Genomic DNA, 144,179 nt, shown 5'->3' with positions numbered 1-144,179 from the left:
TGTGGTAGCTGTAGAAGTGCAAACCACTAGCAACTTATAGGCGGAGAGTCTCATCTCCAGCTCAGCACAAAAGAGACTCCTGCTTTTGATTGAGCCCCAAAGAGGAATTCCATCACAAAGCAGGAATCAATCACAGCATTCCTAGGACAGCGGGTGGTCATAGGCTGAGTTCTAGGGATTTTAACTAACTCACTGCTACTGTAAATACACAATTACACACTCACAATAATAGGTGGTGGCTCTTACATCCATGGACTTGTCAATCGTTCTTGTGTTTTAGTGCATACTCTAAAGTAGGCCTGCACAACCTGTGGCTCTCCAAGTATTTTGGACTTCAGCTTCCAGAATTCCTGACCATTGGACAAACTGGCTTCTGGGAATTGGAATCCCAAACACCTGACAGGCCACAGGTTGTGCAGAGCTGCTTTAAATGAACAATCCAAGAAACTGAATTCTAGCCTTGAATAGGTTCAGCTAATAGCTAGCTCTATTAAAGAGTAGTTTCTGACTTATGATGACCCTAAGATATTTTCTTGGCAAGATTTGTTCAGAAAGGGTTTAGCTTTGCCTATGTGTGATGCTGAGAGAGTGTGACATGCTGAAGTTCACCCAGTGAGTTTCTATGGCCAAGTAGGAATTTGAACTCTTGTCTCTAGAATCATAATCCAACACTCAAATCGTTTGACATCACTGGCACTCCAAACAGATGTCATCATCTTGAATTTGGGATGGTGACTAAAAATGATTAAACTTAATCACAGTTGGTATTTTATCAGTGTTCTAAAATTACAACAAAATAAGCGATAAAGACAAAATTGTCCCTAGTCTGGACAGTAGTGTAGCCCAGTCCAATGGCAACAGATATCTTAATGAAGCAATAAACCTGTTCTGGTTCACTCCAATCTTTAAATATGCTGTCTATGGTGCTAAATCTATTTTGAAGGTAAGGTTCAGCACTTTGGATCGTTGCCTTTATGGTCATGCCAGATCCTGGAGAGGCTTCACTATCTCAGCTGTCACTCAGGTCTCACAGAGTAGCATCACCAGGATTTTGTGCTTAACAGAGACAATCATATCATTTAACACCCTTCTTGTCCCCTCTTGAGTTTAGCTGCATTTCTCACAGTCATTGGAAAAGGTAAGATGTTTGTGTGTGCGGTTTCTTAGCAACAGTATACTGTTTTGAGGTTTCCCTGCTGTAATGCAAAATATTCCAATGGGGAATGGCCGTGGTGTTCAATGTACAATTGAGATCTATTAGCTTTACAAAAGGCATGTTCCTTGTAGAGATTAATACTGCTAGCATTTGCTTCTTGAAACAGACAACTGCATTTATTTATTATTTATTTACCACATTGGTCCCTTGCCTTTCTCACCCCATCAGGGACTCAAGGCGACTTACATATATAGGCAGCGATTCGATGCCATAAGAACATAGAATCATAGAATCGTAGAGTTGGAAGAGACCTCACGGGCCATCCATATATAGTAAAATAAACATATACATTAAAACAGTCATTAAAACATATCAAGCCTTAAAACCACTTATTTAAAATCACGCATAGTCCAGTGCCGTTCCAAACTGTCATTGCACTATTACATATTCTCTTATTGCACTTATGGGTTACTAATAGAAAGCTTGGTCCCACATCCTCATCTTTAGTCTTTACCTGAATGTCAGGAGGGAGTGAGCTGATCTAGCTTCACTAGGGAGTGAGTTCTAAAGCTGTGGAGCCACCACTGAGAAGGCCCTGACCCTTGTCCCCACCAACTGCACCTGCAAAGGAGGTGGGACTGAGAGAAGGGCCTCCTAGCTAGCTCATAGAGGGAGATACAGGTAAACTGGGTCGGAACCATTTAGGGCAGTGGTTCTCAACCTGTGGGTCCCCAGGTGTTTTGGCCTACAACCCCCAGAAATCCCAGCCAGATTACCAGCTGTTAGGATTTCTGGGAGTTGAAGGCCAAAACATCTGGGGTCTCACAGGTTGAGAACCACTGGTTTAGGGCTTTATAGGCTAAAGCCAGCACTTTGAATTGTACTTGGTAGCAGACTGGCAGCCAGTGGAGCTGACATAACAGAGGAGTTGTATGCTCCCTGTACCTCACTCCAATGAGAAATCTAGCTGCTGCCCATTGTATTACTTAAGGCTTCCAAACAGTCTTCAAAGGCTATTGACATAGAGCGTGTTGCAGTAGTCTATTCGAGATGTAATGAGAGCATGGACCATTGTGGCCAAGTTGGACTTCCCAAGGTATGGGCGCAGCTGACTCCCATGTTTTAATTGTGCAAAAGCTCCCCTAGCCACCACTGAGACCTGGGGTTCTAGGCTCAGCGATGAGTCCAGAAGAACTCCCAAGCTGTGAACCTGTATCTTCTGGGGGCTGTAACCCTGTCCAGCATAGGCTGTAACCCTATACCCTGGGGTTGCCTTGCAACTGACCAGGAGTACCTCTGTCTTGTCTGGATACAGTTTCAATTTGTTCGCCCTCACCTGGACCGTCACAGCTGCCAAGCACCAGTTCAGAACCTGAACAGCCTCCATTGCAGCAGATGGAAAGGAGTAGTAGAGTTGTATATCATCTGCATACAGATGACATTGAACTCCCAAACTCTGGTTGATCTCTCCCAGTGGCTTCATGTAGATGGGATTCCTTTGGGGATTCTCTTTTAGGGGATGGCAAAGCTAGGAATGCCTGAACTTTGAAATGTATCACCACATTGTGCTTCATCCTTGTGTTCACAAAACACAATTTACTTTGTTTCTTTCTTTCTTTTAAACTTTCCTCTGTAGTGCTGTCCTTGTGCTCTGAAGACAGCTTAGCTGGTTGACAATTATGTCACACCCTATAGTAATTAAACAGAAAAGACAGCCAAAGGACAATATTTCTTCCTCCAATTTACAAACCAAAATAATATTCAAAGAAACCACAATATTTCTAAAGGCAGGCGAACTATTCAAAAACAATATTAAAGAGTTGAAGGCAGCTAATAAGAGTTGAAAGCCAGGCGGAACAGATGCATCTCTCATGGATGCCTGGGGGGTAGAACCAAAATAGATGTGAAGTCCAAATATGTGCAGAACTTGAAAAAGTTACTTTCTGGGATTACAATTCTCTCAGTTCCCCAGGTGACGAGATTCTGGATTGTTTGGTAGACAGAATAAATCTGCTTAATTTCACTCTAAAATCCAGACCTCTGGATTGTATTGCCGTATTCCTGTTGAGGAAATAGTTTTATGTTCCATCAGGTTCATTTCACCCATTAGGAGGCCCTCTGAATGAGAGATGAAGAAGCTTTGACATTAACTGAGCTCCAGCCTTGCAAACTCAAAGTTGTAAGTTCCTTGATCCATTCATCTGTGATGTAGCCTTTCTCTTTTCCTACCACCTTTGCCAAGTATTATTGCCATTTCCAATGAATCATGTCATCTCAAGATATGTCTGAAGTATGACAGCCTCCCTTCTAGGCTTCTAGGGAGAGTTCAGGCTTAATTCGCTCTGCGATTTGTCTTTTGGGCAGTTCATGGCATCTATAGAACTCTCCTCTGGCATCACATTTCAAATGAGTTGATCTGTTTTCCCTGCCAGCTTTCACATCCATAAATAGAAGTCAGAAGTATTATAGCATGAATGAACCTAAATTTGATATTCATTGGCATACCTCTACACATGAGGATCTCATTGAGATTCTTCATAGACATTTAGGAGGAACTCCATGGAAATTAATATTTGATTCATAAAACTTCTGTCAGAGTGCATGTCATTTTCATACGTATGCTCACTATTTTGGACCTAAAGCAGGTATGAAGAAACTTAAATCTGACTCTCCTGGGGTCCCAATTTGGACCTCTCTACAGTTTTAGTAATACTGCCTGCCTCATTCTTATAATTCCATGCAACCTGAAAAGTGGTGCTAAATGTGCTTAGATCAAGGTGGGAACCATTGGATCATTGTGTTGTCAAAGACTTTCATGGACAGAATCACTGGGTTGCTGTGAGTTTTTCGGGATGCATGGCCATGTTCCAGTAGCATTCTCTCCTGACGTTTCGCCTGCATCTATGAACAAACCTCTGAGGATGCCTGCCATAGATATAGGTGAAACAGCAGGAGAGAATGCTGCTGGAACATGGCCATACAACCCGAAAAACTCACAGTAACCCATTGGATCATTGTTTCATTTATTTATCTAAAGTATTTTGTGTGTTGCTTCCTAAGTCACAAAGGCTTCCAATTAAAACTATACAGAGAAAAAACATTTTAAAGCACATTAAAATATTCACTAAAAACTCTTAAAACTCCTAAAACATTTCTAAAATAAAAGTTAGACTAGATTAAACAGAGCAATTTCCAACACTGAATGCCAATGTTATTTAAAATATTAAAGCAGACCAGCAATGATCTGAACCCATTTTTATGACTTTAAGTCCAAATCTCCAACCACTATGTAGCAACATGTGGCATTTGCCTGAACAACAGTTACTACCACTGTTGTTTACAAACATGAAGTGTTTAATGACAATGTTTGTCTTTTTTATTTACTCAAGGGCTTCTTCCTTCCCTCTTTTTCAAAGACAAAGCATATGGCTGAATATTTAACAGTTTTGAACTTTCAAACACTCAAGGGGCTTAATTCCAAGGGAGTTAAATTATGCAAAAACACACTCTGGCATCTGACTTTGAGGACCAACATGGTGAAAGGTTTTAAGCATTGGACTGTTGACTCTGGAGACCAGAGTTTGATTCTCTGCTTAGCTATGGAAAATCACTGGGTAAACCTTGGGCAAGTCACAGACTCTCAGCTCCAGAAGATGTGAAAAAGAGTTGTTATAATTCAGAAATAATTGGAGGTATACAACAAGAAGTCTGCCTTATTATATCACAACTTGCTTTTTGTCATTGTGTAGATCATAATTCAGCCAAATGTTTCCCTTAAACCCCACCCTTGTTAGATTTGCAGCTACCTCTCAAAAGGCCATTTCAAAGTTGTAAGAAAGTGAGGAGATCAGCAATGACGCTGATACATCCAGCTATTTTATTATATTCGGTTTTTGCTAAGTAACTCAAATGATTAACATATAAAGTGTCCCTCTTTGCTTTGTCTGCAAAAAAAAGTCAGAAAGAGAGAGCTAGGAAAAATTGCCATCAACTACAAGACTCAAAGGGCCAATTTGACCTTTGAGATATACATGAACTAAGTATATCACTTGATGCAGTATCTCAGCCAAAGAGTTAAGGCCTGATCGTTAGTTGGTTACAATAACTGGAAAGAGGTCCTATTACATTGTTATTTTATCCCTGTAGTGCTGGAGGTGGGTTTTCATCTTTAATACCTAATACCAAAGTAACGGGGAGATACAAGACTACTAATCAAATTTAGCTGACACAGATATCATTTTGTTACATATCATTTTGGAAAAAAAATTAATTCCCAAATTTCCTCATATTTGGAACAAAAAAGGGCAAGTTTAAATATATGAATGCAGAAGAAAATGAAGCAAACAGAAGTTGCTATCAATAATCAATCAGTAAATGTATTAATGCTCCGACCAATGATGATATGCATTTACACCAACAGAAATAACAGTTGCTATTGCTATTTGATTCTCTTTTTCAGTTTCTTTTGTTTTTCACTTCGTCTCCCATCCCACCTGCTCCTCCCTCCCCCAAAAGGCAAACAGTCAAGGGGGATCCAAACCTCATATTGTGTGCATTTAGCCCTTAAATCTCTCCGATTGTCAAAATACCCCCAGAAATCTGGAGCACATTCCAGGAAATATAGACACTGCAGGAAATTAGCAGGGGAGGCATGAGATCAGTTTTTTTCCTGTAGTATGTCCCATTCTTTCTTCTAATCTTGGCATTTCTCTGCCCCATCTGAGTTTCCCTCCCACTCCTCTACAGCCTGGGTCCCTCAGTTTTGGGGGCTACAACATAGGGCTCCAAAGCATCTCTTCCCAAACCAGATGCTAATGCCTGAGCATCTCCCCCATCCGCTGCCCTTTCCCTCCTCCTTTGCACCTAAAGACATGCTTGATCGAAGCCAGCAACCTCCAAATCATATTCCAGAGAGGCATAACCATGTGGGACACACATGTCTGTGTCGTTTAGGAGCTGGCTATAAGATCAGCCTTCCAAAATATTTCAGGCAGGGCTTTATTCTGTTTAAGACTTGAACTAAGATCCTGAACATTGATGGTTCAGAGGGAAGGGCACCATCGTTGTTTTAGGAATTACTGTACATGGCTAGTCATTGCAACCATCATTTCCTTCCCTGCCACCGGTTAAGTGAGTGTCTTCCATGTAACACAGTTAAACTGAATCTGTAAGGAGGGAAAAGGAGAAGAAGGGAAAGGAATGGATGCTTTAGCTCAGTTTTCTTTGACCTGGAAGTTCTGGTTTCTCATCCCAGATGTGCAGAAGTCATGTGCAAGCATTCCCATGTCAAATTAGTCACTTTGCATATGAGCAGAGGAACTCCTAGTATTTCCAATGGAGAGGCAAGAGAACAATTTATAGAACTTCATGTTTTACGGGACATTTAACCCTCCTCCTCCTCCATCATGTAAATCGTCAAGTATTTTGTCTTTGCATGTGAAGATAAATAATTAAGGTGGCTTCCTCTGACAGACTTTATATTTTTAGGTGTGAAGATTACTGCAGATGCAGACTGCAGCCAGGAAATCAGAAGACATTTACTATATACAGTAGAGTCTCACTTATCCAACACTCGCTTATCCAACGTTCTGGATGATCCAACACATTTTTGTAGTCAATGTTTTCAATATATTGTGATATTTTTGTGCTAAATTCATAAATACAGTAATTACTACATAGCATTACTGCATATTGAACTACTTTTTCTGCCAAATTTGTTGTCTAACATGATGTTTTGGTGCTTCATTTGTAAAATCATAACCTAATTTGATATTTAATAGGCTTTTCCTTAATGCCTCCTTATTATCCAACATATTCGCTTATCCAACATTTATCCGTTTATGTTGGATAAGTGAGACTCTACTGTATATATATACATTATACATTTCAACCTATGGGTGTGAAAGCTGGGCCATAAAGAAGGCTGAGCGAAGGAAGATAGTCGCTTTTGAACTGTGGTGTTGGAGGAAAATTCTGAGAATGCCTTGGACCGCAAGAAGATCCAACCAGTCCATCCTCCAGGAAATAATGCCCAACTGCTCACTGGAGAGAAGGATATTAAAGGTAAAGATGAAATACTTTGGCCACATCATGAGAAGACAGGAAAGCTTGGAGAAGGCAATGATGCTGGGGAAAGTGGAAAGAAAAAGGAAGAGGGGCTGACCAAGGGCAAGATGGATGGATAGTATCCTTGAAGTGACTGACTTGACCTTGAAGGAGCTGGGGGTGGCGACAGCCGACAGGGAACTCTGGTGTGGGCTGGTCCATGAGGTCACGAAGAGTCAGATGCGACTGAATGAACATATTTGAAAGTTCTGAAGGGAAAATTTTCATTGGGAATAACTCATTAAGTTTTGTGCAGAAACTTGTTTTTTCCACATAAAGGTTTCCTCTGCAGGAAACAGGCTTTCTGCATAAGCAATCCATTTTTTAAAAATGATTTCTGCAAAATGATTCATCTCCAAAACTGTGGGACATTTGAATTTGTGCGTATATGTGCCTTCAGGTTGTCTATCAATGTATAGCAACTCCATGAATTTTAGAGCGTTTTCTTAGGCAAGAAATACTCAGGGGTGGTTTTGCCAATTCCTTTCTCTGAAATACAGCCTACAGCACCTGCTATTTGTTGGAAGTGTCCCATCCAAACACTAGCCATGGCTGAGCTTGTTCACATTCCAAGATCAAATAGGATCTGCCTCCTTGTGAGGTTTCTCAGCTCCAGTCTTGTTGCTGTGTGGATCAATCTTCTCTGAAAGAATATGCCAAGACGCACAAGGGCTGAAGATACCACATGTTTTTATTGTTTAGAATACAAGAGCCTCACACTACTGCCCATCTATATATAAATTTCTTGTCAGCTATTTTGATCATGAAATATAAAAATATTCATAAAATATTCTTAGATATTAGAAACATGAACTCTTCACTCACTCCCAAATTGTCATCTTTGTGATTCTCTGACATGTTCCAGATCTGACCCCTGACAATGAAGAATGGTTTAGGACGAAGGCTCACACATTTCTTTCTAGTCTAGTTTGCATCCTTCATTATTGATTTTAAATAAAGTATCTGCAGTCTGAGTAATCCTAGAGGAGTTTTACTCCACCAAATTTTACTTCATTACAACGGACCTTTGGTATCTGTTGAGATTTGGTTCCAGGAACTCCCATTGAAACCAAATGTTTTCATTTTATTTTCATGTCAGGAGCAACTTGAGAAACTGCAAATCACTTCTGGTGTGAGAGAATTAGCCATCTGCAAGGACATTGCCCAGGTGATACCCGGATGTTTTACCATCCTATGGGAGGCTTCTCTCATGTTCCCGCATGGGAAGCTGGAGCTGACAGAGAGAAGCTCACCCCTCTCCCTGGATTCGAACCTCTGACCTTTCGGTCAGCAGTCCTGCCAGCACAAGGGTTTAACCCGTTGCACCACCATGAACTCCAAATGTTTTGATGCTCAAGTCTTATTATACACAATGGTGTAGTGAAACGGTGTCCCTGATATAAAATGGCAAAATTAACGTTTGTTCTTTGGATATATTCCAGCCGTGGGTGGTTGAATCTATGGATACAGAATCTGTGGATACAGAGAACCAACTGTAAGGTGATTGGTGAATTTATCAAATATTATACCAGTAACTTGTAGCAGCAGTATTGTGTGTGTGTGTGGGGGGGGGGGGGGGAATTATGAAATAACACACAAGAGTCTGAGAGTGGCGGGAGACAACTCTTATCTCCATCAATATTATCTCCCTTTTGTTGTTGCTAATCAGAGCAGACGAGACCTATCACAAATATAATAATGGTAGTGGAGCAACCGCTCTTCCAAACAGCTGACCCCAAAAACCTCAGTGGAACAATCATTCTGGCTTTCGAGAGAAAATCCAGTCTGAAGGAATCAATACAACAAAGTCCTTATTCCAGAGAAAACTGTTAACTTGAGCAACAAGGGCACCCAAAGATGCCCGAGGCAATGTCCCGTCACTTCATAACTGCATCCATGTGCAGAAGAGCTATATGACACACGGAGAGGTCAGCTTATAGCTTCAATGTCCCTGAGCTTTTTCTTCTTCCCCATTTTATCAGCGCATAAAGACTGACAGGCTATATACTGCCTTGCGAGCAGCAAGGCCCGGGTACGTAATGAGGGTTATAAAAAAGTGGTTTTTTATGATCGGCATCTGAAAAAACACACCCGCCCCTTCATGCTACTGCAGTGGGGGTTTTGGGCCACCTCATTACTGGAAAGATATTGGCTAACTGGAGAGAGTTGAGAGGAAAGATAATCAAAGAAAGGTTGAGGGCAGTGGGAGGAGGGATGGATTTTGCGAGCAAAGGGAATAAAAAGGACAAAGAACAGAAATGCTGGGAAAGGGAAGAACAGCTCAACGACATCTTGTGGAATACTCAAACGGGGACCGGGGAGTGATTCGAGTGATTCGTTTACCGCACTGTCTGGTTTTTGAGCCAGCCCTTTGACCTTCTCCTGCCACCCGGCCAAAAGGTTTACCAGTCCCCAATATTAAGCTCAGGGTTTGTCGAAATAAGCATACTTACAGTTTCTGTGATTCTGACATAGTTAGGATGATTCTCTTGCAATACAATTATCTGAACATTTATCCACTTCAGGTAACTTTACCTTTTGCCCAGCAGATTTGGAGAAAATCTGGAATTTTTTGCATGTGGCTGGTCCTCCTCTGTGTAGTTAGGGTGTGAAATATTGATGGTGAATGGAACTGGTTCTTTCCTAGGTGAGCATTTAAAAAAAACAAAAAGGGGCATGTGTGCAGATATTTGCAAATCAGTATAACAGAAAATATATATATTCGCAGGCATGTTGGAAAATAAAAGCAGAGCAGCCACTACAATGTGGCCAGAAAAAATTCAGATAGGTGAAGTTGGCTGGAAGAAATGTGTGCCTAGTTATGGCAATATCACCATGATGTATATGGTGTTAATGGGGTCAATGCAGACCAGGAAAATTCAGCACCAAGCATAATTTTGTCATCAGTGTAGATACTTTCTTCATCTCAGCCTTCCCAAGACAAGGAATCCGTCATATTTCACACAACCTCCCAGTCTCTTCTCATGATGTATCAAACATTTGCTCCATTTGTTCCAAAGGGAAGCAGGGGAGAATTTATCCAGTTCTGTACCTCTTTAAATATGGAGACAATGGGAGGGGAGGAAATCTGGAAATCTTATGAGGAACTCTGTGAAATTAAAATATGTTTGACAACATGTGCACATCTGCAAAATGCACCCCTCTCCAAACCACTATTGCGTACATTTCTAAATTGTGCACAAACATGTTTTACTTGACAGCACCCATTGTAGCCTTTTCAATTAAAAAAATCTGTATATGCAGAATTAATATAAAGCAAAGGAAGAACACTATGGAAATGAACTTGATTACTCTTCCCACCCCTGGTCTCTTTAATGATCTGTAAATTTCCAAAGACATGTTTTTTGGGAGGTTTTTTTTTTGGGGGGGGGGGGGGGGGAGCCAAGCTGTGAAATAGGATTAGTAAAAAACTACAACTATCTCCTTCACATCTACTGATGGCCTCAACAAACATATAAAAACAGGCTTATTGCCACTACTGTCGTGATGTCCAATCCCCACCCACCCAAATGATGTGCCAAAAACAATGTCCTCTTTCTCACGGCATCTGCCGCAATCACTGCTTACCATAATATCTACTGTTGACATTTGGTGAACACTATATAGTTTAGGAGGGGCACCAGTGACGCAGTAGGTTAAACCACTGAGTTGCTGAACTTGTTGACTGGAAGGTCAGTGGTTCGAATCTGCGGGACAAGGTAAGCTCCTGTTGATAGCCTCAGCATCTGCCAACCTAGCAGTTTGAAAGCATGCAAATGTGAGTATATCAATAGGTACTGCTCCAGCAGGAAGGTAACAGTGTTCCATGCAATCATGCCGGCCACATGACCTAGGACAGTGGTTCTCAACCTGGGGTCCCCAGATGTTTTTGGCCTACAACTCCCAGAAATCCCAGCCAGTTTACCAGCTGTTAGGATTTCTGGGAGTTGAAGGCCAAAAACCTCTGGGGATCCCAGGTTGAGAACCACCGACCTAGGAGGTGTCTACAGACAATGCCGATTCTTAGAAATGGAGATGAGCACACTTCCCAGAGTTGGAATCGACCAGACTTAATGTCGAGGGGAAATCAGGCTCTAAGACCTTTGAGAAAGTTCCTTTCTGTCCTGTCACCTTCCCACACACAGCAGGTGAGAATAAGGGACAGGGCCTTTTTAGTGAGTATTTCCAGACTTTGAAACTCCTTCCCTAGAGAGAGGATTATTACCTCTTCACTATTCTGTTGTTGGCAAATGTAAGTTTTTCTCTTCTCACAGGCTTTTGGGAAATGACAACAATGGGCTTGCAAAGGTGTGCTGTCTTGTTGATTTTTATCCTCTGTTAATGGATTCTTAAACAATCTCAATGTTATAGATGGCTTAATTGTCTTCAAAAGTAATTTGTATATTTTAACACCTTAAGTCCCAGTATTAGGGGAAAGCTAGATATAAATCAACTGCAGCAATAGAGAATTTGGTTTAAATGCAGTCAGCCCTCCATATCCATGGATCTTGTGTCTACAGATTCAACCATCCACAGCTTAAATATATTCCAAGGAGCTGTGGTGGTGCAATGGGTTAAACCCTTGTGCTGGCTGAACTGCTGACCTAAAGAATGGCGGTTCGAATCTGTGAGATGGAGAGAGCTCCTGTCTGTAAGCTCTAGCTTCTATGTGGGGACATGAGAGAAGCCTCCCAGCAGGATGGTAACACATCCCAGCATCCCCTGGGCAATGTCTCTGCAGACGACTGATTCCCTCACACCAGAAGTGACTTGCAGTATGTTCGCTTTTGATACGACAAATATATATACATATAGTCCAAAACAAAAAGAAATCTTAAAAAGCAAATCTTGATTTTGCCAGCTTACATAAGCTACAATGTTTTATGATGCCATTGTATATGATGGGACTAAAGCATCTATGGATTTTGGCATTCCTATAAGGTGAGGTGTTCTGAAACCAAACACCAGTAGATACCAAGGTTCCACTATATCTGAAAATCTGGGATCTGAACATAATGACTATCATTTCAGAACCCACTATGCATCACACTGTTTGCCCTGTTCACTTGCAGCATATGCTTAGGGTGCTTTCAGATAGAAGGCTCTTACTAAGCAAATAGGGGGTTTGACCATTTTATCTCTTCCTTTTTAATTAATTTTCTTTCAAGAAAAAAGATAGAAATGATGGATGGAAATGGGAGGATTACAAGTAGAAGACTGCACAGTCTTGCTTTTCTCTTCTAATAAAAGTATGGGAATGAGACAGTGTGATTTTATGATAAAAAGCTTGTCTTGTATGACCCTTACAGAAACAGGTGCGATGTATTCTTGTGATTTCTGCAGCCAAACTTTTCACCTTTTGATAATAAACCACCCAAGATCTTGCAATAATCCCTTTCAAACAAAAGTATTCCAGTTCCTGTGGGTAAAATCAAATCATCTTGTTTTATGTTCTTGGAATTAAATTATTTATGCTAAATTATGCAGAGTGCTAGCCTATGGAAGTTTAAAACTATAAAATTTATTATGTAGTGTGACCTCAGGTTTGTGCAAAAGCATTCAGTTCTTTAGTTAAATGAGATGAATGAGAGTGTTGAACACAAGTGACACACGAGTGCAGAATGTCTCACCAACCTAAATGTGAATTGACAGCAATGTTTCCCAGGGAAATCTGTTGTTCATATTTGAGAAATGAAAATGAAAAATAAAATCTGTCATTCATGTATACTTCCCATAAGCAATGACTCAATGTCCTGGATCCAAACAACGCTGAGAAGAATTCTTTAAGACCAAAGATTTCTCACAAGGCCATACTTCATCATGATAAAAGGGGCCATGGTGGCATAATGGGTTAAACCCTTGTGAACTGCTGACCTAAAGGTTGGGTTGCTGATCTGAAGGTTGCCAGTTCGAATCCACGAGAAGGAGTGAGCTTCTATCAGCTCTAGCTTGCGGGGACATGAGAGAAGCCTCCCAGTAATATATCTGATGTCTCCTGGGCAACGTCTCTGTAGACAGCCAATTCTCGCACCCCAGAAGTGACTTGCAAGTCATTTCTGACACAATTTTTAAAAATCATGGTAAAACTCTAAGGATCTAAAACAATCCCTATGTTAATTTCATAATTACAACGAGGAATTGTGGATTAATAAGACACAACAGGAATGAGATTCAACCTGTTGCATGTACCCTGTTTCCTCCTTCCTTCATGCAAAATATTAGCAAAGCAGAGAAAGCTTCATGTAAATCTAAGATTTTTATTTATTGTGCCACCTCCCCCCCCCCCCCCCACACACACACATACACGCAACCTGTTGTGCTCAAACAAAGGACAGCCCATGATTTAAACTTAGTTATCGAGTTTGTTTCTGTGAAGCAAACAAAATTATTTGGCTGGATTATTTATCCACATGCTCTGGTGAAACAACAAACTGGTTGTTATGTGCACTGCTTTCATTAACATTATGGTTTAATAAGGTAGGATTCTTGGCTCATCATTATTATGCTTTCAGGATGAAACACATTCGGATTGTATTGGAAAGGTGGAAAAAAAGTTATTTAACTTTTGACTCTTCAGGTTGAACCTTTGACTCTTCAGGGAGAGATCTGATGTTTAAATAAAATATAATAAAGTGGATATAATAAAAGCTTTTCCGGGATCCCTTCCAATTTGTCACATAAGATTTCTAGAGGTTTTCTGATGTCCAGGTAAATAGTCATTCTGAAAACCAGAACTTTGGTGGTGTCGTAACAGCATTCCAAGCTGAGAAAATAGCTTCTCTACTGTTGTGGAAAATAAGAGTCCTGGGGAGAGTATTAATACATTGTTGTACTCTACCTTCAAGTCATTTTCAAATTATGATGACCCTAAGGGCGCTTCAGGACAGCACGAAAATGCGGGTTTTAAGGGGAGAACAGAGAAACCCGGGACCTGAGAACAAGTTCTCTCACAGACCTGTATGTCTTGGGATTTCTTCCTCCGCCATCCTCATAGGCCTCCTTTGTATTGGAAAAAGGTGGAGGGCAGAAGTGGAACATCTCTCCATCATGCGCTGAATTGTATATGTGGACATGAAAATATCTTGATATAAATATAAGCAGATTTGCATGTGCGCATATGAGCTTCGGCACATAAAAGAGTGATTCTTTAAAAATTCTGCTGGATTTCTCCCTTCCCCTAATTGTTTATTCAAGCTCTGTTTCATATTATACAGTTTAAAATACAGAGTTTTAGAGAGTTCTAAATGTTCTCAGTTCCTGCTTCCTTTAAATCAGCTGTGTGTCCGTTTAGCAGCCCAATCAGCTGATCAGCTGTTTTGGGCTTTATAAATGCAGACATGTGCTGAAGCAGTCTCCACAGGGGGGAGGGAAAGAAATCACATTTTTTGGTGAGTGCAGGGATGTACAGTGATGCAAATATGTGCATTTTCTTGGCCAGAATCAGGATAAAAGGGCAACTTTTTATCCCATGTTTTTTAGCAATTTCAGCAAATCAGCAGACATTTAGCACTAACGTTATGTAGCTACCCCTTTTTTAACACAAGAAATCCTGTGTTTTAGGTACTGTGTAGATGGGTCCTAAGTCAAGCCTATCACAGGCTTTTCTTAGCAAGATTTTTTTCAAAAGCAGTATAAATTTGCCTTCAACTGAGGCTAAGAGGGTGTGACTTGGCCAAGAACCCTGTGGTTTCCATGGCTGAGGAGGGATTCAAACTTGATCTCACAAGTCATAGTGCAACATTCAAATCTCTATACCACATTGTCTCTCTGAGCTAGCATGAGAAAATTATAAATGATTCCTTAGAAAAGAACTATTCAAACAGATATTCACCTCAGGCTGAGAAACATTGATGAGAGAATATTTAGATTTGTTTTTCATTGGCCAAGATTTTGGAACAAGCTGGGGCTATATGAAAGGGACAAGCTGTGTATGAACTGGAATGGGACCTCAACATTAAAGAAAAGGTGGAAGAGGGCTTTTAAACTGAATATGAGAGGAATTTGGGAAAAATCCTCTCTGAGATATGAAAGTAACAATGCTTTGATTGCCCAGATGGGGGTGGGTGGAAATAAACCATGAACACAGAGTAAAACGTAATAGCCAGTCAATGCGATCTAAGTATCAAAGCAGGAAATGCACAAGCCAGAGCCACCTGGAGAGGACATCATATAGAGGGATTTATGCAGTTATGCTAAGAAGCTCTGAGCCAAAATGGAAAGTTGGCATGCTTGGTAACAGATTCTCTCTAACAGCAAGAGACAATATACTTCGGTATACTGAAATGTTATCATACATTAGCAGGAAGGTTCAAGTGAATTCATGTCCAGCTGATAGGCTTCCTAGAGGCATTCAGTTGGCTACTGTTACCCAAAATGCTAACTTAGGTTGACTTTCTCATTTGATCCAGTCTCAGCATAGCACTCCTCACATTTTTAATAGTTTAGTCTGAAATGGGAGAAGGAAAAGATCAGGTATGCTTTCCTTAGAAGAAGGCTTGGGTAAAAATGTGTCAAGCATAGAGCTATTCCTAGGATAGTTTGTGTAAATCAAGAGTGTCCCTTGGAAAAAGATAGCCTTGTGCTCAGCCCAACATGCCAGATGCGTAGGTTGTTCAACCCACACTAGTCCCTGTTGACTGTGCAGCTCAGTAGGGGGTTGGCATGTGTTGAAGCGCGCCACATTTCTGAACTGGGATGTTTGGAAATTCTGCAGCAACCTCATCCAGTGCCCAAATTAGAGCCATCTGAGTGTGCAGTGCCTCCTCAGATCCCACTTCCCCAGAGCATGCCTTCAAAACGCAGACACGGTTCGGCTGTAACATAGCTCAATACATCTACTTTTTTAGGTACATCACTGAGGCAAGAAACCACTTTCTGTACTTAGGAACGTTATATCCTTGGAACTTTCTTGTTGTTAAATGCCTTCAAATCAACTCTTTATCATAGCGTTTCTTGGCAAGATTTATTCAGAAGAGACTTACCATTACCTTCTTCTTGGGTTGAAAAAGTATGACTTGCCCAAGGCCACCAAGTGGGTTTCCAATGGCTGAGCAGAGTTTCAGACAGCGGTCTTACAGAATCCCATTCTAGCACTCAAACTATTGTACCATGCTGTCTTGTATTTGACTGCACCTCCCACAATCCCCAGTCAGCACAGCCAAGATTTTGGGAAAATAGCTTTTGGAATAAAGCACAGATCTAGACTATCTGATAGATGGTATGTTGTTGTTACACAAACCCAACAGAGTATCAAGATCGACAGAGGAGGGACCTGCCAATATCACAACCTCATTTGGTTAGGACACAGGAGAGAGCTTTCTCAGTGGTTGCTCCCATGCTATTGAATTCCCTTCCACAAGAGCCTTGGCTGTTCCGCTACCTGCGTTCCCTTTTAGTTCAAGCCAGATTTTAATGTGTAATCACTAACAGTAATCTTAGTGTGGCACGGGGGTATGCTTTGTTCACTTTTGTATGCTTTAAGAAATTAGTATAACACTGGTCAACACACATTTTGGTGCCTCAAATGTTCAACCTATTTCTGGGTATATTTGACCTGCTGATTCCAAAAATTGTGCCAGTTTTCCCTTATCAGATCTAGTCTTTGAGATACAGAACATATGTCATATACCAGTCACCATCTGATTTTTGGAGCCCCCGATGGTGCAATGGGTTAAACCCTTGTGCCGGCTGAACTGCAGACAGGTTGGCGGTTCTAATCTGGGGAGCAGGGTGAGCTCCCATTTGTGAGCTCTAGCTCCCCATATGGGGACATGCGAGAAGCCTCTCAAGTTGCTCCTGACAAAGAAAAAAAATCTTCTTGTCCACAAAAAATCATGATAACCATATTTAAGAAACTAAAGCTGATGTGGTCTGTCCAATGCAATTTTCTGAATCACTGCCTCAAATAACCCCAAGAACAGGCCTAAAGACCCAGACACCAAGAAAAATGTGGGGGGTTTTTTTGCATTGTGTGTGATCTATCATGTTTATGTGATTTTTATTTGTGCTTAAATTTTTATTAGGTTTTAGCTGATTGTGAGCTGCCTTGGTTCCCCCTCTAGAAGAAAGGAGGCATGTAAATTAAAGTGAGAGGAAAGGAGGGAAAGAGGGAAGAAGGAAAGAAAACAATAACAACCATAATTCCTAGACTCCCATAGCCGGCCTGGCAAAGTGCTGGCTAGTGTAGATTCTGTTAAGTTTTCATTTCCAAAAGCAAGTTCTTTAAGCTATTTTGGGGAAATGGCATTCACAACCATTTGGAGATCATAACCTTTTTGAAAAGTTTGATCTTTCAGAGAAGAGCCAAAAATCCGTTTGTGTATAATCTTCTCATATGTTATACAACCAAATGTAATATGCAAGGCAATGTCTTCAGTTGTTAGACTGAACCTATTGTCTCTTATCTGTTAGGGAAACAGAGATCTGTCAGTGCATAAAAACAGCAGAGTTTCAGAAATGTTTTTCAGTGCCCTATATACCGTATATACCCGAGTATAAGCCAACCCGAATATAAGCTGAGGCACCTAATTTTACCACAAAAAAACTGGGAAAACATTGACAGTATAGGCCGAGGGTGGTAAATTTCAGAAATAAAAATAGATACCAATAAAATTACATTAATTGAGGCATCAGTAGGTTAAATGTTTTTGAATATTTACATAAAGCTCAAATTTAAGATAAGACTGTCCAACTCTGATCAAATCATTATTCTCATCTTCTTCAATGTAAATGTGCTTATGTATCCTTTTAATAATAACAGAGTAAAATAATACATGTAATAATAATAATAATAATAATAATAATAATAATAATAATAATGGAAAATAATACATGTAATAATAAATAGAGTAAAATTATAAATGCAATAATAATAATAATAAGATCAGAGTGAAATAATAAATGTATCAATAATAATAAAAATAGAGTAAAATAAATGTAATAGTAGCAACAATAATAGAGAAAAATAATACATGTAATAATACCAATAATAATAGAGAAAAATAATAAATGTATCATATATTCTTGAGTATAAGCTGACCCAAATATAAGCCAACCAGGACCCTCACCCGAGTATAAGCCGAGGGGAGCTTTTTCAGTCTTTAAAAAAGGGCTGAAAAACTAGGCTTATACTCAAGTATATACAGTATATATAATATATATACACACATACATTCTCTCTCTCTCTCTCTCTCTCTCTCTTTCTCCCATAAAACAACTAGTTTTATTGGGTTGCTCTGAATTTTCCAGGCTGTTTTATATCTGCACTCAAGAGACCAAAATGAAGTAGATTTTGGTAAAATAACGTATTTGGTTTACTCACAACCTTCAAGTGTTCAGCGTAACACAGGTATATAGATTATCAATCCAGGTTCAGATATATTTCAAATAGTTTTTTCTGTGCAGATGGCACAGGGCATCTTTTTTAAAACAGCAGGCATATGTTGGTCTTAACAGTCCAAAGTCGAAGAGAGTCTAAAATGGAGTCTGAGGTCTGAGCAGGTTCAGATCGGATCATGAGCCCCCCCTCCCCAACTTCTTAGGAAACATAGAGTAAAAGAATCTGCATACCAGAACATAGGTAAAGGTAAAGGTTTTCCCTTGGCATTAAGACTAGTTGTGTCCGACTCTGAGGGTTGGTGCTCATCTCCATTTCTAAGCCGAAGAGCTGGCATTGTCTATACACTCCTCCAAGGTCATGTGGCTGGCATGACTGCATGGAGTGGTGTTACCTTCCCGCCGAAGCGGGTACCGATTGCTTTACTCACATTTGCATGTTTCGAACTGCTAGGTTGGCAGAAGCTGGGGCTAACAGCGGGAGCTCACCCTGCTCCATGGATTCAAACCACCAACCTTTTCATCAGCAAGCTCAGCAGTTTAACCTGCTGTGCCACTGGGTTACATATATACAAAGAATATGCATACAAAACAGTAAGCAAACAGAATAATAGATTAACAAATTACTAGAGGAGGCTTGAAGAAAGTTGTAATTTCCAATAGCTATGGCCATTTAAGAGATGCTTCTGATGTGTATTTATATATATATATATATATATATATATATATATATATATATATATATATGAAAAATAAATACCTTATTTCATCCATCATCACTCTTAAGTTTAGAGAAGAACTTCCTGAGTAAATGTTCAAGCTGGTATTCATTATTAAAGCCATCAGAAGTTTAATGAGCAATTAGAGAATCCACTGCAGCCAAATCCTATTCCAGTGTGCTGCTGAAGTGCTCCAGCCAGCATCTCCTGTCCCTCCAGAATTGCTGTGGATAAAATACAGAAGTTATGGTGTTTGAAAATGTCTTTCTTTAAACAAGTAGGCAATGTTATCGTTCATGGCCACAGGACTGGAACTGAAAAGGCAGATGCTTTCATGAACGAACGAGGCAAGGCAGGCCAGGCCAAATCCAGTTAGCTCTGAGCCTGCGCATAAAAGAAGGATAATTTTGTTGAGTAAGACAATAAGATCTTTGTTTCTGTTATTATTGATCTTATAAAGGATGCAGAAAGGAGTTGTCTGAGACCAGGCAAGAGAAAAACATCTTGAAAATGCTCAGACTCAAACAGAGTGGTTTAAAAATAGGGCCGGACCAGCCATTAAGCAACATGATTAAATTGCTTCAGGCAACAGTTTTTAGAAGGAGACTCCTTTTCCTGCATTTTCTCCATCAGTGTGCAATTGTGCATACTTCAGAGCATTTTGACTTTTAAAAATTCAAGCTCAAAAACATTTTCAACATACAGAAAGGACTATGCTTCCTTGTATGTATGTCTTTTCAAGTTGCCTGCTGACTTATTGTGACCCAAGAATTTCATAGGGTTTTCTTAGGCAAGGTGGTTTTGCCAGTTCCTTCCTCTGAAATATTGTCTACTGGTATTAGTTGACAGTCTCCTGTCCTAGGACTAACCAGGGCTGAATCTGATCCTCTTCCAAGAACAGATGGGTGCATTTAGAGCATTTAGGCCGTCCTTTTTGGCATCTGTCTTGACCATATTTTGCCTCTGTTAATTTACAATATTGTTCAGACATGTTATATTATGCAGGGCAAGGAAGGTGGTGCTTGAGGGTGGAAAATCCCAATGGATGTTCCCTCCCACTGCTGACCTTTTACTGACATTCCAGCAACTGGTCCAGCCCATGAATAGAGAGGGCAAATGCAGTGCAGGAGAGCTGTATGAAGTTTGGTTAGAAGAACATGCCAGCAACTTGAGCCTCACAGGTCAGATTTGTCTGCAGTCCACACCATCTGCCTTCACAATGCCACCCATGAAGCAGGATGGGCTCTCTTATGAAACAATCTGGGACATACAGGAGGGTGTATAAAACAATAGAAGATTTAACCTTGGCTAATGCTATGGTCATCTTCTCTCTGGTCTGGTCAATTTTTCCTCCCTCTTCAAGCATTTGCTATTTTGGTCTTCATTCTTCCCTCAGCTAGAAGAAAGCCAAGGGACTCTGATGAAGATAGTGGCAACTGATGCTGTTTTGTGCATGAACATATGAATCTGCTCTGGGATTTTGTCCATATATCTATTCTAGGATAAGATACAGTATCTTGTTTAGTAAAAGTAAAGGTTTTCCCCTGACATTAAGTCTAGTCGTGTCCGACTCTGGGGGTTGGTGCTCATCTCCATTTCTAAGCCGTTGTCCGTAGACACCTCCAAGGTCATGTGGCCATTACCTTCCCACCGGAGCAGTACCTATTGATCTACTCACATTTGCATGTTTTTGAACTGCTAGGTTGGCAGAAGCTGGGGTAACAGCAGGAGCTCACTCCCCTCCCCAGATTCGAACCACCAACCTTTTGGTCAGCAAGTTCATCAGCTCAGCAGTTTAATCTGCTGTGCCACTGGGGGCTCCTAGTATCTTGGTTAGCTCATGTAATTTTCAGACTAAAGGCCAGAGCAAATTTACACATGCACAAGCTCCAACAAGAATGGGGGAATCCTGGTTCGATAGCAGTGCATGTGAAAAAGATCTTGGAGTCCTCATGGACAATAAGTTAAATGTGAGCCAACAGTGTCATGCAGCAGCTAAAAAAACCAATGGGATTTTGCCTGAATAAATAGGAAGGTGACCATAGAATAGCATTGGAGGGCCTAGTAATTCCCAGAAAGATATCCTCTCTAAACCTACAGCATGATTGAAGGAAACTGACAATAAAGTTACACTGAAGGACTTTGAGATTCCTAGAAGTAACATTTCAGTCATATCTATGAATAATCAAATCAACAAAAGTCAAAACTGTAAATGTGGAGGGACCACTGAACACTGAACTCCCTGATACATCTAGTGGACAATAGCCTTCTGTTGTCCATTTTGGACTAAGATTCCAGCTACTAATCTTGTCAGCTTCTTGTCTTTCATTTCAGGCAGCTAGAAAAAGTACTTTTTTGGACTACGTATAGTGTCTAGATCCAGGGAAGTCATGCTACCCCTCTATTCTACCTTGGTCAGACCACACCTGGAATACTGTGTCCAATTCTGGGCACTGCAGTTGAAGGGAGATGTTGACTCTAAGCTGGAATGTGTCCAGAGAAGGACAACTAAAATGATCAAGGGTTTGGAGAACAAGCCCTGTGAGGAGCGGCTTAAAGAGCTGGGCATGTTTAGTCAGCAGAAGAGAAGGCATGATGAAGGCCATGTATAAATGATGGAAATAAATAAATAAATAAATAAATATGTGAGTGGAAGTCATAGGGGGAGGGAGCAAGCTTTTTTTCCTGCCATCCTAGAGACTAGGACACGGAACGATGGCTTCAAACTACAGGAAAGGAGATTCCACATGAACATTAGGAAGAACTTCCTCACAGTGAGGGCTGTTCGGCAGTGGAACTCTCTGGCCTGGAGTGTGGTGGAGGCTCTTTCTTTGGTGGCTTTTAAACAGAGGCTGGATGGCCATCTGTTGGGGGGTGCTTTGAATGCAATTTTCCTGCTTCTTGGCAGAGGTTTGGACTGGATGGCCCACGAGGTCTCTTCCAACTCTAGGATTCTATGACCTGTTGAGTTTTTATGGACAAGTTCCGATTTCACCCTAATCTCCAAAATTGGTACAGTAGAGTCTCACTTATCCAACACTCGCTTATCCAACGTTCTGGATTATCCAATGCATTTTTGTAGTCAATGTTTTCAATAAATCGTGATATTTTGGTGCTAAATTCATGAATACAGTAATTACTACGTACATAGCATTATTTCGTATTGAACTACTTTTTCTGTCAAATTTGTTGTATAACATGATGTTTGGGTGCTTAATTTGTAAAATCATAACCTAATTTGATGTCTAATAGGCTTTTCCTTAATCCCTCCTTATTATCCAACATATTTGCTTATCCAACTGTTCTGCCGGCCCATTTATGTTGGATAAGTGAGACTCTACTGTACTACCAAACCACCCGTAGTGAGTTTCTGTGACTGAGTTTAGATTCAAACCCTGGTCTACAGATTCATAGTCCAAACACTCAGCCCCCTTCTATACTACCATCTAATCCATGTTATCGAAGCAGATACTCCACGTTACCTGCTTTGAACTGGATTATATCAGTCTATACTGCCAAATAATCCAGTTCAAGGCAGATAATCTGGATTTTATATGGCAATGTACAAGGATTCTGCGACCTCATCGTGCTAGAGTTTGGATCCACTTTAAATCCACTTGAGGGAGAGGTCTTTAAACAGACAGCCAGACGGGTCCTGGGCCTCACGAAACTACAAACCCCAGAATTCTGCAGAAGGCAGAAATCGGATTTAAAGTGGACCCATGCTGTGGTGTGATGAGGCACTTAATTGGCTTCTGCTTTGCATATACATAATGTAGGATCTTGAGGGGACTCAAGTTTTAACATGACATTTATTTCCCTTATACACACAGCCTGAAGGTAAGTATTCACAATATTTTAAATGCACATTTTTTTCCGTGTCAGGAGCAACTTGAGTCGCTTCTGGTTGAGAGAATTGGCCGTCTGCAAGGACGTTGCCCAGGGGACACCAGGAGGTTTTGATGTTTTTACCATCCTTGTGGGAGGCTTCTCTCATGTCCCCGCATGGAGCTGGAGCTGATAGAGGGAGCTCACCTGCACTCTCCCCCGGTGGGATTCGAACCTGGCAGCTTTCAGGTCAGCAACCCAACCTTCAAGCCATGAGGCTTTAGACCACTGAGCCCTCCAAAAGGAAAGGCGTCACTCTCTCAGCCACCCATGCCGTAGCATCCCAGCTTTGTGAGACTGTATTAGAAGCGGCTTCGACACCTTGAAAGCGAGCGCCCAGCCTGGACGCTTTCCCACCTTTTGGAATGAACCTCTGAGATAATATATACTTAGGAGTCCCGTTGAAATGCGAGGAAAGGCGGGTGCCTTCTTTGGGCGGCGTGTGCGCCTTGGGGAAGCTCTCGCTGACGAGGAGAAAAGGGGAGGCGCTCCCCGCTCTCCGTGGCGTGGATTTGAAGCCACCCAGCCAGTGGGTGGAGAGCATTGATCGCTTTAATAATCATCATAATAGTAATCGGAATAATACAAAAAAAGGGGGCTGAGCTTCCCAGTTACAGAAAGCAGGTGCTGTCCGGGCTGGCTCTCAGTTTCAGCAACTGCTGAAAAGGCGGCGGCGGCGGCGGCGGCGGGCTCCGGACTCCGAGGCGCCCCGAAAGCGGAGCCCAAGGCGCTCCAAGGGGGCATGCAGAGGAAGAGTCCCGCCCCGGCTTCCCTTCTGGCTTTCGTCCTCTTCTCCTTCTTCTGTCTCCGCTCGGCTTCCCTCTAGGAACCACGGCCATGGAGCAGGAAAAGAAGCAGCGCCAGCAGGACCAGCACCGGCTCGCGCTCTTCCTGGGCTTCTTGCTGCTGGCCGCGGTGAGTGGAGCCCTGGTTCTGGACACCCCGCTCTCTCTCTCTCCTGGGGGGAGAAGCACAGGAAAGGGGGCGAGTCTGGGAGGGACGCAAATCGTGCACCTCAGCACCCCGTTTCTGAGTGATGTTTGTTGCGGAAGGCTTTGGAAAGCCCTGGGGGGAATGATGTTTTTTTTTTTTTAGGAAGTATGTTGTTGTTGTTGTTGTTGCTGTTGTTGTTGTTCTCATGTCTCCTCTCCTTTTCTACTTCTCCTCCTCTTCCTTCTCCTTCTAACACCACCACCACTACTTCGTCTTCTTCCTCTTCTACCACTACTATTACTCCTTCTTGTTCTTCCTCCTCCTCCTCCCTCCACCACAGCTACTTCTCCTTCCTCCTCTTCTCCTTTCTCCTCCTCCTCCCTCCTCCATCACCACTACTAATGCTACTTCTCCTCCTCCTCAACTCTATCACCCCCTTTCTTCCTCCTCCTCTCCTCCTCCTAACTCTATCACCCGTTTCTTCTGTTTCTGCTTCTTCCTCCTCCTCTTCTCTTCCTCACTCTACCACCCGTTTTCTTCTTCTTCTCTTCCTCCTCCTCCTGTCCTTCATCTAAGTCTCCCACCCGTTTCTTTTGCTTCCTCCTCCCTCCTCCTTCTCCTCACTCTACCTCTTCTTTTTCTCTCTTCTTCCTCTTCATCTTCCTCCTCTTCTCCTCACTCTACCACCAGTTTTCTTCTTCTTCTCTTCTTTCTCCCCCTCTCCTCCTTCTAAGCCTACCACCCCGGTTTCTTCTTCTTCTTCTCCCCTCCCCTCCTCCTCTTCCTCACTCTACCACGCTTCTGCTTCTGCTGCTGCTGTTGCTTCTTCTTCTTCTTCTTCTTCTTCTTCTTCTTCTTCTTCTTCTTCTTCTTCTTCTTCTTCTTCTTCTTCTTCTTCTTCCTCCTCCTCCTCCTCCTCCTCCTCCTCTTCTTCTTCTTCTTCTTCTTCTTCTTCTTCTTCTTCTTCCACCTTCTCCCTTAACTCTACCACCCCTGTTTCTTCACTCTACCACTTCTTCTTGGATGCCAGGGCGCTCAGGACATCGTTGGCTCCTGGGTTTTTGGAGGGGGTGTGTGTGCATGGTTCATGGGTGAACTTTTTTTGCAGAAAGTGGGGTTGAGGGGAGTGACAGATCCTGCTCCGTCTCTCTGGTTCCTGTGAGGGAGAGCGAGAGAAAACCGGGGAGGGGCGGAGGGGCCAGTGTGGATGATGCAGGAGGGGCGAAGGGTGGGTGGGTGAGTCTCCCCAAGAAGAACATGAAGAGGGCATCACCACACCTCACACTTCTATATAATAGCATCCTTCCTCAAAGACACTATAAGGATTGAGAGACCCGAGGGAGTGTGTTTGAGGCTTCCACTTCTAGCAGTCTCCTTTTCTAAAACTAGTAATACTTGGATGCTGCTGTTTCCGACCAATGCTGGCCCCAAAGCGGATCTCTAACAGGGATTTCTTGGCAGGATTTCTTCCGAGGTGGTTTACCTTCTCCTTCCAGGGAGGCTGAGAGTGTGACTTGTTCAAAGTCATCTAATGGGTTTCTAGAGCTGAGTGGGAATTTCAAATCTGGTCTTGAAGCCAGGACACCATGTTTTTAGCAGCAATACCAGACAGATTTTTTTAATACAGTAGAGTCTCACTTATCCAAGCTAACTGGGCCGGTAGAAGCTTGGATAAGCGAATATCTTGGATAATAAGGAGGGATTAAGGAAAAGCCTATTAAACATCAAATTAGGTTATGATTTTACAAATTAAGCACCAAAACACCATGTTATTCCACAAATTTGAAAGAAAAAGTAGTTCAATATGCAGTAATGTTATGTTGTATTTACTGTATTAACGAATTTAGCACCAAAATATCATGATATATTGAAAACATTGACTACAAAAATGGCTTGGATAATCCAGAAGCTTGGATAAGCGAGGCTTGGATAAGTGAGACTCTACTGTATATTGTAATGCAATGACATTTTGAAAATTATAATCTGCCAGAATCATATTGGTTAGCCCTACTAAGTAGTTGACCAAGCACTGATATCTATTGTTGATTGACCAGAGAGCACTGAAGCAAATCTAATTGCTTTAATGGGTCTCTTCTAGCAGCCTCCCTTTAAGGCAGTGGAAATGTTGTGAGCTGGAGTTCCCATTTTAGAAGAAAGGTGGATGGAAATCAAATTTTTAAAAAATAGCTACTAAGTCAAACTGTGCCAGGGCTTGTGGGAGGGATTCATTTATGACTACAGTCCTTACACTTACTTTGGTCCCAATGTATTCAAAGGATTTAACTTTGGAGCACATGTGTTAACAAATTGGGTTGCTGTGAGTTTTCCCGAGCTGTATGGCCATGTTCCAGAAGCATTCTCTCCTGACATTTCACCCACATCTATGGCAGGCATCCTCAGAGGTTGTGAGGATGCCTGTCATAGATGTGAGTGAAACATTATGAGAGAATGCTTCTGGAACATAGCCATGCAGCCCGGAAAACTCACAGCAACCCAGTGATTCTAGCCATGAAAGCCTTTGACAACACATAGTTAACAGATTACTCTACAATATCTTGAAAATCTCACATACAGTTCTGCAAGAATTGGGAAAGGTGCCCTAGGGGCTGGGGAATGGATCCAAGTCATCTTCATTATTGCTATTGTGTCATTATCATTATGGGATAAAAGGAGAACAGAATGGTTATCCAATTAGAGGAAGGATAAAGGTATTCATTATCTATAGTGCAAGTGGAGACCACATTCCTACCAATATTTCTTTACCCATATTTGAGTATCCTACGGGAGTGATAAAGTGGAATAGAAATAATAATAATAATAATAATAATAATAATAATAATAATAATAATAATAATGCTTTCATGTTGGCGTTTAACCAGAAGGAAAGCAGTTTAGAGAAAATAACCATCACCACATTTGTTGCTGTGAGTTTTCCGGACTGTATGATCATGTTCCAGAAGCATTATCTCCTGATGTTTTGCCCACATCTATGGCAGACATCCTCAGGGCCAGCTAACACCTCCCAACAAAGGATTTCCCTAGGCAGGAAGCAGCCAGACTTTGAAGCTGCAAAGCTATTAAATGCTAATCAAGCATGCCAACTGCAACATTCACACTTGCCTCAGACAAGAGTTCTTTCTCTCACCCTGGACATTCCACAGATATATAAACCTCACTTGCCTAGTTTCTAACAGACTTCACAACCTCTGGGTATGCCTGCCAGAGATGTGGGCAAAACCTCAGGAGAGAATGCTTCTGAAACACGGCCATACAGTCTGGAAAACTCACAGCAACCCAGTGATTCCGGCCTTGAAAGCCTTCGACAACACAGTGGCACATTTTCTTTAAGTTTTGAATGGTCATGTCTACTACACCCAATATTTCGACTGAGAAGTCCCAGAATGCAGCCACCTGCTGTCATGTGCAGAGAGCTGGCATAAAAGGACAAGCAAAAACATTATAGCAGGGATGAGATCAAGCATGAAAATGAAGATGGAGGAAATTTCTGATGAGAACTTTATTCACTGGCTATAGTTTTTCCTGCCTTTGTTAGAACGAGCTTTCAGAGTTCTCCTCTCTAAGGTGGTTGAGAAACAATGAAAGGTCCAAGGTCACCTAGACAATGCTCATGGTAGCAGAATCTGGATTTCCTACTTCCCAATACTCTAACCATGCAATCACACTGATTCGATTGGTTTAAGGTGCAAAAGAGGCTAAACAGAGGACCATGCATCTCTGCCCATAACTTTAGGCACACACTAGGGCAGTTTGGCAGTGAAGAAAATCTATATATGATTAGAGGCTGCCTTTCCTTTGTTCCTATCACCTTCCTTTTTCTATATAGTTTATATGAAAAACAAATATCTTAACACTGTTGAAAGGAAACAGTGAAGGGATGTCACAGTAAGAGATGGGCCGTTGGTTATGGGGATGATAGGCATTTGAGTTTGAATGCAAGAAGCAGATGTCAGGACTTGACCACAAGATCTGGCATTATGGCAGGAGTTTGAGAGGAAAATCCTAGTTCCCATGACCAGGCATCTTTCTTGACATTATACCAAGAGATCAATAGAAAACAGGCAAAGAATTGGAAAATATCATACTTGGATTACAGCTCCCAGAATCCCCCAATCAAGATAGTCACTGGGTAGGAGATTCTGGGGGTTATAGCCTCAGGTTCATAGCTATGATGATGGAGGAATCTGGAAACTGTAATTCAAAAAGTAACATTTCCAAGCTGTGATTCAGTTCTGGTATCCATTTTAAGGGTGAGTTCTGAGATGAATTAAATAGTCTTCACATGCTCACAAGCTGAGAATGTGAAGAGAGTGTGTGCAAAATTTTATGTACTTCATAATCACAAGCAAGCCACCTTAGGAACTCGGAGAAGAGTTTCTAATATGTATTTTTTATTTTGTTTAATATATATATTGAAAACTAGTACCACTGAGTTTGTGTGCAGAGCATCCTACAGTCACATGTATAAAGTTTTCAAAATTATTTGACTGCGGTGGAGACAGAGTAGAATAAGACAAGAATAGTAAAAAAAAAATGGATATGAATGACTTAGACTTTTTTGATGTTCCATTTAATTCCTATATATTCATGTGGAGAGCCGTGCAAAGTCTTTATGAAAATGGTACTCGAAGAAAGAAAAAGAGGCAAGCAATGGAGGGAAGTGTGGTTGTCTTGGTAAAGCTTAGGGGCAGAAGTCCATAATCCTTTCAGCAAAAGGAGCAGAATGGCTCACAAATGCAGCAGGTCTGACTTACTAGACGTTACGGTAATTGGAATAATATATATTGTCCTCTCACGGAGGGAGTGGTTGTATAAAGACCATTAAGCCTGGAGACTAAAACCACTTAGCTGCACTTGCTGAAGAGAAGTGCTAGTGAGTGATATGTAGGTTTTTCTGGAAAGGCATCCTGAGCATAAAAGGCATGAAAAGACAGAGGAGGGCATGGTTTCCCAGTGTTGCTAAACCTGGCATCATGAGTACTTTATTATTATTATTATTATTATTATTATTATTATTATTATTATTATTATTATTATTATTATTATCTTTTTAAATGCGTTAAGCATTGTCTGTAACTCCTCTGCCTGTCTCCCCAAGCAGTCTCTGGCTGTAGGAAGCTGAGTAGAATCCATTCCTTCCCATGTTGGGGGTAAAAGCTCAAGATGCCATGTTTCCTACCATAATTGAGTGTGGGATGGGAAAGGGGGAACTTTCTTGAAGAGATCCTGTAAAGCCGCATTTCTCAACCTGGGGGTCAGGACTCCTGGGGGTGGGTCGCGAGGGGGTTTCAGAGGGGTCGCCAAAGACCATCAGAAAACATATTTCTGATGGTCTTAGGAACCCAAATCCCTCCAGTATTTTCTGTTGGTCATGGGGGTTCTGTGTGGGAAGTTTGGCCCAATTCTATCGTTGGTGGGGTTCAAGGGGCTTCTTGATTGTAGGTGAACTATAAATCCCAGCAACTCCCAAATGTCAAGGACTATTTCCCCCAAACTCCACCAGTGTTCAAATTTGGGCATATTGAGTATTTGTGCCAAGTTTGGTCCAGATCCATCATTGTTTGAGTCCACAGTGTTCTCTGAATGTAGGTGAACTACATCTCCAAAACTCAAGAACAATGCCCACCAAACCCTTTCAGTATTTTCTGTTCATCATGGGAGTTCTGTGTGCCAAGTTTGGTTCAGTTTCATTGCTCTTTGATTGTAGGTGAACTATAAATCCCAGTAACTACAACTCCCAAATGACAAAATCAATCCCCTCCCAACCCCACCAGTATTCAAATTTGGGCATATCGGGTATTTGTGCCAAATTTGGTCCAGTGAATGAAAATACATCCTGCATATCAGATATTTAGACTTCGATTCATAGCAGTAGCAAAACTACAGTTATGAAGTAGCAACGAAAATAATGTTATGGTTGGGTTGGGGGCCACCACAACATGAGGAACTGTATTAAGGGATCATAATAATAATAATAATAATAATAATAATAATAATAATAATAATAATAATAATAATAATAATAATAATAATTTTATTTTTATACCCCGCCCCATCTTCCCGAAGGGATTTGGGGTGGCTTAGATGTGGCCAAGCCCAGGCAGCAGACAATATAAAAATATAATAATAAAACAAGTCAATCAACAATAAAACAAATCATAAAACAAATGAGGTCACATACAATAAATATACTATGATAAAAATCTTGGGTTGGCTCCAAAAAGAACTGGGCCAAAAAGTGCAAGTAGTGTCAGTTACAATCAGGGAGAGGTAGATACCAGAGCTATTGTTCCCATTAAATGGCATTAGGAAGATTGAGAACAACTGCTGTAAAGTATCTAATCCCAGAGTAAGACAAAGTCGGACAACTGATTCAGAGAGTAGATACTGGGGTGGGACAGAAGATGATGGCAAGTTGTTAGAACAAAACTGCATTGTCTAAGAGTCTAGAGCAGGCATGGGCAAACTTCAGCCCTCCAGGTGTTTTGGACTACAATCCCCACAATTTCTAACAGACAGTAGGCTGTAAGAAATTGTCGGAGTTGTAGTCCAAAATACTCTGGAGGGTCAGAGCTTGACCATGCCTGATTTAGAGACAGCCTTCCACATTCACTGGGATTAGGAACACAGGATGCCCACGAAAGTGGGAAAAAAAACATGAATAAAGAAATTGTTGGGATGTTTTGCTGGAGATAACACTTCTCTAGGGATTTCTAGGTCTTCCAGCACAACTCTAAGGTCACCTTCTGCTTGAAGGTGACCATAGAATCGCATTGGAGGACCTAGTAATTCCTAAAAATATATCCTCTTTAAGTCCTACAGCATGATTGAAGGAAACTGACGATAAAGTCACACTGAAGGACTCCGAGATTCCTAGAAATAACATTTAAGCCATATCTATGAACAATCAAATCCACAAAAATCAAAACTGTAAATGTGGAGAGACGACTGAACACTGAACTCCTTGATACATCTAGTGGACAATAGTCTTCTGTTGCCAATTTTGGACTAAGATTCCAGCTACCAATCTTGTCAGCTTCTTGTCTTTCATTTCAGGCGGCTAGAAAAAGTACTTTTTTTGTACTATATCTTGCAGAATCTTCCAGCCAGCACGGTTAGGACTGAGGTGGGAAGTGGGGTTGTAGTAAAAAAATATATCAAATAACTTCCCCAGGCTGTGCTTGCAAAAGTGTACAACCAAGATGATAAACAGAAAATGTTACCAAACTAAAAAAAATATTCCAGAAATCAAAATATCTTCAAGTGCCAAGAGTACAGAAAGATATATTCAATTAAAATGTTCCACAACATGTTCAGTCCCAAGTTCGTGCACACACACAAGAGAAAGTCTAATGTGCATAATTTCCGGAAAACGCCCTCATGCCAGAGGGGCATTGGGATAATACACTCTGAAAACGGAAGCATGGAGCAGAAATGGGAGAGTGCCTGTTATTGGGCTATCCATCTTTCGAAGCTACACAGAAGCTTTTGATCTATGCAGGATGCTTCTTCAGCATTCTGCTGTTCCAAAAAAGCAAAAGATGACGAAGAGTAACAGTGGCATGTTTCAGAATCTGACTCAAGCTAATCTGGTTTTAGCAAGAAAGGGAAAGGAGGGTGAGAAAGAAACAAACTACACTTTCATGCAAGGATGGGCGAACTTTGGCCCTGCAGGTGTTTTGGACTTCAACTCCCACAATTCCTAACAGCCTGCCAGTTGTTCTAATGGCACTTCGTTTTTGTTGTTAACTATTGTCAATTCACTTTGATTATGACAACCCTATGGTAACCCCTTTCCCCAAACTAATCTTTCCATGAAAACCCATGGTGAGTTTCCATGATGAGTTTGCTTTAGAGTAGACTTAAGTAAAAAAAAGAAAAAAAAGAAGGAACACAAGAAAAAAATGATAATGAGACTTCTGAGTCAGCAGCCCTGCTTAGGCTTTGCAAGGGTTGTGTCTTGCTTGTTTGAGTCTACCCATCTGTACTAATGGCACTCCCACTATTTGACAATGGGGTAAAGTCTCAGATTTAATCCTCAAGATTTCCTATTAAAATAAATGATAAGTAGATATTGGAAAAGGGCTCTGCCTGAAGCCAGCTGGAATACTTGAAGGGTGAATTTTGGCCCTCCGGATGTTTTGAATATCAGGTCTCACAGTCTCTCACCACTGATCATACTGGTGAGGGATCCTTGGCAATGGCCTCCAAAACAACTGGAGGCTTGAAGGAACAGATAAAGCTCAATTGAGTTGAGCAACATTCCAACCTGGTACAAGGCAATGCCATCTTGTGCCAGTTCTTTCCAAGCCGTGGTTCTCTTGTCGTGCCCACCAAATTCATGGTACAATAGTTTCACATTATCCCATGGACCAGATATAAATTACCATTTCAAAGCAAGGCTCAGAGGAGAAGATGGGAGAAAGAAAAACCAACAAAAATACTATATATTGTCCCCTTAGTGGAGAAAAATAGTGTGGCATAACATAATAAACATAAATGTAATAATAATATAAGTAAAGGTAAAGGTTTCCCCTGACATTAAGTCTAGTCATGTCCGACTCTGGGGGTTGATGCTCATCTCCATTTCTAATCCAAAGAGCCAGTGTTGTCCGTAGACACCTCCAAGGTCATGTGGCCGGCATAACTGCATGGAGCACCGTTACCTTCCAGCTAGAGCGGTACCTATTGATTTACTCACATTGGCATGTTTTCAAACTGCTAGGTTAGCAGAAGCTGGGTTTAACAGCAGGAGCTCACCCCATTCCCTGGATTCGAATTAGGAAATTCAGCAGCTCAGTGGTTTAACCCGCTGCGCCATCACGGGGTCCCTTATAATAATATACTTGAGCATAAATCAAAAATTATTTGTCAAAAATTGATCCTCCCAAAACCTGGGTCAATTTGTACACAGTCAGTGTGGTATGTCCATCTGCTGTGGCAGCACTTCTGGCCCTTGGTAATACTTTCTCAAAAACTGGTGATGGTGGGGCAGAGAGCAGAGGTGATGATGGGTGCTTCTTTCAAGCTGTCTTGGTATTGACAAGGTTCCAAGAGTCCAAGAGCTTAGTACAAGAAAGGATAACCTGAAAGAAGCAAACCTCTCTGTTTTGTCTCTGGTGGAGCCCTGTGCTGAACTCCAAAGTTTACTCTCGACTTATCCAAAGGCCACATCATAATGTTGGCCCCAAACCTGTCCTTGAAGTTGTCTTATACAAAAGTATCTTTTTCACTTTGGTACCTCAGATGTTAGACATGTTTCTGGGTATATTTGACCTGCTGATTCCAAAAATGGTACCTGTTTTCCTCTATCAGCTCTAGTTTTTGAGATACAAAACATATGCCATATACTAGTTGCCATATGCTTGCCCATGAAGAATCATGATAATCATACCTAAGAAACTAAAGCTAATGCAATCTATCCAATGCAAGTTTCTGAATCAGGGCCCAAAATCAGCCCAACTTGTGCCGTGTTATCATTCTTTGTGCTAATAATAGCTAACTAACATATCCCATCTTGATAGTATGGTGGAGAGACTGCAGTGCCACTTCAAGGACATATGTTACTATTTAACAAGGAGATTATTCATTCGGCTGTGTTGTGTATATGTTTACAAACAATGAAAAAGATACGTGGCTTAGCCCTGGAAACACATTTGGTCAGCTAGTTAATGTTAGGCTTTGAAATTAATGGATTTACAGAGATGCCCATTAGATGGCTACGTGTATTACTTCAGTTGTGAAGCATGTAGCTAAACATTTCTCTCTTCCTACAACTTTTTTTTCCATTTTTCTACAGCCTTGACTGGTTAGAGCAAAAACAAAACTTTGCCAACATCCATAAAGGAGAAATAGGCATATTGAAGAATGGAAGTTATAACAAGGATACAAATTATATATCAAATTTTATTGTTTTCCCGGGTACTATTGGATAATCTGGGCGGAGGTCAAAAGAGGGCACCAGATAGCGAAGGATAATCCATTTTATGGGTGGGGGGGGGGGGGGGGTGGAAGCATAAAATCATTTTCCTCTGATGTCCTGTTATTCCAACCACCCATGTCGTCATGGTGGAAACAACTCTTGTGTATGACATGGGAAGGGGGGGGGGGGGAGAGGGAAATAACCAGCAAAAACGGGGGAAATGGTTTTCCTCCTTCAACTCCCCTCCCTGTAAAATGGACTATCCTTTCACTATCTAGTGCCCTCTTTTGGCCTCTGCCTGGATAACTCAACAGTATCTTGTCCCTGAGCAGCCATGCACTACTGCCATTGCCAAAACACAGAGTTGTAAATCTCACTTAAAGTTTCTGTTGTTATTTCATTATACTTATCTACTACTAGAAACTTTAATTAAAGAAGTATACTCCCCCCCCCCCACAATTGAAAAAAAATCAAAATTACTTTTAAAATGTGTCTGCTGTTAAGGATGTGTACATTTTAGACATATTTAAAGCAAAAATAATACAGTGAGCATTTATAAACTATATACATAACATTTTCTTTTTTTTAAAAAAGACACACAAAAGCATGCCATAGCTAATAATATCAGTGGCCATATCATACCCCACACTGGCCAAGAAAATATTATCAGTGAAAATAGGCATACTTAGAAAACTCTGCATCATCCTGTTATCAGTTAATTCCATACAATTTCGGGGGGAGGCATAAGAACATAAACCAGATTAGATCAAAGGTATACATAGTTAAGTGCTCTGCTTCTACAACTTCAACAACAGTCTGGAATAAATACTGCATGGAGGCTTGGAAAAGTGCAAGTTGTAGCCACTGACTTCAATGTCAGTGAAAGGATGATGAATCCACTCTGCTATCCAGAGTGCTGAATCTGCTTTAGAGATAGAATTCAACACTTTTGATGGCTTCTTAAAAGTTTGAACTAAAACCCAAAACAGATTTACTTACATACTGAAATGAAAGTGTTTGGCTGTCACTGAGCACAACAGCAGCACTCTATAGCCTGTTAGTATTAGTGACATGTGCATGCACAAGCAAACTAAAATGTGTCCTTTTGTGGGCAGGACAGAGTGGGCTATTCCCCTCCCCCACACACACATACTGCAATATCCCAAAACATTATCTTCCCTATCAGCTGTCAAGCCCCAAGATGCTGTTGCTGCTTACTACTGGAACAAGAAGGGAAAGAAGAGGCAATCCAGACCATCAAGATATGGCTACTCTGGGCTACAGATGATGTTTTTTCATTCATAAGCACACTTTCTTTTTTCCCTCCCACTGAGCTACTTCATGGTCTGAATCGCTTCCCCTCCACAACAATAGTCAGTTTCAGCCAGTTTTGAGTAAATGTGAGGTTGGAAGAGAAGGACCTGCAGCTCTCGAGCAGAATTATGCTGTTCTATAGGATCTCAGCCTGATTGTCCCCCTCTGTTTCAGTAACCACACTATTTCAGGGAACTGGAAGATGTAGTCCAAACATTTCCAGATCCTGTAAAGCAGTGATTCCCAAAGTGGGTGCTACCGCCCCCTAGTGGGCGCTGAAGTAATCCATGGGAGCAGTGATGGCCACAGGTACATATATCTTTCTGTTTAATTGCTATTAAAATTTTAAAATTAATTTCCAGGGCACTGAGTAATATTTTTTCTGGAAAGCGGGCAGCAGGCCAAATAAGTTTGGGAACCACTGCTGTAAAAAGTGCCCTTTTTTGTTGTGTGCCTTTAAGTCATTTCCAGCTCATGGTGGTCCTAAGACAAACTATCATGGAGTTTTCTAATCAGCAAGACTTGTTCAGATGAGGTTTGCCTTTGTGAGGCTGAGTGAGCGTAACTTACCCAAAATCAACCACTGGGTTTCCATCACTGAGTCGGGATTGGTTTCTAGAGCCATTGTCTGATGCTCAAACCACTACACCAGACTGGGTCTTTGAATTTGCTTATTTATCTGGAAATTTTGAAATAACAACACTAGAAATAGAAATAAAATATATTTCACTGTGTTGCTTCAGCATATTGTCTATAGGCTGCTCATTCTTTTTATGGTTCTTTCAACTAGACAGGCTTTGAAACAGAGAACATCTTCAAACAGAGGACTTGGAAGGGCTAGGAGAGAACTATGAGTAAAACCAGGGAGTTGCTGGTTAGCTGGATCAATGGTCTGACTCAGTGTAAGGAAACATCCTGTCTTCCTTGGGGAATTGCAATCCAAAAGCATCTGGAGGCCCATATGTTGTCCAGTCCTGCTCTGATCAATGCTCTGAACCATCCTTGATAGAATAGCTGAGTCCACCCCCTTTCTTCCTATGTCATTTCCCCCAACGTCTCTAATTTCTATACTGCACAACACAGTATCAGCATTTGTTAGATGATACAGAGTTGCCTCCATCTTCTGACAGATACTGCTCCTAGCAACCTCCTGACACCTGGGATTAATTTATAGCACCTTAGAGGCTAATTGATTTATTGCAGTTAGAACTGTCAAAAGGCAACATCTTACTTCCTCCAAAGCGTAAACACAGAAGGCACTGGATATATAATTTACAGAGCTTGTGGTACAATGGAGACCAAATTGAATCAGTAAGATGACAACCAGTCACTAGTAACTAGAATTCAGAAGTGCACCTCATTACCTGAAATGTTTAGCACCATAGAAAATCCCTCCAGGATAGGTGAGGGAAATGAGCACAAAATTGCCATGGGAGAGCTCAACTGGAGAAACTGACCAGGATTCATATCCTTTTCCTGAGAAATATAATCGAATCATGGAAAGTATTACAACTCGGCAGGCGCCCCTTCCAACTGTTCTTGTGAATTCTTCTTGTTCAAGCAGAACGACCCCGGGGTCAGAAATAGCACATACAGAGGGGAAAGTAGTTTATGAACAGGTCCTTTCCTGCATTTAAAGATCTTGACAGGGGTGGGAAATCACAGTGGGTTGTCATCTTGAATAGTAGTTCAGCACATGGTTGGCCAAAGTGGAAATGGAAAGGAAATGAAAAGATCGATTAGTCTACCAGGGGTTAGTAACCACTTTGTGAACCCATTGCCCCTTATAGAAGGGGGATAAAATTGAAAACTCCTCATTCCTCAGACGAACCAAAATAGTAGCTGTTATTACTAGGCATTGTTCATCTCATGCAATATGTTTCCATTGGCTCTTGGCACAACTTAATGTGACAGGTCCTTGTTTATGTCCATCTTACAGATGGGAGAACTGTGACTGAGAAATGACGGTTCTTCCAGAGCTTTTTTGTTTTGTTTTTGCAGTACAGGAACCAGCATTTACAAGCCAGCACGGCTATTACTGATGCTGGTTAGTAGCTTCTAGGAGCTGCAGTCTTGCCTTGCAATGAGTCAAAGGCAGAGATTGGAATTAATTTCCATATTGTAGTAGATCAAAAGGGGATGCAGAGAACACATTGTATTGAAATTTATTTCAAGTCATCTGAATCTCAAGAAAGTATCTGAAGCTTGTGCTCAGGCAATGCTGAAGGGAATGTTTGCATAATGACTCACTCAGAGGCATGTCTGCAGTGCTAAAAACACAGTTGCCCCTGTGTAGATGCATACATTGAGATCCTGGTTTACACAAATCACATTTCTTCATGATGAGCACATTTTGGCCAGGCCAGCAGTCCAGTATGGCCCCGCCAGCAAATATGAGCCACCCAGAGCTGGCCCTAACATTTGACAGAGTGGAGCAACTGCCTCAGGCAGCAAATGCCTGAAGGGAACAATGGAAGCCCACCCTCCAATTCTTCTTGCATTCTTCCCACCATGCTATGAGTTGGGATGGGGAAACACAAGGCCTGCCCTGCACACCAAGCATAACTTGCCTAAAGTAGTCATCAGGAGACATAACTTTCCCTTCTTCTTCAGTGCATTCCATGCCTAAATTATTCTGTGACCTATGTCATTGTTGTTCTTGAGTGCTTGGAGACTGGGGAAGCTGGTATGTTGTGATGACCAGCCCCAAAATAATTTGAAAATTTTGTTCTTTGGAGAAATCCTGGGATTCTCCAACCAAACGAGGAATTCTAGGAATTATAGCCCTAAATATTAACATTTCCATACTTGGACTCTGAGATCAGATAATGGGAGGCAGATTCTCTGGCCATTTTATTTCAAATTATAGCCTGATCTAGAAATTGGGAGGCCTGGATTCCTGAGACTTTTGTCTCTTCCATCTACCTACTTCATGTATATATTCCATCTCAGTTTCCTCTCACCATCTGCAACCCCCTTTCTCTATGGGAAAGAGAAATAACATTACTGGTTTACATTACAGAGTTGCAACAGTTGTAGCAGTAATGTACCTATCAAAACACATTAAATAAGGCAGTGTATGTATACTTAAGTGCATATCAACTGAGTCTATATAAATGAGTTGCATGCATTCTTCTGTGCTATATAACTCCAGTGAAGATCTGAAAGAGTGCAATGCGATGAATGTCAACTGTGTAATTTGTATAGACATTTAGAGCCAACATGGTGTAGTGATCTGAGTGTTGGACTATGACTCTGGAGACTTGAGAGTCTATGAAAAACACAGGGTGACCTTAGCAAGTTACAGTCTCTAAGCCTCAAGTTGAAGGCAATGAAAAACCACTTCTAAACAAACATTGCCAAGAAAATCCTGTGATAGGGTCACTAGAGTCACTGTTGATTGGAAATGACTTGAAGGCACATAACAACACATGCACTCCTTTCAGTTTTCTATATAAAGGAAGTATTTCCCAATATCAAAATTCTCAGTTTAATATTTATTTTGTTATATTTTATCCTTGTTATGTTTAAAACTATGCATTTCCCCTTTTGACCTGGGACAGCAAGATATGTGGTGCCTGAATTAGCCAGTAAACCCAAAGTTTGGTTGGGGTTACTGGCTAAGACATTGGGAATGGCAGTTGAAATAACATCGTATTTCCCATCCCAGTAGAGAAAGGAGGTGATAGATTCATACAATCTCGCTTAAAAGAGACCCATTGAAATAAAGGCTGCTCAAATGAGTAGTATGAAATTTGTCGTTAACAATGATTTTCAATGGATCTACTCTAGATATGATGACATCTGAATACAGTCATCTGGAGCCTGTTTGAATCCTGGGATGGAAATCTCATTTTTAAAAGTTAGCTGGCAAAATACAATGGTAACATTTTCCAGCTGCTTTGAGAAAGTTTTAAGCAGCCACCATACACAGAAGTAGGGATGCTATAGTACGTACATTTCCAACGGAGAGGGTGAATGTGTAAGTGTGCATATACATGAAGCAAGACTCAATTATACTCCTATGGCTGGACCACAATGACTTTTTAAAGGTTTGTTTCTGAAATTATTTAAATGTGAAGCATTTCTGTTTTTTCCTTTACGCATCACCAAAACTTCCATGTTGACCTTGTAGAGTCAACTACCTAAAGGCTTATTTGACTTCTTAAAAAATCCCTAAGTATGAAATGAAAGATCTCTCTCTTTCTCAGTTAATGAATCTCATGGATGAAAAGAAAAAGAACAATCAAAACATGAACCCAACTTAAAAAGCAATTAAGGGCTCAGCAAAGATGTCACTCTCTCTTTCTTTCTCCCTCTTCATTTTGTTCCACTTGTCAGAATGCTTTATGGGGTTAATACTTTGGCTTTGTCAACAGGACTTGTGTTAATAGCAAGCACATTGGGATGGGACTAATGCAGAACAGGTGCCCTCCCCAAGGAGTGCTATCTTTGGTGGGGACGTAGGAAGGTATTGGGCACCGTGGAAAGCCTCAAGTCTAAAGTACTTGTACAATATAAGCCTGTTTTAAAAATCTGGATGTATAGAGAAAGATATATCTTCAACACCGTTGAACAATTTGGATGATCTGTGTGCATGAGAAAGAGAAACAGACTGTAGGGGAAGCACTCTCTCATTCTGCTGTTCTCTTCTCAGGATAGTTTTTCCTGAGAGGAATACATTAAGGACTCAATTTCAGCCAACAGGGAACTCTGAAACTTATTTCAAGTAGAGAAGACAATCCCTGGGAAATGTGAAACACCTGTTCTCTCTCTCTCTCTACTAGTTAGACCACTTTATCCAACTTTTTTTTACCTCATGAAAGGATTGTAAGTCTAATGGTCCTATTTTTTTTAAAAATCAATACAGAATTAACCAAATGGGTTGGGAAGCAGGCATATCAAACAAAAGTTATGCCTACAGTATACCACTGAAATCAAGGGAACATACTATTAGTGATGATGACTAACTGCTCAAGGATGCATCTACACTGTAGAATTACTGCAACTTGAACCCATTTTCATTGTCGTGGGTTATGGAATCATGGAAGTTGTAGTTTTACACAATCTTTAGCCTTCTCAGTGAAAGATGGTTGGTGCTTCACCAAACTTCAAAGCCCAGGATTCCATAGCATTTAGTTATTGTGGTTAACTAGTGTCAAACAGCATTCATTATACGGGCTTTATCAGACTAGCATTTTAAAGCAGGCACCCCCTGCATTTTTAGCATCTTCTGCCTCCTGCAGAGCTCTGAGAAATGTAGTTTGAGAAGGCGAAGACCTCTCTAACTGAGAATTCGAAGGCCCTGCCCTGAACTACATTTCCCAGAATTCTGCAGAAGACGCCAAGAATGCAGAGGTGCCCGCTTTAAAACGCTAGTCTGATAAAGCCCTTTATGTAGATGCATTGTCTACATTCTACATGTAGCTGTTTCCAACCCATTGTGCTTCTCGGTATATGGAGTGTATTTTCTTTCCTCACAGCATTACAAGAATTGGTCAATTGCAGACCTCGGCGAAGATGCACAAGCTAGGGCTCTTTCTGACTAGAGTTTGGAAAAGTTACCTTTTGGGGGGGAACCACAACTCCCAGAACTGTCCTATCAGCAAGATTTGATTGCTGGCACCATGGTCTAAAAAGCAAAGCAAAATTCCTACTTTTTTCAAGCTCTTTGCTAAACATCCTGGTTTAGTGGCCCACTGATAGACCTATCCTACATGCCTGGTTTTCAACACAGCAGGTCAAGATGACTATGTTTGCTGCAGATCTGTCTCAAGGGAGATATTATGGATCAGTGAAGGAGCACCTAGTCAGTATGTAGCAGATTCTATATTCTCAGTCTATTATATTTCTAGGACAACCTGTGTCCCTTCATTTGATGTTGGGCTGCAACTTTCAGCAGGGCAAGCCAACATAACAAATGAAGACTGGTAGTGAGAGATAAATACAATAGCAACGAGAACATGTCAAGTAGTCCAGCCTTGACTTGAGGATGGTCAGATCAATCTAGCATACATTCTCTCCAACCCATTTCCTCATCTCTATGGAAATTCTGTGTTTTTAAACAATCCAGGTGTTTTTCCAGAGACATGGACATTTGCATGCAGTTTTTTATGTTCTTTCCTGGAATGTAAATTTTGTGTAAACATTTCTCCTAAATTGTTGTATCTTATCCTTTCCGAACTAAACATTTGGCATGTGTTTCTTTTGCCGAAAGAACTCTATCATAACATTTAGAGAACGGTGAAAAGGTGAAAGCTAGGGCAATCTAGTCTCTGCATTTGTTTAGGAAGCAACCCTCTTTGTACTACCTGAACTATACATTAATATGTACCTTCAAGCCACCTGTCAATTTATGTGTCCCCATGAATTGCATAGAATTTTCTTAGGTAATGGATATTGTCTACCTCTGAAATATAGGCTACAGCATCTGATATTTCTTGACAGTTTCCTGCCCAAGTACTAACCAGGGCTGATCCTGCTTAGCTTTTAGGGGAAGGTAGGATCTAGTGACACCAGGATATTTAGGAATAAACAACACAAAAAGACCAATTTAAGTTGTTTGAAGGAAAGGTGCTGTGTACATTGAAATGGTGATGATGATTATGATGATGATGGCTGGAATGCAGAATATGTACAAAGTGAAAATACATGAAGGAGGGTCTTACCCATCAGAGTGGGGACCTCGGTGGCGCAATGGGTTAAACCCTCGTGCTGGCAGAACTGCTGACTGAAAGGTAGGTGATTCGAATCCAGGGAGCAGGGTGAGCTCCCATCTGTAGCTCCAGCTTCCCATGTGGGGACATGGGAGAAGCCTCCCACAGTAAAACATCTGGGCATTCCCTGGGTAATGTCCTTGCAGACAGCCAATTCTCTGACACCAGAAGCAACTTTCTCAAGTCGCTCCTGACACACAAACCCCATCAGAGTAGATTTCCAAAATAGTGTGATTTTAGGAGAATTGGACTGGACTTTGAGAGGTCCACCTTCTAGAAGACCTGTTACATAGTGTTATTGTGCAGATGTAGTGAAAAACAAAGCCCTATACCCCACCTTAAGCTCTTTTGAACAAAGCCAGAATAAAATGCATCTAATATAACTAATTAACCAACCAAACAATCAATACGAGTGGATTGAACACAAGCCTACCTCAGCATAAAATAGACTTAGATATTGATGAAACACTCCAATGACAGACCTTCAGGCAAGCCATTGTTACAGTAACTCTCATTTTAAGAAAATTGTAACCTGAACAGGAACCAAAAATGGCTTTCCAATGTTTCCCTTGAGACCACTACTGAAAATGAATGATGTTAAGCCCTGTGGTTACTTTCCCTTACTTTTCTTTAAAGGAACTGCCTTTAAGTAAAGGATTATTTTCTATAAAATGGGATATGTGGCCAATCTAATGCTGATGTTCTTTTATGACAGTGATTCTCAACCTGTGTGTCCCCAGATGTTTTGGCCTTCAACTCCCAGAAATCCCAGCCAGTCTACCAGCTGTTAGGATTTCTAGGAGTTGTAGGCCAAAAACATCTGGGGACCCACAGGTTGAGAACCACTGATCTATGAGAAAATTAGGTAACTTGTAGCCTATGGGCTCCATCTAGCCCCAAGACTGTTTTAAACCCCTCCAGAACTCTCCCATTTTCATCCCTCCTCAACATTTTGATTACTGTCTACCAAAATGGAAGAAGATACACTCTTATTCTAGATAAACAGACCCTTCATTGCTATACAGGAGATAGGCATCTTTATTTTTATGAAGCACAACTAGGTTGGAAAGCACTGTAAGGATTAATTTTGTTCGTCAGTAAAATTTACCTTTTTCCTATCCTAGAGGTTTACAGGCTCTATAAAACTCTTGCAATATATTTCCCTGCCTTCCAAGAGGGAAAAAATATTTATTTGTAAACTAACTCTTATTTACAAGAGACAGAAAATACCTCTAAAATCCACCCAGCAGCAGATTATTATAAAGCCTTTTGAGAGTACTATATATATTTCAAATTATTGAGTCCCTGGATTCTTGGGAAGTTCATGTCCTTCCTCACATTATGGAATAAATTGTGAGAATGCAATTTTCTCCCACATGCAGTAAGACTATTAGTAGCATCATCCAGTTTTAAAGCCAAGGAAACTGTTTTGAGGATGGTTTATTGAGGCCAACTTCTTGCAAAACTAATTTTGGTGCATTTGGCTGTAAACTTGCTCGAGCAAGTTCAGACCTGCCAATGAGAGTTAAAATTATTTTAGCGTTACAGATTTTAGCAACATTTCAGGCATCAGGATTTCACATTTTGTAAATGTTTGAATTTCATTTTTGTTTTCAAAAAGGTCCTTGAATTTAACCCAACGTGTTGTCGAAGGCTTTCAAATCTCACAACCTCTGAGGATGCCTGCCATAGATGTGGGTGAAACATCAGGAGAGAATGCCTCTGGAACATGGCCATACAGTCCAGAAAAACATAAATTTAACCCAATTAACCAAGCAGTACCAACTGTGAAATCATTCCTGATCTTAATCCAGATTGTAAAAGAACTATCCCAAAGTTCTAAATCTCATGCGCAAAATGGGTTCAGCAACTTGGATCGCTCATTTAAACTTCAGACTAAAATCCAGACTGAATTCACAACCTAACTGATATGGGAGATGCTAGCTGCTATGGAAGACAACAAAATCTTGTTGGAAGTAATGATTTCAAATTGGATGTGCAAGAGCTTCCATTGGCGGGAAAGCCATCATATTTTAGTGGAAACCCCATTGGGTTTAATTCTATAATCTCTCAACATATAAACATGCCATCGAATACATAACACAAAATGTTGCAGGGAAAACATTCAAGGCGAATGTAATTCTGGAGTTAGTTAGACAAGTGAAGAATTCCTTCTAATCCTTTTCGCTGGGTTCCACAGAGTTCACCTTAAGAGAGATAAGATTTCAGGAGAAAATGTACCACAGTTTGAGTAGTCAATTGCCTGTCAGCTTCAACACATGGCAAAGAACTAGCTAATTCCACACTTCATTTGAAATACTCTCCAAATTCATGCTTTCCAGCTGTGACTGGAACTAAGATTTATTGCAAGTAATCCCTTAACTGTGCAGGCAGGGACAAAGTGATGTGTTACAAGATAACTTTTGGAGTGCTGAAATAAATACATTTCCAAGGTAATTAAAAACTCCCATGTGCCGAAACCACACATTTCACAGTTGCATCTCTATCTTGATTTCCTGCCAGATTTCACACTGAGTTGGTTTCTGCACTGAGGGTGCATCTACATAGTAGAATTGATGCAGTTTAATGCTGCGTTCACTGCCATGGCTCAATGCTGGGGAATCATGGTCGCTGTAGTTTTGCAAGATCTTTATCTTAACCTGCCCAAAAGTGTTGGTGAATCACAATGCTACATCTCCCAGGATTCCAAAGCAAGATAGCTAAAGTGATGTCAAAGTGTATTAGTTCTACAGTGTAGATGCACACTGAAAGTGGTTATCTTATTTAGACCCTCTCAATCTGCCTTTAGAGGCATCTGACCACTTTTTGTCTCTCTACAGTTTCTTGCTATGAGCTGCTCTTTTTCTAGACAGGAGATACGTAAGCTTAAAACACAAGGAGAACACACAAACATAATAACTCCGTTGCGCTGTCTGCTCTGACTTGCAGTGGCTCTCTAGTGTTTTAAGTACCATTCTTTCATAACATTACCTAGAGAGGCCTGGTGGTCTTTTGGCACCCTTTCATCCAAGTACTAACCAGATCTGACCTTATTTAGCATCTGAATTCAATGAAATCTAGAGATTTCAGGATCATAAGGAGACTCCCCTCTGTTAGGTAATTGTTATGCCAAGTACTTGGAAAGAGGATCAGACACGGGCTTATCTGTTGCAGATTAATTTCCCCTTCCATTTGTTCATCAAGCAGTATCAGACATACAGATGATAAATTTGTCATGGTCATTAAGGAAAAGTAGGAAATAATGACCTAAATCCAATTGCTATTTCCAACTAGGATACATCCGTAGAAACAGTTGGTGAATGGCAAATCAATACTTCTACAAATCCCATTAATTCAATGAGCCTACTCTCATTGGGAATAACAATTACGTTTAGAGCTGTGAAGCTCCCTTATTCTCAATCTAGCAGATGTTTCATTGTGAATCTATGGTAAATTTTTTAGCTAAAGAGATTTTTAACCATTGATTCAAAGTTGGCCAGAGCTGTGAATCTGCGCAAGCGGTGGTCCTCCTGACATTTTAAACCTCCAACTCTCCTCAAACCCAGTCAACAAGGCCAATATTCATCAGTGATGCGATTTGTTGTCTAATATCTGGAGGAGAAATCAGGTCCTTTATATTTGGTTTATAGCATGGGTGGATCATGGGTCTGTTCTTTTATGACCCTTCAGACATCTTGGACTATCTTTCTTCTGTTAATGGAGGTCTTGTGGAAGGGGATACTCAATACCTCCTTCTGCAAGTCCAGAAAAGTACCTATGTAAGTGTGCAACCCCCTGCTAGGCTTTCCTAAGTCATCAATAGGATGTTGCCCTATGTGACCTTGCATACAGTTGTGGAGAATCAGTAATCTCTTGCCTTCTGTTGTCCTTTTCCACAGGGGTCCGCATGGGCCAAGGAGAAATGTTCTACCGGGAAGTACACAGTGAGCGGAGAATGCTGCAAAACTTGTAATATCGGGGAAGGGGTTGCCCAGCCGTGTGGGTTAAACCAAACTGTCTGTGAACCATGCCTGGACAGTAAGTAATACATAAAGAAATCACCTGTGTCCATATACTGTGAAATGTATAGCATCAAAGTTTGCAATCAAAATGTCAAAAGATTCACTATTGATTTAGATTAGGCACAAGATAAGAATTGCTTCTTTAGAGGGAGCAGTATCTTTAATTAATTTCAACCTATTTGTGTTTGCGTATGTTTGTTGTGTTTGCATGCATGGAAAAAGGATCAATCAAAAGGCAGTCCCTTAACAAGTGAAACACTTTGACTTTTAAACACTGTTTATGAATAAACTTATTTCACAATAACCAAATGAACCCTAAACGACTAAACTGAGACGATTGTGCTTAGGACATATCAAAAGTAAAGCTGAAGGCAGTATAAAAGGAAAAGAATCACATTACACTAGACCCTCCTCATTTGAGTTGTTAAAAGTTGTTGTTAAAAGTGGGAAAATTGTGAATAAAAAACTGCTTTCTTTTTTTTTTTACCCAAGAGAGCATTTCTCTTGGAAGTCCTCCAGTGTGTGTCTCCCTCTTTCCATATGAATCAACATATCCAAATTCTGTACAAATTGACATCCACTTTTGCCTTCTTTTTTTAAAGCAGCACATTTCCTTGTTTTTGTTAAAAGGTAAAGGTAAAGGTTTCCCCTGACGTTAAGTCCAGTCATGTCTGACTCTGGGGGTTGGTGCTCATCTCTATTTCTAAGCCGAAGAGCTGGCGTTGTCCATAGACACCTCCAAGGTCATGTGGCCGGCATGACTGCATGGAGCGCTGTTTTTGTTTAGTGATACATAAAGTGACTTTCCAATGAAGTTTTGTTCCTTCCCAGTTTGCTGGCAGATTTCCCCTCACAAATAATAATAATAATAATAATAATAATAATAATAATAATAATAATTATTATTATTATTATTATTATTATTATTATTATTATTATTATTATTATTTTATTATGACACAGCAAACAAGATAGATATGCTGGATTTCATATCACAAAATCACAAGTCGAACACTTCCCAAGTGTCTACGACTGTGTGATGTATTTTCGGATGATGCGTGCAGATCCCAGCAGGGTAGCCTTTTGCAGCTGGCAGATCGTAATTTTGTCAATGTCTATTGTTTCCAAATGCCGGTTGAGATCTTTTGGCACGGCACCCAATGTGCCCATCACCACTGGGACCACCTGCACTGGTTTCTGCCAGAATCTTTGAAGTTCAATCTTGAGGTCCTGATAGCGGCTGAGTTTTTCCTGTTGTTTTTCGTCAATGCGACTGTCACCTGGGATGGTGTCACGACCCAGGCTGCAGAGCACCAATAACCATACACAGAGGCCAAAATCTATCTAATATCTTTATTAAGGAAATATATAAAGTTAATAAAAACAAGTATAGGAAATAGTCCAGAAGTAGACCTTTCAGGAAAGGTCAAAATTAGTCCAAAAAAGCAATGTCCAATATGAAATATTAAGGTCCAAAGTTGTAATCCAATAACCGAAACACTCACTTGCCAAGCAAGTGAGGGGAGATGACAAGGCCCTTTAGTCCATGAACTTGAGCAAGGCTAGGAAATAACTTGATTCTTGGCACACAAAGCTTGATTCAAGGCAACAAGGAAACGAGGAGCAAGAACAAGATCCGTGGTAATTACTTGGCGAGGTCCGGAAAACAAGGCAAGATCCGGGGAGAAAACAAGGCTGAGAACGAAGGCTTGGAACAGGAACAAAGGCTTGAAAGCAGGAGTAGCTGTCCACACACGCTGCTCCGGTAGCTGACGAATTGACTCCGCAAGATTCCTTCGGGAGCAAGGAACCTAAATAGGCCTCGTTTTCCCACCAGAGAACACTTCTCTGGGGAATCAGAAACGAAAGTCAATCTCTGTGTCCAGATGTATGACTCCCTAAAATTTCTCATGGCAGCAGGCTTAATCATCTGAATGCTTTGCTGCAATTCTCAAGCTCCTGCGATTAGCTTGTTGCACTCCTTTTTGCTGGAGATAATAATTACGGCGCGAAAAAGGGGGAGAACTCGACTCAGGGCTTGTTTGGCAGATTTCTGGAAGACAAGCCTCCTGCAGGTGCAAAGACTCAATTTCTGGCTGGGATAGTTCCTTTTCTGGCTGAAATGGTGGAAAACCCAAGTTTTCCTCTTCATCATTCACAACAGCACTAGGAACGGGACTACATGGCCCATGAGTCATCACACTATCCCCCTCCTCAAGCCCCCTCTCAAACTGGGACTCTCTCCCCGAGGCGCGAGGCCGCGGCTTGGCGGGATAGGTCAGATGGAAGCGGCGGGTTAAATCGGGGGCATGGACTGTGGAAGCGTCTTCCCAAGAACGTTCCTCGGGGCCAAAACCCAACCAGTCAATGAGATATTGTAGGCGGCGGCGGTGAAAGCGAGAATCCAAAATGTCCTGAACCTCGAATTCCTCCTCCCCATCCACCAAAACAGGAGTGGGGGCCGGCCGGTCTGCATCAGGGCGCACACCTTCCGCCGGAAGGAGCAGAGAGCGATGAAACACTGGATGAATGCGCATAGAGCGCGGAAGTTGGAGTTTGAAAGTCACGGGGTTAAGTTGCGCCACCACTGGGTAGGGCCCAATGAAACGGGCATCTAATTTCCGGCAAGGGCGATGGGAGGGCAAAAAGCGAGTGGACAGAAGAACCCGGTCTCCTACCTTGATTTCGGGGCCCGGCTGGCGATGTTTGTCAGCGTGGCGTTTATAGTCCTCCTTGGCTTGGTCCAGTTGCTGGAGCAAAAGTTGTTGCACCGCTGTGAGTTCCTGCAGCCAGTCCTCTGCTGCGGGAACTTCTGAGGTTTCAATGACAGGAGGAAAGAAACGTGGATGGAAGCCGTAGTTTGCAAAGAACGGGGTTTCTTTAGTTGAAGCCTGGACCCCATTGTTGTAGGCAAACTCTGACAGCGGTAACAGGGAAACCCAATTGTCCTGCTGGTAGTTCACATAACAGCGAAGGTATTGTTCCAAAGTGGCATTGGTGCGCTCAGTTTGCCCATCCGTTTGGGGATGGTGAGCCGAAGATAAACGAGAGTCTATGCCCAATAGTTTTTGTAGTGCTTTCCAGAACCGAGAGGTGAATTGGGACCCACGGTCTGTGACCAAACTCTTGGGCAATCCATGTAATCTGAAAACATGTTGAAGGAATAGATCTGCAGTCCCTTTGGCCGTGGGAAGGCCATCACAGGGAATGAAATGGGCTAACTTGGTAAAAAGGTCCACCACCACTAGGATCGTGGTGAATCCACAGGAAGGTGGTAGATCAGTGATAAAATCCGCAGAGATTATTTCCCATGGGTGGGATGGGGTAGGGAGGGGATGCAGAAGCCCTGAGGGTCTTTCCCTTCTTGTCTTGGAGCGCTGGCATACTGGGAAGGTGTTGACATATTTCTCCACATCCTTGCGGATCTTGGGCCACCAGAAGTCTCTTAGGATCAAATGCATGGTTTTGAATAGTCCGAAATGCCCTGCTGGCTTGCAGTCATGACACAGACGAAGTGCTTTTTCCCTGCCCGGTCCTGGGGGGATGTAAACATGATTTCTATAGCAAAGTAGCCCATCCTTGAGCGAAAAGGGAAAACGTAGCCCTTGGCGAAGTTGGTCTTGTGCCCAAGCATCTGCTTGCTGACTAGCCCTGATTTCCTGAGCACAAAGGGGCCCTGGAGTAGAGGGAGTTGATTCAATGGGAGTGGATTTGGTGTTTCCCACTGTGAGCGTGGCAAAGTTCTCGGGTTGTAGCAGCTGGGACTCAAAGGTCTCCTTGCGCCCTGCAGCGTATTCCGGTTTCCGTGACAGGGCATCTGCTTGCTTGGTCTGGGCTGGGGTTACATAATGAATTTGGAAGTTAAAACGTTCAAAGAATAAAGCCCAGCGTTGTTGCCTCTGATTTAGCTTGCGGGCAGTTCTTAGATGCTCTAGATTCCGATGATCAGTATGGACTTCAATGGGATATTTGGCCCCTTCTAACCAATGTCTCCAAGTTTCAAAGGCTGCCTTTATGGCCAAAAGTTCTTTTTCCCAAATAGTGTAATTTCTCTCTGGTGCAGTCAATTGACGGGAATAAAAGGCACAAGGATGGAGATGATCTCCCACTGGTTGTAGGAGTACAGCCCCAATCGCCACATCGGAGGCGTCCGCCTGCACGACAAAAGGGGTTTCAGGATCTGGATGCTGAAGGATTGGCTGGGACGTGAATAATTTCTTTAGTTGCTGGAAACCTTTCTCTGCTTGATCTGTCCAGCGGAAAGGCTGTTTCCCACGGATGCAGCTGGTGATTGGGTCAGACCAGCGGGCAAAGTCTGGAATGAACTTGCGGTAGTAGTTCGCGAACCCCAAGAATCGTTGCACCTCTTTCTTGTTGGTTGGCGCCCGCCATTCCAATACTGCTGTGACCTTTGCCGGGTCCATGGTGAGCCCTAGTGGCGAGACACGATATCCCAGGAAATCTACCTCTTGTAGATCAAAAGCGCATTTTTCCAACTTGGCATAAAGTCCGTGGTCCCGCAATCGTTGTAACACCATTCTGACGTGATTCTCATGTTCTGATTGTGATCTAGAAAACACCAAAAAATCGTCCAGGTAGATAATCAGGAACCGATCTAGATAATCCTGAAAGATATCGTTGACAAAATGCTGGAACGTTGCGGGAGCTCCACATAAACCGAAATTCATAACCAGGGTTTCGAATAAACCGAATTTTGTCTGGAAGGCAGTCTTCCACTCGTCCCCTTCCCTGATGCGAACTAGATTATAAGCTCCTCGAAGATCCAGTTTGGTGTAAACTTTAGCCCCTCGAAGCCGGTCTAAGAGGTCTGAGATCAAAGGCAGGGGATACCGGTTTCGTTTAGTGATATTGTTCAATGCTCTATAGTCCACCACCAAGCGTAGGTCCCCTGACTTCTTTTTCACAAACATCACTGGGGAAGCGGCTGGGGATTGAGAGGGTCTGATAAACCCCTTGCGGAGGTTTGTCTCTAAGAACTCCCTGAGAGCTTCTTGCTCTGGTTCAGTCAGGGAGTAGAGGTGTCCTCGCGGAATCGGGGCCCCCTCCACCAAGTCAATGGCACAGTCATAAGGTCTATGTGGGGGTAGTCTCTCGGCTTCTTTTTCATTGAATACATCCCAATATTCTGAGTACTTCTTGGGCAAGGTGATGATGGGTTCAGCGTCTGTGGCATGGCATACCTTGGCTACAAGGCAATGGTTTTGGCAATATTTTGAAGCAAACTGCAGTTCTCTGTTGGACCAGGAGATGCTTGGGTCGTGGAGTGTCAGCCATGGAATTCCCAAAATCACAGGGAAGTGGGGAACCTCGGTAACAAAGAAGGAAATCTCTTCCATGTGTTCCCTTATCCACATTCTGGTGGGTTCCGACCACTGGCTTACTGGACCTGTCTTGAGGGGGCGGCCATCGATGGCTTGCACCACACGGGCGTTCTTGAAGTCGTGATATTGTAATCCCAGAGATTCGGCATACTCTCTGTCAATGAAGTTGTTTGTGGCTCCTGAGTCTATCATGGCATGGACCATGACGGGTCCTTTTTTTACTGACCACAAGGTGACCACTAGAAGAAATAGGACCCCGGTTGGCGGCTCTTGAGTGGGTTTTTTGACCGGGTTGGCGAGCCTCTCTACGCCCGGTCGCTGGCTTCCCCCGCCGGCTGTGCGCCAGCCGCCTCAGACGTCTTCGTCTCCGTGGAGGACGCCGCCGCCAGACGAGCGGCGGGCTTCCCTTTGGCTGGACACTCTCTGGCAAAGTGGCCCCCGTTTCCGCAGTACCAACAGAGATTTAGGCGTTGGCGACGGGCCTTCTCGGCGGCATCTAATCTGGGACGCACATTGCCCAACTGCATCGGCACCTCCTCGCTTCCTCTGGGGTATGGGGCTGGTGGCGGGGGTCTCCACACTGGGCGCGGCTGGACGCCGGTGGGAGCGGGAGGTCTCGCTCCGGTCCTACCGCTCTGGCCTCGGATCCATTGTCTTCTGTTGGCAATCATGACTTCAGCTCGTAAACATTGATCAATGAGTGCTTCAAGAGAGTGTGGAGGATCCACCTTGGAGATTTACTCCAGCATCTCGATGTTGAGACCCTCCCGAAATTGTCCTCTGAGGGCTATATCGTTCCATCCGGTGTTATGGGCCAGCACTCGGAACTCGGCTATGTACTGGGACATGGGTCTGTCCCCTTGGGAGAGGCGCCGGAGTTTGTGGCCGGCTGCCTCCAAATTGTCCTCAATCCCCCAAGTCGCCTTAATGTGATCCAAGAATTGTTGCGCTGATCTTAGATGTGGGGAGTCTTGGTCGAACAGTGCCGTCGCCCAGTTGGCCGCTGGCCCGTCTAGGAGACTGTAGATCCACGCCACCTTGATGTCTTCTTGGGGAAACTCGGCATTACGGGCCTCTAGATAAGCCTGGCATTGGCGACGGAAAACATGAACCTTAGAAGCTTCTCCAGTAAACTTGGTTGGCAGCGCCAGGGCCGGGAGACGGATTCCGCATTCCTTCAATCCCCTTATTTCTCCCTCCTGCGCATTGAGCTTATCACGGATGCGGTCCACTTCATCCTTGTCGATGGTGTAACTGAGTGGTTGGCCCCCCGGTCCGGCTCCGGTAGACATTCTGGCCTAGGTTAATTGGTGCTTAGGGTGGCGGAGTCAAACTGTCACGACCCAGGCTGCAGAGCACCAATAACCATACACAGAGGCCAGAATCTATCTAATATCTTTATTAAGGAAATATATAAAGTTAATAAAAACAAGTATAGGAAATAGTCCAGAAGTAGACCTTTCAGGAAAGGTCAAAATTAGTCCAAAAAAGCAATGTCCAATATGAAATATTAAGGTCCAAAGTTGTAATCCAATAACCGAAACACTCACTTGCCAAGCAAGTGAGGGGAGATGACAAGGTCCTTTAGTCCATGAACTTGAGCAAGGCTAGGAAATAACTTGATTCTTGGCACACAAAGCTTGATTCAAGGCAACAAGGAAACGAGGAGCAAGAACAAGATCCGTGGTAATTACTTGGCGAGGTCCGGAAAACAAGGCAAGATCCGGGGAGAAAACAAGGCTGAGAACGAAGGCTTGGAACAGGAACAAAGGCTTGAAAGCAGGAGTAGCTGTCCACACACGCTGCTCCGGTAGCTGACGAATTGACTCCGCAAGATTCCTTCGGGAGCAAGGAACCTAAATAGGCCTCGTTTTCCCACCAGAGAACACTTCTCTGGGGAATCAGAAACGAAAGTCAATCTCTGTGTCCAGATGTATGACTCCCTAAAATTTCTCATGGCAGCAGGCTTAATCATCTGAATGCTTTGCTGCAATTCTCAAGCTCCTGCGATTAGCTTGTTGCACTCCTTTTTGCTGGAGATAATAATTACGGCGCGAAAAAGGGGGAGAACTCGACTCAGGGCTTGTTTGGCAGATTTCTGGAAGACAAGCCTCCTGCAGGTGCAAAGGCTCAATTTCTGGCTGGGATAGTTCCTTTTCTGGCTGAAATGGTGGAAAACCCAAGTTTTCCTCTTCATCATTCACAACAGCACTAGGAACGGGACTACATGGCCCATGAGTCATCACAGATGGTGACATCAATGATCCAAACCTTGTTCTTTTCCACAACTGTGATGTCTGGTGTGTTGTGTTCCAGAACTTTGTCAGTCTGGATTCGGAAGTCCCACAGTATTTTTGCGTGCTCATTTTCCAATACTTTTGCAGGTTTGTGATCCCACCAGTTCTTTGCTGCTGGCAAGTGGTACTTGAGGCATAAGTTCCAATGAATCATTTGGGCCACATAGTTGTGCCTCTGTTTGTAGTCTGTCTGTGCAATTTTCTTACAGCAGCTGAGGATATGATCAATGGTTTCGTCAGTTTCCTTGCACAGTCTGCATTTTGGGTCATCAGCTGATTTTTCGATCTTGGCCTTAATTGCATTTGTTCTGATGGCTTGCTCCTGGGCTGCAAGGATCAGGCCTTCTGTCTCCTTCTTCAGGGTCCCATTCATGAGCCAGAACCAGGTCGTCGTCGTCTTCTTCTTCTTCTTCTTCTTCTTCTTCTTCTTCTTCTTCTTCTTCTTATTATTATTATTATTATTATTATTATTTTATTTCTTACCCACCTCTCCTTGTGGTTCAAGGACGGTTACCATATAAATGACAGGTCATTGCCATACTTTCTGGCAAAAAGTAAAATGGCATACTCTAATCCCCAAATTAACTAAAATCATGACTAAGGACCTTATCACATTAACCTATGGATTTGCCACCCATCATGGCAAATCCATGGGGGTCTGGTAGGGGGCTTGGGGAACCCATCGCCCCATGCCCTGACTCACCCTTGGCCCCATCCCATGGCTTCCCGCCACCTGGCTTCCTCCCATTGTTGCGAATGCAACATGGGAAGCCCCCCTGTGTGGTTACACCACTTTGTCTCCCCTTTGGCCATGGAGCCCCATCAGAAGTAGATGTACGTCATGGGATGGGCTCTGTGGCTAAAGGGGAAAGGAACCAGGGTACGACGGGCAAATTAGCCTGGATGATGAGGTCACAAGGCTGAATCTACACTGGGACAATGTGGTTCAAACTGCATTATGGAGCACTGCAGATCAGCCAGGACCAGTTGAGTAACTGGTCATATTTAATGCTAGTTTGCTAATTTGGGGTGCTCAATTAGGATCTTCTTAATCTAAAATATAAGTGAGCCTGCTATATATGCTATAGCTAAGATTGGGCTTTGATGTTCAGAACTTGGGAAGCTTACTTATTTGGGCAACAGCTCCCAGGTTCCAGTTGCCATGCTGGCTGAAGGATCCTGGGAGTTATAGCCCCAAAAGTTATTTTTCCAAGCTCTAGTAATAATACCAGTGTGCCTGGCTGATACAGACAGTGGCTCCCAAACCTTCAAAAGCATGGTAATTTAGAAATGAGAAAAGCTGGCTTGCTTGGGGAGATCTCAGGTCTGTTCCGCTCCTTGCAACACTGGTTGAAAATAACTAAAAATAACCTTCCCATGCAAAATCAATGGCTGCTACTTAACCTCAGCAGAGAATGGCAGCAGAGATACTGGGTATCGAATACCAGGCTGATAATCTGACCTTGGAAGAGTTGCTGTATTGGCATTTGGCAGGGCAGAGGAAAAAGGAAGGAGAAGCAATTCTGCTTTTATTTTAAGAAAACCTGCAAACTTTGGAAGTGCAAGCTCATATAAACGCTTTGAACCCAATGGACTGTCTACGCAGGTCTGTGGCAATTTACCTGCATCTTGTGTACAATATATCCTGCAATCCATTTTTCTATAATTATTTCTTCTATACTCAGATAAGCTGGCAGAAATGTATGCTGCGCGCGCGCGCGCACACACACACACACACACACACACAAAGAAAGAAAGATGGCAGCAGCCACAGGGGGGTTTCAGTTGAAAGCTGACTCCGGATAGGGGGAAATCAATAAAGAGAACTCAGCAAAGAGCCCAGAGAGACAAAAACCAACTTTCAGATGAGTCAGTTCCCAAAATACCAAACCAGGGCTGATGGTTGCATCTGAAACATAATAATCAGGACAGAGTGCCTGAACATAACCCCAGTATCTTGTCCTTTTTCCTATGCCAACTTCCTTTACATTTTGGGATTTACTAGCACTAAAGTTAGCACTCCCGGGGTTAGGTTTCCCATGATTTCTATTATGTTGGCTTATACACAAACTTTGCCATGTCCCAGATTCACACCTTTAATCTTTTCTGCAATCCAAGATGGTTCTTTTTTCTTTTCTTTTTTTTAAATCTTCTTGTGCTCACATTTTTATTTGATATTTTTATTGGGAGGTGGTTTAACGCTTCAATTATAATTTTGTTGTTTTATATTCATGTTATTGCTGTCTGCCCAGGGCACTAATTTTAAGAGTAGAGGTAGCAGATACATTTAACAAAAAAAAAAAATACACAAGACAGAAACAGCGTATTTGATGTTTCAGAAGCACATCATAAGCATCGACCTACTGTAACTTCAGACCCTGCAGGTGTGTTGGATTGCAGTTCTCATCAGGCTCAGATGGAATGGTTCATAGTCAGGGATGATGGGGCTTTTAATCTGGAGAGCAGCAGATTGGACAATGCTGGCATACACTAATTCAAGTCTCTTTACAACAATCTTGTATAGAAAGGCCAAAGTATTATGGATAACTAGAACTGAAAGAAGAGCATCTTGCCTAATATTGTATGATTAGATGTTGGTATGAGGTCAGATTTAAACTGGGCGCATGCTGGTTCATAGATTATATGCTAACCAACTCCCTCCTCTTTACTTGCTTGATCAAGAAAAGCTTCATTTCTTTATTTTGATTTTTGTAGGAAGGCTGCAAGGTTTCTCCCCTCTCTCAGCATTTCCATCCCATAGTAGCCACACAGAGGAAGCTGTTGGGCTTTTCTCTAAATCTACATTTGGTTTTACAGCTTATAGTATATTATTGCATCTGCTCCAGTTCTATGGGAATTCTAAGGCTGACCTTTTGTCAGGAAAATAGTTGCACATCTGGATTGCTCACTGGAATGGCTGTAAGAGGAACAGCTGTGAAACCAAGGATGCATCTACACTGTAAAATGAATGCAGTTTGAAACCACTTTAACCGCTGTGGCTCTGTCCTATGGAATTTTGGGATTTATAGTTTGGTGAGTCATCGTCACTCTTCGGCAAATTAAGGTAAAGACCTTGAACGACAACTCCCATGATTCCATAGCATTGAGTCTTGGCAGTTAAAGTAGTGTCAAACTGCATTCATTCTGCAGCAGTGGTTCTCAGACATCTCCTTAGATGTTTTGGCCTTCAGCTCCCAGAAATCCTAACAGCTGGTAAACTGGTTGGGATTTCTGAGAGTTGTAGGCCAAAACACCTGGGGACTCACAGGTTGAGAACCACTGTTCTACAGTGTATCCACCTCAAGAGTGAATTTCCCATCCATGTGGGAATGGCTCTACTAGTTGCCCCCCACCCCTGGCAAAAACATAGTCAAGTTCATCAGGGGAACAGATGGTGATTAGTTTAAGCATTCATGGGGCTGGCCCTATCATTTTGCAGAATGAGATGGTTGCTTTGGGTGGTGGATGATGGATTGGGGCAACGTGAAGGTGCTAAAGGAGTGGTTCTCAACCTATGGGTCCCCAGATATTTTGGCCTTCAACACCCAAAAATGCTAACAGCTGGTAAAACTGGCTGAGATTTCTGGGACTTGTAGGCCAAAATGCCTGGGGACCCACAGGTTGAGAACCATGTGCTAAAGGAGAGAGCCAAGTGTGCCTTGTTGCCTCTTCTGATAGCCAAGTTGACTTTTATACATGGCTGTTTTTGAGAGTGGGATCACTTTGTTCCATGACACAGGTAAACTTGATATTGATCTGACCCTGTGATACTGAAGCTTCATGACCAGATATTGGAAAAAGTTTTGGATTACAAGTCCTTGATCCTTGGTCATGTTGGCTGGGAGTTGTAGCCCAAAAAAGGAACTTTTTCAAGTTTAGGACTATAACATTTCCCACCCTAGTTTTTATATAGTGCTAGACTAAAAGACAGGTATCTTCTCATGCCCTCATTGAGCAGATGAAACCCACCTGGGGGAACAAGAGCGGCTACTGGGGTTATAAGTGGTCATGAATGAGACCACCTGCACTATTCAAACCACACATACCTCATTCTGTGCTAAAGTTAATGAGATTGACATGGACGTCTGGCTTCTGTTCTGGGGAAACATTTCCTTCTACTAAGCCCAGCCTTAGAGTCTAAGAAGTTATTGGAGGAGACGTTTCCTTTCTCGTCTGGGATATCTATTTGGGAAGATGCACTGCTTCCTAGGAGCAGATTTACGATTCGTCTACCGCATTGAAACTACCACAGTCTGGGATGTGTGTCTGAATCTGCTAAGCTGCCTGTGGGTGATTGTGGGGATAAACACACATGTTCGTGCTTTATGTTACTTTGCATAAATCTGACCTCAGTGATATTTCCTTCTAGTGAATCTCTGCTGCTCCCAATATGCCCTCAATACTGGTTTGGTAAACTAGAGTCTTTGGCTTGGATGATCATTGCCAGAAAAAGAATGTTGTGTTAAAACATTCTGACCCCCATTAATCTAGATAAAAATATAAGTAAATAAATTAGTCTGAAATTTCCTTTTTGTATAGTCAAAACCATAAAGAAGAAGATGGGATGAACACAGAAAAGAAAAGGAAACATTAATGGTTCAAATAAAAAAAATCTAAAATCCACAGCCAGGCAATAACTTTTATTGGGACATAACGATGGTGAGGCTGAAAATAACAATCTTTCAGAGTTTCTTCTAAGGAGCAAAGCAAATTATTAATACTCTCAAATAGATCAGTCCTAGCTCTGTCCACTCAGATGTAAACTTCCACCGAATTCTGCTACCTCAACCAGGTTGTTGCATAGAGACCACATCTGTACTGCCATATATTGCAGTTTGAAATTGCATTAGATGGGCATTGTAGAAGCATATAATGCAGTTCAATGTGAGGCCAAAATTATATATGTAAGGCATTGAATTTTGCCATTTCTTATGTTGTAAACCGCTTTGAGTCCCACCCAGGGGTGAGAAAAGCGGTATAGAAATGCAGATAATAATAATAATAAATAAATAAATTACAGCTTTAGGATATATTTATGGATGGATATACACTGTAGATTTAATGCAGTTTGACACCACTTTAGCCATTATTCCTCAATGCTATGGAATCATTGGAGTTATAGGAGCCCCCTTGTGCTGGCAGGACTGCTGACCTGAAGGTTGGGTTGCTGACTGGAAGGTTGCCGGTTTGAATCCGGGTAGAGCGTGGATGAGCTCCCTCTGTCAGCTTTAGCTCCCTATGTGAGGACATGAGAGAAGGCACCCACAAGGTAAAACATCAAAGCATCGGGGCGTCCCCTGGGCAACGTCCTTGCAGATGGCCAATTCCCTCACACGAGATGGCCAATTCTCTCACATTCGTTTTTCAAGTTGCTCCTGCCATGAAAAAAAAATTGGAGTTACAGTTTTACTAGGCTTTTAAGCCTTCTCTGCCAAAGAGTTCTGATCCTATACCAAAATACAACTCCCAGGATTTCATACCATTGAGCCATGTCAGTTAAAATCGGAGTCAAATTGCATTAATTCTACAGTCTAGATGTACCAGTTGTTCACCTGGTTTTCATTTTTTGTTACTTCAAAAAAATATCTTTGGATTGATTAAAAATGGTATAAAATGTATTGAAAAATCCAGTTAGATTGCATAGAAATTGTGAGAGCAGACGCTATAAGTGAAATGGAATGGTCATGTTTGCAGAAAGGAGAAGGGAAGTGGCCAAAAAGAGAAAAGAGACAGCTGGAAAAAGTCTAGAGAAAGGGGAAACTTGGACATGGGTTTCTTTTGCTAAAAATAATGGTGTACCGGACATAGCTGTTTTGCAATTTTGCTTAAAATTGTGCAATGCCTAGCTTTTTATTGGCTGCCAATAGTGATTTAATTTCACATTTCTTGATATTTTTGATTAGATTTGTTTTCTTGTCTGTATATATAGAAGTGTCTTGTTCAGGGCGAGTGGCGGGAGAGACTACTTTCGGTACATGCTTTCAGTAAAAGAGTGGGGGCTTCTAAAACTTATCGGAATGGATGTAATTTGACAAAATGCACATTAGAAATAATTAACAGTTATCTATATTCAAAGATATAAATAGGTGTATAGTGTCTAGATCCAGGGAAGTCATGCTACCCCTCTATTCTGCCTTGGTCAGACCACATCCGGAATACTGTATCCAATTCTGGGCAACGCAATCAAAGGGAGATGTTGACAAACTGGAATGTGTCCAGAGGAGGGCAATTAAAATGCTCAAGGTCCTGGAGAACAAGGCTTATGAGGAAGGGCTTAAAGAGCTGGACATGTTAACCTGCAGAAGAGAAGGCTAAGTGGAAACATGATGGCCATGTATAAAGATGTAAGGAGAAGTCATAGGGAAGAGGGAGCCAGCTTGTTTTCTGCTGCCCTGGAGATTACGACATGGAACAATGTCTTCAATCGACAGAAAAGGAGATTCCACCTGAACATTAGGAAGAACTTCTTCACTGTGAGAGCTGTTCAGCAGTGGAACTCTCTGCCTCGGAGTGTGGTGGTGGCCTTTAAGCAGAGGCTGGATGGCCATCTGTCAGGGGTGCTTTGAATGTGATTTTCCTGCTTCTTGGAAGGGTGTTGGACTGGATGGCCCACAAGGTCTCTTCCAACTCTGTGATTCTATGATTCTACATAAACATGTTAATCTGTATGAATATAAAAGATAGCTTCTAGCACTTCTGAGACTGTATCTGAACTGTAGAATTAATGCAGTTTGCCACCATGTTAACTGCCATAGCCCATGCTGTGTGTGTGTGTGTGGGGGGGGGCAACTGGTGGATGTATTATCACATGGATGACAAAATCATTCTGGAGTTGCATCTACACTGTAGAATGAATGCAATTTGACACCACTTTAACTGCCATGGCTCAATGCTATGGAGTCAAGGGAGTTGTAATTTTACAAGATATCTAGCCTTCTCTGTCAAAGAGAGCTGGCTCCCACTAAATATCACTCTTTGGGGAGATCTTGTACAAAAGCAATGCACACTCAGTCATTGATGTTTTAAGAGTTGTAGATGAAACAAGCCATTTGAAGGTCGTCTACACTGGGCTGATTAGCCCAGTGCAAATCTGGCCTGGAGAAACCTTGGGTCCAACACATATATGCTGTGTTTGGGGATGCTGCCCAGATGAGTCAAAACCCTAGTGGTCTGTCATCTCATCAGTTTTATCACTGTCTCTGCACGCAGCTGGCCTTGAAGTTCTGTCCAAGTGCCTGGCTGCCACAATTGCCTTTCCTGATATCAGAATTGGGGATCTACATAACCACCAAGGAGGGGTTGATCTCTCTTCCTTCTTGCTTGTTGCACAGATGCCCCATTTAGAGGTCCTTGTGGTCACATTTCCTAATGTCAGAAAAAAAGCCCCTGCACAACCAGCAAGAAGAAGGGGAGATCGATTCCTTTCTCTTTATGGCTGTGTGGACACCCAATTCTGACATCAACAGAGGCAACTATGGTGGCCAGGCTCTTGGACAGAACTTCATGGCCAGCTAGGAGCAGCAGTGGTGGTAAAATTGATGAGGTGAGAGGCCAGCAGGGCAGATGTGATTCCAACCCATTTGGACAACATCCCTAGATACATTATGTGTGTGTGTGTGTGTGTGTGTGTATGTGTGTGTGTGTTGGATCCAGAGGCGATAATGGTCACCAAGCACTCGGACAGAACTCCAAAGCCGGCCAAGATCGGCAACGGTGGTGACAGAGGCACAACCCATTCTTTTTCCCTGCACTGATCAGTACAAGAAAATAGGGATGGCAGCAGTGCCCATCTTTACAGTGGATCTGATGAACTTGGATCTAATTCAGCTGTCCCAGGATAGGCTGCAGTTTCAAGCAAACTCCAAAGTATCTTCTGTCTTGGCCAAAGATGGGCAAAGTCAGTTTCAATAAAAATCTGGGATACTCACTGGAAGGTGCTGTGAGTCATGAAGACAGTCATCAATCAATTCACTGTAAATACAAAATTTTGGAGCAATGTCGAGAAGCCCTTGATCAACCCTCAAAGGTTTAGAAAAGAACCAAACTCGAATCGGATGCCTGAGTCAGGAAAATTTCCTGGCAGTGGAGTAAAATATTTACTTGAAACGAAAAAGTCTCACTTGCAACATGCCTGGACTTGGGATACAAATCTTCCAAAAGGCAAATGACACATTTTTAATTGCAGTCATAGCAGGTTATCTGCGTTCTAAAATGCATTCAACTTAACCACAGGCAAGTTTTAGGAAATACAATGTAAGATGTTCATGGTAGTAAAAGCCAATTAAATTGCTGTCTGCTGCCAAGATGATTAAATTCATGAAGCTATGCACCTGAAGAAGACTCTGCATGAAACAGGTTATTACCTAGAACCCTGTTGTTTACTTGCATACTTTTGCCTGTTCGCATAATGTATTTACATACTTATGCTTGCTGTACAGCATTATCTATTTATATACTTCTGTCAGCCTATGTTGCTGTAAAGCATCGAACACTTGCACATTTTTCTCCGCTTACAGTGTTTAGAATATTGGCTCCTTTGCTTGCTGTGTGTAATTAGGAATTTAAGCATTTTACATTGACCACACTGGGTTGGGCATTTTAATTATTTTTTTAATATAGTAGAAACCCGTGTCCTTCTTTTGAATACATCTATTGCATTTTTCAATGCTTTGTTCAAGAGTGAATGTAATTAGTAGAGATATATATAATGGAATGTTCTTTTAACCCAATGACTCTCAACCTGGGGTCCCCCAATGTTTTTGGCCTTCAACTCCCAGAAATCCTAACAGCTGGTAAACTGACTGGGATTTCTGGGAGTTGTAGGCCAAAAACATCTGGGGACCCCAGGTTGAGAACCACTGTAGCCCATCACTGAATGACTCTATACTGTTGTTCATATTGGCCTGGGCAATTACGTACATATTGGACTCCACTTTAAAAAATATACAGGCTTCCCTCAGATATCTAACTGGTTAGTGACTGGAGCATTGTCAGAAAGTGGAATCAGTTGAAAAACTGATCCAAGTTCTTTTAGCCTCTTACCTCCTTTCAGCTTGCTTTGCAAGCAAAGTGCATGCATATGAGCAGTCCAAAGTGAGTCTCCAAAGGCAAGTGGAACTGATAGAAATCCATTGCTTCAAAAGTTGCAAATTACCAACACATGCCATCAGGGCCGGTCGGAGATAAATTTAAATATTAAGCGGGGGCGCTGAAAAGCGCCCCCCACCGGCCCCGCCTCCTGAGCCCTGGCCCCGTCTCCCACCCAGCGTGCCCTGGCCGCGCCTCCCACGCTGCGTGGGAGGCGGGGCCAGGGCACGCTGGGTGGGAGGCGGGGCCAGGGTTGGCCCCGCTTCCCATGTTATTCGCCCTGGCCCAGCTTCGCCGCCCGGGGAGGGGAGGAGGGGATCCTTCCTTCCCTCCCCGGGCGGCGAAAGAGAAAGGCTTCGCCGCCCGGGGAGGGGAGGAGGGGATCTTTCCTTCCCTCCCCGGGCGGCGAAAGAGAAAGGCTTCGCCGCCCGGGGAGGGGAGGAGGGGATCCTTCCTTCCCTCCCCGGGCAGCGAAAGAGACAGGCTTCGCCGCCCGGGGAGGGGAGGAGGGGATCCTTCCTTCCCTCCCCGGGCAGCGAAAGAGACAGGCTTCGCCGCCCGGGGAGGGGAGGAGGGGATCCTTCCTTCCCTCCCCGGGCGGCGAAAGAGAAAGGCTTCGCCGCCCGGGGAGGGGAGGAGGGGATCCTTCCTTCCCTCCCCGGGCGGCGAAAGAGGGAGCCACAAGGCCAGGGCGCACTGGTCGGGCGGCGGGGCACCGTCAGAGCGGTGCCCCGCCTCCCGCCCAGCCTGACGGCGCCCCCCGGGACCTGCGCCCGAGGCGGCGGCGTCACGTGGCCTCAATGGTAGGGCCGGCCCTGCATGCCATTGATCTGATGAGGGCTCCACTCTTTCTGTAGTCAAGACTCGGGACTATGTGCATGTGAGCAGTCCCAAGTGAACCTCCGTAGGCAAGAAGAAATTATCCTTCATCAAATTAATTGAAATTGTCTGTAGTTTGTAAGCCTTGAAACAGTAGAATGTCAAAAAGTGAGTAAACAAAAAGCAGGGGACAGTTGTATGCATAACAACTGCTTCTCTCTATGGGTTGAAACAGGGAATAACAATTTAAAATACAAAACATGACATCAGTTAAAAACAAATAGATGACTTAAAACATGTGACATCCGTTAAAGGAATATATAAAACTAGTACATGATAAAACAATCAATCCGTAATTTAAAAATTCATAATAATTTGGGTAAACCTGCCAGAAGAGACTGGTCTTTAATTCTGTTTTAAATTCACATAGCACATCCAGCTGTTGAATCTTTTCAAATCAAATCTGCTGAAGCACTATATATGCAGAAATGATCAAATGTCAGCTAAGCAACTACTACAACAGAACAATTTGAACATACTATCCAAAGAAAGGAAGGAACATAGTAATGCAACATATACCAAATCATAGTACTGGGCCATCTTTCCAAGTCCTTCGGGGTGAAGGTAGGTAAAGTTGAAGATAAGCAAGACTTGTAGTGGATAACATGGCTTTCAGTGAACTATGTGAGAAGAAGTGATTTCATTGAAAGATGCTGCACTTGAAATCACAAAGATATTTATACTGGGAAATACCACAAACAGAAAGAAATAAAGAACAGGAAGTTGTGGAATACAAGACCAGCACTTTAGTTCTCATCCTGGGGGTCTGCCTGATGCTTGGCATTGCTCCACTGATGGTGATGAAAGGATTAACTATTTATCCTTCTCCCCATAACATCCATCATCATACAGAGTTTGGCTGGATTTGCCATATAAAGAACCCATCTCCTACCCTGACAGAGTACCCAAGTGGCTCATCCATTTTCTTTCGCTAACACGGTGCCTTCTCCCCATCTCTGTACCAGTCTAATGGCCACCCTATCAATAATTCAGTTTGTTGTAAGGATTTACCCATGTTAATGGGAGAGATTTGCTCTTGCAAGTGAGCTGATGATGGATGTAAAGCCATGGTTATAGTTAAGAAGGGCCTGCAGAGAGACCTTAAGGAGGTGGGAGAAATGGCAAGTTGTGGAGTGTGGTGGAGGCTCCTTCTTTGAACGCTTTTAAACAGAGGCTGGATGGCCATCTATTGGTGGTGTTTTGAATGCGATTTTCCTGCTTCTTGGCAGGTCTCACCCAACTCTGATTCTATGAACAGAAAAGGATAACGTGGAAGAGGGCCTGTCCCACTAGGTAGTTGGAAAATTGAATAGGAACATTCAAGGGGATGATGAGTTCCATGTCAGCAGTCCACATTTTAGCCCAAATTTCAGTAGGTTTTTCCAAGGTGCTAAATCCATTTTGAATAGTTTGTTTAAAGTCCAGTGCTAAAGCAGAGTAGATATACCTCTTGCAAGGCAAAACCCTTGACCAGATTCACTGCCCTATTTACATAGACTACCTAGCACTGCTGAAAAAAATATTACATTGTCTGTAGACACCTGCAAGGTCATGTGGCTGGTATGACTGCATGGAGCACCATTACCTTCCCGCTGGAGCTGTATCTATTCATCTACTCACATTTACATTTTTTTCGAACTACTAGGCTGGCAGAAGCTGGAGCTGACATTGAGAGCTCATTCCACTCCCCAGATTCAAACTGCTGACCTTTTGGTTAGCAAGTTCAGCAGCTCAGTTGTTTAACCAGTGATAATGGGACCATATTTCATTTAATCCTTTCCTGGGTTGTCCAATATGGCCTGTTTTACAGCTGCCTTTGCATTGGCATCCACACCTCTGCCCCTTGATAATCTGGTTGTGGGACCTACCACTGTGGAAACAGGGGAAGGAGTGTAAAGCACCTTGCTCATGGCCACCTTCAAATTGAACAGAGGATGCATCTACACTGTAGAATTACTGCAGTTTGATATCACTTTAAATGCTATTGCTCATTGCTGTGGATACTCAGAGTTATAGTTTTATAAAGTCTCTTCCAAAGGGTGCTAGTGCCTCACCAAACCTCAGCTCACAGGACTTTACAGCTTTGAGCCATGGCAATTAAAATGGTGTCAAACTGTGATGGCTTAATGTGATGTAGATGCACCCACGATGTCTTGATAAATCAAGACCTAACAAGTCAATACAGTATTGGAATGAGAGAAGAACATTTTAATATTAAGAACCAGAGAACCGGTATTTGGCACACATTTTTAGACATTTATCCAGCTAGATCTCTTAATTAGGCAGCAATATCTAATGAACTCTGTTTGCGTAAGGTTTTCATCTTGTCACCAGTGTTGTCTCTTGATGTTTTGCAGTGAAACAAGCTCTTCCTCTTTAAGCATTTTGAAGTATGTGGCAAGTAACTGTCAGCATATGGATATACATAGAGAGATAAATGACAGGTGAGAGAGAATAAAAAGAGAGACGAGTTTAACAGCAGCAGGAGAGAAGTCTGGCAAAGAGGAAATAGCTGTAGCGGAGGTGATCAAAGCACATCAATTGTTTTTTTTAAAAAATTTCAAAAGCAAGGGGCATGAAGATGATGAAAACAAAAAATAAAAAAGATTGCGTTGCAGGAAGGAGGCCTGAGATTTGATAGAGAGGCTCTAACACAGCCTTCTGCAAATTGTCGTCCTCCAAATATGTTAGACTACAATTCCTATCATTCCTGGAAAAGTTTTGTCAGCTGCAGGGGATGATAGACACATCAGGGGAGTGCTGGTTCAGCAGGGTTGGGTTAATATAAGTTGACCTTTTAAACTATGGCAGGTCCAAGAGGCCTCATATAATTTTGACAAGCAATGATAGTATTATAATAAGATTTTAAAATTTGGCATTTAGTTTTGATTGATTTACTTGCCAAATAGCTGACATGATACCAATAAGGATGTAAAACTCAAAATTTAGTGCAAGTAGAAAGACCATGTGTAGCCCCCAGTGGCGCAGTGGATTAAACCACTGAGCTACTGAACTTGCTGACTGAAAGGTTGGCGGTTGGAATCCCGGGAACGGAATGAACTCTCGCTGTCAGCCTTAGCTTCTGCCAACCTAGTAGTTCGAAAACATGCAAATGTGAGTAGATCAATAGGTAACACTCTGGTGGGGAGGTAACGGCACTCCATGCAGTCATGCTGGCCACATGACCTTGGAGGTGTCTATGGATAACACTGGCTCTTTGGCTTATAAATGGAGATAAGCACCAACCCCCAGATTTGGACATGACTAGACATTGTCAGGGGAAAACCTTGACCTTTATGGGACCAGAAATGTTACTTATTTTGGATTTTGTTTGAATTGTGGAATACCTACATATACATAATGAGATATCCTGGAGACAGGACCAAAGACTCAGCACAATATTAATTTATGTTTCATATTTTGAATGAAACAAAGTTGGTGTACATCAAACCATCAGTACGCCTGCTCTAGCCAAGCCCAGTCAACAGCATCTCATACATTTTATCTGTCTGACATAAATGCAAACCATGAAACCCTTTACTTTTTTTTTGTAATTTTCTCTAATTGACATTAATTACTCTTTTTAAGCATAGGGGGGAGTTTAAATTCTATGAAGGCAAGTGAAGACTTCTCAGTTTGAGAAAACATGAGATAACAGGCAAAACATCAGGAAAGAATGCTTCTTGAACATGGCCATACAGCCCGGAAAACTCACAGCAACCCAGTGATTCTGGCCATGAAAGCCTTCAACAATACATTGAACTTCTCTATGGTGAGAAATTGTTCCAAGACACACGGAGATTGCAAAAACCAAGGACCAGGAAAGTACATCTACTATGCTCCCTGACTTGCCTTCTATGCTGCAGAGACACAGATACTATCCCACAATTTCTCGCAGCCAAAAGGACTTTATAAACACCACAGGCTCACTGTATTTATGATATATAAATCGCTCTTGACTATTTCCAACATACTTCACAACCTCTGAGGATGTCTACCATAGATGCAGGAGAAACATCGGGAAATAATGTTTCTGGAACATGGCCAGACAGCCCGGAAAACTCACAGCAACTCATATGAGATACAAGCTCTTAAATAAAACTTTTCTTGTCTATGGATGGGGTCCAGCCTCCTCGACGGAGGTGGAGGAGAAGGCAAAATGTACAGTCTGTCCACACTGCACAATTATAACACTTTGATTCTGCTTTAAATGTCTTTGCAACACAATGTATCATCAAGTTGTTCCTGTTCCTATTCATTTTGTATCCAACATTGATGGATCTAGGTATTATGAAATCATGGGGTCTCCTTAAGTTAACAAGAGATTTGAAAGCACATACACTTTCTTGACTCCTATCAGATCTATCGGCATGCTTTGCCTTTTATGGCTCGAATCCTGTTTCCTAGTGTGAATTATCTATGATTCTGTTGAATAATTTATGGCACTTCCTAAAATTAACTTCACAGGAATCCTATCTGCTTTTCTGAAAAGGGCTAGTTTGGCTGGTTGTTTGTTTAGGCAGAGGCTTTCCTTGCTTAATGGAGCATGAATCCACATGAGAAAATTGGATGAATTTTCAGAGCATGGAAATGTTACTGTTTGGGACCACAAGTCCTAGATTTCCCCAGAGGCTATGAAGAACTGTGAGAGTTTTTTAGTTCAAAAAGTAATGCTTCCAATTTCCATACAAGCTCACTTTCTATCAGTTTCCCTCAATATTACTTCAATTTATAGAAGAAACAAAAGGACAGTAAAATATCTATACTCCAGCCAGTCTTCCGCATTGATTGAGTTTGGGGCTCAGGACCCCCATGAAAGTGAAAAGCCACAAATAAAGAAATTGCTGTTTTTTTAATCCCAGAAAATGCACCTATAGGAGTTCCTAGTTCTATGGTCAACTTCCACTGGAAGCTTAACTGCAGGTTAACACAGAAGGATGTATAGATAATTATATACATAAATAATCAAATCCACAAAAGTCAAAACCACAATTTATTGCTGTTCTCATATTTTTACTGCTCTCATATTTTTGGGCATCATCATTCTTTCAATCAATTCAAATATATGATTTAGAAGTAACAAATCAAAAATGCAAAACCAACGAACAACACAAAAAAGTTGTAGAACAACTCAGTAATATTTCCTTATAATGATAACAACAGAAAATTACTTTTGGAAGATTTGTGATTTGTGATTCTCTACTGATGTTTCACCCACATCTATGGCAGGTATCCTAAGAGGTTGTGAGGTCTCTTGGAAACTAGGCAAGTGGGGTTTATATATCTGTGGAATGATGTCTAGGGTGGGAGAAAGAACTCTTGTCTGTTTGAGGCAAGTGTGAATGTTGCAATTGGCCACCTTGACTAGTATTGAATAGCCTTGCAGCTTAGACAACCTCTGAGGATGCCTGCCATAGATGTGGGCAAAATGTCAGGAGAGAGTGCCATACAGCCCGGAAAACTCACAGCAACCCAGTGATTCTGGCCCTGAAAGCCTTCGATAATGCATACTGAATCACTGTTTTGAAAAGTAATGCTTTAAAGCTTTTTATTATTTTATTATATTTTATTACCTGTCCCACCCTTATGTAATAATATGACTGGCCCTACTTGATTCTTTAGCTGGAGAGAACGTCTACACACAAAGCATGTGAAGTTCCTCCAAAATGAAGCCCTTTTCCCCAATGCACTGAAACCTTTCATAACATTCTTCTCAGTGCTCGAGTCTCCTAATATTTCAAAAAAGACCCCCTTCTAGTTAACTTTTGCTTTTCTCCCTGCAATTTAAACTTATTACTGCTTTCCCTAGAGTTCCATGGGGCACGGAGGGTGGGTTGAGGGTGGCGGCAGGGGGCTGTGACAAAGGCCAGGGTCTCATTGATAGTGACAGCAAAGGGCAAGTTTAAATGAGAGCGCCGGCATGTTTTGATGGAGGCAATCTAGGGAGCAACTTTTTTGCATCCTGCCATTCATAAGGAAAGCAGCTATTTCCCAAGAATGTCCTCCAGAGAATTATACAGCTAATTAAAGATTAATGTGCTGCGCTGGGCGGGAGACGGGTAGAGCTGGGCTGCTCTGAAAGCGGGTGGAGGAAATCAATGGTGGATTAGAGTTAATATCACTAGCCACCCCAGAGAAAGGCTCAAGCTCTCACCTGATGCAGGAGGGGAAACCAGAAAATGAAGGATGGAAAAAAGGAAGGAAGGAGGAAAGCCTGACTTGGCAAAAGCAAAAAACAAAAAGAAAAAAATGTGTGAACCCTCTTATTTATTAGTTACTGCAAATTGCTTAGTAATAGGTGAGGCTCCTGTGGGCCTTTCCCAGAGCTATTTATCTGTGGAAGACTGCTTGCTTATTCATGAATGTGTGGGAGCACATTGAACGTGCAAAAATGAAACGTTCTGTATGACCTGGATGCAGAAAAGTAACTGTTCTATATCTGTGGTTCCCAACCTTTTTTGACCAGGGACCATTTGACCAGGGACCACTCTCCAACATTAGTACCAAAAGAGTTATGAATCGGTTTTTGGTCAACTTTAGATTTGATTTGGTTATTGGGGTGCTGGTTCAGAAAACTGCATTGGACAGACAGATCACATCAGCTCTAGTTTCCGATACAGAACATATGTCATCCATTAGTCTCCATATGTTCACCCACAGAAAACCATATTTAATAACCTAGAGCTGATGTGGTCTATCCAATGCAATTTTATGAATCAGTACCCCAAATAATCCCAGGAAGAGGCACAAAAGTGAAGACACCAAGGCACCCCTGCTTCCAGGCACCACATGGAACGGCTCCACTCAGAGGGAGGGAGGGAGGAGGAGAAGCAGCAGTCAGGAGGCTTGTTGTTGCACCTTTTGTGGGTAGTCAGCCTCTCCCCTCCCAACATCCCTGTTGCCTCAGCACTATAAGAGGGTTTCGTGAGACCTGTTGCTCTTGTTGCAACCATATTTTAGTTCATGGACCACAGTTTAAGAGCCACTGTTCTAGAGGAAGAGGAGGAGAATGGATGACACTTTCCAAACATGACTTTTGGTTACTGAAGAAATGCAGCTATTTTCTTAATTAATGCCCTTTTTCTTGACTGTATGGGTGAAACACAGATGCCTGCATGACAGATGGCCATTTGTTACTATGGGGGGCATGGGATAAGAACACAAGAAAACATAAATTTGCGTTAACATTTCATATACTTATTTATGTGTATGCAGGGAAATTTGGAAAAATGACTTCATTGCACCTCATCTTCATGGTTCCCAGCTAAATTAAATCACTTCATCAATAGTTAGATGGCAAGTGAAAATATATGCAAATCCAATTGATTGAAGGGATCTACTTTAGATAGAGCTTCAACAGAATGTAAGGATTCATCTCTAAATGTCTTTTTTATGCTCACCATCAGATTTCTGACAGTGAAGGAACCACAGCTGTTCCACTGTACAGAAAGGACTCCTGAGGATGAATCATCTATTTTAATTACTACTCTTTAATGACTCAGTATCAATGGATATTAATGTTCCTGATGGAAAATATGCTGAAGGAGTATTTGTTTCTATTTAAAGAAATAGTAATTGTTTTCCTATAACACTCTCCATTCAACATTTCTGGGAAATGAAAACAAAGAGGATCCCAAGGTGGAGACTGGTTTGAGATAGAGAACAGGAAGACTGATCTGTATTCAGGATTTAATTCCCTGCAGAGATCAGTTGAAACCATGGAAGCAGGAATGAAGAGTAGGGTCAATAGAAAGTCAGAATTTTGGCATCACTGTTGAATATTTATATTGGACACCATCACCCTCATCCTTTCCCATCGCTAATGGACAGAAAACAGATGCAACTGAATACTTCACCAAATATGGCTTCCCCCTCATCCTGGTCTACTGTGAAGCAGTGATAGCAGCAATATGTGGGGGGCATATTAATAGATATTTGCTTATTTAAAGTGTTTATAGTGCAGAATTTGGAAGTTGTGGGGATTTTTGAAACTACAATTCCTAAAATCCCTCAGATATAATAGAAAATGGGGGTGTTAACTCTGTGTTGTAGCCCCCAAAATGTGAGTTTTCCAAGATTTGTCACAGCATTCAGCATGCCTCACAAAAAGAAACAAAATAGTATGAAATCCAGGGAATGCAAACATGTCACCATCACTATAGATAGAGCAGTGACCAAGCTTCCTTCCCAACACTATTCCAATAAGCCTGAGCTATTCATCTGTACTGGTGTGGGAGCAATTGTGCAGGAAGAAGAGCCAGTTTTCACTCCCATGAAAGACATCATCACAAGCATACTTTAATAACTGGATGTGGCGTAAGTGATGGTACATTGTTTCTAGTTGCCATTTCCAGATGATTCGTGGCCAAAAATGAACCTGTAGGGAGGTTCAGGATTTCAGTTCTGGGAGGAAAAGACTAACCATATGTTTGTATGCACTTTTGGATGGGTTGCACTAGTATGTCCTTATGCACCAAAATAACGTCATGTCACTTCCACATGATGTGTGGCTGATTTTGTAGCAGAAGTGCTGTTTCCAGCCATTACTCTGGAAGACAGTTGGATTCAATCTAAGACAGTGTCTGCACATTCAACAGACCCACTACTTGCAACTCCTTGGCAAAGCCCTGCTGGTGACATTGCTTCTCCTGGTCACATAGTTAGATGCTCTGTTGTAACTTCATCAGAAGTGACACTGCCAGCAAGTCCTGGCCAGAGAGCTATTTGGATCAGCTTTTGGCTGGTGAAACAATGGTGGCACCCCCAGTGCATTCGTAGCTCAGCCAGCTGCATGGATATCAAAAGAACTTTGGAGATTCTCCTGTGCCACATTGGGACAGCTCTGGAGCACACTATTCTGGATTACTTGGGTCAGTGTAGATGCATCCAAAGACACACTGTAGAATCAGAGGTCAATTGAGCCAAGCCATATTGGGAGGAATGAGCTGAAAACAGCTAGGTGATTTTCCAGGTCATCTCCTATATGGTACCTTGACTCCAAGGCTAAGAGCTGAGTTGCTACATCAGGCTGGTGTTCAATAGCGTTGCAAACACTGAATTACCAATACATGACTAATGGCTCTAACATTTACTGTAGCAAAAAACTTTACGGCCTTGATTTAGATGGATAGCAAGCAACACACCTGGGATAGTTTGGGGGCATTTGCAGGTCATGGAGGGGCAGAGCTAGATATATAAGCAAGCTCAGTGCACTGTGGGTGAATGAAGAACTTACTGCATAGCAGGTAGTGGATATTTTAAACTCAAGTTTTATCCTGATATCCCGCTCCAAGAGAATTGAAAAGCCACTGGTTTGAAGTAGCACCCACTGGAACTCCCTATGGAGGGAAGCTTGGCTCGCCTAATCCCTAATGACCTTTTACAAGTTGCTAGAAGGCATTGGGCTGTAAGCTGCTGTTTTATAGTACTGGCTTTGTTTGACTAATATTTCTTTTAATGGTACTTTTATTTGTAAAAGCCTGTAAAAAGAAACTTGTTTGAGCATTAACTGTGATATGTTTTAAAGGGTTAATTATCTTAGCAAAGTGGACGGCAGAAAAGGAAGAAGGACATAAAGTGGTTTCAGGAAACAAAATTTCTCAAGAGTGTGCTATGGTTGCTAAGTTGAATGTGAGATGGGGCTCCTATGCCTCGAACAGTTAAGGGATCCTTATACAGGAAGATAGAACGTAAAGTTACATCAGGCAGAAATCTTTTCCACCACCCTTCCCAAACCCATCTTTAAACTGATACATCCCCTCTCAACTGAGCCATAGCAACACCAGAGGCACTCCAAGTGGCCAGCTACTGTTCGAAGGACATTTAGTATAATGCCAAGTTTTTAACTTTATGTTTTTAAATACATTACAACTGTACCCTCGGTTCACTTTTGATCAGAGCCAGCCCTAGGTATTTTTAAAGTGTAGGCCAACAGAATTTTGGTGCCCCCCCCCCCAACCAATCACTGAAAAATAAAAGCGTTGGATAAGCGAAAATGTTTGATAATAAGGAGGGATTAAGGAAAAGCCTGTTAAACATCAAATTACATTAAGATTTTACAAAGTAAGCACTAAAACATCATGTTTTACAACAAATCAACAGAAAAAGCAGTTCAATACCTTGCGGAGGCAGACCGCAGGAGACAGGAGTTGCCTCGTTGGCGCCCCCAACAAGATGGTGCCACAGGCAACTGCCTAGTTGGCCTGGTGGTTGAACCGCTTCTGCTTCTGATACGAGAAATAAACTGAGCCATTCATTGGCCAATAGAGAGTTGGCAGTGGAGAAACATTAAGTTATGTTTTTGGATATACGGCATATATACCTCTAGAAGATTGCAGCAATTTATGAAAGATGCCTCATCATCGCAACCATATTCATTTAGCAAAAGGGCACCTTGCAGGACCAAGAGCTAGAAAATAACTATTCTCAAAACTAGTCTCATGTTATTAATTCCCTTTCTCAGTAACATGCTGTTATGAGGATATAAACTAACAAGGAACTGCTTCATGCCTTTTGTGGTTTAATGGTAGAAGAGTAGAAAGATGAATGTCATGAATGTCAGTTATGTGTTGAGTGACAATAAAATGTAAATGAGGGGAATGCACTTTGGACCACGATGATTGAGATGGGTTTTTAGATGCCATCACCATCCATACTCTTCCCACTCCCAAAAATTGTGCCGCCCTGTGAATATTCCCATAACAGCCCCGTCATAAGGAGGTCAGTAGGGGTAAGAGTTTGCCTCCCATGTGGTGCTCAGCTCCCAAAGATGGGGTTTGCCTGTGAAGAGTCAGATGCCCTGTCCTCAGGAAGTGAAAGAGAGGGAGAAGTCATCAGTGCCCATGCCATGGGAACCTCCCAAAGATGGGGCTGATCTCACCTCTTGAAGATAGGGCTGTATGTGAATATTCACACAGCAGCCCAAAATTTGGGAGGCAAGCATGGCAATACAAGCTTGCAAATAATCTTAACTGTGATAGAAGATTGTGGCCAGCAACTGTAATTAGGTTTTTTTTTACAAATACATTCCCAAAGTCCTGGGAGAACCTATATATGGGCGCTTCCAAAATGGCAGTCTTCAAGAAAGTTCAGAGGAGTGCACTTTATATATGACACTGCATGCAGAGAAGGGGGAATTCTTCCTGCTTCAGTTTCAGGTTTGTGCCGTGAAAAACATGGGTTTGTGCCATAAAAAGCATGCAGCACAGACGTTTTCCATATCACTCTGAAGGGTTTAAGAACTGCTCCTTTCCCAGCCTCCTCCTTTCTAATACACACCAAGTAAGAGATCTTCTGCGCCCTGTTTTCTACATAGACAGGCTCACTGGTGCCAAAGCTAAATCAAAATAAACTGTTTTAACCTGAAGTCAGCCTGTGCGCCTAGCTTCTTCCGCTGGTTTAACTCCCCATTAAATCATAATATATTGCCTCTTTAGGCATTGCAGTGCACTTTATAGTACTCAGTGGTGTGTGATTCATCCTATGAGATCTTTGTGAAGGAGTCAGGTCAATTTTATTGTTACGAGCAGATTATAACTGCACAGCAATGAATAGCCAGTGAATTTTGCCTTCAGGCATCGTTATGCAAACTTTAAACAGGCCTATTCCCTCCTCCATTTCAGGAATCACATAGCATTCCTTAATTTGGGGAGGAAATGAGGGTGGGAAAAATAAGGACCACATAATTAGGGAGTGGATATATTGCAGCCTTTCCTTTCCTGAAAGGACCCTACAGACAAAGATTTGGCAGGCCTTTTTGGAAACTCATAGGTGCAATAGCGTCTGTTTTTCTATTTCTACTCACCTGGCAGAAACTACCATTGAACATAGTGAGACTTATTGCTGTGGAGACAGACAGGAGATCACACTATTAGCTTATTTTATCCACATATGAAATGTTTTCCTCGTGTTCTCGGCCAGCCTTCCCCAACGTGGTGTTTTCCACATGTGTCCTACAATGGAGATTGCAGTCCAGCATTTCTGGAGGGCAGAAGGTTGTTTTGTGACTTGCATGAGATACTTTACCTGACCTGAAACTTCCTGTTTCAACTTGCTGAGGATTTTGACTGGTTCGGTTTTTATAAGAATTTTCCAAATCGCAGATTTTTGATGGATTTAATGATTGATTTTATTTGTCGTTGGACACACAAATATATATAGGAAAATGAGTTTTCCCCAAAACTGGGACTCGAGCCACTTTCATCAAATCAAGAGGTGGGGGGAAAGGTATGTGTAAGAGAAAAATAAATGTAGGAGAAAATAAAACAGACAGTTTTTGCATCCACGTGGAGCACAGTAGGCCTTCCATTTTTTGGTTAAAGATTTTGTTAACTGAGGTGTACTTATATATTATTACAGTCTTGGGTGTGGTTCCAAGAACAGTCAGATCTCTGTTTAAATATATATAAATACAGTTGCAGTAAAGCATGCTGGGACAAAGAAGGCATTATGATCCTCTCTATCTTTGTTTGAAAAAATAAAAGCCAAACATTGTTCAGAACCTTTAATCAAACTCATGTGGGTATTTTATTGGGTTTAGGAGTCTAGGTTGGTTTTAGCTTTGAGACCAACAACAACACCTCTGCTAAAACACTGGCGTCATGTAAAAGAAATTCACCACTCACCAGAGCTTGCAAACATTACCTTTTGTACTACAATTTCAAAAAATACCACACTTCAAAGGGAGTTATAATAATAAAAAATTCACCTTTCTAGGCTTTGCCATTGATGCACAGAAATCAGTGGACAATTATTTTTCTGCAGGACTGTGAATGACTTCTGTTCTTCTTGTATGTTGCAGGTATTAGCTATTCCGACACAGTGAGTGCCACAGAGGCATGCAAGCCCTGTAAGGAATGCATTGACCTGGAGAGCATGTTGGTGCCTTGCGTGGAGTCAGACAACACAGTCTGCAAATGTATCTACGGCTACTATCGGGACAAAAAGACCAATCAATGCCAGGAGTGCCAAATCTGCGAGGTGGGCTACGGCCTCATGTACCCTTGTGGAGAGAATCAGAACACCATGTGTGAGAAATGTCCCTTGGGGACTTACTCCGATGAGGCTAACCATGTGGACCCCTGTTTCCCTTGCACTGTGTGCGAAGAGGATGAGATCACAATCAAGGAGTGCACTGCAACATCCGATGCCAGGTGCAGAGGTAATAATTACAACAGTAACCCGTCTATTTTGGCTGCTCATTGGGAAAGTGTTGTTATGGCAGCTGTCTGTGAGGGGACTAGCATTTAAAATATAAAATATGCCAGGGACTGGTATCTGTTAGCTGCAGCTGTTTCTTTATTTCCTGGAAACTTATATGGGCCAGCAGTCAATGGTTCTGGAGGACCAGTGGACCACAGGCTACCATTTTGATCAGTACTAAATTATTGAAAATTATAATGTTATCCATAGTTCACTGAGCAGGGAAAGGTTAGTGGGACAGTGTTTCCAAAGTCTGAGTCTGTTTGGAAGGACAAATAATAGTTTATTGGGGTGTATCTTGCAAAAATTTACAAATGGAGCATAGTTGAGGTGACAGTTTCTTGAATGGGGCTGTCCCTGCCAAATTGGGACAGTTGGAGAATGTGCCAGCACCAACACATTTAACATTCTCTCACATGCATTTGATCATTGAGAGAATGATCAACTCTCATGGAGACATGAGAGAAGCCTCCACGCAGGATAGTAACACATCTGAGCATTCCCTGGGCAATATCTTGATAGACAGCTGATTCTCTCATACCAGAAGCAACTTGCAGCAAGCAAACAAACAAACAAACTGATCTTTTCAGGACAAACTATGACTATAATCTCAATCAATATCGAAGGCATGTCAGCTGCCAAAGAACAGCTGCTTTATGAACCATGCCAAGATAAGAAATGTGACATGTTGTGTGTCAAAGAAACACAGAGGGATAAACAACAGAAATGACCAAAACTCCCAGGAATTATTTTAGTGGTGGAAAAACCACATGTGCAGTATGGAAGTGCTGCCTTTGTAAAGCCAGGCCTCCAAGTCAGCAGTGCCCATAACACTGAAGAAGACAATACAAAGGTTATAACAGTAGAACTTAGTAACATCATGATTACCTCTATGTACAAGCCCACAAATAAAGAGTTTTGTTTCCCCTCTCCTGAGAACTTTCATAGGCACCCAAAAGCAATAGTAATTGGTGACTTTAACAGCCATAGCCACATATGGACCTATGCTCAGGAGGATAAAAATGGAGAGTCTGTCCTCTCCTGGGTTTAATTGCATGATAGTGAGCTCCAACCATCCTACAACAGTGGGAGATGGTACCGAGGATATAATCCAAACCTCCTATTTGTGTGACAGCATTGTGCAGCAATGCACTACATCAGTGGGATCACCAATACCAAACACACAGCATTGGCCAATAATATGCCAATTGTTTCTGACTATAAGGGCTCAGGAAGTTCAATTTAAAAAAAAGATTCAACTTCAGAAAGGCAGATTGGTCTAAATTCTCAGATACGTTAGATAACAAGATCATATCGGTTGCCCCAATTCCTGAGGAATACGAGCATGTTATTGAAATAGTTGATCATTTGCCGTTTTAGAGCATTTATCCCCTTGTGGAAGGTCTTTGGGCTCACTTCTAGTCCTCAAAATACCTACATAGGCTCAGAAGCAGGCAGAGGGAGGAAGAGCCAAACTTTTCATTTTTCTGTCCCACCCAGGAACAGAGTGCTGCCTGTTGGATCCCCTCCCTGCCTCTTCAAAGTGTGTCCTTCTGTGGTGTCCACATCCGGCTTGCTGCAACCCTGCCCCTCACCCCTCATAAACTAGAAGGCCTCTCAACAATAGCAACCCTGTGTCTCTTGGTTCACAGCTCCCATTTATTTCGACCTTGCTCTTGGCCTCTTACCATTGCCCTGCCTGAAGAACACAAAGAGTAGCTTCTATCTATCATCTGTCTGTCTATCTAGACAGAGTTTGGGGGGGGGGGGGGGGAGAGTAAGAGAGGCAAATTTGGTATGTTTTTCAATTTACAGAATAAAAGGACACCTCGAAATAAGGTCACATAGAACAAATGAATAAGAAAGTGGTATTTTTTTAAAGTATACAGAAGTATAAACCATAACCACCATAGTTATTGAGGATAAAATTACAATCATCTGATACCAGATGCAGAGGTAATAATTACAACAGTTGCCTGCCGATTTTGACATGCTGCAAGATGTTGCCACATGTCCTAGCATAGTGTTTCCCAGGGACTGCCATTTGGTATTTTCCAATGTGCCAGTGGCCAGGACTAGATTTGTGCTCATTGGCTATACATGTTTCTTTCTTTACCAGAATTTCAGGCGGGGGGGGGGGGGGGAGATAATGGCTCAGTAGCTTCAGTAGCAGAGAGATCATCTGTCTTGCTTACTAGACTAATCCAGTCCAAGACCAGTTTGAAAATAAAGCTAGGAATGAAGAATAGAAAAGACTTTGAAACTGGATCTGGAGAAATCTGGGTTGCTTAACCAAAGACCCCCCCCCCCCCCCGGGTAGTACCTTGTGCCGGAAGAACTGATATATCGATCTATCTATCTATCTATCTATCTATCTATCTATCTATCTATCTATCTATCTATCAGAGCCCCTGGTGGCACAGTGGGTTAAATCCTTGTGCTGGCAGGACTGCTGACTTGAAGGTTGGGTTGCTGACCTGAAGGTTGCCAGTTTGAATTGAACCCGGGGAGATTGCGGATGAGCCCCCTCTATCAGCTCCAGCTCCCCATCCGGGGATGTGAGGGAAGCCTCCCACAAGGATGGTAAAAACATCAAAACATCTGGGCATTCCCTGGGCAACGTCCTTGCAGACGGCCAATTCTCTCACACCAGAAGCGACTTGCAGTTTCTCAAATGCTCCTAACACAAAAAACCCCAAAGTCTTCTTCCTCTCATGTGAATTGTCTCACGTTTCTAGCTAAATTATAGTCCATTTTTTAATCTGAATATGCACCTTAATTAATCTAATATAAAGTCTATGCAGAATTCTGCTTTTTTCCCCCTTTTGGAGTGGTATAAGTGGCCACCATAGCATTTTCCAAGCCCTTACACAGTAGCACTATAGCAGTCCAATGGCCATGATTTCTGGGGATGATTGGAGTTGTAGTCCAAAATACCTGGAGGGTGTCAGGAAGGGTGATTTATGACTTAGGTTCACCAGGGAGTTTACAACTCCATGAATTCTCCCAGCCAGCATTTTGTAATATGACAGTAATTTTTCTAAACTCTGTGAAATGGAATTAATTGCTATCTCTCAGTCTGTATGCCTACCTATCATCTATCTATCTGCCATCTATCTATCAGATTTCTCTATTGTCTCGCAGCCCACAAGGGCTCCAGAATTTACGAACAAAGAAAAACAATACAAAGCTGAAACATTTGATCTCTAATCATGCAGTGGGCTATGCTAACTCTGAAAATACAACTACTATTTCATCCTTTGGCTGGATAAAGAAATCAGAGATGGAAGCAAATTCAAGTGGTACAAATGAGTGCAAGATCTAAATACCCTGAAAGCACTAAATCACATTCTGATCTTGGAAGCTATGCAGAGTCAACCCTGGTTAGTACTTGGATGGGAGACCACAAATGAATACCAGGTGCTAAAAGCTTCATTTCAGAGGAGGGAACAGACAAAACCACCTTTGAATATTCTTCACTTAAGAAAATCCTATGAAATTGATGGGGTCACTATAAGCTGGTAGATGGCTTGAATGCAAACACATACGCATAACTATGTGCAAAGGCTTGTGGCCAATGGCATGCCCAGCCCGCTCAGCCAGGTGGCCCAGATGCACATGACTGGTACAAGAAGGCTGTGATTAGAGAGTTTCCATCCACAATTTTTATTCTTTGAACATGTCCTCATGGAACCAGGGCATTTCCCAGTACAGTCATTTCCCTAGTCCCTTGTCTTCATCTTCCTTATGCATCAAAGACGAGAAAACAAAACCACCCAGTGTGTGTTCTTCTTTTTTCTTGCTGACTTTCCTTTATTCTCTTGGCAAAGACATCTCAAGCTCATCTTTTTATAATAAATAGCTACATTTGTTTTGCTTGGAACACACACAATATAGATGTATTTCCCTGGGATTGCCTACAAACAAACACAAACAACCCACTCTCTTCCTGTTTCTTTAACAGTGGTGCAACCTGCAGAAAGTAGTAGATGATTCGTTGCTATTAGGCCTGGAGAGAAAAATGATTCATCTTTGGGAATTTCCACAGAGTGAACGTCTTTTGAAGAGATACCAAAATGGCCAGTTCAAAAGCAGCGGGAGTTCCAGATTTTGGACTTTTTTGTTGCACAGGGATTTAGTTCATCTGTGGACAATACAGTTTTTGGATGACAGCTTCCAGAAATAGCACCTGGTCATGCTGGTTAGGGAATTCTAAGAGTTGGTAGTCGAAAAAAGTAAAATTTCTAAATTCTATATAACAGAGCAAGCCCTCTACTTGACACATGCTTGAGACATAGGCTGCATCCGTACTGCAGACTTAATGCAATTAGACACCACTTTAAGTACCGTGACTCAATGCTATTGGATTCTGGGATATATAGTTTGGTGAGGCACCAGCATTTTTTTGCCAGAGAAAACTACCTTGTAAAACTGGAACCCACAAGATTCCATAGTATTGAGCTATGACAGTTGAAGTGGCATTAAACTGCATTAATTTTACAGTGTATATGCAGTGTGCACCCATAGTGTCTACTATGTATTTACTTGGCTCCTCACTCTTGGTCCTTTTCAGGTTCCTCCTCTGTCAACCTTTGCTGCCAGTTCCATTGGTCACCCTAGATTTCCTCTTACCCATCAGAAAATAATCAATGAATCTCTCTCTCATCATGAGATTAAACATTTTCTAGTCCTCTACATCCGACTATAAGTGTTCTAGCATCATCTTTTATTTTTAGTTAAATTATCGGCATATGTATTTGAATTAACATAATCCCAGTAGTTTTAAATGTAGAAGTCTTCATGGCAGAAGGAAGAAAACAATGTGGTAGATGGAAGAAAAGCCCTCTTTTCTTTGGGACATAGTAAATACTAGTAGCTTTTCTTCACCTTCTTAAAGGAGTGTGGATGATGGCTGGTGTTGAAAGGTATATTTGGTGGACACCTTGAGAACCCAAAACCACAAGAATTCCACCTCTGACTGGTAGAGTAGATATACATTGCAGTATAGTATCCCCTGAAGACGGGTAAGTGTTGCTGTGATGTAACTGGGCTCCAGGTGGGGAAGTTTCAGAGTTCTACCACCTGCAAAGCAAAAGGAACAGCTGTTCCCTTAGGCATTGCCAAATTCTATAAACCTAAGCAAAAATGGATCAGAGCAGCAGCATTAAGGGAATATGTGTGTTTGTGTGGTTGCATCAAGGAGAGACTGGTTCAGCTTTCCAGAAAAGAACAAAACAAGATTTAAGACGACAAATGCAAACATTTGCCATGACTTTCATAATATTGCTTAACTAAAATGAGCACGAAGAAGCTGGGTTGTAGCTTGAGTATTCATTCTCTGAAGCAAAACCACAAATTTACAGCTGTCTGAAGAGTGTGGAGAAAAAGAATAATAGTTTTTCATTGAAGTTGCAGAGAATGGTAGGAGGGGACCAAACACAATATTGGCATGTACTCACAAAAGTACATTTGAGTTATGAATTTAGAAAAACACTGCACCCACCCTTTCCAATCTACACATAACTGATATTTTCCATGCCTGCATTTTGACTAAAATAAAAGAAAGATGGACAAACAGATGGATGGAAAGACAGGAGAGTGGGAGATGAGGAAACCAAGCACAGAACTCCTAGCATATAGGTAATTTGGCCCTGAAAGAGTGACAGACTCATGGGCAGCTGGTTTGTTGTTGCAGAGTGTTGGCAAATCCACTTCCCAATTTCAGCAATTCCTCCTGCAACTGCTCCAGGTTATATAAGAGCTGTTTTGGTATTGTCCACTTTGTGGTAGAGATTTGGCATCAATAGAGCTGCCATCCAACTTGGAGCAGCTTTGGAAGGAGCAGCCATCAAACTTAGAGGGGATTCAGTGCTTCGCCACAATGGGTGCACCAGCCACCCCTGGACAAACTCTGGAAGGCTAGGGATTTGGATTCAAATGTCCCATATCCCATAATGTTTTGGCAGGGATAAGCCTACTTAATCTTCTTCCACCTGCTTTTAAAGTGTCCTTGTTTCTCTCTCCTCTGAATTTCGCCCTTTTTATTAATTTACTTTAATTGTTCAAAGTAAAATATAGTGTGCGCTCAGTTAAAGAGGAAGGGGAGAGGAAGGAGTGGAGTTTTAAGTTTCCCAGCCAACTAAGGCTTTCCTAAGGTAAAGGTAAAGGTTTCCCCCTGACATTAAGTCCAGTCATGTCTGACTCTGGGGGTTGGTGCTCATCTCCATTTCTAAGCCGAAGAGCCGGCGTTGTCCGTAGACACCTCCAAGGTCATGTGGCCAGCATGACTGCATGGAGCGCCATTACCTTCCCGCCGGGGCGGTACCTATTGATCTACTCAGATTGGCATGTTTTCAAACTGCTAGGTTGGCAGGAGCTGGAGCTAACAGCGGCCGCTCCCGGGGATTGAACCTGGGATCTTTTGGTCTCCAGCTCAGTGCTTTAACGCACTTCACCACCGGGGCTCCTTAAGGCTTTCCTAAAGTCATTATATTAATTCCAAAGTTCCTGTTAAAATACTAGTTTTGTGTATTCTTCTTCATTAAAAACTTTTGCCCATGGGCACATGATTTTGACCACACTATAATGTTGCTTGGCCACATATGTTCTGGTTTTTGTCTGCAAAATGTTGGAAGGTACCCTGACTAAACACGTGAAACACTGATGGCATTGAAGATGGCACCATGGTTCTTATACCATTCTATCCATTATGGGGACAGCATGGGGGAGATTTGGTACCTTCAAGAAAAGTGCAATAAGGACCTTTGATTATGATGACACTTAGTTCACCCCTGTCTTTTTGGCAGCTCTTCATCCACGATGGACAATTCCACCAACAACTGCCTCAATGGATTCCGACACCAGTGAGGCAGTCACAGACTTCAGACGAGGTATATATTTTTTTGTCTCTACATGATATGATGTTCCACAACACTGTTAAAACAATTCCCAATTTTTAATTTAGTTACAGTCCCAGCAATTACCTTGCTGAGAATACTGGTAACCAACACAACAATAGGGAATATTGTTCCAGCATTCAAGAAGCAGTTGAACACTGATTCCTATTAGTCTCCATCAACCTGATCAGTGGTACAACTTGGTGAAAATCTGGACAGGAATTCTCTTTCATGGACTATGTCATGTAGATTTACCTAACTGTAGAAACCCCATTAGTGAATTGTGAGAATGTGTAACTGTGTACCAGGAAGAATCTCCTCATGTGCATTGAAAGTGGCGATAAACATCAGTACACTTTAGCCCAGGCCTGGGCAAACTTGGGCCCTCCAGGTGTTTTGGACTCCAACTCCCACAATTCCTAACAGCAAGTAGGCTGTTAGGAATTGTGGGAGTTGAAGTCCAAAGCACCTGCAGGGTCCAAGTTTGCCCATGCCCGCTCTAGCCAGTGTTCCAATACACATTGGTCCCATTGTCATTGGTCACTTTGCAGGATTCTATACATAGTAAATAACATAAAAGTAGCTAAATATGGATGCTGCAAAACTGCTCAATTCTATTTCCCAGATGTGTAAGTTCACTTAAAAGCCACCGGTCCCCAAGTGAATTCCAGTCATAGTTCATCAACATTTGAACAGCCAAAAGCTGGAACCAAAGAAAAGAACAGTAACTGTTATTTTGTGATTTAGATACTTTAAAATGCAAGTTCTGATTTTCTTTCTTACATAACTCCAGTATGGGATAATTCCTCTAGCCTTATTTAAGCACAGTAAAAGAAGATTTTTTTAAAAAATTACAAAGAATTTTCAGGCATTCATTCAGAATAGTATGTAAATTATTAGGACATTTCCAGGTAGCCTACAAAAACCTAAAACCTGAAATACGCATATAAGAACTTACCAGAAAAAAAGAAAAGAAAGCAGCATTCTTACATCTCTTCTTCAAAAATGGGGAGAGTATCACCATAGATGGTTGGGGTTTGCACATAACTCAGAAAATGAGAATTTGATACACAAAGAACCTATCCCAATCAGATTATTAGAAAAGGGTAAGGGGGTTGCTTAGCCTCAGTTTAAAAAAATGGGAGAAATGAAGCACATTATTTCAAAATGATTGAGGTTGCATTAGTAAACACTTTTCGAAGAGTAAGTCTCATTGAACTGGATCAATAGGATTACGCTGTAGATGTACGGTACTTTTGCACAGGAAAGCTCTGTCTTTGTATATGCATTTTAATATATGTTTGAACTTGCAAAAGTTCAAATATGACTAACAGGTTCAATATGACTAATAGGTTCAATCAACACCATGCAAATAGTCATATATAAGAAAGATACAGATAATGCTTTAAATTTGAAATGCAAGCTTTCATTTGTCTGAATGCAACCTCGCCTTTTTCCAGAATATGGAAAGGTGACCTTTTATACTATAAGTTCCAGTGGTGTTGTCTTCCCCCTCCCCCAGAACAGGGGCATAGAAACTTATGGATTTAAGGAACTATAGTCAAAAAGCTCCACAACTTTCCCAGCTTTCCATGTCAATTAATCCCTATTTTCCTACTTTATTATTTACAGATTTTGATCCAGAAAGCCCTGAAAGCCCCTTTGCTGTCACAAGTGATCCAGATACCTTGGATGTTTCTGGGAGCACCATGGCCGGCACAGCAACCACAATCATGGGCAGCTCGCAGCCAGTAGTCCGAAGTGGCACAGCAGACAATCTCATCCCTGTATACTGCTCCATTTTGGCAGCTGTGGTCGTGGGACTGGTGGCATACATTGCTTTCAAAAGGTAAATAGCACTACATGAATCCCTAAGACAGAAGGATGTATGGGCAGTTGGGAATTCCAGATAGCCCCAAAGTCTGTTTTCTTTGCCATGTTCTGGTTCCAGGAAAAAATCTCATGGTGCTCAAGGAAGTGAGGAGAACCCTTAGGTAGAGTTTGGAAAAATGACTTTTCTGAACAATAGCACTTACAAAAATCTCAGCCAACATATCTAGTGCCAGGATGATTCAAGGAGTTGTTGTCAAGAAAAGGTCTGCTTCTAACAAGCAACATGATCATAGCTTGAAACCAGAAGGAATACCTTTTATGTCTTGACACACAGAACCTGTTTTCAGATCTCAACCCTTCTTTGCAAAGTGGAAGGGTATAAAGGAGGGGTAGGGAACATGTGGGAGGGTGGGCATTCTGTCAAGGCAAGGCAAGGGTACCATTGCTTCAACCGCACCATGAATCTTTGGGTCCTGGAGTAAGGGTACCATTGTAAAGGTACCATTGCTTCAACCACACCATGAATCTTTGGGTCCTGGGGACACTTCTTCAATGCTGTTTTTGCTTTATTACCCGTCCTCACCACAGAGGTGAGTAAGGAACCAAAGCAAGAAGAAGAAACAGAATGTCCTCCTCACATAGGTCTCTCTTTGGAACAGCAGGCAATTTGATCCAGTGACCTTTGATGATTGTTGAGTTGCTGGCCTGCATCAATTTTGGCCTGCATCAATAGGGGAATAACGTCTAGATCCAGGGAAGTCATGCTCCCCCTCTATTCTGCCTTGGTCAGACCACACCTGGAATACTGTGTCCAGTTTGGGCACCGCAGATGAAGGGAGATGCTGACAAGCTGGAAAGCGTCCAGAGGAGGGCAACTAAAATGATTAAGGGTCTGGAGAACAAGCCCTATGAGGAGAGGCTTAAAGAGCTGGGCATGTTTAGCCTGCAGAAGAGAAGGCTGAGAGGAGACATGATAGCCATGTACAAATATGTGAGGGGAAGTCATAGGGAGGAGGGAGCAAGCTTATTTTCTGCTGCCCTGCAGACTAGGACACGGAACAATGGCTTCAAACTACAGGAAAGGAGATTCCACCTGAACATCAGGAAGAACTTCCTCACTGTGAGGGCTGTTCGGCAGTGGAACTCTCTCCCCCGGAATGTGGTGGAGGCACCTTCTTTGGAAGCTTTTAAGCAGAGGCTGGATGGCCATCTGTCGGGGGTGCTTTGAATGCGATTTCCTGCTTCTTAGCGGGGGGTTGGACTAGATGGCCCTTGAGGTCTCTTCCAACTCTACTATTCTATGATTCTATGATTCTATGGTGGAGAGGAAAGCTGCAGCCTTGTGTCTAGATTGCTGAAACAGTTCCTTCCATGAGGTCTGCCAGGGCAGCTACATTTTGCTGTGGTGTGGAGGAGGGAATCTACCATGGTTTGTGATACATATGCATGTGCCTTGAGCTTGGAAAGCAGGAGTGGGATATCTCTTAGATTCAGCTGTGAAATGCTTTCAACCTCTAGGTGGAACAGCTGCAAGCAGAACAAGCAGGGTGCCAACAACCGCCCTGTCAACCAGACACCTTCACCGGAAGGAGAGAAGCTTCACAGTGACAGTGGCATTTCAGTTGATAGCCAGAGTCTCCATGATCAGCAGCCACAGACACAGACAGCATCAATGCAAGGTAAACGGGTGGGCTGTGTTCACACTGCTTGGGGAGGAAGCCTAAAGGGAGGAGATGGGTTCAGGAACAAATAGAACACACTGTGCGGAGCTTGGAAAAATTATTTAACTGATAACTCCTAGAATTCCTCTGCCAGCCTGGCAAGTGTGGAATCTGGGAGTCATCATCAAAATAAGTAACTTCTGCAGGCATAGGGCATACCACAGAAACATTACAAACTCTTTGGCTTGCTATGAGGAGAATTATCCACTCAATAGATTCCATTTCTATGGTGCCCAGTTTTGTAAATTGGTCCTATCAAGTCCTATACATCTATCCCAGCAAAGTCTGATGAGTAGAAACAGGCCATTACCTATAATCAGTAGCTTCAAACAGGCCAAACTAGTATATCAAGCAACACACACACACACACACACACACACACACACAGAAAGATTCCATAGCATTGAGCCATGGCAGTTCACGTATTGAGGAACTACCTGAATATTAGGAAAAGCTAATATGGGAGCTGTTTGACAATGAAACATGCTACATCCAAGTGTTGGGAAATTGCTTTCTCTGAAGGTTTTTAAACTAGGTGGGATGCTCATCTGTCAGAAATGCTTTGATTGTGTATTCCTGCATGGCAGAGATTGGGCTGGATGACTCTTGTGCTTTTTTCCAATTCTATATTTCTATAACTAATATGTCTTGGACTTCAACTTCTATAAGTGCATCTAGCTTGGCTAATTACTGAGGATTATTGGAGTTGCAGCCTGAAACCTCCAGAGGGGCAAACGTTTCCCATCCACTGTTTTCTGCACAGTGCAATATGTAGAGAATTATTTCTTGGCTTCCAAACCAGGGGACGCATTGCTTGAGGCTACATTTGGGATCAGGTATCAGATGTAGCAATTACAAGCTGGAAACAGCAAAACAACATAGTAGAAATGCAACTACAATATTTACAAGGTCCTACCCAACCCCCTTAGGTCCCAATAGTCACATTAAGGATAGAAATCCTGCACAACTTGTCTATAGAACTGAAAAGATAGGTTCTACAGATCCACCTATTTTCAAAACAAAAGTCCAAACAAGTGAATCACTTTTTATTTCTTTATCTGGAAATCAACTCAACTCTCAGACAAGTTGGATGTATTTCTGCATAGTCCTCAGAAAGGACAGTGCTGGCATTAGTCATGTATATGTAGTTGTGGTTAGAAAGATTCTTTGCATGATTGTAGGGAGGCACTTTTATTTCAATACCCGAGAAGTGTTCAAACAAAGCCGTGCAGTATTTGTATAAACAAGTGTATCACGTCCTTTAAAATCTTTTTTTAGTGGCCCACTCCTTTGTACAAGCCTATTTCACAGTCACTTTAGCATAAATTGAAGATGTTAGATACAAATTGATACAGTACTTTGAAGGGATCCATATATGGTACTGAATGCGTTACAACTATGTTACTCTCTGGCAGAGAATACATACCTATTAAACATACATATAAATAGTCATCATTTGTGTGTGTGTATATATGTGTGTGTGTGTGTGTGTGTGTGTGTGTATGTGTATGTGTGCATTTCCTTTTTTCACACACACACACGGGAGAAAGGTGTAAAAGTCAGGTAAAAAAGAAAAAGGGAAGATGGGGGTATTGGAGTTATTATGGTTATTATATCTAAATCTTCATTTCCATTACACTTACAGTAGAGTCTCACTTATCCAACACTTGCTTATCCAACATTCTGGATTATCCAACGCATTTTTGGAGTCAATGTTTTCAATATATCGTGATATTTTGGTGTTAAATTCATAAATACAGTAATTACTACATAGCATTACTGCATATTGAACTACTTTTTCTGCCAAATTTGTTGTCTAACATGATGTTTTGGTGCTTCATTTGTAAAATCATAACCTAATTTGATGTTTAATAGGCTTTTCCTTAATGCCTCCTTATTATCCAACATATTCGCTTATCCAACATTCTGCCAGCCCGTTTATGTTGGATAAGTGAGACTCCACTGTATTTAACAAAGAGATGAGTAATATTATTAGTTAGGTTTAAATCTGATATCTTCTTGTGTTAGCTTACATTGTTCTTTCTTCTTTTCCGGCTTTCTTCTGTAAAAGTTCATCTTGATTGTAGGCACCATTCTTGTTTTAGGAGACAAAATACATTTATTTATTTATTTATTTACAGTATTTATATTCTGCCCTTCTCACCTCGAAGGGGACTCAGGGCGGATTACAATGTATATATATATATATATATGGCAAACATTCAATGCCATTAGACAAACAACACACAGACAGACACAGAGGCTATTTAACATTCCAGCTTCTGGCTTCATGAGGTATGCTTGATTCCAGCCACAGGCAGAGCTGCTGCTTCATCATCCACTGTAACACTGAGTTCTTGATAGAGTACTTCCTCATCTTTCGGCACTACGCTGCTAGACATTTTTATGGTGAAGTAAATTAGTTAAATTAACCTCCCCGCATAAGCGGTCCCCAAATTTTCCTACTTGACAGATGCAACTCTTTCAGGTTGCTTAGGTAAACAATGAGCTGGGGCTATTTATCAGTCAGGCACTCAATCCGACTCAAGCTTCAAACACACAACCTCTTGGTCAGTAGTGATTTATTGCAGCAGGCTACTAACCAGCTGCACCACAGCCCGGCCCCTACATAAGGAAGGGCAGTTCTTCAACATTTTTGGTATTTGATAGGTGTGTTTTATTTTCATTTCTGTATATTCTCATGCTAAGAATATTTTCTTAATGGTCAGAGCATATTTATTTTGCATATGTCGCCTCTGACTGCTACTCCGACACTCACCAAATATGCGTGATTATCTCTCATATTCTTGATTCAAATATTTTGGTTTCTTTTCCTCCAAAGCTGACATGGTTGGGCTTGAGTACCTAAAATGCCCATATCCCAGCTGATGTTATTTGCTATAAGGCAGCTTTGACTTAGAATGATCCTTTGAATGAGCCCTAGTCATCAACAGCTCTGCTCATATCTTATGTTGTTGTTGTTGTTGTTGTTGTTGTTGTTGTTGTTGTTGTTGTTGTTGTTGTCTTTGCTTTAAAACCAGGTCATCCTCTTCCCTACCCTACCTTTTGTCCCCAATCCAGGCCTCAAAGGAGATGGGAACCTTTATACAAATCTGCCTGCTAACAAGCGAGAGGAAGTTGAGAAGCTGCTGAATGGTTCCACGGAGGAGACTTGGCGCCACTTGGCTGGAGAGCTGGGCTACAAGGAGGACCTCATAGACTCCTTTACTCAGGAGGAATATCCCGTCCGGGCCCTGCTCTCAGATTGGTCTAGCAAGGACAGTGCCACAATGGACGCCCTTTATTCTGCCTTACGTAAAATCCAAAGGGGAGACATTGTGGAAAACCTTTACAGCGAATCCACTGCTAGCTCACCGGTGTGAAGTGGGGAGAAGGGGCAGAGGTGCTCTGAGCAACTCCTCTGTTACTCCCCACACTTTGCTTTTCCCTCACTGGTGCCTCCTTGGAGAAAGCATGCGAAGGACAGTTTTAAAAAGCGGTGCTTATTCTTACGTAGGCTACCATTTCGAGGGACTCTGAAACAGTCTTATATGCACTGACTTGGTTTTATTTCTCTTCTCCTCTGTATTTTCACCCAGTATCTCTTGCCAGTGTCAAAACTGTTATATGCTGAAAGGAAGCAGAGGAAGATAACCAAAATACTTGTTTTATCATGGTTTAACTTTCTTGGACTGACCACATTTTCTTGGTTCTGCTAAAAGTCAAGAGTGAAGAACCACGTCCAGTCAATGCCAATATAGTTTGGCCTCCCTCTTTCAGGTGCCTCTGTTTGAAAACGTTCATCTTTGTGCCTCTCCTTTCTCCTCTATGTGAATCCTGTTTCCGTACTTCCACCTCTTGTTCTTCTATCACCGGCTCATCCCTTCTGGGGACCATTGTCCCCTAAACTGAGGAACAAATGGAGGTCTGTCTGAATATGTTGCATGACTGGTGATGGATTTAAGGAAAGCAAAAAAAAAAGAAGAAGATGAAATATTGGGCTTGGAGCAAGAGGATATATGACATGAGGAGGACACTGTGGTGACTTGTTTTGAAAGACATTTCTGGATGATCTCTGGGTGGGAGGAAGAGAGGCAGACAGAAGATGGGAAGGACATGATTTCTGGGTATCAAAGTGACACTGATCAAACCTTGAAATTTATGAATGGAACTAAAAGCAAAATCATCCACAGTTCTATCTGTGCATTGGAGTGATGGCATCTTAATCCCTGCCTTCTTTTTTTTTTCATGCTCAGATACATTCCTGTAGTTGAAGTAAGCCGTAGTGATCCTTGCACTGTAGCTTTCTTCCTGGATTTGATCAAAGCTAGCAGAATCATAAACTGGACAGCACTGATACAAAAGGGTTATAAGCCATACTGAGGAGTGGAACCAGTCTCAACCAACCAACCAACAGTGCAGATGGCATTTGTTAATGGGTGTGAATTATTAATAATCACTGTGATGCTATAAATCAAGCCAAAAACCAGGTGCAATGTTAGTCCAGGTGTTGTGTTGGTGAGACTTTGGAAACTGTACTCTGTAACCTTTCTCAAGAGTTATGAACCAAACACTGTGGGTTATCAAGCCATTACCTCTGTAGTATTAAAAGGGTAGAGCGAAATAACCCCTGGGTGGCCTTAAGGCTTACAGTAAATATAGGAGATTTCTTGCTTTTACACAGATTGTATGAACAAATTCTTTGAGCAAAATTGGAATTTATTTCTGCATCTTGTGATGCACGACTTCTAGGGTTTGCTAGCATTTTCCTTTTTCATCAATATTAAAAGGGACTGGGAGAAAAACACAGGGGAAAAAGGTGTCCATAAGCTATGAGGAATAATTAGAAATCCTTGGGGCAAGAACGGTGAACTGGAATTGAACCATCATCTCATCCAACCCTGATACATATTACAAGGAAGATCTGTTTTGCTATGTTTTATTCTGATTCTGAACAGTTATATAAACCTGTTTAAGAACTTATTGTTTGGAATTTTTCAGCAAGTTGGGCCACTAGTGGGTATTATTTTACTGTGTCTGTTATTCTTCTGAATTGAAACTAAGTAGAGAGAAGAATTCCCTGATATGCACATGCATTAAATGATGGTGGCTTGTGGAAATGATAAAATCAAATTTAGAGGAATGCCAGAACATAATGAAAAGTTTGAAACAGCTACTTTTTCTGTATCACATTTTCCAGAGTCTTCCAATCACCATTGCTCATGTTAGTTGGAGGAATTTAGGAATTATTATCCAGTAAGGTGATTTCTTCTTCATGGTCTCTATGGAATCATACATATGGTAGTTTCTGTGCATGCGCAGCAAGCTCAAAATTTTCCAGTAAGCTCTTCAGAGCCTTATGGCTATAGCCCCGCCCACCTTCCCCAGAAGGCATATAGGCCATGGGAGGGGCTGTAGCCTCAATTCCTTTTTTCTGCAGTTGCAGCAACAGCGTTTAGGAACCTCAAAAAAACTTACCTGACATCGGACTGTTTGATGACGACTAGCTTAGCCCTTTCACTTCATAACAGTATTGACCTCAGACCTCCCCAACTAGTTTACAACTCATCTGTGACCCTCACCTGGGCAGGTTGACTACTCTACCTTTAGGCCAGTATGTCTACTGCACAATTTTAAAAATGTGTTTTCTTTGGAGGCAAACTGCCAGATTCAGATAGGCATACTATGTGCCTCTTGTGTTTGGGGGAATCCCACTATGTCCAGATCTGTTTGGTTTGCCTGGCCCATAAAAACTGCGAAACCCACTTGAAGGCACTCCTTTATGAGAAGGCCCTGCTCCCTCTCATGCCAACAGCTAGGCGAGCAGCTTCTGAGAAGCCTGGCCCTTCACAGGCTGTGGCACCAAGCTTGTTACAGTCAGTGACCTCCCTCCCTGTGGCATGGCAACCTAAGCACAAGCATGCCAGGTCCCCATGAGTGACCTCACCGGGCAGAAATGCCAACCAGCATAAAGAGAAACACAAGAAAAATAAAGGCCTCAAGCATTCACAGGGGAGATGTGACACCACTTGTCTCAAGCAGGTGCCTGCGCAGCACCCAGATGTGGCCTTGCTTCCTCTTGTGAAGGCAGCCCAATGCTAGGTTGGAAGCATATGATGCCAATCTGATTGTGCCTTCCGTGGCTGCAGGGGATGCACAGCACCATTTCACTGCTTCTTCATCCAATAAAGACTACTCTAGTCCTTTTGCAGGACCTTGGCCTGGTGATCAACCAATCATGTCTCCAACCGATACAGCAGATTCCGTTTATAGGAGTGAACTACACTGGACTCCATAGAATCCAGAGCGTATCTTCTACACGGCCGCTTCAGAATGTTTTGGGTGACAGTGCTCCATGACCCACACTTATCGGCCAAGCACAACCAGTTGATTTTATGGCAAATGTCATCAACAACAACAGTAAAGCCATTTGTGCATCTCCGGCTGTGGCACCTGCAGGCCTGGCTTCTACGAGTCTGAGAATGTCACGGACGGTTCAGCGTTTACTATGGTGGTGGATTATACGAACCAACAACTGTGCAGGGACTCCCCTTCATGCACCAGGGTTGACAATGGCACTTACAACAGATGCCTCTCCAAGGCTGGGGGGGAACATGTGGGAACTCTCGCAACCCAAGGGCTGTGGTCAGCGGAAGAAGTCTTATTGACACATTAATTTTCTAGAGCTATACTGGCAGTTCAGAAGGTCCTCAGAGCCTTTGAGCCATGCCTTCAGGGACAGGTAGTGCAACTACTGATCTAAAACACTACTGTGAACTAGTATATAAACAAGCATGGGGGCACTCAATCCCACTCGTGTACCCCTGGAAGATATCTGCAGGGCAACCACCTGGGCCACCCCACTTACTTTCTCAACCCACTACAAGATTGATCTCCTCTCCAAGCGACAAGCTGGATTTGGTAAAGTGGTCCTCTTCTCAGTTGGGCCATGACACCCACCAGCCAAGATTTGTAGCTTCCTAGTCTACCATATGTGCAATTTCACTGAGACCATAAAGAAGAAGGAATGGTTGCTTACCTGTAACCATGTTTCTTCGAGTGGCCATCTGTGAAATCTGCACATCCCCGCCCATCCTTCTCATTATTGTCATGCCTCCATGTCTCTACCACTGCACTGAGGCAGAAGAACTGAGGCTACAGCCCCTCCTACATCCTATATGCCTATTGGGTAAGGTGGATGGGGCTATAGCCATAAGGCTGTGAAGAGCTTGCTAGAAGATTCCGAGCTTGCACATAAACTACCATATGTGCGAATTTCACAGATGACCACTCGAAGAAACATGGTTACAGGTAAGCAACCATCACTTTTCTGGGCTCTGTACAGAAGGGGATTTTAACTTCTCATCCCATCCAAAGAGATCAGCTATGTATGATGAGGGGTATGGTTCAGCTAAGAAATGTGGGTGCTCTGATCTAGACTCATTGACCAAGATTTTATGTGGTGTGTGTATGTGTAACCACTTCATGTGAACTACCAATCTTCATAGGGCAGCTACTGCAGCTATTCATTGGGTCTGGAGGGGGAAGGGATTGGGCAATGGAGACTGACTCTTATCCTGCTGCAGTACGCAAGAAATAAAGTGTAGGGATATTGTTGTTTTTTTTAAAAAAAAAATATAACAAATATTGTAGTAGTAGATCCATAGGGCTTGGCAGCTGTTGTAATAGGGTATACGGTGATGAATGGAACACTGCAGGCTGCAGAACGTATCATGGTAAAATGGGAGATGTGCATGTGTGTCAGTAAGAAGATTTCATCCATTCTGTTTCCTTTTTAAAAACCACTGGAATGTTTTTGCCTTAACAGGAATGTCCAAAATTTGCCTTGGAAGTTTATTTTATACAACATTGAATGATAGTTCCAAAGGGATTATCACAACATGGTGAAGGAAAGGGAGTACTATTTTTGTTAGCTTAGCTATTCAAGATCATATTTTGCGTAGAACTGTAGAGCAGGTATGCAGAACACATGGCTCTCCAAGTGTTTTGGATTAGAGCTCCTATTGGCTCTATTCAGAAAATGTAATAGTAAGGTGCTATGAGAATTGTTATCCAAAACATTTAAAAGGCTGAAAGCTCCCCACCACAGAAAAAAGAATCTGAATCTGAGATTTTTACATGCTATTTACTGAGCTATGGGTCATTAGTATCAGGTCTTTCATGATACAATCATTATTCTTGTACTCCTACACTGCACATAATTTCTTTTTCATATGAAGGAACATGACATGATTAGGTAAAATAATCCAAACGACAGAGCAGAATGTTTTAGCTGTCTTTGAGTATGAAGGATGCTTGAGCATGTCTGTCCTCTTTAGGTACGATGCAGCAAACCAGCCTTTTCCTTTCCACCTCTGCTATATCTAAATAGATTGATGGAAGCATGATATAATTCTTGTTGATCATTCCAGCATAGTGAGTAGTGTTTTCCTATGTGGTAGCTTGATTTCTGCATTCAGCACAAAATACAAACTTCTTGAACTTCATCTGTATGATCAGATTTGATCATGATTAGCAAACTGTAGTAATTATTGGCAGTATCAGATCTAATATAATATGAGACAGCTAGTTACTTATAGAGCAACAGGGGAATAAAAAATAACATTTTCAAAAGCAACATAATGAGTTTAATTAGTATTGGTGTCTAGTTACTTCAAAAGGTTTTTTGGAGGTAATTTGACAGGGATTTTACGTTTTACGTCACTCTCTTATCACACTTAGGGTCCCTCCTCCAAAACAACAACAACACATGATAAAAAAAACCAAAAAAAACATAACAAACGACAAGAAGTAATGTGTCATGGTCTTCTCAATCTGAAAGTTATAATCACTAATTCACAAAATATTAAGAAATTCTGAAAATGGATTATCCCTTCTATGGATAATATAACAATTGTGGTTCATTGGAGAGACTTTGTGGTAGTGAAATACTAGTACCATAATCTCATATCATCTTGGATATTAAACCCTGCAAGGGAAGCATCTGGTTCACAATCTAGAATGCAAGTGAAACCAAGACAGCTGCAAGTCCTGGGTGAATCTTGTGTCTAAAAGGCCTCCCGTGGACCTCATGTGCTTTCATGATGTCCTGGCAACCCTGGCAAGTGTGCATATGGGCTTAAGCAATGTCTGGGAACCACATTAGACTTCAGTGCACATCTGAAGAATCCCTGGCATGCCATATTGTCAATGATCTCATTGACCATGGGAAGAAGCCAAATTTTATTATATGTGCACACACACCTAGAGAACCTCTGGATTAGCCAAGCGATTCCAGTAAGCCTTGATTTCATTTAGGGATTTGTTCCACCACAGGCAGAAGAACAACACATTCAACATCTATTGTGATTGTAGCAGAATTTGGCACCATAATGCCTCCTAAACCTATCTTAACAGCCCCAAACTCACCAAGTGGTGAAGATCTATTCTACTGTTGGTAGAAGTGCTCCAGGGTGATCTTTCCAGCTGCCTCTTGCTGTAAAATGGAGGTTAGGAGATTATATGCAGGAGCTGGGTCAGGTGATTACACGTGATTGCACATTTGTAACACTTTGCGATGCTGGATTTTGTATTTTATTTGCACAGAAGAAGCATCAAAAGGCTTCACTTTTCAAGGACTTTCTTGCAGCAGTCAGAAAAGTAGGGAAATTATTCATTGTTGCATGCTGGAATGAAATTTACAAATAGTAATATCCCTGCTTCAGAATTCAAACCCAAATGTTCTTTTTTTTTTAACATCTTGGAAATACAAAGGTGGCCAATTCTTCAGCTAGCAACCATCTAGAGATGAGAGACGAGTAGAGATGGGAGTGTGGAGAATGCAGATCAAAACATGGCTGTAAAATGGGATTGTTCCATTCAGTAATTCAATTTAATATGGACAAAAGTGTACTATTTTGGAGCCATGCTTATTTCAAAATGGCATTTGCATGAACGAGAGAATAAATCTTTGGAAATGGTTTCTCATATGACTTTTTTGACCAGTTTCTGTATCTTAGGAAGGATGGAAGGAATTCTTTGGAAAGAGAAAAATAAAATAGCCAAAGTTATTATCTATTAAAAAAAATCTCTGTTGCCTTTTATATATTTCATTTGTTTATTGTGACACATGGGGAACCTTTTTTAATTAATGTTATTACCTTGTCCCATGGTTTGCCTGTAATACAAATGCAAATTTATTAGAACATTCTTACTGCCAATAAATATTTCTGCAACAGAAGCACTGGATCGGTCAGTAGGTTTTCACTGTGATTGTCCAAAGACTTCTTCCCCTTGTGTTTCAGTTTGCATGGATGGATGACTTGGAGTCAAGGGGGGACATTGCTGGACAGCAGCGGTGGGTGGGGGTTCAGGGGAGAAAGATGCACTTGTGTGGCGGTAGATGATTCTGTAGCAGCTGCGTGGACAACTGTAACTGTGTACTGTTCAGATGTGAATAAATATGCATACCTGTGCCCCATCGCATCTTGTATCTATTCCAGCAATCAAGTGAAGGGAGCAGCCCACTGTGCTCCTGTCTCTACAAGTTCCAGCCTGGTTTTCGTTGACCGCATCTGTTGCTTTCCAAATGGCTAGGATATTTCGCCATCCCCTCTTCCTTCAACAGTGCCCCCTTTGCTAATCCTCCCTAATTTCTGCAGGCCTTTCAAGTTTACATTGCAATCAAAATAGACAAATGAGACAGGTTAAGGTAAACATATGTAATGTGCATACCTCTGCTCCAAATCTCTGGTTCAGTCAACAGATGTTTATTTTTCTGCTAAAATATTCACATTGAAGCACATTCATGCAGACCAATGAATCAGCATGTGATTTACCAGGACTGGCATAGGACTGCCTGAGGAGTGGAGATCACTTCTAGAAGGACCTCCTTTGGAGTTTCCTTTGTTTTATTGGTTACATCTGTCTTTTTTCTTTCTTCTCATCCTTCAAGGTGTTCAATGTAATATGTAGATTGGGTGGTATTTTCCCTTGCTCCTCTTGCTCATAATTTGCTCAGCTTTAGAGGTGGAAATGAAGCTATCAGGGCCGTAGCCATAAAAAAATTTTGGAAGGGGGGGGGGTTGAACCCCTAGCACCCCCCACCCCCGCTACAAACCTGTCAATATCTGCTTGAGATAGTGCCTGGAGGGACTCTTAATGTTTTGCGTCTCATAGATTTAGCATGGGGATTTGGTTAACCAGTTAAAATTCATGAGTAAACCAGGTTTTTTTTTATAACCTGAAAAATGGGGGGGGGGTTTGAACCCCTAACCCCCCTCGCTACAGGCCTGGAAGCTATGGTGCATTCAGACAGATATCTTCCGTCTTTGCTGAGGTTATGGGTACAAGAAAGTAAAAGGATATGAATAAAGATAACACTTCTCTAGGAATATCTAGGTCTTCTATCATAATTCTATGGAAGCTGAATACAGAATCCCATTGGTGGACCAAGAAAGTGGACCATGCAGTCACACTGGAAGATCTAGAAATGTGTAGAGAGAACGTTATAAATCAAATTTGTGATTAATCAAATCTGAAGAATCGAAAGTCAAAAACACAAATGTGGAGGGATTACTGTATTGTACAAACACAATAGAATGTACCAAATAATATGCACAACATATGTGTGTTCCAGTATGTTCTATCCATACTGGTGCCTCTTAGTAGGCTTGAGCCTGAATCAGTTTGAACAAAAATGTCTGTAATATTTGGTGGTCCGTTTCATATACTCTCCGAAAACAGAATGGATAGGAGAGAACTGAAAAGCTCAGCAAAACGGATTAAGAGAGCCGGATTTTATTGGCTACTGGAGAGAACAGAGTTAAATCTGCAATATACCTGAGGCAGGTGTTGCTGCGGGGCTCCTGGAAAATATAGGCTTATTGCAGGGTCTTTTTCTCCTTCCCCGGCAGCAGCAGCATTCATCCATTTCTTTTTGGAAAGTTTCCTAGGCTCCTCCTCAGAGAGAGGAGCCTGGGAACCTGCTTTCCCAGCAGCACTTGCATGGGGCAGGCATTGAAAAGTCTCTTGAGTTCCTGATGGGAGTTGAAGTTTTTTTTTCTCCCTGTGTTTCTCAGCCAATAAAAAACCTGGTTGTGTCCATGCTCTGATTGGCTGAGAATGGACGCAACCAGCAACTACAATTCCCAGAACCCTCTTTTGTGGTTTGTCTTATTTTAAAAACTGTTATGGTAAAAACTTAAAATAATTCTTAAAAATCAGTAGAGAGATGAATTGATCTGTAATTTGGCAGGTCTGCAGTTGTAAATGGAGTCTAAACTAAGGTAGATTTCATGCAAATATGCCTTAAAATGGCTGAAAATTGAGCCTTTAAAGTTTCCCATTGTAGCCAATGGCCCAAATCTTTGTCGAATGAAAATGGCAATACCCCTCCCAATTTGAATAACTTCCCGGTAAACAGCATGAGGGGTTAGCCAAAAATGCACCCCCAAACTGCATGCCTTTTGGCTGAATTGTGCACTTCTACCTCTTACTGCTACTCTTCTTTTCTATAGAGGGGCTGCAGCTTTTATTGGGCAACTCGGCCTATCACAGACAGCAACCATCATTATACTCTATGCAAAAGGTGCCATTTTAAACCTCCTGTTAATTGTTCTATTATCTATCTTGTGATTTTAAAAAGGCACATTAAAAGACTGGAATGTTTCTTAAATGCAGAGAGTTCTATAGTGCAGCACTCATATAACAATGCTATAAAACACTAGGTATGTTTTAAAATGTTTTTTTTATTTTTTAAAAACCTTTTCCAGTCAGCACCATTTTAGCATTATGGTTAATAGTCATGTCTGGAAAGGATTGGTTTTAAAAAATATATTATTAGCATTATGGGTATGTAGTGCTTTTCACTCTCTTATAGCCTTACACCATTTCTTTAAAGCAGTAGTACAGCACTGTAGGAATATATATCTTCATTTTTTTAAAAAATGAAAAATTCCAATTGCTTCAATTAAGTTCCTTGCACTTAAAAGCTTTGATTTTTTTAATTTTAAAAGAATGCATGTACAATATGTCATTATAAGGGTACAGGAGTTTAACATTTCTTTATTATATAAGTGACATTTTGCTATTATTTTAGCATATCTTTACAAATGTATAGCCAGAGATGTGCTTTGGCAAAGTGCTTTAACACTACTTAAAAGATCGATTTTGAAAAAGGGATGATACAAATGGCATGCAGACTAAAACTGATACTGAAACTATACTGCGCTGTGTTAGGTTCAGTCCTTATCTCTTCAGTTCAAATGGATAAAACAAGAGTCCTATGAAGCATCCATGACACTATTCTCCTGCTCTTCACATGAAGAGAAGGCACTCTGTCTCAAAAAAGCATGTTCTCTATTTAAGAAAATAAGAAAAAGATTGGGGGTGGGGGGAGAGAAGGAAGAGGCAGCTGAAGAAAAAGAGGAGGAAGAGGAGAACAAGAGGAGGACAAGAAACTAAACTTCAGGAAGTGAAGTGAAAATTCGAAATAGATGATGATGTTATATTAACTTTCTGCAGAACAGTAATGTATAAACATTAATGATGACTCTATAATGAATTCCCAGCTGGAAACAGGCCAGTCATTTTAACGATACAATCAAGGCCTGAACCAGTTTCCCAAACAAAAGAGGTGCTATCTGGCATAGCTATTAAGGCGAACACTTCTTCATTGCCAACAAACACATAATTAAAAAGAAAAAAGGCAATTGATTTGGAAAATAAACACATCTGTTATCTGTATGGATGCAAAAAGAATTATCACCATAAATTAATAGAAATGCAACTCATTCCCACATAGGGAGCAAAGGACTTTTCACAATGAATAGCTCATTGGAGGGAAGGATATTAGAGGCAAAGTTGAAGTATTTTGGCCACATCATGAGAAGACAGGAAAGCTTGGAGAAGGCAATGATGCTGGGTAAAATGGAAGGAAAAATGAAGAGAGGCCGACCAAGGGCGAGATGGATGGACGGTATCCTTGAAGTGACTGGGTTGACCTTGAAGGAACTGGAGGAGGTGATGGCCAACAGGGAGCTCTGGCATGGATTGGTCCATGAGGTCACGAAGAGTCGGAGACGACTGAACGAGTGAGACGACGACGATAGCAATAGGTAGTCTTGTGATTCCACTTTTAACAGTCATGGCTGCATCCTATGGAATTGTTTGGTGAGGTACTAGAACTTTCTAGTTGAGGATCCTAAATAGGGATGTACAATTGGGAGAAACCTTGTACTGCTTTGCGTCCTGGCTTTCACTGAGGGCCCCAGTCAGTTTTTTGTAAGTCTCCCAAAATTGGGAAGGTTGTTTTCAGTTCCTTTGTTTCGGACCATTATGGGGGGAGGGCTTCCCACCCATTGGCTCCCCTTCCCAGCGTGCATTCTTCTTACCTGGCACCTGCTGCTTCTACTCTAGAGTAAAAGGTCCTTTGCTTTAGGCACTGGCAGGCGCGTGCACTTTCCAGGCCTGCCTGCACGCCCCGCCACACACACCTTGCCACACACTGAGAGTGCGTGTGTGGTGGGGCGTGCAACGAGGCCCGGAGTGCGCCTGCAGCTGAGCTCTGGGCCTGCCTGCCTGCCTGCATGCTCTACCACACATGCCCCACCACACACTCCAAGATTGCATGTGTGGTGGGGCGTGCAGGCAGGCTCAGAGTGCACCTGCAGCTGAGCTCTGGGCCGGCCTGCTTGCACACCCTGCCACACACGCACTCTCTTTCCAAGGCTAGGAGGCAAGTTGAGATGCACACGAAAGCAGACTATTGTGTCAAGCAGATTTTTGTGTGGGGGCTTCCCATTTCGTGCTTCTGACTAAACAGAAGACACAAAAGAAACGGTAGAAGCAGTAGGAATGAATTTCATGCACATGGCTAACTGCTACTCCTAAACTCCAATCCCAGGATTCTATAGAATGAAACCAGTTACACAGTTATAGAAAGTTCAACATGCAGAATTACACCGTGAATGGGCTGTGCAGTCACTGTCCTGAATGGCACATTATAGAGCTGAGCAATGCAACCAATACCACAAATAAATGTACACCTGAATGTGCAACTAAGAGCAAAACTGTAGAAGTTCTGCTACCAGTTTCAGCAGGAATAGAAAGGCATAGGCAGAGAAAATGCGCAAACACAACATCACCGCATGTGTCACTGCTACAGTTATCAAACTTTGTGTGTCCATATCCATTTTTTAAAATCCATTAATTGCTCATTTGCACATGACTCTTTAGAAAGTTAGACAGTAATTTTTATAGCGATTTTCTGTTTGTCCACATTTTTCCTGCATCCTCTCTCTTCCTGCATCCTGCTAAACAGCAGCCATGTTCTTCTTCCCTCTCTAACCTCCTTATGACCCAAATACTTAAAAATAAGGCTACTTCATATGTTTTACAAAGAAGGCCAAGTGTTTTTCCTTTCTTTGCCAGATCCTGCATGTGTGTGTGCATGAGACTGGTGGTTGTTCAGATCCCATCTTTCCAATTTGATTACTATCTTAAATATTGTTCTCTTCTGTGAGGGAAGTTGCAGAGATTGCTACACCAGATCGTACAAAAATGGCACTGCCATATTGTCTGTGAGGTCATTCCACTGCCAGTTGCATTCCAAGAATTTTTGGTCTTCTCATTATGATGTCTCTGTGTGTTTCCTGTATACATAGGATGTCACACGAAATGTCCTCAGACATTTTGGCTAATAGTTCTTCCTTAGCAAGTGACAAACCTTCTATATTAATAGACATAATCGTTAGCAATGGTCTTGATAAAGACCTTTGGGATTCATCCATTCATCCAATGCTTTTGGGGTGGAAAGATTGGCCGCTTACAAGAAACGTTGCCCAGGGGACGCCCGACTGAATTTATTCAATCTTCGAGGAGGCTCTTTCCGTGTCCCCCAATTAGTGAGTTGAAAACCAACTCACTAATGCCTTGAAAGACCTCTCCAGCTACTACAAAGAGAACCACCTGAAGCCCAACCCTGCCAAGACACAAGTGTGTGCTTTCCACCTATGTAACCGTGAAGCCAACAGGAAACTGAAAGTTACTTGGGAAGGCCAAGAGCTCGAACACTGTTTCCATCCTAAATATCTTGGTGTCACCTTAGATCGAACACTAACATATAGGAAACACTGCACGAACACCAAGCACAAAGTAGCTGCATGCAACAACATCCTGTGGAAACTGACTGGCAGCTCATGGGGTGCAGACCCACAAGTAGTAAGAACATCAGCCCTGGCCTTGTCTTTCTCAACTGCTGAGTACGCCTGTCCTGTCTGGCAAAAGTCTGCCCATGCAAAGCAAGTGGACATAGCACTAAACGAAACATGCAGAATCATCACAGGATGCCTTAAACCTACACCTGTTGATAAACTCTACAAGTTAGCTGGCATTGCCCCTCCTGACGTGCGACGGGAAGTTGCTGCTAACTGTGAGAGAAAAAAGGTCGAACATTGTGAAAGCCACCCACTGCATGACTATCAGCCTCCTCTCAGTAGACTCAAATCAAGGAAGGGCTTCATGAGAACCACCACTCCTCTTGATGTTCCTCCAGCAGCAGCAAGGGTGTCCCTCTGGGCAGCTAAACCTGGCAATTCTAACTGGATGGCCCCCCATGAGGGTCTTCCTCCAGGGGCAAACCAAGAATGGGCAACTTGGAAGTCCCTGAACAGACTCAGAAGTGGAGTGGGCAGATCTAAAGACAACTTGGCAAGGTGGCACTACCTGGAGGAATCCTCCACCTTGTGTGACTGTGGAGCAGAACAAACAACTCCGCATATGTATGCTTGCCCACAATGTCCTGCCTCATGCACGGAGGAGGAGTTGTTTAAAGCTACGGACAATGCGGTTGCTGTTGCCCGTTTCTGGTCTAAAGCTATTTAGTTGTTTGTGATTTCCTCTATTTTTTTTCATCATTTTTAAATGTATTTGTTATGCAATGCTTTTGACATGAAATAAATAAAACTATCTTAAAGAGATCCACAAGTATTTCTCACATTTTCTAATGGCAAATTGACTAGTATGTGCTTCAACCAAATGTAGATATTCTTTATTGTACAAAAACGCCCAGTCACTTCCTTAGGGGAAGGATGAGATACCAAACAGCTCTTACTTCTCTAACAGTTTCAATGTTCCAGCATTGAACGCTAATGTTAAAACTTATAGGGCTCTCTCTGTAAATATGTAAACACACACACATGTGCATAATTCTGAGCCATTCCCAGTCTTTTAACTAGCAGACATACACACTAGACATGCACACTCATTCACATACATTGCTTTTGGGAAGGAGGGAGACACCAATCTTCTGACATTAGACTGAATTGTTTTAGCAACTACTTATTTTAACCCATTTCCTCTTAAACCCCAAACCTCCCACAGGAAAGGAACATAAACAGTGGCCACTGACTGGCAATAGGAGGAGGAGTGTGGCAGATGTTACTGATTTCAAGCAGAGTTTTGCCCATTGAGAGATAGCCAGGGCTGTTTACTTCATTGTTATTATCTTGACTCAACATTTTATAAGCAGATCTGAAATGGAAAGTCTGTCATAATTCCAGATGTGGGGAAGGGCTTGTGGAGGATAACAGTCAGGTGGCAGACAAATGCACTCACTACAGGCTCAGAGGCACTCTCTTCTTTATTATTTCCCATGGTATTGAAATAAATCATGCTGGGCCGACATTAATCCCAGAACAGGAGACAAAAGGGTTCAAGTCCCCATTAAGACAAAGCCGAGAAGGCCGTCGTCCTGTTTAAAATATTTGGTAATATTGGACCACCAAAATTCAAATGTAGTTGAGGTTCCTCAGGAATTATCTATCAGCTGTATACTAAATGATTCTACACTTAGAAGCATTATGAAAGCTGTTATAATTCATTCATCACATGAATAATAAAGGCTGCCTACAACCTATTCTATGCACTTATTTGAAAGTAAGCTACACTAAATACAAGCAAGGGACTTCAAAGTACATATTGTGCTTTCAAGAGTTTCCATCCTTAAGCATGTTTTAAAGGTAATGGATAGGGACACTAACTTGCCCTCCTCCTGCAAGGGTGAAAAATTAAGAACCTGCCTCCCAATGTTAACCCTTCTTATTAAATACAGTTCTAGGGTACCCATGGGCAGAATACACTCATCTGGATTTTGATCCATTTTACAATAAGGGGTGAAATTAGGATCCAAACTCATAGAGTCATGGAATTGGAAGATACCACAAGGGCCATCCAAGCCAACTTCCTGCTATCCAGGAATACACAATCAAAACCCTATTGACATATTTATGGGAGACCATGAAGCAGTTGCAACTTCACAGGTTTGCTATGAGATTAAAACAAGATGCTGGAAAAAGATCATTCTGACCTTCTTAGCAAAGAGAGGAGAGGAGAGGAGGAGAGGGAGGGAGAAAGAGCAGAGGAGACGAAAGAATTAAAATTTACTATGAATAGAAACTCTTGCCTGTACTGCAACTAGCCTGCTGGAGGCAATGGCAAAACCCTGTGTTTACACCCTAAGAAATTTCAAAACAGCTTTTGGTTTTGTACATAGCCTCTCATCATTTGCCAAACTACATGTTATGATAAATGGGCATTTAAAATTGACATAGTATTAAACTGGCTTGAAGGAAAAGCAACCGCAAAGTCAGAATATGGAATCGGCTCCTGATCTGGTGAAATCTATGCCAGCCATTCCCAACCCAGTGCCCTTCAGCAGTTAGACTACAGTTCCCATCAACCAGAGGCATCATGGCCTTTGGTTGGAGTGGAAGTTGTAGTTTGGGGAACACTATCCCATAATACTTCCACCACTCAGCAACATTTGACTCCTGAACTCCTTTGAAGCAGAGGAGGTGAATAGGAGCAGGGGCTCAAACAACTTGGTTCCAGTCTTTTATCCAGTTATTTTTTTTAAAAAAAGACATAGTGTTCCACCCTTTTAGCCTGCCATTATTGCATAATATCAGTTTAGACAGGTTGGATATCACTTATCTGAAATGCTTGGGGCCCGACATTTTTTGGATTTTGAAATAGCTGTATTTACATATACATAGTGAATGATATATAGATGAAAAGGGGGACTAGGCACACATCCAATGTCCACTGAGTTTATCCTCTAGGGGCCTGGTGGAAGAAAAAGAAAAGGGTGAAGGGGTGAGAACATCATGTACATAAAGCCCCTGTAAAAATCAGACCTCCCAGACACTTCACCAGCTGTCAGAACACATTCTACTTTTTAAGCAAAGTGGACAGAAAGAGAAGGGGGAAATCCAGTGAATCTTTTTCATTCTCTCTGGTTTCAATACATGCAGTGGCTAATGGGGTCACTATGCCCTCACCCTCATGCCCCATTTCCAGGACACACACCCTGTGCAGCACCACCATTGATGGGAACTGGATGTATGACTAGCCCCCTTTCCTCAGAAGGCAGAAACTGGCAAAAAGTGTCTGGTTTTGGAATATTTCCGATTTCTAGATAATGCAGGCTCAACTTGCAGTTGAAATGAAACCAATCAGTGCTAACACTACTATTAAGTAGAGTGAATCACCTACTTGTGGTGGCAGATTCTGGAGAAAAGCAGTGGAGCCCCCAGCCATTCCTATGTCACTGTTTTGAAATAAAAATGCATGCTGGATGACTCTATCACATTGCCAGTACTAAAGAAAAGTTCAACAATTGTAAAAAAATACAGGCAAACCACAATATCCATAAGTTCTGCATTATAGATTCAACCAATAATATTAAGGGGGAAAATCCTATAAACAAACCTTGATTTTGCCATGTGCTGAGTGCTACGCTGATGTAGTGTCCTCCCCATTTTACAGATATTGTACTTAGAGTCCCTGACACTAATTTGTGTTCCATTTTATATAAAATACACTATTCTACTATGCCATAGTATATAATGGAACTAGAGAATCCATGGACTTTGGTCTTTTCCAAAGGTTTTGATCCAATCCCCAGTGGATACTGAGATCCCACTGCACTCTGAAAATGGAATTGATCACTACAAAGTGCGCCTGCACAAAACTCCTTTTATCAACTCCTAAACTTGCTGATTTGTTTTCAGGTTTTGTTTTGCTTTGAGGTTTTTTTGGGTTTTTTTTACTAACATTTCTAGTACTTCTCAACCTGGTTCACAAAAGCAGCTGGCGGGCACATGATCACAACTTCATACATTTGACCAGTGCTTGTCTATTGGGAAGGACCCAGCCATTTATGTAACCAAATAAAAGGGGGGAAGCCTTATACTGAAGATGCAAATGCCTGCTTCTTCTCTCGGATAGCCAGAGCACAGCTAACATCTTTGAGTACCAAGCTGAGGTTGAGAATCTGCAGTGGAAGTGGGGGAACGGGCTTCTACCACCATCCCAATGGTGTAATTATAATGAAGAAGACTTAGTACTCAAACAGTGTGCTCACTGGATCTTGGTCATATCAACCACATTATTTACAACCCTAAGACAGTCAGTCCTCCACATCTACACTTCCTTTAGTCATGGTTTTTTTTTACTTTCATAGGGGTCCTGCATCCCCAATCCCAGAGAATATGGAGGGGTGACTGTATTCCTCTCTGTTTCTGGCATCTCTAGGGACGCTAGGAAGGGATCAAGCAGTATATTGAGTTCTAGGAACTAAAATACCCCCCAGAACTCACATTGCCAAGCTCTGATGATGAAGCCACATTTAACGATGATGAAGCTTATTAATATACTGTCTGCTTAAAATGCATGAGGTTGTGATGATGTAGAGCATCCAGTATCTCAAGGGAGAGTTCAGGGTGTTTCTTTCAGGACACTTGTGAATAAATGCTTCAAAAGAGGTGTCAGTAAACCCAGGGGCTATAGTGTGTTGAGCCGTATTCTCCAACATGGATGCTAGCAATGAAAGGGAAAAGATTTCATCCCTTGATGCTTCCCCAGTACAAGCCCCCATCACTTTCTGAACTGTGCTGTTGGAACGAAGAGGAAAAGGCGGGAAAGGGATGTAAAGTCTATGCTTCAGAAGCTGGAGCACAGCCGCCTGCTTACCACCCCATGCCCTGAGGCACAATCTGTCTGCCACATGTGCAAGAGAGAGCACACATTCCCCAATAATGGAAAGCAGGTCGCCTGCAAAGCCCACTGAGGCGGCGGACTGTCGGCTGCATGCCAGACTGGAGTTAAACTTTGCTCCCCAAAGACCTGGCTCAGTGTCTTTATAAACATGGGGCCACTTTGGCTGAGAAGCATTGGATGTGGTGAAAATCCAAGGGCATAGTCATATGGTCCCCTTTAGCTCTTTTGCCCAAACCCATGGCTCAAATGCAGAACCCATAAAAGTTACTTTTCTAGACTCGAGTCTTCAGTGGTTTGGGTTTGTTGGTTTGGGGATTATGGGAGCTGCAATCCAGCAAGAAGGGGAGAGAGGAACCTTACCAGGTTCTACTCAAATGAGGCTTTAATGATCAATGCTTAAACTGGGTCAGGGCCTATCCTAAACCCAGTTTTAATGTCCAAATTTGGCCAAAAATTGCACAATGAGCGTAGCACCTCTGAGCAGATGTAGAATAGAGCTGAAATAGAAGAGGGAGAAATGATTGCAAATAGGCTTTTGCACAGCCTATTCAGAGTGCTCGGTTCCCTTCGGCCAATCTGGCTTGTTTTGCTTGGTCAGATGGCCATAATAGCAAGGGCTCAGACATCATGTTTTTTCCTCCATTACAGAACCACATGGCAGTCAATCACAGCTCCTCCTCCCCTATTCAATATCACGCGGCACACAAAGATGACGTGTCTTACACAAGCTGTGTCTGCTTCCTTAACCCTGTTGTTGAAACCCAGGCTCCCTTGAAGGCCCATATTCGAGGGGCGTGTGAAAACTAATATGGGGGGTCTACCAGAATCCAGCCAGCAGAAACAGATCGAGGTTCAGTCGAAATACACAAACCTAATTGCAAACAGCATTTTCCCCACCCAATGAATTAGCATGAGAAAATCAAAATGTGTTTGTGGAATGGAATTTCAATCATATTTTTAGCAGACCTGCTAAAATAAATGAGAAAGTTGGGCACTATTACATTAACTCCCACTTATTTCAATAGTTATTTTGTATTAAATATGAATCCAATTCTCCAGTCCCTTGTGTTGAACTCTGTTTAACTTTTAATACCTCTAAACAATTGAACCAAACCGAGCATATAAGCTAAATCAAACAATAATAGCAGCAGGGATTCAAGCATCATTTAATTGGTTAGATTAGTCACTTAAAAACCTTGTGTGTGACTAAAAAGCTGTTACATGCTTTATGTAAAATTGGTGGTTGAGCCAGTCACAGAAGTGTAGTTATGAGCTGCCTGCTACTAAATGATTTCATTGTGGTATTATTTTCATTCTGCTTAAAGGTAACCTTCCTAACTCTGTTCTTCTGTCTGTTCGCAGAACATATCTCCAGTGAGTCATCTCTAGAGCTGACCAGTTCCCTCCATCGGCCCCTCCAATACTTTGGGGTCCTGTATTGAAGCTAGCAGCAACTCCTTCCTTGTCCATCATAGAAAATAATTTAGATCCATTACGTTATCTACTACATTAAAATTGTGAAGAAAATGTGTAACTTAATTTATTTTGATTGAGTGTAAAAGTAAACTTGAAAGTAAACTAGACTTTCAAGATTAGCTTAATTAAGATATTACTGATTAAACAGGAGACCATAGGGAATAGATAACGAAGCTGCAATAAATGCAGATGTCCACAGAAATCATCCAGCTTAATTCTGGTGATATTTCTACTTCAGTGACAATGAAACACAGGGATAATAGCATTTTTTCCTAATGGAATTTAATTATATTTTTATTGTCTTATTTCTGCTACCAACTGTACTACTAATTTTCCTACTTTTGTTCATTGCACGCAGCTTCCAGTTGACACTATCATGCTACATTTCCAAAATGCCCTCTCTGGTGTCATACTACATTTTAGGAAATATAGCACAGTGGTCAGTATGAAACAATCCATCCCAGGGAGGGATGACTAGCAGCTACCATGAAGGTTGGAAAGGTTGGTCCCTTGAGTCCTCAACCAGCTTTGCCAGTAGTTTTCTGTTCTGAATGTTGTGATTTACAAAATTAAGAGTTTTCCTTGAGTTCCTTGGAAACAATAGAATTTTGGAGTTGTAATCTCTCCACCCCTGTCGTGTAGGAATAGATAGCTGAAGTACTCTTGAGAGATGATCATAAAACCTCTGTTTAAAAACCTTCAAAGATGGAGAGACCACCATTCTCTGAGTCAATCTATTCCAGTGTCGACCAATTCATACCGTCAGACGATTCCTTCTAAAGTGTAATTTGAACCCATTAGTTCATGTTCTGGTGTAATAAACGGTTAACAACAGAGAAGTAAAACTTGAGTCACTACGTATCAGGTGTCACAGAGAAAGCTCAGAGCTTTTAGGGCTGTTTGGTGCAAATGTTGCTGAAATTTTCGCTTTACTATGCACTCTCCAAAATCTTTATCATAAGTAAACAAATACGGCAATAACCCCCAGTTGGTGTATGTAGGTCAGCCATTTTGACATGTTCCTGCAAAACACAGAGCGTGGCAGAACTTGCCCATTGCAACTCCGACTTTCCTCCTGAGACAGAAGCCTTTCAAATATTACACCCTGAGCATAGTTCTAATTATTGCAATGCTCCATTGCACAACTGCTTTGAAAAGCAGCATTCTTTGACACACAGCAGTCGTGCCCAGTGCCAGTGCCAACCAGCGTAGGTATGTTTTCAAATAAACACCTTCTCATGATAGGAAACAGCCATCTGAGTGGATTCCAAGCAGACCGCATAGCAATTTCTGCTTCGCTCTTGTTCTTTTCCTCTTTCTTTCCACCCCATTTCTGACTGAGTCACGCTTGCCTTTCATGAAGCCCCTCTGGGCATCTGGCACAGACTCAACAAGGAGCGGTTTGGCAGGCTGGCATGTACATGGGATGCCAGGCAAGGTTTGGCCATTCTGGGTAGGATGAGGGAGGGAGAGATTTCTGTTTAAAGTATTATTTCCAGACTGCCTTTACTTGCCTCTGCGGCTTTCAGGGAAAACAGAGGTGCTAATTGCATCATTACCAATTAATCGAATTTTGTTTGGGATTAGTGGTCTATTCTGATGCTATCTCCATTATTTGAGCTGAGTCAGGCTGAGAACAGGTTGCAAGTACAAACAAAAATCATTTAAAATGCTTTTCAGTTCTCAATTTTCTATCAAAGGAAGTCAGAAAGCAGTTCTGTTTCCCACAATTATTCCCGGTTTTATATTCTAGTGGTTCTCAACCTTTGGCCTCCCAGGTGTTTTGGACTCCAACCCCTGGATCTCTGGCCATTGGCTATGCTCTCTAGGGATTCTGGGATTTGAAGCCCAAACCATCTGGGGGGCCAAAGGTTTAGACCCAACACCTTATTTGACATGTGAACAGAGATCTGAACAGCATATATGCCCCTCTGGACCTGAATAAGAGCTGGTCTATCCCTATCCTATATCTCTGTCCCTATTTAATTTACAGATAAAACCAGGGAAACTTCCATTTCAGCAAGAGCATGAAGAGACACCAAACTTCTCACAATTCAGCAGCTATTTCAGCCACAGAGGAAGAGTAGCTGGTAATTTTCTAATGTTATGCAGCTTGGAAAGGTAGCTTGCTGCTAAGTAATATCGTTCAACAAGTTAAACTGGCAGCTATAGCCTTCTCTTTCACAGCCTTTCTTGTATTTCAATTGTGGAAAACAGAAAAGGGATTATTTATGATGCCCTGGGCAGATGTGCCTGCATGAATCCCCTCATTCGCATATGGGCCCTGACCTGGTTTCCTTCCCAGGGGAGTCAGCTGACCACGACCTACAGAAACCCACCAGCTGGCAAGGAGGTGAAAACCTGGAAACGGGAGATGTTATTGCTGGCCTTTTATGAGAAAGTGCCATACCCTGGTACAATGTGGGAGTTTTATTCCCAACGCAAATTAAAAGACCAGACTGAGAAAGAGGTGAAAATGGATCCAATTCATGGTTCCTGTCATAGATGTCAACTCCAGCTCTTTCCAGAGAGAGTTCTCATACCAAAGCAACCTTTTTCACTACATAAAAACATTGCTGGGTGGTACCATTACAATCCTAGACGTGTAATTCACACTTGGAAAGTAATATTTGCTCACCTACTGTATCCAGCACACTAAAACATATTATAAATCTACCTGCAACCCCCCACTTTTGTTTTTTGCAAAGCCATTAGTTTAACCATCCCTGCCTCCCCCCCCCCTTCCTGCACAAACCTAGGCAGAAATAACTTTTACCAAAAACAGAGATGTTTACCTCTGAGTAAACCTGTATAAACATATTGCACTGTCAATATGTAATCAAACTAAAACAATGACTAATTCTTTCCCCGTTTAACCATTCCTTCTTCTTCTCTCTTTTTTATTATTTCCTCTATTTAGAAATTTAATATGTAACCTTCTTGGGGGGATTGTCTCCTTTATCTTTAAATTGCCAAGCGCATGAAAAGGTATGGATGGATTGAAGGAAGAATGGATATGAACTTGTGGCATATGCAAAACCTATCCCACTTTTTTATTTCAGAAGCAGACCAAGGGTACAGTTATAATGTATTTAAAAGACACACACACACACGTTTAAAAAATTGGCATTGTGCTAAATGTCCTTTGACCAGTAGCTGGCCACTTGGAGTGTCTCTAGTGTTGCTATAAGAAGGTCTTCTGTTGCGCATGCGGCAGGGCTCAGAATGCATTGTAAAAGGTGGTCTGTGATTTGCTCTTCTACACACTCACATGTTGTAGACTCTACTTTATAGCCCCATTTCTTAAGGTTGTCTCTACATCTCATGGTGCCAGAGCACAGTGTGTTCAGCACCTTCCAAGTTGCCTAATCTTCTGTGTGCCCAGGAGGGAGTCTCTCATTCGGTATCAGCCTTGGCTTTAAGTTCTGGGCTTTATTTAGCTTACCACTTTTGAATTCTTGCTTGCTGAGGTATTCTTGCAAGTATCTCTGTAGATCTTAGAAAACTATTTATTGTAAGTTACAGGACAGTCCAGGGTAACTCCCAATATTTTGGTGTGCTGTAATGCTCCAGTGGGATTCCTTCCCAGGTAATCCTCAGAGCTCAAGAATCTTGTCTGTTCTTAAGGTGAAAAGCACACGTCTGTTTTTTAGATGGATTAGGAATCAGCTGTGTTTCCCTGTAATAGACATCATCTACTTTTATCCTGGATTAGAAGGAAGGAGATAAGAAAAGTAAGATTCCCAGATTTCAGAGCCTGGGCTTTCCTCTTTGTTCCTCAAAACGAAAAGGAGGAACCTCAAAGAAAAAGTGATTTCTTGGAAAGCATGTATGCAAATATTTCATTCATTTGTAAGATTTGTAAGGCCCGGGCTGTGGCGCAGGCTGGAGAGCAGCCAGTTGCAACCAACTGCAATGAATCACTCTGACCAGGAAGTCATGAGTTCAAGGCCCGCTCGGAGCCTATGTTTGTCTTGTCTTTGTTCTATGTTAAAGGCATTGAAAGTTTGCCTATATGTGTAATGTGATCCACCCTGAGTCCCCTTCAGGGTGAGAAGGGCGGAATATAAATGCTGTAAATAAATAAATAAATAAATAAATAAATAAATAAATAAGACTTGATGGCTTTTTAATTGTTCAAATGGAATATTCTGTTGAACTGTGGTTGATGCTTTATGTATCATGCTTAATGACTTGACTAAGTGGTTGTTCCTTTGATATTACCAAAGCTCACCTGCCATGAAATTACAAGGAGTCATCCTAGATTTGGCACTGAAATCTCTAAGCCGGGGGCAGTCTTGACCTGACCAGCTACAGGTATGTCTCTCAGGCACATTTGATTCTCATAATATCTAAGAATAAATTACCCTGCTGTCTCTGCCCCTTGCCACACACAAATCCAGAGACAGAAAAACTCAGTAATTAAAAAGCTGTGCAATCGCTCTCCTCATAGCAAGTCAAGCGCAACTCAACGGTTTGTTTCACAAGAGCCCCACCTTGCATGATTCATCGAAAATTAAGGTCTTCCAACACATCTTATATTATATGCCTCCCAGGTAAAAAAAGGAGCTGACAATCTATTATGCTAATCTGATTTCACCCAACCAGTAAACCCACAAAAAGTCTCACACCCATGTTGCTATGTCTGAAAATACCACAAGTTCCTTGAGATTTTTCTTGTATGTATGTGGGGTGGGAGCTCAAAATCACTTAAATTGGAAAGAAAAAAAAAACCCTATGCTTAAGTATTGTCCTACAAAGTTTGAATGCTGTTGAACTGATGTGATGTCTAGCTTCGCAGATATTTTATATTGGCTACTTTATATGCTTAACAAAGGAATGTCTCTTGGCCTGACCCCTCTCCAACCCATCTTAAAAGCCAACAGCCAGATTAGGTAAAGGAGATTCTCTCAGTTTTCAATTGTACCACAAGGAGGATAATGTTTCTAGACCTCCTCCAACAGCGAGCCAGACTATGACAAGAAGTTGCAACAACGGTCATGCTACTGATCATCTCAGTAGTTGGCAATGAGCTGGAAAAACTACCCTCCTTGCATCAATAAGGGAATTGAAAGCTGAATGAACCAATCTGACTGCTGGCTCTTAAAGTGGACTGGGGAACCATTTTCACTGTCTTACATGAAGATTATGTAGTCTTACTGAGTACATAGCAGTTATGGAGATGCCATTTCAGTTTACAAATCCATAACTGCAGTACGAACCAAGCTTTGTACATGTGTCATTCTTGTGCATGAGTGCAGAATGCCATGCGATATCTTAGGAGTTGTCAACCCAAGACATGGATGCAGACTAAGTTTAACTTAATAATTATTAACATATTATCCTTGACTGAAAAAGAACCTGATTTTGATGGGAACTAAATAAAGTCAACTCTTGGTATCCACCAAAGTTTGGTCCCAGGACCCTGGGTGGATGCCAAAATCCTCATATGCCCTTCCCATTATATAAAATAATTTAGTAAAATCGTATCTCTTTTATAAGATGACAAAATCAAAAATTGCTTTTTAGAATGTTCAAGCTGTGAATGGTTGAATCTGAGAATGCAGAATCTGTGGATATGGAGACTTTATAGCTAACTTTTCTGCACCTGGACTAAATATCAGAACATCAATAGACAATCAAGTGACAGGAAGCTATATTATATTGAGTCAGACCGTTGGTCCATCTCATCATATCATAGGTTTTCACTTGTGGCAGAGTATAACATCTAGTTCAATGCTGTATATTGATTGACAGCAGCCAGGGATGACTCTCCCATTAAGCAGAATGAGGTTATTGACTCAAGTGTCAGAATCTGGGAGGGGGCAGCTTCCACTGTTCTCCCTGAGTTCTTTAGCCATTCCTCTTTCTTGGAGGATGGAGTAATTGCACCATTGTTTCACGGTGTGTGCTGCCAGTTGGCAATTCAATTAGCCAGTTGCTTTCAGGTGTGGTGGAGGACACTCTTTCATTGCCACCAATGAAATAAAAGTGGACTACCAGTCTAGTTTGCTTCCATACATGGAAGTGGAGAAATCATCATCTCCTTTTCCTCAAGTAGCAAAATCTGCCAGGAGAGTTCAGCAGGGATCTTTTCATGCACTACAATGTGTCCTGGTCCCAATTTGACTGACGGTTAACCAAATTCCTTCAAGAAACCTGTGACTAAAGCAGGAAAATATTAGCCTGCAGTTGTTCCCAATTTTGGGCAACAGCCCATTTGCAGTTATGTGAACGCTACTAACCTACAAACACATGTAACTTGTGTTCAATGGTATATTGCCATTAAATGTAGAGATTCCACTTAACTAAAACCCAGAACAGATCATGCTGAACTAAAATGTTCCTTCTTTGGGAAGAAATTTTTTTGCTATGTGCAACATAGTGATTCAATTCTAGGGTGATTTTTTTTTTAAGAAAATGTACGCAAAGATTTACCCTGCCCAAAGTTTTTAGTGGTGTTGGGGTATTTGATACCCCTCTGGTCTTTAGAGGGCTTAGTCACTCACAGTTCCCCAAGGCTGGTCTAACCTATAAAGTAACAGCTGACGGTTTCCATTTCGGTGGGGAGGTGAATCCACCCTGGGTTCTAGCTTGAATGACAAAAGAGCTATCCTAGGTTCTGAATCTTATGCTCAACCCAGTTTGGCACTTCGAACATCTTTTCTTCTTCTTAGGCGATCCCTTGTTGTCCAAGTATGATGGCCCTCCCAGTGTAGTGTCTTTGCGGTTGGTACATAGCTGACTGTGAGGGTATCTGTTTCCAGGTGGAATGGGATCCCGGTCAGAGTTGGCTTGATGCGCCTTCCTCCTGGCACATTTCTCTCTTTCACCCTCTATTCATGCCTCTTCAGATTCCACAGCACTGCTGGTCACAGCTGACCTCCAGTTAGAGCGCTCAAGGCCAGAGCTTCCCAGTTCTCAGTGTCTATGCCACAGTTTTTGAGGCAGATGCTCCTACGCCATCAACTCTGCTGAACTGGCCACATTGTCCAAATGCCCGATCACCATCTCTCCAAGCAGTTACTATACTCCCAACTCAAGAACAGAAAACGGAATGTTGGTGGACAGGAAAAGAGATGAACATCCTTTAATGTTCAGGTAAAAACATAAGGCAGATTAACCATCCCCTGGACATGGAAACCAGCAGCTCTTGAATCTGTGGGTGAGAGCCTACATTGTAGAGTGTAATGTAATTTTACACTCACCGGGTTATGTGTTAGATGGTGCATTGCCACCTTAGGTTGTTAGAGAACTACAGCAAAATGCATAATAACCCATCGTGCAATTTACCTCAGTGCACAATGTTCAAAGTGCACCACAGCACAATGTGTCACCATGCACAATGACATTTCATGCTTTTGCAATTTTGAATTGAACATGATCATTGTGGCAACAGTGCAAATGTTCAACCTGCAGGTGTAACAGGACTTTGCTTATGAAGGGATGCTAGACCAGTATACCTGATGTGGCATTACTGGCTCAGGTCAGGAAGAAGATGTTAAGGGATGGGTAATTATAGTGAACTTTTGGGAAACAGATAACTGAACCATGGGGTTTGATTTTGGCTCTCTGAACTCTCCTGTCATCAACTACAAAGGGAGAGACCAGGCCAACATAAGGAGCCACCCAGCCATGAATCAACTTATCTTTGGAAATACATGCTATTCTGCCCTTCCCATTCCGCCAAAGGCATGGAGAGGCAACAAAAAGAGAAGCAGTCTGGAAATGCTCTCTACTGTTCTCCTATCCAGTGACATTTGAAACCAGCTGATATAAGCCCTCAAACTGCACCTCGATGTTCTGCTCATGCAAACAAACACACCCGTACATGCAAAGTCAAGCTGGCCCGTTCACATTCTGCCAGCATCCTCTTGTAAACTGGTGCCACCTTGATGGAACGGCATACTTTTGAAAGCAGGCTCAAAGCAGACTTTTCTCCAAACAACCCTTAATCCTTAAAAGAAACAGTGAAAGCAGTGAACAAGGTACCTGGGATTTCATTCATTGTTCCCTTTGGGTTAGTAAAAGTTCCTGGCCTGGCCCAACCCTGGGTACATACGGTATGTCTGTTTTTAAAAAATCCAAAACCACAAATGTGTAACAGCCTCTCTCTCAGTTCTGCATCATTATCAACACTCCAGTGATGTTTCATGATTGTTTTGTTTGCTTTTCTAGTTGGAAGGTGCAGGAATCTGTCCCTGAATTGCTTCCAACCCCCACTTCATGAGAGGAAAATCTAAGAAATTTTGGCATCTGAGACAGAGAATTTTTAAAATCCTTTCCTCATCCATTCAGTATTATTATAATTATGTCTATGCTTATACCCTGCTTTTTCTTTTACCCAAAGTGGCTTACAGTAAAATCAATACAATCAGACCACACCTGGAAAACTGTGTCCAATTCTGGGCACCGCAATTAAAGGTAGATGTTGACAAGCTGGAATGTGTCCAGAGGAGGGTGACTAAAACAATCAAGAGTCTGGAGAACAAGCCCTATGAGGAGTGGCTTAAAGAGCTGGGCATGTTTAGCCTGCAGAAGAGAAGGCTGAGAGGAGACATGATGGCCATGTATAAAGATGTGAGGGGAAGACATGGGGAAGAGGGAGCAGGCTTGTTTACTACTGCCTAGGAGACTAGGACACTGAAAAATGGCTTCGAACTACAGGAAAGGAGATTCCACCTGAACATTAGGAAGAACTTCCTCACTGTGAGAGCTGTTCAGCAGTGGAACTCTCTGCCCCAGAGTGTGGTGGAGGCTCCTTCTTTAGAGGCCTTTAAGCAGAGACTGGATTTCCATCTGTCGGGGGTGCTTTGAATGCAATTTTCCTGCTTCTTGGCAGGGGGTTGGACTGGATGGCCCATGAGGTCTCTTCCAATTCTATGATTCTATGAAAAAATAAAAAATATACAAATATTAAAATAGAATTAAATATTGATGGCATTAATACTAAACAGTTCAAATCCTGAAAACTGATTTAAATATTAATATACACTGCTTCATTTAACAGATGAAAACTAATATAAATAGAGCCAACTCACATCAGAGTATGGTCGAGATTTCTAATGTCAGTAATGAGGAGGAATAGATAAGTTAGGAAAAAGATGCAGCGGTTTGCTTTTGACTGAGTTTACAAAAGAGAACGAGGATCAATCCCCCTCCTCTTTCTTCTTTTCTGAAGTAATCAAGAAAACATTCATGGAATCATGGAGTCGGAAGAGACCTCATGGGCCATCCAGTCCAACCCCTTGCCAAGAAGCAGGAAAATCACATTCAAAGCACATCAATTGCCAATTTTCACTCTGGCAAATCTATTTACGATTGCATATATTGGCCAGGGCTTCTGAGAGCTGAAGGCCAACATCTGTCCTGGGTCAAAGAGACCTCTTTGCCTTCTTAAAAGAAAGAAAAATTAAACACAAATACTATGTAGATCAGCTCCCCAAATGTCCTTGTTAGTGGTCATATTTGCTGGTAGATTCTGAGAGCCATGATCAAAACTAAACAACTTTCCAAGCTCCAATTGAGTGTACACATTTTAAAAAATAAAAACAATGCTTGGAAAAGTTATGCTAGCTGGGAGATTTTGGAAGCTGAACTCCAAAAAAAGTCTACAAGATCTGAGAAGTATTAAAATAATTGCTGGAAAAGAAAGGCTTTAACTTGGCATCTTAATATAAGGCTTCCAGGTGGATTTCCCTAGGGAGAGCATACCAGTAAAAGTAATGATGGTAGAATTTGGCACATGCTCAGAAACACTTCTTATTCCTGTACTTCACACACTGAAAGGTGTGGAAAACATCTCCGCCAACTGTGTTCCAACATTCCAACCTGAGGCAAAGGCACTTTTCTCCGAGGGATTCTTGCTTCTCGAAGATATGTTTCTTTCCCTCCCTTTCTCTTACTAAGCAATCAGTGGTACCTTTCATTTTCTGGCATGCCATGGGCACAAACAGGAAGTGCCTCTCCACACCTGACAATCCCTCTTAATAACATTCATAAATTGCTTTGGGAAAAGGAAGCGGGAAAAGAGTAAGAAACCATTACTTGGAGCCTGCACAGTCCCACAAAGCCTGAGGCACATGGCACTGCTGCAAGATAAACATGCCTGGTTGACAACAAGCAAGATGAGGCTGGTCTTTCAACAGATAAACAGATCTGATTTCAGAGAGAGGTAGAAAAAAAGAAAGAAAGAAAGAAAGAAAGAAAGAAAGAAAGAAAGAAAGAAAGAAAGAAAGAAAGAAAGAAAGAAAGAAAGGGAAAGCAAATAAGCTAAAATCTAAAACGTTCCCTCCGCATTCCTGGGGGTTAGGGCAGAGGACCTATGAAACTAAAAAAATATTCAAATAAAAACTGCGATTTTTTTGTAGCAGAAATAACACCTCTTTAGGGATTTCTAGGTCTTTCAACATGTCTCTATGGTCAACTTCTACTGGAAAGTAACCATAGAATCATATCAGGGGGCCTAGAGATTTGTATAAGGGTGCTATCTCTAGAAATCTCCCAGTCCTCCAGCATCATCAGAGGAAGCTGACCATAGAATCACACTGGATGACCTGGAGATTCCTAGAAAGAACATTTTAAAAAGTCAACCTCCTGTTTAGCCTGCAGAAGAGAAGGTTGAGATGAGACATGATGGACATGTATAAATATTTGAGGGGAAGTCATAGGGAGAAGCAAGCAGGGGGTTGGACTGGATGGCTCATGAGGTCTTTTCCAACTCTATGATTCTATGATTCTGCTGCCCTGGAGACTAGGATGTGGAACAATGGCTTCAAACTACAGGAAAGGAGATTCCACCTGAACATTAGGAAGAACTTCCTAACTGTGAGAGCTGTTCAGCAGTGGAACTCTCTGCCCTGGAGTGTGGTGGAAGCTCCTTCTTTGGAGGCTTTTAAACAGAGGGTGGATGGGATAGCCATCTGTCAGGGGGTGCTTTGAATGTGATTTTCTTGCTTCTTGGCAGGGGATTGAACTGGACGGCTCATGAGGTCTCATAGAGTTGGAAGAGACCTCATGAGCCGTCCAGTTCAATCCCCTGCCAAGAAGCAAGAAAATCACATTCAAAGCACCCCCTGACAGATGGCTATGAATCATCTATGAATCATCAAACTCACAAAGTCAAAATGGCAAATGTGTGGATTTACATACACATTCAACTTAAGAACAAACCTACAGAACCTATCCTGTTCGTAACTTGGGGACTGCCTGTATATAAAAAGGGTGCATTGTGTTACCCATGAAAATGAAGAGAAATTGTCTGGAAGAATTGGGCCTCTTCTTTCTTTCCCCAATGCACTTACCTAGATGTACACAAACCAGGCGGTGCTCCTGTTAATCTAAACAAGTTTGAGAATGCTGCTCTTGAAATGTGCTGGGATTTTAAAACCTTGAAAGTGTTATAACAACTCGTAAGAGGCTGACACAATCACTTGCTCCAGTTTCACCAAACCTCCCTACAGAGACTGTAATTTTAGAATGGACCCCACTTAGCCCTGAGCTTCAGATCTCATAGCACAGGAAAAGTAAAAGCAAAGCTAGGCTCTTAGGGTGTAATACCCCCCCCCCCAATTAATTCTTACTAGAATTCCTCTTGCCTTCTGTGCTCCAGACCTCCATACCTTGCAACTACAGTCATCATGTTCACCTTATCTTTAATTTCTCCCTTTTTATAGAAACCTGGGCATGTGGTGGCAGGGAGACAAAACCTTTTAGCCAGCAGGTGCAACTGGTGTCAGAGAGCAAAAGGCGACCATCTGGAGAGGTCCATTTGCCTGATCCCCAGGGATGGAGGGAGGAGGAGAGAATGATAAAACACTTAATTCTGCCATTTTTAGGAGAGTATATATGCACATGTTTTTCAATATAAATGGGGCTATCAATCTGAGACAGATCTGAGGCCAAAATGTGTTTTCAGTGCCTGAGCACAGCATGAGGACTTGCAAAAAGAGTACAGTCGGCCCTCCGTATTCACAGATTCTACATCCATAGATTCCGCCATCCATGGCTTGAAATTATCCCCCAGCCCCAAGGAAATTCTTGGTTTTGCCTTGTGATATAAGAGACAACATGTTATTATGCCATTGCATATAATTTTATTATTTATTTACTATATTTATATCCTGCTGACTCTCACCCCAAGGGGGACTCAGAGCGGCTTACAAACTGGCAATATTCAATGCCGCATACAATCAAATAAAAAGCGATGCATCATATATAAAATTAAAAAAATAAAAAACACATCAGCACCATCTAACTATATTTATTGTTTCAGAAGTGAACCAAGGGTATAATTGTAATGTATTTGAAAACACAAAGATTAAAAATTACACTAAATGTCCTTTGACCAGTAGCTGGCTACTTGGAGTGCCTCTCGTGTTTCTATAAGAAGGTCCTCCATTGTACATGTGGCAGGGCTCAGACTGCATTGTAATAGGTGGTCTGTGGTTTGCTCTTCTCCATACTTACATGTTGTGGACTCCACTTTGTAGCCCCATTTCTTAAGGTTGTCTCTGCATCTCGTGGTGCCAGAGCGCAGTATGTTCAGCACCTTCCAAGTTGCCCAGTCTTCTATGTGCCCAGGAGGGAGTCTCTCACCATGAAACTGTTAAAATCATAATGCCATTCTGGCATCCATGATTTTGGTATCCCTGGGAGTACTGGAACCAACCCCTAGCAGATACCAAGGAGCCACTGTAAATATCTCTGTGCATGAACAGAGTGACTTTAGATAACTACAGAATGAACAATGGGGCATCATATGGGTGTTTCTGTGTTTTAATTTGAAATCTCACTGATCTTTCTCTGCTCATAGGAAGTGTGTATATTACTGTGGGTTTACAGCCCTCTGGATACTTTAAAACATGTGTCTAAAGGAATTTGTTGTTTTTGAGCACCTTCAAGTTTTTCTTCCAACTTATGGCAACGCTAAGGTGAAGCTATCATTTTTTGTTTTGCAAGAGTTGCTGAGAGGAGGGTTGCCTTTGCTTTCCTCTAGGGCAGTGGTTCCCAACCTGTCGTCCATGGACCACCAGTGGTCCCCAAGAACTAAAATATGATCCATGGCCTCATTGTTAGTAAACCGTTGCAACGACAGCAACTGGTATCGTGAAATCCTCTTATAGTGCCGAGGCAATGGGGATGTCAGGAGGGAAGAGGCTGACTACCCATGAAAGGCACAACAACAAGCCTCCTTACTTCTGCTTCTCCTCCTCCTCCCTCCCCTGAGCGGAGCCATTCCATGTGGTGCCTTGGTGTCTTTGTTTTTAGGCCTGTTCCTGGGGGTTATTTGGGGTGCTGATTCAGAAAATTGCATTGGATAGACTACATAATCTATAGATGATTAAATATGGCTTTCTGTGGGCGAGCAGATGGTGACTACTGCATGGCACATGTTTTGTATCAGAAACTAGAGCTGATACGGTCTATCCAATGCAATTTTCAGGACCAGTACACCAAATAACCAAATCGAATCTGAAGTTGACCAAAAACTGATTTGTAATCCTTTTGGTACTAATGTTGGGGAGTTGTCCCTGGTCAAAGTGGTGCCTGGTCAAAAAAAAAAAAAAAAGGTTCCACTGCTCTAGGGAGACTTGCTCAAGGTCACCCAGTGGGTTTCCAAGGCTGAACTGGGATTTGAACTGTAGTCTCCACAGTTGTACTCCAAAGCTTTTTAAAATAGTACTGGTGCCTTTGTGTCAGCAAGGGTAAAGAGTAACAGTCAGGGGCATTTTGGAACTCCGTCGTTGCCACTGCATATCAGGAAGATGACAGCAGCATAGTAGTGGGCAGTGAGGGTTCCTCCAGAAGTGATTCAGAGGACTCTACTCCAGATCAGCTCCGGAACATTTGGCCCCCATGCAGATGTGCCCTAAGGTTGCATCTACACTAGTCAATGCATTTTGATATCATGACTTAATGCTATGGAATCCCGGAAATTGTAGTTTCAGAAAGTCCTGAACAATTTCTGCCAAGGTGTGCTTGTGTCTCACTAAATGACAACCCCCACGATTCCATAGCTTTGGACCACGACAGTTCAAGTGGTGTCAAACCGCATTAATTCTACAGTATCGATGCACCCAAGTCAACACCAACCCTCCAACACAGAACATCAGTTTCCCTTCTGCTTGGTTGCAAAGAAAAACATTGGAAAACTTATTTTTCTAATGAGGTTCTGCTGTCTTGAACTCAGGCAGGACCCCTTTAGCAAAATAAGATTTCAAATTCATTTTTATCCCAACCCCCCTCCCCCCCTCCAACCCCCCATCGCACAGGTTTGCATGAGAAGCGTGCCAGTGACTGCAAGCATCTGGGACTCCGCTCCGGCTTTGCGCCTGCCAGTTTTACAAACCTGATGGACTTCTGCCAGTACCTAATCAAAATGCAGGAACTCACTCGGCGGAACAAAGTGCATCCAGCTCCCTTTTGATCATCCCAGCACCTGGCCTCCATGGGTCATGCGCAGAACCTGCCATTGATATGTTTCCTTGGCAGAAGAAAGAAAGGGAGGATTAAAGTTCTATGGAGTATGTCTAACAGCACACACCACAAAAAAGCATGGACTTTCATGAACTCACAAAATTTGGAAGGCTCTGGCTTAGTACGTCACCCCACTGCTGGGTGGATATCCGAGGGGCTTGAACTTGCTGGCGGAAGAAAGAGTGAAGAGGAGGTGGTTGTTCTGATTTGTGGAACTAAAATGAGGATATGTGAGAATGTCAATTAAAAGAAAATAATAGCAACTTCCTGAAATACAGTACATTGAATTCATCACAAATTCAATGAACACAATCCGAGGTTTCAAAATATTGAGTTTGGATGAAAGTATAACATGCACATTTGCCAATGTAGGGGTGCTCCTACAGTGTAGAATTAATGCATTTTAATTCTACAGTATATATGCACCCCTACACTGGCACCCCCATGGCCATGGTTCAGTGTTATGGAATATTGGGATTTGTAGTTTGTTGAGGCATCAGCACTCTTTGGCAGAGAAGGCAAAAGGCCTACAACTCCCACAGTTCCATAGCATTGAGTCATGGCAATTAAAGTGGAATTAAACTGCATTAATTCTACCGCATAGATGCAGCCTAACTAATCCCTCTATACTCAGCCATAACAACCATCATGATATTGTGGTGTGCATAGTGGACTAGAAATCCAGAAGATACAGGTCTGAATCTCTGCAGAGGCATAATAACCCATTGGGTGGCCTTGAGCAAATCAACTTTTTTTTAGCTTCAGAGGAAGGCAAACCATTTTCTAAACAAATCTTGCCAAGAAAATCTCATTATAGGTCAACTTTAGGGTTGATATAAATCAGAAATGACTCAAAGGTACACAACATAGACATTCAACCATACTTATGATCCAGAATGTGGATTGCTCCCTTTTTGTTCCTGACAGGCTCCTCATATTTAACAGGAAAACACAACATGAAATTGTAGATTGTGGAAATAGCTATGTATCTACTGACCAGACCCAACACACAGAACTGATAATGTTTCTCATTGCAGTGCTGGTAAGAGATTGCCAAAGTTTTCGCACTTTCTATCACATCAACAGGGAAAACTGAGGTTAAAAATGTAGGAGAAAATGAAATTGACCAATTTTTTGTCCTTAAAATGACAGCTATTAAGAGATCGATGCCATTATAGAAACACTGAACCAATAAAGATCTGAAGGTTTCCTAGTCAAATGGAACAAAAGCAAGTTGATTGAAAAAAGGAAGTGGGAGAGCCCCTTTTCCGGGTGGCATATAAATGTATTTCAATACAAATGTCATAATATTGTCTGTCATTAAGATTAAAAATGAAAATGAATTTGTTAGAAATGTCCCCCATGGCTCCTTCATTCTCTCCATTAACACTACACAGCAAATTTAGTTCTGCGAAGCCTGGCTTTGCTAAGTCACTCATCAAGAAAAAAAATGTTTCTTTTTCTTTTTTGCAGCTGGCTGGTGAAATAGCTTGCATGCTGTGACTTTTGTGGGAAATAGTCTTGAAAGCACTTAAATATCGTTTGAAGACTAGGCTGCTTGCTTCATTTTTCAGAGTTCATATTCTCCAGTAAATAAACAGATATTACAAAAATGCCATTCTTTCTATGACCCTGGATAAAGACTGTGCTTTATTCTTGCCTACAGCTTCCAAATACTCTCTGAGAGGGTCAAGCATGGATAAATGTCTTTGCCAGATGATTTATTTATTTCATATCAAAAGCATTGCATAAATAAGTATAAAACTGATAAAAAATAGAGAGAACACAAGCAGCTAATTAATTCTGAACCAAAAATGGGCAACAGTGACCGCATTGTCTGTAGCTTTCAACAATTCTTCCTCTGTATATGAGGCAGGGCATTGTGGGCAAGCATACATATGCTGAGTTGTCTGTTCTGCTCCACAGTCGCACATGGTGGAGGATCCTTCTAGGTAGTGCCATTTTGCCAGGTTGTCTTTTGATCTGCCCACTCTGTTTCTGAGTCTGTTCAGGGACTTCCAAGTTGTCCATTCTTGGTTTGCCTCTGGAAGCAGACCCTCGTGGGGGGCCATCCAGTGGGAATTGTCTAATTTAGCTGCCCAGAGGAATAGTCTTGCTGTTGCTGGGGAAACATTAAGAGGAGTGGTGGTTCTCATGGAGCTCTTCCTTGATTTGAGTCTACTGGGAGAAGGCTGATAGCCATACAGAGGATAGCTTTCACAGTGTTCAACCTTATTTCTCTCACAGTTAGCAGCAACTTCCTGTCACACATCAGGGGGTTAATGCCAGCTAGCATGTAGAGCAATGGTTCTACAACCTGGGGTCCCCAGATGTTTTGGGACTTCAACTCCCAGAAATTTCTGGGACCCCCAGTTTGAGAACCACTGTTGTAGAGTTTATCAACAGGTGTAGGTTTAAGACATCCTCTGATTATTCTGTATGTTTCGTTCAATGCTATGTTCATCTACTTCACGTGGACAGACTTGTGCCAAACAGGACAGGCATACTGATAAGAAACTGTTTTAAACCAGGTGGACTATGGCCAAGGAAGTGTCCCATATCTTGGATAGCGACTTTAAAGGTCCAGAGCGGATTCACCACCATACTGCCATGGAAGCCTAAATCCACTCCTAGAGGCATATCCACACTACTCAAAAGTGGGATTTCAAACTGAGAAGTTTCTTATCTGCAGACTCTCCCATGTCTAAGCCTGAGAGTTTTAGGAAATCTAGTGAAATTTTCTTATTTGGTCTGTTTCCTAGACTGAGTTGATATGGGACATTTTTATTTTTGCATGCAGAATTTTGCTGGGTATTTTGCTGACTTCCTGAATGGTTTCTGCTGCATATGATCCTATAGGAAACCCCAGAAGTGTATAACACTCTCAAATGGAACCTCAAAAGAAGATCAGATTGGAGTTCTTGGTAATACAATCATTATGTTTCTTGGGAATATCTTTTTAGGCTTTAATGACTGTTTCCCACGTTATAGGCCATATCAATCACATCAACAATGGAAAGAAGGCTTTAAAAAACACTTTGGAAAGCACAATGTATGGTTAGCCTAAACTTTGGCTACGCTCATTGGCGATCGGCTAAATATCACCGACTCAGCCCAAGGGACTACATTTCGAAGCAAAGCCAAACAGTTTTCAGTTTAGGCTTTTTGCACTTGATGTGAAAAGGTTGAGACATTTATGATTGAACCAAGGCTAAAGTTCCTGGGAAACATTGCTCCAAAACATATGGACTTTGCTTTTGGGGCAAGGGGAGAGAGAGAGAGAAAAATTCTCTAATTGGTTCATGGGTAGTGGGATGGGAGTGGGGAGAGGGGAGGGAAAAGCTGACATGTGTGAGGAGCTGTTGAACTCCTGGTTTTAATTATTCCTGTGATTAACTTTCTTCATTTTTATGAAGCCATTCTTGATCTTTTCTCTCCCATTTTATATTAGCGGTAGCAGTGGCATAATAATGTGCGGTGAAGAGGTGCAAAAGTATCAGTGGGGAGTGTGCAAGGAGGTAACAAACATGTTATTGGTGATCATGTGTCCTAGTTGATGGAGATTCTTCTACTTGAAGGCATCCTTTGTTTCAGGGGTACGGGAATCTATTACAGCCAATGTGCTGTTGTGGTTTGGATGTTGAACTAGCACTTTAGGAGACCAGAGTTTCAATCCTCACTCACGGAAACCCACCAGATGAACTTGGGCAAATCATACTTTCTCAGACCAATAGTAAACCTCATCTGAAGAAAACCTTAGGACAAGTTTACCATAAGTCAGAGAGTATAACCAAATGGTCCTGGGGGATGCATCATAGCATGGTGAGGAATTATATATGTGTGTATGCCACAGATATACATACACATGCACACAAGCATTTTTTTTCATGTCAGGAGCAACTTGAGAAACTGCAAGTCGCTTCTGGTGTGAGAGTATTGGCCATCTGCAAGGACGTTACCCAGGGGACACACGGATGTTTGATGTTTTACCATCCTTGTGGGAGGCTTCTCTCATGTCCCCACATGGGGAGCTAGAGCTGACACATGGGAGCTCATCCTACTCCCTGGATTCGAACTGCCAACTTTTCGGTCAGTAGTCCTGCCGGCACAAGGATTTAACCCATTGCACCACTGGGGGTTCCCACACAGGCATATACTTAATGCAATATCCATTTGAGCATAAAGCTCGTCTGAGCATGCCAAATAAGTCTCAGAAAATGACAGTTCAGCCACTCATAAGGTTAGAGCACTGCTTCCTAAAGAGTGGGTCCCGACCCCAAAGGGAGTCAATGTTGTGATCTTGAAAAAATTGATAACAATAAAAAAAATTCTGAACATCACTTAGTGGCTGTTTTAGACATTTACACAAATCTGTTATGCAGTATAAACATTTTTGAGCTAAAAGGGGTCCTGCGTTAACAAGTTAGAGAATGCTTTAAAATAGAGGACTGTTATCTATAAAATAAGGGATATGGCCAAGCCGAATGAACAACAGTAAGGTCTTTCTTAGCTTTTTATCAGATGTGTCTTTCAAACATTAACCCACAGACTTTGAACAGGGGTAGGAAAAAGCGTGAATGGGGCCTCTACCTACTTGCAAATTCTGAGGGTATCTCTCTTCTAGACCCATGTCTTTGGGGTTCATTCAGATGTGAAGAAAAAGCTCTCGGCACATGTTCATATTAGCTTACTTCTGCTATGACTTCATGCATTCTAGGGCTGAGAACTGGCATCGCCATAAGGTTTGCGGGACTTTATCCCTGGCTTCGAATAAACATCAGGTTTAATAAGCCATAAATTTGCCTCTTGATTTCTAATGCAAACTTAAACTTGATTTGATTCTAATTTCCTTCTCTCAGCTCTGGCGTGAGCCTTTAATCCGACTCAATAAAAACCTTCCCCAAGTTTATAGAACATTCTAGCCTCGACCACATCCAGCTTCCTCCCCTCCATTCATTCCTGTCCATTTTCAGCAAATCAATCCCCCGATACCCCCTTTTTCACCCAGAACATTCTGGCCAGACTAAGTGTTCTGATGAGCTCTGTTTACCATGTTTGGCTCCAGATGGGACAGATGGTCTTTTTCTATAAATGGAATCCAGGCAGTCTGCTGAGCACCAAGTCAATGCTGAAATAGGTTCTGAACAATTTTGAGATCCCAGATTGGGATATGATGGAGGATATTCTTGCCTTTTTAACCAGACAGATGGCCAAGGACACCAATCTGTGCAGTAGGTAATTATGTCAAATTGTAGTTGTGACTGTGCTGCTTCGGGTTTAGTGACTCACACAAATGTTAGGACTGAGACTGCTAACAAGCATTGAGCACTTTTAAGGGTACCACTACATGGACATTTCAAAGTTCTCTGAAAGACTTTTCCTACTCAGAAATTCTTGCACAAAACAATCTGCTACCATGCTGCCAGTTTTCTTCTTGCTCAGCAAAAAGGAAATCTTTATTCTTCTATGCTGAGGACACACATATCTGATGAGAAACTGCAGAGAATTACTTTACTTGGCATCCTGATATTCGTAATTCTATGAATAAACTAGTATCTTAGTTTTACCTGTCTTCTTGAAAGCATGTATGATTTTTCTGTTCTGTTTTACACCTACGTTTGGTTTCACAAATCTCTGTTCGGGTATAAAGCATATTTAACTACTCACAAAACCAAACATTTCAAAGCATGTTACTATGGCAGCTAAAGTGGAATCACAGTGTTACTTTTTTTTTCATGTCAGGAGTGACTTGAGAAACTGCAAGTTGCTTCTGGTGTGAGAGAATTAGCCGTCTGCAAGGACGCTGCCCAGGGGATGCCTGGATGTTTTGGTGTTTTTACCATCCTTGTGGGAGGCTTCTTTCATGTCCTGGCATGGAGCTGGAGCTGATAGAGGGAGCTCATCTGCACTCTCCCCAGGTTGGATTCGAACTGGCAACCTTCAGGTCAGCAACCCAACCTTCAATTCAGCAGTCATGTCGGCACAAGGGTTTATTAACCCACTGCGCCACTGACACAGTGTTACAATTATGCAGTGTGAAAGGGCCAATGATGGCTTGCATTTCTATTTTGTTTTAGCTCATTTTACCTAACAGAGTGAAAACTGGAGAAAGCTTTGTAAAGAGGGGATTTTTTTTAAGCAGGTATTGTTTGTTGCCTCGGTTATATGATAAGCAACATCTGCTGAACTTCTCTCTTTTACAAAACCGTTAAGATTACAGGATCTCTCCAGTTTTCAATTTGGCAAAATTATTTACATGTAAATTAGCATATGCAAATTGCACACAACTCTCTTCTGATTTGTGAAGATATATTTCTTCTTTTTGTTTCATTCTTCTGAAGTGGTCAGTCTAGAACCGTGTGAAGATTCCTACTGGCATTTTAGAAATAAAAGAAACGAACTCATAAAGGTTGCAAATGGGGAGATGGCACTGTGGATAGAGGTGCATGAATTAGAAGTCCAAAGTATTCAAGAGCTCTTTGGCTTTCCTATTCTCCCTCTGGCTGCATTATCCAGCAGGGCATTCACAATGTCAGCGGGGTGATATTGATCCCAATGGCCCCACGGGGCGGGAGAACGGGCGCCCCGGGCCCGTCAAAAGGAGGAGAGAGCATGTCACTACAATGTTTCATTTGGCGAGAGAAGCACAGGGTTCGGATTGGCTTCCTCCCTCCCTTCCAATGAATGAGGACACCTTTCCTCACCTTGACAATGTGAGTGTGGTAATCTCTAAATCTCCTTCTGACTTTTGTTTGGAGTGAAAGGACGGCTGCTCGGGTTACAAAATTACACCCATCTTGCTGTCTCCATCCAAAGTCGCCTTTCTCTGTAGATGTCAGGATATCTTCACTACCAGCTTAGATTTCCTTTTGGACAATGGGACGCCGGATTGCTACAGAAAGCTGGGATTCTTTCTAATAAGGGAATGTCGCCGTCATTCGCTCTTTGATCCATGCTGCAGGGAAGGGGCAGCCGCAGAAAGATTAGGGAGATATTTCTGTCCGAGGCCAAAGAGAGGAGATGGGACAGAAGTGTATCGATGGAAGGAAGAGAACTTTCATTATAGCCAAGACATAGGATGAGAAGCATCTGCAATCTTGTTATCGGATTATAGCCTCCAGCACCTCATAAATGAAAAGCAGGGCATTGATCACCAAGCAACAATAAAGTGTAGCCAAGATGATAAAAAGTTATTAATAAGCAAAAAAAATAAGCAAGGAGATGCTTGCGGTACTAGCCTCTGAACTAATGCCAATAGTTTCACCTACTTGCATCTGACCAAATTATGCCTGCTTTATGCATTTTCTAGGCAGACAATACTACACACATGCTAGAAGTTACCATAGAGTTGCACTGGACCTAACAAATTCTTAGAGAGAATACCTTTCTATGAACTTTCTAGGTTCTCTAGTGTGAATCTATGGTAACCTTCAGCAGAAGACATTCATTTCAATAGGGTTCACTATTACCAAGGGTTTCCTGTTCCTACAGTAACATGCCTGTTGTGAATATGGGAGTCATAACACAGCTGAAAAAGTGGGATGACATTGGAGTGATTAGGACTGTCTCTGCCAAATCAGTACATTTGGAGAGCATGTTATTATGATTGATGGGCTCTTGCACACTACACAGTTGTAGTGGATTTTTTGTGTGTCAGTTGTGACTTGAGAAACTGCAAGTTGCTTTTGGTGTGAATTGGCAGTCTGCAAGGACATTGCCCAGGGGACACCCGGATGTTTTGATGCTTTTACCATCCTTGTGGAAGGCTTCTCTCATGTCTCCACATGGAGCTGGGGCTAATAGAGGGAGCTCATCCATGCTCTCACTAGGTTAGATTCCTTCAACCTTCAGGTCAGCAACCCAACCTTCAAGTCATCAGTCCTGCTGGCGCAAGGGTATAATCCACTGCACCGCCAGGGGCTCCAACAGTTGCAGTGGTATGTTTCTACTTTAACTCACATGATTCCCTGCTATGGAATATAGGCAGTCCCCAATATATGAACAAGATGGGTTCTATTGGTTAGTTCTCAATTCGAATTTGTACATAAGTCAGAACAGGTACATTTTTTAAGCATAACCCCAGCCAAAAATATATATATTGTAGCTTTGGATAGCATATGGAAGGGTTAACACCCCTGTGGTGTGTGTTTTGCTGTCTGTGCCCCTGTTCAGAAGATTTCACCTCACTTTCTGTTGCTGTGATAATTGGATTTTGAAAAAATTGGCTTGTTGTGGAAACAAGGGCCCTTCTACACTGCCGTACATTTCAGGATCTTATCCCAGATTATCTGCTATATACTGGATTATATGAGTCTCCTCTGAATATAATCTGAGATCAGATCCTGGGATATAGGGTCAGTGTGAAAGGGGCCAAGGATTGAAGATAAAGCTTCAGTGGAGACACCTTTCCCCCATGATAACTCTTTCAGGAGTGAATTTCCCTTCCGAGGGATAGATTTCTCTCACTTCCTGTTGTCTCACCCCTGTTCCTAAGTGTGAGTTATTTGTAAGTCAGATGTTAAGGGAATGCTCAGCCACAGAGAATTCTAGCACTTCTACAAACTGCAGGACTTCACAGGATGCAACCATGGCCATTAAAGTGGGATCATGGTGACACGTAATATTTTCAAACTTAACGTTTTCTATTGCTGAATGATACCCTGACCTTATGGAACCAATACAGAGTGAGAATATATGGTGTAAAATGTTTTTTTGAAAAAGAAAATCAATCTCCTTGGCCAAACCCAGAGTTCTTTTGCAATGCAGGACACAAGAGTGGATGGGGAACCTTCTCCAGAATTTGTGTCCTATTAGTGGCATAGGGTGAGTGCTGCGAGGGTAGGTGATGATTTTATTTGACTCCCCCCTGAGAACCTTGTGTGCTTGTGTAGCTAGTTTTTCACTCAGTTTTGAAAGGAAAGGCAGAGAGGAAAAGGCCAGCTCCGGATGGAGCTGTCCCCAGAAGGCTGTGTTGGCTTAGACTGTAAAAATGCAAAATGAGAAGAAGGGATGTAATTAAATATACTGAAAAATGCAATTTTAAATCTTACTGAAATACAGAAACAGAATAGACAGTCGAGAGGAGGCGGGTGGAAAAGGAACACAAGCATTTGGCTTTGGTTTGATAGGTGACAAAGGAAAAAGGCTCCAAATGTAGCTGAAATTGTGCAAACAAATCTTATCAAACTGGTAAGCTACACAGAAAACCATATTTAATAATTTAGAGCTGATGTGGTCTATCCAAGGCACTTTTCTGAATCAGCACCCCAAATAAACCCAGGCCTAAAAACGAAGATATAAAAGCGCCCCTGCTTCCAGGCACCACATGGACTGGCTCCACTCAGGAGGAAGGAGGAGGAGGAGAAGCAGCAGTCAGGAGGCTTGTGGTCATGCCTTTCATGTGTAGTCAGCCTCTCCCCTCCAGATATCCCCATTACCTCGGCACTATAAAAGGGTTTTGCAAGACTAGTTGCTCTTGTTGTAACAGTGTAGTAATGGTGAGGCTGCGGACCATATTTTAGTTCTTGGGAATGACTGGTGGTCCATGGTCCTAATATTACTGTCTACATTACAAGTAAACAGAGTGCAGTGCACTAGTCATGGGGTCCCAAAGTTAGAATTTAAATTTATATTGTATTGGCCTAATAATTGTATTGGTATATAGATTTCAAATTATACATATGGAATACCACATACAATTTACATAAGCATGTCCTAAACTGCCTCGTTTTGATAAGGACAGGCCCACTTAATTCTCGGTGGTCCCATTTTTTCAGCTGCTTCTAATATGTGCCCGTTTCTCTCTCTCTCTATGATAATGGTTCCCAACCTGTGGTCTATGGACCACCAGTGGTCCCCAAGAACTAAAATATGGTCTGCGGCCTCAACGTTACCACACCATTGCAACAAGAGCAACTGGTCTCACAAAACCCTCTTATGGTGCTGAGGCAACAGAGATGTTGGAAGGGGAGAGGCTGACTACACATGCAAGGCATGACAACAAGCCTCCTGACTGCTGCTTCTCCTCCTCCTCCTTCCTCCTGAGTGGAGCCAGGCCATGTGGTGCCTGGAAGCAGGGGCGCCCTGTTGTCTTCATTTTTAGGCCTCTTCCTTGGGTTATTTGGGGTGCTGATTCAGAAAATTGCATCGGATAGACCACATCAGCTCTAGATTATTAAATATGGTTTTCTGTTGGCAAGCAGATGGTGACTAAAGGATGACATATGTTCTGTATCAGAAACTAGAACCAATGTGATCTAGCCAATGCAATTTTCTGAATCAGCACCCCAAATAACCAAACCAAATCTAAAGTTACGCAAAAGCGGATTTGCAACCCTTTTGGTACTAATGTTGGCAAGTGGTCCCTGGTCAAAGCGGTCCCTGGTCAAGTGGTCTCTGGTCAAAAAAAGGTTGGGAAGCACTGCTCTGTGATGAGTGTCTTCCTTTCATAACTAATGGTAGAGTGGATGAATATTGGGCAGGGCTATTGAATGGAAAGCCATGTTTCCTATGTAGGTGGAAGCCCTGAACTCAAATTGTAAAGTGCTGCAGTCAAGAGGCAAATATGTAGATAATCAAAGTCAGGGTGTAAGGCTGACAAGTCAAATATGTTTGCTTAGAAAGCTAAGCAAGCCTGCCTTTCTGTTGCTCTTTTGGAGAATCTGGTCCGAATTTAGAGCTTACATTAAACCCCAAAGTCAACCAACTTTCACATGGTTTCGGATTTCTCTGCAAAACTTTTAGCCCTTCACAGGCAGACATATAGAGCAAATGAAAGGAGGGCTTTCCAAAAAACATCAAGAAGTAATTAATTCACAATGACAGAAAAACTTTCCACTACCCCCATCCTCCAGTGTGACAAGTCCAGGGATCAAGAGGGGCTAAAATGCACTTAAAGATTTAACTTGCATTTATGCTTCACCCCTTTTTTAAAAAGTATGAAATTTCCTGTTTTCAGGAGAAAAGTCTTTCTCATCTAAGGCTGTGATGGATCAGAGGAAACTAGCTTACAAGCATGACTCTAATTTCCTTGTTCTGCTTATGGTACCGTGGCTCGCTCTGCCACAAAACACCCGAGCGTGTATTGTAAGGCTTTCTTCAACTTAGGAAGGTGGAAATCTGTCAGTTCCACTCTACCATGCCTGAATTTTTAAAACCTCTTGTTCTTTTCTATCATTAATATGAAGACATTTGTAAACATTCATACATTTTTCAAAAACAACTGAACAACCCCTTCCCATTTTCACTGCCTAAGTTCAATGCATCATGTTTTAACGGCTTTGTGTTAAATAAAGAGGAGCCTCTCAGGAAAAAAAGAGGTGGTGGCCATAATTCAGAACTAACTTGTTTGAACAGATAATAATTCAAAGCATGACATTTAAGCACTCAACATTCTGGCTCTTGATGGATGATTCTATGCACTTAATTCAGGGGTTTTTTTGCATCCCAAAAAGGAAAGAATTTGTGAAATTGTGTAAATTCTTGAGAAAACCAATTTGGAGATTCAAGCAAATCATAGACTCATAGAGTTGGAAGAGACCTCACAGGCCATCCAGTTCAATCCCCTGGCAAGAAGCAGGAAAATCGCATTCAAAGCACCTTCGACAGATGGCCATCCAGCCTCTGCTTAAAAGCCTCCAAAGAAAGAGACTCCACCACATTCCGGGGTAGAGAGTTCCAGTGCTGAACAGATCTCACAGTTAGGAAGTTCTTCCTAATATTCAGGTGGAATCTCCTTTCCTGGATGCTCAGCTTGTAGTAGCTTTTGTGATCTTGTTGCCTTGTCACAACCATTTGAACACACCTTGATGCTGCTATGACACTATTTATTTATTTATTTATTTATTTACAGTATTTATATTCCACCCTTCTCACCCTGAAGGGGACTCAGGGTGGATTACAATGAACACATATATGGCAAACATTCAGTGCCAACAGACAAACAACATATATAGACAGACACAGAGGCATTTAACATTTTTTTCCAGCTTCACGATTCCGGCCACAGGGGGAACTGTTGCTTCACCGTCCACTAGTGGCTGTACTTCCTCATTCCTTTCCTCGTGTTTTGCTGGCAGTTTTATGATGTTGTAAATTAGTTAAATTAGCCTCCCGCATAAAGCGTACCTAAATTTCCCTACTTGACAGATGCAACTGTCTTTCGGGGCTGCATAGGTCAACAGCAAGCCGGGCTATTTAATGGTCGGGGGCTTAACCCGACCCGGGCTTTGAAGTCATGACCTCTCGGTCAGTAGTGATTTATTGCAGCTGGTTACTAGCCAGCTGCGCCACAGCCCGGCCCACTATGATATTCTCACTCATCCCTATTCAATGTGAAGCTCAAGGTGAGTGGGAGAGTTGATTTGGGTGATTTTATGCTTGTGATAAAAAGACCTAGAACTCCTTCAGATGACAGTTATACCATTATGATTCCATCTTGTCTTCTACAACAACATCCTATGGCATTGTAAGCTTTGCAGTTTAGAGAAGTGAATTAAGACTAACCAGAAACCTCTAGTGTCTCACTCAGCTACAAACCCTAGGATTCCATAGGATGTTGCTATGGTAATTAAAGTGGAATCATTAACTAATTTCAGATTTTGGAGTATTTGGAATTTGTAGATTTAGGCAAATTGATGCTCAATTGAGTGCCTAGTGGCTATGCAGTGCAACCATTTTCCAATGCAGGAAATCTATATCTCAAACATCTCTGATGGAAGGCCAGTCAATGGCCGTTTAGATATCTCAAATACAAGGTTGAATGAAAAGTAATGCCTCCACCTTCGTAACTCCTCAACAGATGGCAGTCCTGGTATGTGGCAGGTACTGGCTTGTTCAGTAGACTCCTTTACAGTTCCATTTGGTGGGAAGCCTTAGCATTGAACGGTTGTGTTGTTAAAGTGAGAAGTTTGCCCATGCCTGAGCTAGTACAAAGGAGGAGGGAAAGAGGAATGACAGAGGATTAATCAAGACTGTTCCTACCAAACTGAGCTAGTTTATATTCCCAGAAGGTTGACTGAAGTACGATCACTACTTAAATTGCGCTGTTGGTGGATATTTTTGACAATCTAATCTTGAATATATTTCTTCAAGCAGTTCATTGAAGCTTACAGCAAATTCTCCCCCTTTCCCATGAAACATGAAAAGATTCTGTTCAGCGATAAGATCTATTATATTAAGGATTCAACAAGTACCATTTTGGAACCTGAGATGTAATATCAATGCTGGTAATTTAAGTTTGCTTACTTTTATGAGACTTTTTTTTAAAAAAAAATAGCTTTTTCCTTTTGTTAAACCTTTGGAAGAAAAATAGCAGAATGGTCCCACATCATCCAGCTGCTGTTGTTTACAATGGATTAGGTCCAGGTGTTGTTGTGCATAAAACAGATCCCTTGGGATCAGTGGGATACAATCTGAACCTTGGACTGTTAGTTCCCCCTAAAAAAAAAACTTTTTCAAATTCTTCTTTAAATTATTTAAGGCCAGTGCTCATAAGATGTCTGTATAAAATTGCACAAGCTATTACATACCTATAGTTATGCACACACTAACAAAACCAGAGATCTTTGGAAATAGATTTGGAGTTGATATCTCATTGGGCACAATGAATGGCCCCATTTCTGCTCTCATCCCTTTTTAAAGTCATTCAGGTTGGTGGTTATCACTTTGTTGTCTTCATGTTGAGAAGTCCATTATTTCATTGTGCTCTGTGTGAATAAGTGCTTCTTATTTCTATCAAATTTATTATACTTGGCTCTGAAGACCAAACAAAAGCATTTGAAAATAAAACTGAAAGATGAAACTCTCAGGAATCCAAAATGAAATCCCAAAATAAAGGAATTGCAAATTATAAACTTTCTCCATCTCTTTTAAAATAGGCTGTGATTCAGTGACCTCTTACTGACCTACTGCTGTTTCTTTCCCTATTACTTTTCCTTTCCTTGTTGGCTCCTGCTTTATTAGATTCATCATACATCTAGAAGTAGACGCAACTAAGTTATTAAAGATCGCTTTTAGGAAGATCTTCAGAGCCTTCTTGTCCACTATCCACATTCCAAGGGGAATCTCTTTCTCTTTCTCATCCTCCCAGTTCAGCCTGGCTTTGATTGAGAACAGTCTCTGAAGCAATAGTTTAAACAGTGCCCATATTGAGCTTATTATTTCCCAGAGTTGGGCGCCATCACTTCTAATTAAGCATCTCCTTTGAAAAGCCATCATCATCCTCCCATTGCGGATGCTTTTTAAATCGCCCATCTGCCATGGAAACCAAAAAGAGAAAGTGCATGACACTATCTTCTGCATATCATTCACCCATGATGTCTAGCCTCTAGACATGACTCTGCCCTCAGTCTGTTGTTTTTGGGGGTCAAATGGATGATACAGGCTGCCTGCCCCAGGGTTAGGGCTCAGCTTCAGAGTTCTGCAGGCAAAGTAAAGCAGTGTGTATGTGTATATACGCCTTTAAATTGCTTGTACACCCCACAAATTTCATAATGTTTTCTTAGCCAATGAATACGCAAAGAGTTGTGTTAGTCCTTTTCTCTGAAATGTAGCCTATGGCACCAAGTATTGATTTGTGGCTTCCCATCCAAGTACCAAACAAGGCTGACTTTGTTTAACTTCCAAGATCAGGTGAGTTCTGGTGCCTTTAAGGTCTAAACCCATAAAGGCGATGACAAATCTAATATTTACAGCTACAGGAGATGCTTTGCCTCACAAATTGTAAACCCCATGTTTCAATTTACATGGCAGCAAAAATACTGAATAAAGCAAAAACTTGGAAGCATACAACAAAATCTTTGGAAAAATAAGAGCCATATCTCAATATGCTTTTAAAATGCTCTGTTTATATTAGAAGAGATTAGGGTATTTTGACCTACCTTATTTATTTACAGTATTTATATTCCTCCCTTCTCACCCTGAAGGGGACTCAGGGCAGATCACATTACACATATAAGGCAAACATTCAATGCCTTAACATAGAACAAAGACGGAGACAAAGGCAGGCTCCGAGCTGGCCTCGAACTCATGACCTCTTGGTCAGAGTGATTTGTTGCAGCTGGCTGCAGCGGGCTGCTCACCAGCCTGCGCCACAGGGGAGGGCATTCCAAAGCCGAGGGGCCACCACCGAGAAGGCCCTCTCCCTCGTCCCCACCAACCATGCTTGAGACGGTAGCGGGACCGTGAGAAGGGCCTCCCTGGCAGATCTTAACGCTTGCGCAGGTACATGGGTGTGTGTGGGGGGGGGGGGGGGGGGAGAAGCCATGTATACCACTTTGAGCTCATTTGAAGGTGAAATATAAATGCTGATAATAAAAGAAAGCAATAAGTAAACAACACATTGAATCTCTTCCCATGCTTCAAGTAGGCCACTTTTAAAAACAGTTCCAAATGTTTCAGGTGGCATATGTGCTTACTGAATTATATGTATGTGTGTGTGTGTATGCCACTTTCCATAGCTTTCCATAGGGGAGGTAAAATTTGAGCTAAAGGTGGTGATTCACTGCTCCTAAACCATTGCTAACTGTCTAAAGATGCCTGTTTTGTGAGTTCCTTATGGAAGGTCTGACGGGTCAGTTCACACAAAACGTTTTGCTCTCTGTACACACCGTCCCCAATGTCCTCTGGTGTGAACAGGACTAGATTACAAACCATTATCAAGCTAACAGTTTTCCTAGGTATCACTGCCATGGGAATTCCTGCCAGCTGCATTCATGATTATCTGGTTCTCACACATTATTTTATGCATGCAAATTAGGATGGCCAGATGGAAAAGAGGACAGGACTACATGCAAACTCCAGCTGCTGAAATTCCATCAACCACAAACTCTCAAAAATACAGGAGCCTTTCTTCTTTTGCTTCTTACCCCACTCGCCTAATGAAAATGTGTACCTAGGGAGAACAATTAGAATTTTTCCCAGTGTAGAGAAAAGGCCTTGTGTGAATAAATGACACACAAAGTACCTGGTCTAGGCAAATGTTACAAAGAATTTCCTCTCTCAAGCTCAGCCCTTGAAACAGAATCTCCTCCAAGAAATGTGTTTGCCTCATTTGAATACTGCCTCCAGGCCCTGATGGGTTGCGGGGTGATACATAAAAGTATTAAATATATGATAAAGAATACTTATAAATTAGCTATCCAAATCTTCATTTATCAACCTGACTTTTATTCAGGTTGATAGATTTGCATCTAAGTAGGTAAAGGTTTTCCCCTGACATTAAGTCTAGCCTTGTCCAACTCTAGGGGTTGGTACTCATCTCTATTTCTAAGATGAAGAGCCGGCATCGTCGGTAGACTTCTCCAAGGTCATGTGGCCGGTATTACTGCATGGAGTGCCATTACCTTCCCACCATAGTGGTACCTATTGATCTACTCACATTTGCATGTTTTCGAACTGATAGGTTGGCAGAAGCTGGGGCTAACAGCGGGAGCTCACCCCACTCCCTGGATTTGAACCACCGACTTTTCGGTCAGCAAGTTCAGCAGCTCAGCAGTTTAATCCACTGCACCACCGGGGGCTCCTTGCATGCAAGTAGCTTCCTCATTTACTTGTTCCTCAAAACAGTATGGAATATTTCCCTAAATTGTCTTTAACTGCAAGTAACATTTGCAGCTTGAGTTGATAAATTGTTCCCCTGATATGTCCCCTTTCTCTCATTGCTTTTGTATGTATATATATTTATGCAGAGTTAACAAATGAGTGTGTAACGGACACAAAACATGGAGCAATCAACACCCATTGCAAGACATATTGATGTTTGAGTGTTATATCTCACAATCTTACAGAGCAATTCCACGCATGTGTATTACTCAAATAAGTTCCATTATTCCCATGTAAGTCTGGACAATATTGTAACCTCATTGAGTGATATATAACAACTATGGCATTGCTATTATCATTTATTATTTCATGTTCTTATTTCTGTTTCCATCTTCCTCGCTCTATATGCAGCCATGGCTTGGCTATGCTAAATTCCCAGCATTTTGAAGTTGTCCATCTCATAAAACTCAATCAGGCTTGCTTTTCAATATACATACATAGATAGGATGGCCTTGTTGTACTGATGTCATTATCACTCGCTTTCCAATATATCTGGCTATTATTAGAAGCATTAGTATGATTATTACTTTGGAGTATGAAAGACGATTCTTGTACATGTAAATAAACCTCAATGTTTCTCTGCTTAAAATAGTTGTTTTGTGCAGGCGTCCTCATTAATTTTTTGCCCACTCGTTGCATAGCCATACTTTTTTGATCATACTCTAATTTTCCTCAGCCACAGATATCTTTCATCCATGAAATGTTGGAAGAGGTGACCAAATTGAATAAAATGTATACCTACTGATGACCACATAGAGGTGCAATGTATAAATACAAATTCTGAAATCAAGATGAGTTGCACTAAAAATAGCACAGAAGGGAAGACTTTGACTTGGGGACCTATATAATCTATTAGTCTCCTATTCTGGGTTGTTGTGAGTTTTCCAGGCTGTATGGCCATATTCCAGAAATACTCTCTCCCACATCTATGGCAGGCATCCTCAGAGGTTGTGAGGTATATATGGAAAATTAAGTAAGGGAGATTTGTATATCTGTGGAAGGTCCAGCGTGGGAGAAAGAACTTTTGCCTGTTGGAGGCCATTGTGAATGTCGTAATTAATCACCTTGATTGGCATTTAATGGCTGCTTCCTGCCTGGGGAATCTGCTGGCCCTGATTGATTCATGTCTGCAATTCCTCTATTTTCTTAATGTTGTTCTTTACTGTTCTGATTTTAGAGTTTTTTAATACTGGTAGTCAGATTTTGTTCATTTTCATGGTTTCCTCCTTTCTGTTGAAATTGTGGATTTCATTGGCTTCTCTGTGTAGTCTGACATGGTGGTTGTTAGAGTGGTGCAGCATTTCTGTGTTCTCAAATAATATACTGTGTCCAGGTTGCTCTGCTACGACTGAATTCTCTGGTTGTGTTAGTCTGCAGTGCCTTTCATGTTCCTTGATTGGTGTTTGGACAATGCTATGTTTGGTGGTCCCTAAGTAGACCTTTCAACAGCAGCATGGTATACAGTAGACTTCTACAGAGCTGAGAGGATCTCTCTTGTCCTTTGCTGAACGTAGCATTTGATGGATTTTCTTAGTGGGTCTGTAGATAGTTTGTAGGTTGCATTTCAACATGCAACATGCAAAAATGTAGCCCAGAATGGCTTTGGAGGAGTCAGGTAATACCTTACCGAGCAATAGAAAGAGTAAATGGGGAAAGGACAGGGAATAATAATAATAATAATAATAATAATAATAATAATAATAATAATAATAATAACTTTATTTTTATACTCCGCCCCATCTCCCCGGAGGGACTCGGAGCGGCTTACATGGGGCCTTGCCCGACACAATAATACAATAACAGCAATAAAACAATAAAACAAATATCCCAACAATAAAACATCAGCATCAATAAAACAATCATAAAAATCAACATACAGCATAAAATGTTAAAAACGGGAAGAAACGGGAGAATACGTGGCAAGGGTAGCCATCCCAGAAGACAGGGAAAGATGGTACGGAATGAAGAAAGACAGTTCCTTCTGTTTTCCCTCTGCTCATCTGCTGAGGTCCATAGTAAAGGTCAAGGTATTTGCCTGACATTAAGTCTAGTCGTGTCCGACTCTGGGGGTTGGTGCTCATCTCCATTTCTAAACCGAAGAGCTGGCATTGTCCGTAGACACCTCCAAGGTCATGTGGCCGGCATGACTGTGTGGAGCGCCGTTATTTTCCTGCCAGAGCAGTACCTATTGATGTACTCACATTTGCATGTCTTCGAACTACTAGGTTGGCAGAAGCTGGGGCTAACAGCGGGAGCTCACCCCACTCCTTGGATTTGAACCACCAACTTTTCAGTCATCAAGTTCAGCAGCTCAGCGGTTTAACCCGCTGTGCCATCGGGGGCTCCTTAACTGCTTATAGACAACTTTAAGTCTCCCAACTTCCTTCCCTTGCTACAATTATTTATTTTGGAAACAGATTTCGTAGGGCCATTTTCAGCTACAGGTCATTTGCAACTAGAGGAAGTTCTTCTAGCAGGTCCTCAGAGAAGACTGTTGTCTCTAAAGCAGGACACATGGTCACCTCATTTCTCACATGGGGAGGATTATGACTGGAGAGGCCTGAGATTAAGCGATCAAGTAGATGGGTTAAACTAATTACCCATGCAAAATTTCCCACTTTGCTGTGGAATCAAGAGACAGGAAAGCATAGTGTTATTATGCTTAATTGAATAGAGCACAGCGGCTATACTTTCCTGTTCCCTTAAGGAAGCCTTAAGACCGTAGTTCACGAAATAAAAAAAAACACACACACACACACCCTTCAACTTTCTTCTCAGCTGGAAAAGATCCAGAAAAAAACGCAATAGGCCGGGGAAACCATTTCACCTCTTTGTATCCCTCTGCGCAAATTAATTTAAAATAAATTAAAACTTACAAAACACAGACTGCACCTGGCTTTTAATTCCCCAATCCCCTTCAAAGGGGGCAGTGCTGTGTTTTGCTGCTGAACAATCCCAACAGCCACAATGGGGAAGATTGCAAGCACTCCGAAATATTTTTACAGTCAGAAATATCTGCCTCCAAAATTGCTTGGATGCGCACAAAAACCAGGTAGATAATACTTGCTGAAAATCACTCCAATCCAGCATCAAAAACAATGTTGAAGCTTGAGGCCCAAATAAATCTTCTAGCAAATGTTTGGCTCTTGGAGTCATGATGACTTGCAGGACACAACTATTT

The 144,179-nt window shown here is 41.9% G+C and overlaps 1 protein-coding gene across 1 annotated transcript; it reads left to right on the top strand.

Annotated features, from left to right (window-relative positions):
* Window positions 1–23,718: 23,718 nt before the first annotated feature.
* Window positions 23,719–97,622, top strand: ngfr (nerve growth factor receptor). The gene is made up of 7 exons (XM_008113512.3): window positions 23,719–24,117; window positions 46,005–46,143; window positions 76,532–76,891; window positions 83,739–83,822; window positions 85,461–85,677; window positions 87,180–87,340; window positions 90,464–97,622. The coding sequence occupies exons 1-7, from the start codon at window positions 24,040–24,042 to the stop codon at window positions 90,763–90,765; spliced, it is 1,341 nt and encodes a 446-aa protein (XP_008111719.2). The 5' UTR covers window positions 23,719–24,039; the 3' UTR covers window positions 90,766–97,622.
* Window positions 97,623–144,179: the final 46,557 nt, after the last annotated feature.

Source organism: Anolis carolinensis, chromosome 6, assembly GCF_035594765.1.
Source record: "Anolis carolinensis isolate JA03-04 chromosome 6, rAnoCar3.1.pri, whole genome shotgun sequence".
NCBI classification, from domain to species: Eukaryota; Metazoa; Chordata; class Lepidosauria; order Squamata; family Dactyloidae; genus Anolis; species Anolis carolinensis.
Note: the sequence above shows the minus strand (reverse complement) of the source record. Positions and strands in the feature narration are given on the sequence as shown.

What these genes read in the sequence shown, in the direction of transcription:
- ngfr (XM_008113512.3), top strand. Translation starts at nt 24,040, where the DNA reads ATGGAGCAGGAAAAGAAGCAGCGCCAGCAGGACCAGCACCGGCTCGCG. An exon ending in CTGTGAACCATGCCTGGACA is followed by an intron (nt 46,144 to 76,531) that starts GTAAGTAATACA and finishes TGTATGTTGCAG; the next exon opens with GTATTAGCTATTCCGACACA. An exon ending in ACAGACAGCATCAATGCAAG is followed by an intron (nt 87,341 to 90,463) that starts GTAAACGGGTGG and finishes TCCCCAATCCAG; the next exon opens with GCCTCAAAGGAGATGGGAAC.